General features: G+C 44.8%; 1 protein-coding gene across 2 annotated transcripts; it reads left to right on the forward strand.

Moving 5' to 3' along the window:
• Positions 1–21,934: 21,934 nt before the first annotated feature.
• Positions 21,935–90,520, forward strand: WDR11 (WD repeat domain 11). Of its 2 annotated transcripts, XM_058697957.1 has the most exons (29): positions 21,935–22,090; positions 22,922–23,033; positions 28,296–28,449; positions 29,386–29,559; positions 31,589–31,775; positions 34,665–34,830; positions 35,251–35,365; positions 36,408–36,603; positions 36,900–37,003; positions 40,657–40,833; positions 44,030–44,114; positions 57,270–57,376; positions 59,584–59,659; positions 64,411–64,519; positions 66,320–66,444; positions 67,372–67,519; positions 71,645–71,751; positions 72,160–72,274; positions 72,573–72,744; positions 81,253–81,361; positions 82,234–82,296; positions 83,506–83,571; positions 84,589–84,754; positions 85,417–85,512; positions 86,041–86,206; positions 86,682–86,779; positions 87,211–87,356; positions 88,315–88,394; positions 89,571–90,520. In XM_058697957.1, the coding sequence occupies exons 1-29, from the start codon at positions 22,005–22,007 to the stop codon at positions 89,726–89,728; spliced, it is 3,663 nt and encodes a 1,220-aa protein (XP_058553940.1). In that variant the 5' UTR covers positions 21,935–22,004; the 3' UTR covers positions 89,729–90,520. The 2 variants fall into 2 exon arrangements, 1 of the variants encoding a protein (XP_058553940.1); XR_009252693.1 differs by lacking the exons at positions 87,211–87,356; positions 88,315–88,394; positions 89,571–90,520 and having other exon boundaries at positions 86,045–86,206; positions 86,682–86,742.
• The last annotated feature ends 53,659 nt before the right edge of the window (positions 90,521–144,179 follow it).

Genomic DNA, 144,179 nt, shown 5'->3' on the forward strand with positions numbered 1-144,179 from the left:
TCCTAATCTGTAAATATCCCCCAGAGATAAAGTAGGAATCTATCCCAGGGGTGGCAGAAAGGAGTCTGTTTTCGCCACATCGGGGCCGAGAAGATTCTCAGTCAGCTCCATCCATTCCCACACTTTGCACACAGCAGGGTCCACAGAGAGGGTCTCTAACCTGGTGTCTGCCAGCAAGCACTACCCCTTCCCCACTGGGAGACCTTAGGCAAGTTACCTTGTTTTACCGATCCTCACTTTCCGCATCTGTAAAATGTGGAGGCCTAGGCATGGGTGCTCTGAAGATCCAATGACACGAGGTACCTGAAGCACGGAGAACAGTGCATGCCTCCTGACAGTTGTCCCGCGGCCCTCTCCTGCCTTCTAACCTAGACGAAGGAGGGAATTCTCAATTCCTTTTTAAACAGCACCAACAATCTACCGCACACTGTTGCGGGTTTATGAGAAGCTGAGAAGTATGATTCTTTTGAAGAGAACCACACTCAATGCTTCTTGCCTCTGATTTTCTCTGTGACTTTTGAGAAGGCTCCTGGTTGGTCTGACCCCTGGTTACCCGGACGACTTCATCCTCACAGTGACTTCCAGCTCTGTTGTTGGAAGATTCCGATCCTCTTAGGTGGCTGGGGCCCTGTAGAGTGGCGGACCTTTCAGGGATTTTTGACGGAATGCCTTCTATTTCCAGAAATGCGTCCCAGGGGTGCCTGGACGGCTCAGTAGGTTGAATGTCCAACTCTCGGTTCCGGCTCAAGTCATGATCTCGTGGTCGTGGGATCGAGCCCCGTGTTGGGCTCGGCACTGAGCATGGAGCCCGCTTGATTCTCGTTCTCCCTCTCCCTCTGCCCTTTCCCTGCTTGCTCTCTTTATTTCAAAATAAATAAACTTTTTTTTAAAAATGTGCCGTCCTCTACACAGCTATACAGCATTTTTTGTTATTACGCAGCCTAGCTTCCCTGGGCCCGAAGTGGCTCTAACAGGCACCTGACCAAAGTGGGTGAATCAGTGTTCTTCTCCATGAGTTGTTCTGGAATTGGGGAAGAGCAATGAGAAGCAATGAAATACAGCTCAAAATCTGTTGACAGCCATCTCGTCAGCCATTTGGTGGAAAACAGGCCACAATGAGAGAAAAAAGCCAACACACAGAGAGAAGCAGAGAACAAAGACCCAGGGAGAGTCCAGTCTAGTCAGTACCTGACTTTCTTATTCCAATGTCGTAGATGCCCCCTGCACCCCGCTCCTTCCTACCATTTGGATATTTCCTTCCTTGGATTCTTTCAGCCAAAGAATTCTCTTTTTGTCACTTACAACTAAAAACCCTCACTTGGAGCATTTTTTTAAATTTGATCCAAATACTCTTCATGCTTATTTGGGATGGCATGGTCGTCTTTATTTTGTTTGATTTAATTATTGTAAGAACATCTAACATGAGATCTACCTTGTTAGAAAATCTTCACGCATGCAGTACAGTATTGTTAACTACGGGCACAGTGTTGTACAGAAGAACTTTTGAACTATTCATCTTGTACAACTAAAATGTATGCCCATTGACCGGCAGCTCCCTGTTTCCCCATACGGAGGCCCCAGCAACCACCATTTTATTCTTTGACTACCTTGGTTTGACTACTTTAGATACTTCATATAAGTGGACTCACGAAGGATTTGTCCTCCTGTGGATTCTATAGTTGCAGGATACAAAAGCAGCACATAAAAATTACTTCTGTTTCTCTATAGTAACAATGAACCACCTGAAAAGGAAATTAGGAAAATATTTCTGTTTAAAATAGCACCAAAAAGAATACAATACTCAGGAATGAATTTAACTGAAGACATGAAAGGTGTGTATACTGCAGACTACAAAACATTGCTGAAAGAAGTTAAAGACACAAACAAATGGAAAGGCATCCTCTGTTCGTGGATGGGGAGGATTAATATCGTTGAAATGTCCATACCGCTCAAAGTGATTTATAGACTCAGTGCAATCCCTTTTAAAACCCCTATGGCTTTTTTTTTTTCAGAAATAGAAATTCTAAAATCCATATGAAACCACAAAAGACCCCGAAAAGCCAAATCTGTCTCGAGAAAGAAGAACAAAGTTGGAGGTGTCACCTTTCCTGATTTCAAAGTATGTTACAAATCTACAGTAAGTAAAAACAGTATGACGCTGGCATAAAGACAGACACATCTGCCAGTGGAACAGAACAAAGAGCCCAGAAATCAATCCATGCATAAATGACCAACCGATCTTTGACGAGGGTGCTAAGCGTGCACAACGGGGAAAAGAGTCTCTTCAATAAATAGTTTCGGGACAACTGGATATTCCCTTTTGCAAAGAATGAAACTGGACACTTATCCTACACCATACATAAAACTCAATTCAAAATTGGTTAAAGACTTGAGACAACAGGAAGGGGCTAAGATGGCAGAACAACATGGAAGTTTTTTTGCGTCTCTCGTCCCTAAAACGCAGCCAGATCAACACCAAACCATCTTGCACACCAACATTCATTAAAGACTTAAACATAAGGCCTGAAACTATAAAATTCCTGGAAGAAAACGGGGTATAATCCTCATGACACTGGTCTTGTCAACGATCTCATGGATATGACACCAAAGCAAAAACAGTCTCACTCGGGACTACATTGAACTAAAAAGCTTCCGCACAGCAAAGGAAACAACCAACAGAGTGCAAAGTCTACCAACAGGATGGCAGGAAATATTTGTAAACCAACTATCTGGTAAGTGTTTAGTTCCCAAAATATGAGGAAGTCCTACAACTCAGTAACAACAACAACAACAAAAACCCCTAATAGCTCAATTTTTAAAATGGGCTAAGGACTTGAACAGACATTTCTCCAAACAGGACTTAGAAATGGCCAGCAAGTACATGAAAAGATGCTCAATGTCACTAATCATCAGGGAATTGCAAATCAAAACCACAATGAGTTATCATTCTCACACTTGTTACGATGGCTATTCTCAAAAGAAAAAAAAGACAGCAAATATTGGTGAAAGTGTAGAGAATTAGAATCCTTGTACACTGTTGGGTGGCATGGTTTTTAGTATTTTATTAAACCTACTGTTACGTTACCCTTGGAATTCACTTTTGTTGCAATATGCGGTTACCCTCAGAAAAAACTGGGAGTCCCTCAGGGGTACATAATCCTAACATCTCTGGGTGAAAAGACACCCTCTCTGTGCAGGTCTGAAAAAGAAGAATATTAGAGAGAGGGTCACCAACAGCCCAGCAGGCGGAGAGTCCCAACTGTCTGGAATTTCTCAGAATTTGCTGCTTTCAGTTATTGTCTGTAAGTGCAGAATTTATTACAAAGTGGACCTAACTTTGTAAGAAAAGAGTATGAATTTCTCCTTCAGCTAGTTTGAAAACATTTGGGCAGAGTTCAAAGTCAACAATGACTCTTGGCTCTGGAGTTCTGCATTCTAGCATGGGTGGGCAGGGTTTCCCTGGTTGCTCAGCTCTTAGATTAGATTAAGTTGAGTATTTTGTGAAGCATCAAAGACCCAACGTTTCTCAAAAAATGCCAAGAAGACTCTTTGTTTCCCAGGCAACAGCTGTTGCTGTCCTTTAGCTGGTTCCCCACAAATTAATCATGAATATAAATGAAAGTGTTTCTCAACGTAAGTGACTGCCACCCCGCTCTGCCTGTTGAGATAGCACTGGAAAAAGAAAAAAATAGAACAAGGTCTTAAAAAATATCAATGGTGCAACTCAAAGCTAAGTGTCCACGGTATAGCCGAGTGGCTATAACACTGGTCAGAAGAGGGTCTGCCAAACCCAAGTACTATAGAAGCACACACTGCCTTCACAGGAGCCGGATGCTTCCAGGTAGGAGGCAGTGTGCTTTCCGCATTTCATGCCATTCTAGCAGAGTGTGGACTGCTCATTGGCTCTTTTCAAAGAATGCTTTCAGGAGCTGTTTGTACCAGTATTTTATGCTATATTTTAACTTTTGAAGTGTGTCTTCTTTCCAAGGTCAAACACATGTCAATTTGAGTGCATTAGGCTGCAGTAACAGAAAATCAACTCAAACTGGATTAAACTAGAGATCTATTGTTTCCGTGAGAGGAAATCCAAAGATGGGTGGGCTTTGGGTGGGTTGACGTAATCAGGCTCATAATATAATTGAGACCCAGGCTCTCTCTGTGATTCTGCTCTGCTGTTTCTAGTCAACTGCGTCCTAAAGCTGGCTTTCCTCCTCATGATAAGGTGGCTTCTAGCAACAACCAGGCTATGTTCTCCCTGTTCATATCCACAGGACAAAGAGAGAGCAGCTTCTGGAAGCCTTTCAGAGGAGCTCCTTTCAGAGGAGCAAAGAAGAATGTTACCAGAAATTTCCAGCAAAAAAATTATCATATTTCATTAACCAGAAGCATATCACATGCTCCTTCCTAACTACCTCCTGGTGAGGAGGAAGGAACCCCACTTGGACCAATCAGGCACATGCCTAGACCCAAAGGTGGTAAAGGCAGTTTATCCTGACTTATTAGGATTATTTGGGAAGGGGTAGATAGCTGAATCAAGTCTGAGTGCTATTAGAAAAGAACACAGGAAAAATACATAGCTAGGCAGTCATATATTTAGCTAATGATAACCAGCCAGAAGTTCAAATAACTCATTTTCCTTTCTAGGTTGGCATTTCAGTGCAAATATCTTTCTTTTTCAATTCTTCAAGTCCCACCTCTCTGTCTGTTGTGGATGGAATGTTTGTGCTTCTCCAAAATTCTTATATTGAAATCTTAACCTCCAGTGTGATGGTATTAGGGGGCGGAACCTTTGGGAGGTGCTTAGGTCATGAGGGTGGAATGCCCTAGAAGACACATGGGAGAGTTTGCCCTTTCTCTCTCTTATTGCTTCTAAAGATTTTTTTTTTCATACAGGTATCAGAAAGTATGCAGGATAATACAACAAGCACTCACATACCACCATTTAGAATTTTCTAAGTACTAGTTCAGATCTTTTCCTTTGATCAGAAAAATAAATGGTGATGGATAACATTGAGGCTTCCTTTCCCATTCCTTCTTCCCAGACCGAGTACGACTGTGAATTTGGTGAGTATAATTCCAGTCCATTGTTTGGGATCTATATACAGAGTTGGGTTTTTTTTTTTTTTAAATCATTTTTTGAAGCCCACTTAAGTTTGTGTCTTGTTTCCTCAGCCAGGCTTTTAGGCCTTTGAGCAGTGGGAAAACAACATTTATTGAAAGCTTACAACATGCCCGACACCATCCTAAATACTTCACATACATCATCCCCTTCAATCTTCATGGTAGCCCTATTCTTTGGGCACTATCATTATTTCATTTCTATAGATGAGGAATCAGAGGCGCAGATGGGCCCAAGGTCGCGTACCTAATCAGTGACTGAGGAAGCCCATGCGCATGCTCACTGTGTGGACTGCCTCCCCTCCCTTTTACTTCCTGCCTGTTGACACAGCTGTAACAAAATACCAGAGACCAGGTGGCTTATAAACAACAGGATTTATTCCTCCAGTTCTGGGTGGGAACTCTGAGGTCAGGGTGCCAGCTTGGTGAGGTGAGTTGAAGGCCTTCTTCTGAGTCGTAGATTTCTTGCTGTGTGTTCAACATGGCAGAGGGGGGGAGCTAGCTCTCTGAGGTCTTTTTTATAAGGTACAATCCCACTGATGAAGCGTCCACCCTCATGACCAGATCACCTCCCAAGGGACCCACCTACTACTAATACCATCACATTGGGGGTTAAGTTTCCAACATATGGATGAGGGGGGCACATAAGCAAACAGACCATAGCACTGCCCCTCACCTTGAGCCCTTGCACCAGTATCCTGTCATGCTAACCTCAGGCTGTAATGTTATCCCGGCTCATCCTCTCGGCCTCAGAGGTCTTGACACACTAGGTTGATTCTTTTTTCCTCAGACGGAGTGAACTAGAAAAGAAAATCTGAAGGCGATGCTCGTTACTTAGAGCATCCTTTGTGGAATCTTCCTCATCAACAAGGACCACACAGTGGGGATCCCATGCTAGGCTTTGAGGGGGAGGGGTCCTAGAGGCGCTATAGGTCCTCCTGACTCCTGGCTCCACACCAGGCTGGCCGTCATTGGGTGCTTCTATCTACGTGTCAAAATGCGTGAGGCAGAAAATGGATTAATTTTAGGTATATCCCATGAGAGTAACATCAACTAACATGTCATTTTGATAATGTTGAAACTGTATTATAATTAATATATACAGTATGTATAATAAGTAGAACATCTAACACTTTTATGGAGCTTTCCATATGCCACATGTTCTAAGCAGGTATGAACCCATTCAGTCTTCACAACAATCTTAAGAGGAAGCTGATCCCTATTTACAGATAAGAGAACTGAAGTGCAGGGCAATTAAGAAATATATGTTTATAAAGGTACTCACGTAATGAGTTCAACAAATCATGGGTGCCCCCTGGAGGCTGAAGATCGAAAGATGCATAAGGCTGGTTTCTGTCCTTACAATTGTATTCATTCATCCACCCGCAAAGAGTTATGCATTATGTCTGTCACTGATCTAGTCCTTGAAGAAATTAAGAGATAGATTCCCTTACAACTGGGTGGGAAGGCACTCGATAAAGATAGGAACAATAAAAACGATGAACATGCGCTATGGTGTCAGTAGTGATGGGAGCTCTGGAGGGAACATGGCAGGTATGGGAGTCAAACATGAAGGGCTCATCTTCTCGGTGCTGGGAGGGGTCTCTGAGGAGCAGAACTTTCTAGGTAGCTAGAGCAGACTGTCAAACCTAGGTCTTCCGGGCTCGAGAACCCACATCCTTAACCGCTCCACCATAGTCCTGTTTACAGCAAAGTATAAAGCATATTGCATTAAATCTTATACATCTCATATTCTCTCTCACCACCACCCCTCCTCTCCCTCTCCTACACTACTGTGGAAGTGTTTAGTTATGCCCTACGCCCAGGCTTTGTTGGTCAGCATTATGAGGGGCCATAGTGATTTACTAGGCACAGTAAAAGATGCTCAGAAGTTATCTCTGAGGGACTGAGAGTTGGTGTCAGTGCAGGTAGAGGGGGGGTTGAATTGTGTCGAATTTTCTGAAAGCTGACTTGAATTTTGTGGGCTGTGCTTACCATATGCTGCAAATGAGCACCATGAGGTCGGCAGTGTCCTCCAACCAGGCTGGTAGAAACAATTCTATTTTAGATTCAGAGTGTCTTAGATCATGCCGGGAAGACCTGGACCGAGAGCAAACTTGACAGGTGCCCTCCGCCTTATATTCCTAGTTGTTCTGAACTGTGCAAAGATTAGTCAAGAAATAACTGAGTGGTACACATTTGAACAACTTTGTGTGTCTGCCACTTGCCGGTTTGGGTTGAGGTTTTAGGGTAGAGATTATACACATCTCTTTGGGAAGGAAGGCTCTTTTCAAGAACTAGGGATCATGTTCATAAAACCCTAGTATAAGGGCCCCCGCCTGTGACTGCAGCTCAGCAGAAACCCCGTGTGCTTTCTCTTCTTCCTGAGCCCCAGGCTTTGCAACTTGCTACTCTGTTTTGCCCTGTGGAATCTCCGAAACCTGGGGACAGCCCACATCTCCTCCCTCTGGGAATAAACTGTCTTTTCTTGGAGTCGGGCTACTTCTTAAACGTCTGTTCAGCCCTGGAAGGGATCTGAGATGTTGGGCAACCTATGGGCCTCGGACTAGGTCACTGTTGGGTCTCCAGCACAGCTCAACATCGGCCTCATCCTGCTTCTGCTCACCCCTTTACGCAGGTGTTGATCTCTGATAAATACCTCGTTGGCCAAACTCTGTCACGGCGTCTGCTTTAGGAAGACCCGATGTGCAACAGACATCAATGAAGGCTTCCAGGAGAAGTGTCTCTTCTGGTTAAGTGCGGGAGGACTGATAGAACTAGGCAGAAGAATGAGGGAAGGAGGCAACAGCATGTGAGAGTTCATACAAGTTCAGTTCTGCTATCTTCTAGGCCTCCTCTTGCTCTGTGTTGAAGGCTGTATTGCTAGCATATGGGAGAAAATGCAGTTGACTCAATCAGTTAATGAATATTGAGATGGCATCACAGGAGTATTGGAGAGAGATATATGGGTAGACATCTACGACTGGACCCGGAATATGAGAATATTTGTGCCTCATCAAAAGTTACCCTCTGTGACAGAGGCTCTTGGAGGTAGAGGGAGGTAGTGGGGAAAGGGCCCTAAGGATGTCAGCTGACTTCCTTCCTCAGCCAGCCCAGAGCCTGCTCGTGAAGCAGAGGCTCTGTTTGGGCTCCATAACATGAACTTCCTCTCTCTGGCGTTGACCGTGACACCGCTGGTGCCGCCGGCACAATCTGATATCAGCAGTAACCAAACCTAACAAGCCACTAGGGGATAACAAGCCGGCGGTAGGTTAACTACGCCAGGTTCGTTCCATCATGGAAGAGCAGAGCTTTTCCCTCCCTGGAACAGGCCTCTTGCTGAATTTGGAGTTGCTCTCCTGGCCCAGCAGGCTTCTGCCAGTGCCAAACTCCATGTCTTACCAGATGCATTTTGGCAGCCCACGCGGCATAACTTGTGCTCAGGGAGCTTCCTTCTTGGTGAGAGAAGTGCCCTTGGGAGATACCAGTCTTAGGGGCCGTTGTCCCATCTGCAACCCACGGTTCTGCTAGTTTGGAGAAATGGGAGTTGAGTATAATGTCAGTGTGAACCGCAAGAAAATGATCAGATGCGACCATTTGTTGATCAAGAAGAATGGCAGTTTCATATGATTCAGTCCAGAAACTGGTGGGATTTGGATGAACCCTCCCTGTGGGTGGGCGCTGTTCTACTTGGAGTTATGACAGGGAGTGGACCTACTTGCCAGGAGCCATTATTCGTAAGCATAAGTAGAGGAGGAAGTGTGCATGGGCACCCAGCATAACCAAGCAGGGTGCGTCAGTCAGAGAATGTCCTTCGTGGTGGTTGCTGTGGACCAGAGTCCACAGTGCGGAGGGTGTGGCAGAGAGAGAGATGTCTAGAGCTGGTGGCACCAGCAGTGGCGTGGGGCCAGCTGGGGAGCAGTGCAGTCCTGGGCAGATTGCTGGCATGCTTTGGGGTAAGCTGCTCCTCCTTCACATTCCTAGTCAAACCTGATTTTCCTGTTTTCTAGCGAGTGTACTAGTTTTCCGATACTCTTGGAACAGTCTCTTTTCTGGTAAGCCACGCGGTCGGTTTTGTTCCTTGCAAGTCAACATGTTAACAAATCTACGTCTTGGGCCATATGTTTTACAAATGGCTTCTAGATAATGGATTTTATCAATGTCTTGACAGTATAAGAACTCACCTGTCAAGTAGCCCAGGTCAGCAGTGGGCTCTAAAGAAGAGGCCTCACTTCTTTGATTCATTTCTTCTTATTTATCTTTTCTGATTTAGAAAAGAAATTTACTATGGTATCAATGCGTGTTTTTCAGAACTATCCATTTAATTTAGCCTTTCAAGTTTTATATATATATATATATATATATATATATATATATATATATATGTATATGGTACTTAAATTTTTTTTTAATATTTCCATACCTACAATTCAGTCCTGTTCTTCTATTATTTGTATTTTTTCTTCACTGTTTTGTCTTCAAGATTTGCCAAAGAGTAATCCATATACTTTTTTTTTCAAAAGAAGATTGCTTTGCTTTATTAATTATACTCTCTTTTTCTACTCTATTTCTCTTTTGTCTTTATTATATCCTTCTGTTTGGTGGAAAGAATTTATGTTTCTTTCCTAATGCCCCAAATAGAATGCTTAATTTGCTCACTACTCTCTCTCTCTCTCTCTCTCTCTCTCTTTTGTAGCAATAAGAGGTGAATGAATCTGGATCCACTCAATAAGCATGTATTGAGAGCTGCTATGTGACGGGCAGAGAGCTAGGTAGAAAAAGGCATAATATGAATAAGACATGAATATGTGTCCCCAAGAGGTCAGGGGAAGGGAACAGGCATATTAAAAGAAACTTTTAAAATGATATGAATATTATCATTAGATGCGATTAATAGAAACTTTTGTCTCTTGTATACGTGTTTATATTTACCAATATTTCAATGATACATTTTAAAAATTTACCAATATTTCACTCATGAACACATGCTACTTATATAATGAGAAGAACATAGGAAATACCCTTTTTTAAAAGAAAAAATACAACAGTGTGAAAATGGTGAATCTGGAGATTCCAGAAAGACCTCCCCGAGAGGAAGATACCAGATCTGATTTTTCAAGAGAGGAGGAAGAGCCAGTCAAAGAAAGACGACTCGGTGTCTCAGACAGAAGGAACAGGGTAAGCGAAGACCCAGCAGTGGGAGACAAGAGACATGACCTTGGTTGACAGGGAGGTCCACGAGGCACCTCACTGCTGTAGCCCCAGCATTGATGGACAAGTAAGATGGCCACCAGCTGGCCCCGTAGCACCGACCCTGGCAAATGCTTTGTGAACACGTGTGACATTGAATGAGGATGGGTGAGGGAGGGAAGGGGGAGAAGGGCAGTGGTCAAGGGAAAGCATTGCCCTGGAGGATAGACTTGATGGAGGTGAGCATCGGGATACAGTTTTCAGAGCATAAGGGAAATGTTTTACACTACCTGAAACACTGTTTTAGAAGAAAAGGTACTGTTCAGGGATGGAGAATTTCCCCTACAGTTTAAAATCTGATGTTGTGTTATTATCACTTCCTTGAATCATTAAATTTCATAGTAAAGCACCTACTACCTCCTGTTGTAGATTAATGAGCCCTAATGCAAATTCTGCAATGGCAGTATAACCCCGACACGAACATATTACCATGTAAAGACTGTTCTTATGGGCTAACTAAAGCAGGGAAGCGATGGATTCCTCAATCATAGACACCATAAACGTCTTCGATAATGGTTGCTCTATTCACCCTCTCTGTTTGGGCTCTCAGCAGTAACTCACATCCCCCACTTCCAGAGCCCCCAGAGAGCGCTCAGCTAGGAAAGGCAAGACTTAAAATGAGAACATTTTAATATCACTGCCATTTACCACATGGCAAGTTATGGTCGGAGCTAAAACATTTTATATATATTTTTTATATTTGTGATTTTATACATATACATATACATATACATATACATATATATATATATGTATATATATATAACATATCTAATCAGAAGCATGAATTTCCATTTACCAAACTGCTTCTCAATAAACCGCATTATTTAGCTCATCAAGCTTTATAGAATGCTCCTTTCTACAATTATCCAAGAATCCTAGTGGTTCTCCCTTTTAAAAATGTTTTAAGTGAAATTTCAGCCTGATCCTGCAGAGAATTGACTTTTATAACTGCTACATTCTGCCATGAGAAGATTAATGACCGTCTTCCTTCTCTACTGTCTGTTGAAACCCTTCATGCAAATGAGACAGATGTGACACATAGCAAAGTCAGATGTGACTTTCCTTGGCTGGAAACCCTTGAGCATTAACTTGGCCCTCAAGAGAGCATCCTTCAGAGGAAGGCGCCAAGTTGTCATTAATTGGCTTGTTTGGCAAGCACCCAGCTTGGTGCGTCTTGAGGCAGATATGTGGGTCTGGTGGCTGTCCCTTGCTACCTGAACCAGTCTCCCAGCTGTGGGGCTGAATGACTGACATCTAGGTGAGGCTGTGAAGCCCAGGCTCCCTGCAGGGTCCGTGTAGACAGTGAGTGCAGACTCTGGGATTCAGCTCCTACTATACCAAAGCCCTCTTGGGAACTTGAGCAGACCACTGAGAGAAGCAGGGTGAGAGGGGAGGAGGGCTGGCACCTCCCAGGGCTGGCACCTGGCTCATCACCTGAGGACTTCAAAAATGGCTCCTTTTCATTAGCTTCTGTGACTGACATCAGGCCTAGACGCAGCGATGCCGTGACCGATCTAGAACACCACGTTGTCAAATGGAAATGGGGCAGTCAAGCAATGAAAGACATGCTTTTATCATATGAGAAGGGCATACAGTGGGCAGCGCATTCTATTCCATTAAAAACTGTTAAATTTCTGTATTATAAAAACAATCACAAAATAAAGGGCAGATTAAATTAGGAAAATATTTGCAAATGATCGTATCTGGTTACTGAGGGGAAAATATTTACAAATGATTGTATCTGGTTATTGAGTGGGAAAGAGAAGAGTAAAAATATCACCTATAGTATGATCTCAATTTTCTGAAAAATAAAACGTATGCATTTTAAAAGGAAGACATAGTCACTTACAAGAAGCCAATCCTACCAGTGACCATATACTTAATTTTTTTTGTCTTTATGCTTTTCTGAAACTTCCATGCTTTCTACAATAAGCATTTATTTGTTGTATGATTTAGAAATTTTTAGTAAAACGAAGATAGTTATACTCACTCCTGCGAATAATAGAATTAAAACCAACTGTAAGCATAAAGATATTTACTGTAGTTTTTTATCTTCATTACTTAAAAAATTGGAAATAGGGGGCTCAGTCAGTTGAGCATCCGACTTCGGCTCAGGTCATGATCTCGCAGTTCGTGAGTTCGAGCCCCACGTTGGGCTCTGTGCTGTCCGTGCAGAGCCTGCTTCAGATTCTCTGTCCCCCTCTCTCCCTGCCCCTCCCTCCTCTCAAAAATAAACATTTTAACAAAATGGAAATAACTTACGTATCAGGCAAGGAAGGGTAGACTAGTTAAATAAATCCACTCTACCAAATATTGTGAAATCGTTCAAATGATAATGATGACTACATAAATATTATAAATATAATTTTGATAGAATGTTCAAAGGAAAAGATTGACAAGATGTATGTGTATTACACAACTATGTAAAATACATCTTCATTTGAACAACTGGGAGAAAATGTGTAAATAAAAATAAAAACATTAGCAAATGAAAGTTACAGATACATTTCTAAAAATTATATTGTTCTTCATATTTCAAAAGAGTAAAACAAGATAGTTCTGAACAAACACTTTTGGTACAGGTCTGAGTGCTGTGAGGCCCCTTGGTTTTCTGCTGTCATCTCAGCCTCTTGATTCAGCCTGTCCACACTCAAGCTTCATTACAGGGTAGATTTGAATTATAAGTCGTTCATCTGCCCTGGGCAGAAACACAAGCATAACACTCAGAGATTCAAAGTTCACAGAAGAAAACTGGCATTTATTTTTAATTGCAACAATTAGTAGATTCTGTGAAAGACCAGACGACATCAAAAAGTCCTTAAACCTGTCAGAGCATCTCACACTCCACTTCCACCAAAGTTCAAGCTCGTTAAGAGAAGAAATCAATAGAATCATCCCCCCCCCCCCCCCCAGAAATCATGGTCATATACCAGATACAATCTTGTTAGGTTAATCTAGTTTATGAAATGCTGTTCTATGACCACATTGTTAAAGGCACTGTTTACTTGGACTGATAAAATTGATGAAGAAATCAAATAAGAAAGCCCTTTCTAGTTTATTCTTCCTTTCAAAAAACAGCCAATAACTGGATGAACACACACTGACAGAACCCAAGCAGCCTCAGAATGAGATATGCTGACAGGTCAATTACGGAGACCAGCTGGAAAGAGATAAAGGGCCAGAATGGGCCACTGAGAGGCAAAGGGCGACAAGGGTCCTCATCCTTAATAGCCAGGACAGCCATTATTACATTGGAGAATCTTACATGCAGTATTTCTATGCCCTAAAATCACCCACAGTCACAGGGCTCAGGGTGGCAGGGCCAGACCAGAACTCTCGCCTGCCTGACTGTCTAACTGTAAAGCACTCCTGATCTGAGCATCCAACCACCCCTCCTGTGCTGACCGTGTAAGAGAAGCACATCCCTCACATGACCTACCTGGAAGAAATCCATTTCATCAGGACTGCGCTTCTCAGTAACATCCTTTAGTCAAGTAAACCTCAAATAAACTGTCAGGGTGGAGCCCGGCATGGGGCTTGAACTCAGGAACCATGAGATCATGACCTGAGCTGAAACCAAGAGTCAGAAGCTTAACCAACTGAGCCACCCAAGCTCCCCGTACCTGTAGTATGTATACATGAAAGGAGATCAGTAAGGACAGTAGCCAGATAATCAGATTGATGATCCTTCTCAACAAAGTAAGGGGTGGGCAGAAGGTGTTTAAGGAAAAATCTGAGGAAAGTTGAATAGATACCAAGTCTAGGCTATCAGCCCGGAATTCCCTCCCATTTGGCCAGTCACCCACTCCCATTCTGACTTTGCCCACATAACTGGGTGCCTTTCTTTTCAAATGTTTTGACTGTGCTAAGGCCTCATTCCATCCCCTGGAGAATTTCACAACCATCCCTACATTTGATGTGGAGCAGCTCTGTATCCTGGAAGATGCCAGGGTTTGGAGTGAGAAGACCTGGTGGAGGTTCCCCTATGCCACTGGCCGGAAGTGTGATCTTGGGTAAGTCACTGATCCTGTTTGAGGCCAAGTTCCTTCATCTAGAACATGGGGTTGGTGATACCCACCGCTAACAAAACAGGTTTAGTTTGGAATTCAAGTGCTTTTGTTTAAATAATAAAGAAATGATCAAGTTAGAATATCAATGTTCTAGAGGCACCTGGGTGCCTCTGTTGGTTAAGCATCCAACTTTGGCTCAGGTAATGATCTCATGGTTCATGAGTTTGAGCCCCACATCGAGCTTCGTGTTGACAGTGTGGAACATGCTTGGAATTCTCTCTCTCTCTCTCTCTCTCTCTCTCTCTCTCTCTTGCTCTCTCTCGCTTTCTCTCTCGCTCTTGCTCTCTGCCCCTCCCCCAACTCTCTGTCTCTCAAAATAAATAAACTTTAAAATACCAATGTTATAAGGAAAATAACAAAACAAGTGCAGTAAAAGTCTTGGCACATATTGGTGCCATAGTTGGTGGGGGGCTGAGCAACCAATATCCAGAGAAGGTTTTGAGTGAGGACACAGCCTGAGAACGGCACTCAAGGGATCTAGGCCTGGAAGAGACATTAGGTAACATCATTCTGAAAGGCATTCAGGCTGTAGACCCCCCTCATTTAGAAGCCAATCCCTGGTGGGGCGGGGGGCTGGGTGGTTCAGTGGGCTAAGTGTCTGACTCTTGATTTTGGCTCAGGTCATGATCTCACAGTTCATGGATCCAAGTCCTGCATCAGGCTCTGCACTGACAGCTCAGAGCCTGCTTGGGATTCTGTCTCCCTCTCTCTCTGCCCCTCCCCTGCTCTCTCTCTCTCTCTCTCTCTCTCTCTCAAAATAAGTAAATAGATGTTAAGAAAAAATAAATAATAAAGCCAATACCTGTGACCACCAGAGGTGAGACCCAAGCAGCATTTGGTGCAGTAGGCAGGATGTGGTTTACAGGACTGCTGTCCCTACCTATGGGTCCTGGTGGGGAGCACAGGTCAGGGCTTGCCTGACAGCTCAAACAGCCTGTGTCTTTGGCTGTGTCAGGACACCCTCACCTTTTAGAAAGTGTTGATTTGGCCCCTGTAGCCAACTTCAGCATGGTCTGTCCAGAGCTGTGATTTCCAAACACTGTCTGATGTGTTCACTGTGGGGACCCGGTAAGGCTTTGTTTAAAGCTGGCCACTGTGGTTTTGGTGTCCTGATGACTGACAGCAAATTCAACTCCACTTTCATCCAAATTCTTATCGCTACTTCTCTTGCCAGGTGCACCTTAAAGAGGGAAGAGCTTTCTTCAAATGCAAGGTGTTACAGCTTCGATGGGCCAGTGCCGTCAATGAAAACAGGAGGCCTAGATTTATTCCCCAAACTCTGTGAGGTGCTTAGGAATCTAAGTGTTATGTTGGGCTTTTAAAATATGTCGTCTAAGGTAATGCTTTTAATCATCTAAGAACAGTTACTCTTCTCCCTGTAAATAATAGAAGGAAAAAAAAGGAAGCTTAATGAGGTCAAGTGATCTGTCCAGGGTCACAGCAAAGGCCCTTCTATTACTGATGATAACTGTCCAGGACTCTCCCAGGAGAGGAGGGCCAGGAGAAGAAAATCCAGCATGAGAATTAAAGAACGGAAAAGGCTTAGCTAACATGGAAAGTCCTCAGCTCACCGTCTAACACGTGGTTCAAACCTCAACAAATGGGACCCGGTATTAGTAATGGAAAGGCATTAAAAAAGATCTGCAAAGGATTACATTCAGGGCATGGTTTCCACAGACTTGTGGACACAGAAGTGCTAGAAGACATTTGGTCAAGTGTGAAGGTCAGGAATTGAGCAGGACTGCCAACAGTGTTCCTGAAGTTGTTCATTATCCTGCCATTTTGAGTGGGATGAGTGAAAACAAAAACACAAGTTACAGCTGCACAAATGGTGAAATATAAAAGGAGAAAAAAAGGAAATAAAAAACGATCCACAAATTTTCCCTTCAGTTAATTTCATTATTCCTGGAAATGTGTCGTGTTCTTATACACATTGTTTTAGCAACCAGAATTATGTTCCTTTCCCTTTCCACAATTACGCCAGAACCAGGCCACCACTATCTTTCTTAGTTTTGGAAATAAGATCTTGGCGACAGTCCTTAAACTTATTGGCAATATTTGCTCAACCAAGTGGCTCAGAGTCTATGTTGTCACCTACAGGACATAGAACAGGAGAATTTTTTTTCAAGTCTAATAAGAGACTGTGTCTAGTGTATATAAGAACTTTTATAACTCAGTAGTAAAAAGACAAATAACCAAATTTAAAACTGAGCAAAGGATGGGAAAAGACATTTCTCCAAAGACCATGCATAGACAGCAAATAAGCACATAAAAAGATGCTCAACAGCATTAACCATTAGGGAAATACCAATCAAAACCACCTCACATCTACTAGAATGACTATAATAATTAAAAAAAAAAAGACAGAGATAACCAATGTTGGTAAAGATGATGAGAAATTGGAATTTTTATACTGCTGATGAGAATGTTTCCTCTTTGGGAAACAGTCATTCGGTTCCTCAAGAAGTTAAACATAGAGTTACGACATGAGTCAGCAACTCCACTCCTCAGTATACACACGAGAGAAATGAAGACACGTTCACACAAAAAAGCGTACAGGAATGTTCATAGCAGCTGGAAAGTGGAAACAACACAACTGGTCATCAACAGATGAATGGATAAATAAAAAGTGGTACATTGGAACTATGAAATGTTTTTCGAGAATGCAAAGGAATAAAGTACTGACACATGCTTCAACCTAAACAAATCCTGGAAACATGATGCCAAGAGGAAGAAGTCAGGTACAAATGGCCACGTGGTATATGATCCCATTTATATGAAATGTCCTGAAGAGACATGCTTATGGAGACATGTGGTGGCCTAGGGATGGGAAGGGGGGCAGGCAGGTTGGGGAAATATGGGGAGTGACTGTTAGCGGGTACAAGTTTCCTTTATGAGGCGATGAAAACATCCTGAAACTAATTGTGGTGATGGTTGCAAAGCTCTGGGAACATCGGCAAATTGTGCAAGTTAAAGAAATGAATTGTAGAGTATATGCATTCTATCTGTATAAATCTGTGTTGTTGTTGCTTAATCCGGTGCTTCCCAGACAGCTAGAATTCGTTGCACCTGGGCTGTGGAGTGGGTTGTGGCATGGGGGATGGGGTGGGGGGCAGCATGGTACCGCCAGTAGTCAGAAGCATGAGTTTTGGAATCAGACTCACCTGGGCTCCAATGCTGGCTCTGCTTTCTGTTGGCCGTGTAACTTCAAATCACTCTGTGAGTCTTAATTTTGTCATCCATAGGACGCTGGTGATCATAATCTTGTGACTTTGAGATGATTAAGTGAGATGATACAGGTAAAAGGTAGATCATCGTATCTGACACGTTATGAGTGTCAGCAGTAAGGTATTGGCTTCATCGTCAACATCTCCATCCATGCTCAGATCTATTTACTCAGTGCTCTTTCTTTTTCTTTTTCTTTCTTTCAAAAAAGTTACTTTAAAAGTTTATTTATTTATTTTGAAAGGGGGGCAGAGGGAGGAGAGAGAGAGAGAGAGAGAGAGAGAGAGAGAGAGAGAGAGAATCCCAAGCAGGCCCCTCGCTGTTAGCGCGGAGCCCGATGCGGGGCTTGAACTCGCGAACCGTGAGACCATGACCTGAGCCGGAGTCACAAGTTGGATGCTTCCCTGACTGAGGCACCCGGGTGCCACCGCAGTGCTCTTTCTGATGTGACTTTGGAATGTTTATGAGGTAAGTGTTCAGTTATCTATGATTTCCATCTTCATCACTTTTCTCTGCTTCCCCCGACCTGAGCGGAATAGCTATCAGAGATATCAGCAATATACACTTGACCCTTGAACAATGAGGGGCTTGGGGGCCAACCCCCTATGCAGTTGAAAAGCTGCATATAAGTTTTGGATCCCCCAAACTTCACTGCTAATTGCCCACCGTTGACCAGAAGCCTTACCAATAACATAAACAGTTGATTAATACAGATGTGTGTATTTGTACGAATTCTATACTGTATTCTTACAATAAAGTAAGCCAGAGAAAAGAAAATAATTAAAAAAATAATAGTTTATTATTATTATTATTGTTATTATTATTTTGAGAGCAAGAGAGCATGAGCAGGGGAGAGGGGCAGAGGGAGAGAGAGACAATCTTTTTTTAAATTTTTTTTGACATTTCATGTATTTTTGAGAGAGAGAGAGACACACACACACAGAGCACAAGTGGGGGAGGGGCAGAAAAAGAGGGAGACACAGAATCCAAAGCAGGCTCCAGGCTCTGAGCGGTCAGCACAGAGCCCGATGCAGGGCTCGAACCCACGAACCATGAGATCATGACCTGAGCCGAAGTCAGACCCTTAACCGACTGAGCCACTTAGGTGCCCTGAGAGAGACAATCTTAAGCAGGGTCCATGCTCAGCCTGGAGCCTGACATGGGGCTCGATCCCAGGACCCTCGGATCATGACCTGAGCTGAAATCAAGAGTAGGACACTCAACCGACTGAACCACTCAGGTGCCCCAAGAAAAGAAAATATTAAGAAAATCATGAGGAAGAGAAAATACATTTATAGTATTATATCTGCTGGAAAAAAAAATCTGCATCAAACTTGTGTTGTTCAAGGGTCATCTGTACTCTTATCTCCACCAGCTTTAAAAGAAAGAGAGAAAAATTTTTCTAGTTCAGGGATGCAAATGATATAGCAGTGGAAGGATGCTCTGGGCCCTATTACCACGCTTTGGAGCTGATGTCTTCTGGCATGGGCATGGGGTGAAATTAGTTTTTCAGGCATGGGAGAGGAGCACAGGTTCTGTCCTATTGAAGAGATCAATAGTCCAGTGTGTCCAATATTCTGTCGCCACACTGGCCAAGACAGATGCTTCAGAGAAGGCCATAGAAACCCATTAACATATTGAATTCACACTTTGTACCATGGGAGACGTATTGCTATCCCAGCCCCGGCTGGTCATCCATCCTTGCCCTGAATATTCAACATTCATGTCCTCAAGGTAGCTTACAGATTTAAACTAGTGAATCCCTCTTCCTCCAAGAGGGTCACTTGCTGCACCTCTCTGTCTGTGAGTGCCATCACTGACTCCTCACTGTCACCTGAAACCTGATTGGCCTTATGCTTATGGCCACTTAAAGCTCCTGCTCCCTTAGTCATTTATTGAGGACCAACTGCATGCCTGAGAAGTGTTTGGCATTGGAGAGAAAGAAAGATTGGAATTTGGTCCCTTTCTCAAAGGAGTTCTAAGTCTACGAGGACGAATTTATTCCCCTGTATTACAGTTGCCTAAAAACGTGTTACTTTCCCTGCTAGACAGAAGCGTACAGGGATAAAAATCACGTGGAGTATATATATTGAAATAACACAGAAGAGTGGTTTCTCAGAGGTCACTACACAATACGTTGACTTATATCACATTGGCCAGAATTTAGCCTCATGGCTGGATCTAGTTGTCAGGGAAGCTGGGATATATATTCATTGAATGGAGTGAAAATGTGCTCAGATGCAAATTGTGGTTCTGTTTCTATGAAAGAACAGGAGAATGAATTTTGGGAGCCAAGTAGCAATCTCTGTCATAGGAAACATCAAAGATGTGCAATAAGGGGGTGATAAATGTAGACCTATGGGTATTGGCACCTCTGGATGCCCCCCCCCAAAGCATCAGTAGGGAAGGATGTGGGGCGGGAAGGGAAGCAGCAACACTTGCCAGAGAGCAACTAGAAGGAAAAAGGAGTTCATTGGCTCTAACAGCTGAGATGGTACTGGAGGTGATCTTTGAGAACATTGTTTTCTAAGAGCGGTAAGATGGACACAAAAATTACCAATTGTTTTGTACCTTGTGTTGAATGCATTGGGGAAAAAAGAGACATCGACAAAAATTATTCCTGGAAAGAAATCATGTCGACTCTTACAGTAAAGGGCAAGGCAAAGACTCAAAATTAAAGTCAGGGCTGTTAAGAGAGTCGCTCTGAACAGAGTGGCAAAGGTCATGGAATGGAAGTGGTAAGACCCGGGCACCTCTCCTGTTTGAGTCCTCAGAATACCAGGAACTTTTGACTTTTGTCAGTCGCAACTTCACCACCTCCGGGAATACATCCTTCTATTTTGAGCCAAAATAAAAAGAATGCAACACTTGTTGGCTACATAGCCGATCGTGTATCAGATGATCAGTGTAAACTCTGCCAGCACCAATTTTAATTCTTTCAAAACAAGCTATGGAACCTTGCTGTTTTCCCCTTTATAAGAGTGCACTCCGGCTCCCTGGCAATTTAGAGCATATTTTTTATTTGAGCGGATCCTATGTCCCATGGATTACAATCCCTAAAACCCCAAATAAATGCTTTAGTTGCTTTACAAACCTCTTCTTACTGATCAACAGTGCAGATGATGTGCTGAGCACAGAGGAGAGAGAGAGAGAGAGAGAGAGAGAGAGAGAGAGAGAGAGAGAGAGAGAGAGAGAGAGAGAGAGAGAGAGAGATGGAGTTTGATTTAAAGGAGGGCCGCAGGGGCGCCTGGGTGGCGCAGTCGGTTAAGCGTCCGACTTCAGCCAGGTCACGATCTCGCGGTCCGTGAGTTCGAGCCCCGCGTCGGGCTCTGGGCTGATGGCTCGGAGCCTGGAGCCTGTTTCCGATTCTGTGTCTCCCTCTCTCTCTGCGCCTCCCCCGTTCATGCTCTGTCTCTCTCTGTCCCGAAAAAATAAATTAAAAACGTTTAAAAAAAAAAAAAATAAAGGAGAGCCGCAGAGGAAAAACTGCACTATGAAAGCCACCCCAACAAGCCCGCAAATTGACAGGTGGCCTCAGGGGTAATGTATTGTTTCAAATATTTTCAAGACCAGACACGCAGTATTCTCCATATTTAGAAATTGTGTATATCAGAGCCATTCATCTCATCCATTCTTTTTTTATTTTTATTAAAAAAAAATTTTTTTAACGTTTATTCATTTTTGAGAGACAGAGAGAGACAGAGCATGACTAGGGAAGGGGCAGAGAGAGAAGGAGACACAGAAAATCCGAAGCAGGCCCCAGGTTCTGAGCTGTCAACACAGAGCCCCACGCGAGGCTTGAACTCACAAACCGCGAGATCATGACCTGAGCCGATTGAGCCACCCAGGCGCCCCTCATCTCATCCATTGTATCCATTTTGTATTCCTATATCCCAGTCCTATTCCTATGTTTGTCCTATAAACTTCTTGAGAGCGGGGACGGTTTCTTCTTGGCTACACTGCAGATGCCTAGGACAGGGCTTGGCATTTGGTAGCTGTCCTAAATCAACAGATCAAAGTCAGAAAGGCTAAGTGGGGCTTTCAGCCCTTGATTTTCACGATTTCCAGCAGGGCACAGAGGCCAATGCTGCCCCCACGGCAAAGCAAACAGAAGTCATGGAAAGCAGCCCCGCCCCCACAGGGACAGGCAGCCCTGACCTGGGGGGCCGGACCCTGAAGGAGGCTGAACCGCGGAATCCAAGGTGGTGGGACCTTGCATCCGACAGAACCAAACGGCGGCGCTCAAGGAGCCACCCGGACTCTGCTTGGAACGGAAGCGCAGCGGCCGCCGCTTCCGGGTTGCCGGTGGGCGCCGAGGGCCGGGGTTTCGCCGAGGCGATGTTGCCCTTCACGGTGAACTTCAAGGTGTCTGCGCGCACCCTCACCGGGGCCCTCAATGCTCACAACAAGGCGGCGGTGGACTGGTGAGGGCGCCGCGCTCCGAGGCGGCCGGGCTCGGCCAGGAGTGTGTAGGGGAAGGGGAAAGAACGAGAGATTTCACCCCCCTGGTTAATTTGGCCTCGCCAAGCCGGGGGGGCTGCCTTCACGCTAGAGACTTTCTTTTCATGCTGGGTTTTTGTTGTTCCTATAAAAGGAGTAAATGCCCCACGGGCGAACCCTCCCTGTGCAAACAGAGTTGCCCCGTTTCTCCCAAATTCTTGCTTTTTGCTCTTTCGCCCCGCACCTTCGCCCCCATCCCCTTCTCGTTTCTTTCCCTCGCCGCCGACCTCCAGCTGGTCTCCCTCCGCCATCAATTCCCCTGCCCACTTTCTCTTCACCAATTTGTGTCTTCCTTTTGTGTCTTATATCTGTTTCTTACCTGTAGCTATTCAACAGCTTTGCCAGACGAGGCGCCTGTTTCCTTACCTGTCATCTCACCTTTACCTTTCCTCTGTAAACCAGCACCGCAACTCCGACCGTGAACCCTGAGGCATAAAGCAAAATTCTGTACGGCACGTTAGCCAGAGGACTGAAACCTGTCTGTCCAGTGTTGCCTTATACATGCTTACGGCTGTATACGCATGTCTCTTAGAAACTTTTTTTTTATCCAAGTGCAAAACAAATGTCAACATTTTCAAGTTAGCTAGACGTTTTATTTAAATGAGATAAGGTAAAATACTGACCTTTATGCTTAAATAATAATTTTGTTAATGGTAGTATATATTAGATTTGCGATTTATTTTAGCATGTCTCTTGGCAAGAGAGAACTTAAGTCTTTGTTTTGTACTTAAGTTTTCATGTCACTGTTTTGTTAGGGGCTGGCAAGGTTTAATTGCTTATGGATGTCACTCGCTTGTAGTAGTGATCGATTCCAATACTGCTCAAACTCTTCAAGTTTTAGAAAAACATAAAGCTGATGTGGTCAAGGTAAGTCAAATTCCACTTTCACCCTATAACGTATTGTCTATTCAGAAGTTTTAAATATCACTAGATTCTCATCAAGTCATATATAAATGTTGTATGTGTAACAGTATAAATGTTGAATAGCTTTTAAATATGATAATTTATCGGGGTATAAATGGCAATCCTAGATGAGCTTTTAGATACTAGCTCTTAGGTGATTTTGAAGCTAATAGTCAACACCAATTCTACCATTCACCAGAATACTTAGTATATGCCAAGATTTGAGCACTTAGCATATGCTAAGCATTTACAGATGAAAGCCCTCAAGCAATTCATTGTCTAATGAGGAACAATGAAAACACAAATACAGTTTGATAAGTGAACTCTGTGGAAAGACAAAGGAGCTACCTCTCACCTAGTTTTGGGATCTGGGGAGAGTCACAAGTCTTTCCAGTTTAGGGACTGGTCAGCCGTCATTAGCAAGTGAGGAATTGGGGAAGAGGCACCCCAGGAAAAAGGAAGGATAGGCACAAAGGTAAGTAGGTGTGTAAAGATGGCTGAAAGTGGGGATACGCTTAAAGGGGTGATCGAAGAGGAGGCAGCCAGAGAAATTCATCCGTCCCGCAAGTGTTTCAAGGTTCTCACGGAATTAGGATTTTTAAGTAGGCAGTTGATAAGGTCCTATTGGCATCTTGGGAAAACTTACTCTGGCAGCAGTGCAGGATTTCTTGGAGAAAAGGCAAGATGGGGCAGGGAGATCGTTTAGGAGAGTTTTGCCCTAATTTTAGCAGGAAATTCGAAGGGCCTAAGATTAAGCCAAGGCATGAAGGAGTCCTATTCAGGAGCTGCTTAAGAAGTAAACTTGATAGGGGTGCCTGGGTGGCTCAGTCGGTTTAAGAGTCTGACTCTTGATTTCAGCTCAGGTTATGATCTCAGGGTCGTGGGATTGAGCCCCGCATGGGACTCTACGTGAACGTGGAGCCTGCTTGGGATTTTCTTTCTCAAAAAAAAAAAAAAACAACAAAAAACTTGATAGCCTTTATAGTAGTCAGTTTAAGGAGAGTCGAAGCTATAGAATGATTCCAAGTTCTCTCTGAATAAGTGAATGATGTTGCTATGACCAGGTGAGTAGGTATGAAATCAGTGAGTTAAATTTTCAGCATGCAAAGTCTCAGATGCCTGGTGCACTTGACTTTTGAATTCTAGTGACCTGAAATTTTGAGGGAGAGGATTAGAGCTAGAGGTTTGGGGGTTTGGGTTTGTTTGGTAATAGCTTTATTGAGATACTCCTACCATAAAATTCACCCATTTATGGTGTACAATATCCACGGTCTTTAATATGTTCATAGAATTGTGTAGCCATCGCTGCAGTTTCATCACTGAATAGAAACCCAGTACCTGTTAGTGGCTGCCTCTGATCTTTCGTTTCCTCATCCCTAGGCATCCAGTAAAATAGTTTCTGTAGATTTGCCTACTCTAGACATTTCATATAAATGAAGGAATAACAATATGTGGACTTTTGTGCCTAGCTTCTTTCACCTCTCACTCAAGGTTCATCCATGTTTTAGCACGTTTCAGTGCTCTGTTCCTTTTTATTGCTGAAGAATATTCCACTCTGAGTATACCACATGTATTGATGGACATATGGGTATTTCCCACTTTTTAGGTATTAGGAATAATGCTGCTATGAACCTGTATGTACAAGTTTTCATGCAAACATGTGTTTTCATTTCTCTTGGGTGCATACTGGGGAGTGGAATTGCTGACTCATATGGTAGCTCTGTGTTTAACTTGTTTAGGAACTTCCAGACTATTTCTAAAGAGGCTGCACCATTTTACATTCCTATTAGCAGTATATGAGGATTCCAATTTCTCTACATCCTCAGCGATGTTGGTTTTTCTCTGTCCTTTTGATTGTAGCCATCCTCCTGGGTATGAAGTGGTTCTCATTGTGGTTTTGGTGTGCATTTCCCTAGTGACTAATGATGTTGGACATCTTTTCATCTTTTCGTGTGTTAATTGGCCATTTGTATATCTTCTTTGAGAAGTGTCTATTTTAGTCCTTTGCCCATTTTAAAACTGTATTATCTTTTTATGGAGTTATTAGAATTCTTTATATATTCTACATAGAAGTCTCTTAGGAGACATATGGTTAGTAAATATTTTCTCTCGTTCTGTAAGTTGTCTTTCACTTTCTTGATAGTGTCCCATAAAACATGAAAGTTTTTTTATTATTATTATTTTTTTAACGTTTATTCATTTTTGAGAGACGGAGAATGAGCAGGGAAGGGGCAAAGAGAGGGAGACACAGAATCTGAAGCAGGCTCCAGGCTCTAAGCTGTCAGCACAGAGCCCAGTGCAGGGCTTGAACTCACGAACAAACTGGATCATGACCTGAACCGAAGTTGGACACTCAACCGATTGAGCCACCCAGGCGCCCCAAACATGAAAGTTTTTAATTTTGATGTCCAATATGTCCATTTTTTCTTGTTTTTTCTGTTGTTAAAATTTACACCTTTGTTTTCCTCTAAGAAATTCTAAAGTTTTAGCTCTTAGATATAGATGCATAATCCATTTTGAATTAATTTTTATATATAATGTGAAGTAGGGAAAAATTCAGATGCCTTGTATCCTGCGATCTTGTTATTAAACTCATTAGACCTAGTAGCTCTGGGGACACTTTTTACATAGTCATGTTATCTGCAGATAACAGTTTAGTTTTTTCATTGATAATCTGTTATGTCTTCTATTTTTTTCTTATTGTATTCATATTGCATTGGCTAGGACCTCTACTATAATGAATAGGAATGGTGAGAAAATACTCTTGTTCCTGAGCCCAGGGGGAGAGCATTCAGTCTTTCACCGTTAAGTCTGAGGTTAGGTACAGGGTTTTATTTTGAGAAAAATAGGTTCTCTCTCTTACCTACTCCCCAATCTTTTTGGCATTTCTGGAGTTTTCACTTCTTTGTGTGGATCCATGTTTCAGTCTGGTATTATACTCCCTTTGCTTGAAGAAATTCCTTCAAGTTCTTGAGGTATATGTCTAATATAGGATGATTCTCTTGGCTTTTATTTGTCTATAAAGGTATTTCATCAGTTTTTTTGTCTTATGATGCTTTAAAGATATTCCACTGTATGTGCAAACTCAAACACACAGCATTGCATAACTTCTGAGAGAAACTCTTATCTTTATTTCTCTACATGCAATGTATGTTTTCTCATTTGGCTGCCTTCAAGATTTTCTCCTTATCCTTAGTTTTAGCAGTTAGATTAGGATATATCTAGGTGATTTTAAACACACACACACACACACACACACACACACACACACACACTGCTTGGCATTTACATAAATGGAATTCAAACACTTAAATACATGCATACGGTCAATTCTTATCTATGATAGTTTTATTCTGTAAAGTCGATGCAAACGCTGACATTGGTGAATACTGAAATGTTGATTACTTGTAGAGGAAATACAGGTTAGGTTCCTGTGAGCCTCCTGTCATAACATTTTCATCAACTGATCAGTATATAACCTTGTTTCATATGTGTTTTTGTTGATTCATTAACATTGAGCACACAGCCAGCAGCACTAAAGCTCATGCCTGAACAGAGCTTATCTCGTGTTTTTTCCAGAAGGCACATCACAGCTTCTTGGGCTTAGGACCACTAGATAGCACTTGGGCACTGTGCTTGGGGACCATTTTGAATTTGAACAGCGAAATCCTCAAGAAAAAGCACAAAACGTAAAAGACTCTTAACTATAGAGAACAAACAGAGGGTTGAAGGAGGGGTGGTGGGAGGGGGGATGGGCTAAATGGGTAAGGGGCATTAGGGAAGACACTTGTTGGGATGAGCACTGGGTGTTATACAGAGGGGATGAATCCCTGGAATCTACTCCTGAAATCATTATATCACATATGCTAACTAACTTGGATGTAAATTAAAAAGTAAATAAGTTTAAAAAAAAAAAAACCGCTTGTTTGCGTTATGAGAGCTGAAACAAGCACATTTTGTTTTATGTGGGAATTTTCACCCCTGTGCATGTGTCTGTGAATGACAGTGAAAGCCCTGCAAATACTGATTTTTTTAAATAAAAGCGTCAATTTCAGTGAGGAGGCAAACTCACACAGCATCTGCAAATAATGAGTCCTGACTGTATACACACAAAAATATACACATAAATGCACATTCAAACATGTATGCTTTTACACATTTATACACATACGTTTTATTAAAAAAAATTCTGGTCTTAGGAAAAGATGTATTACAATAGAATTTTAAGCCTTCTCAACACTAAAGTTCAGGAAATGTTTTGTTGCCATCTTTTTCATGAATGCTGTAGGAATTGGTTTCATACTTCCCTGCCTTAGCATTAGGCATAAACGTGTGTTGACGTATATATACACACAAGTATCTATATGCATATGTTTATGTATGTATATATTGGAAGATTCTGTGGCATTTGGGTTCATTTATTAAACACATAACTTGCTGAGCACTAACTTTGGCCCTGTGTTAAGGTCTGGGGATAGCAATATGACTGAGCCCTGTGTGATCCTGCCCAGTGGAGCTTACAATTCATGGGTTGGTGATATAGGTCAGAACAGGGTAAATAAAGCAATTACCAATTGTTGTTTGGAAAATCCTTTGAAGAAAACAAGCTGGATGCTGAGCTAGGACAGTGGAGAGATTGTGGCCTTGGAAGGCCATGGCTTCGGGCAAAATGAAGACCATATGTTTTATTCCTGTCTCTAACCATCGGTATTTAATGCTCAGGATTAACCTGATTTGTGCCAGAATTCTTGTGGTTTTTATTTTAAAAATTCTTCTCTTACGATGTTGCTTGAGGTATGAAGCATTCCTTTTTTTTTTTTTTTCAAAGAGGAAAAATTAACATTTTTTCCCCAATTTTAGGAAAAAGACAGAGGTTTTTTGCTTGCTTTTATTTTTTCCTATTTTTTCCTCTGCAAGGCTTTGGTCTTTCTAAGTTGTCTCCTTTTAATTAGGAGAGGAGAATATGGAAAACCATTCTACTTAGCAGTTTAGGATTTCAGATGTCTTGTCATGATTAGATCTTATGATTGTAATGCAACTTAAAAAGCATCACAAATAATAAGTCTGATTTTTGAGACAGAAACCAGTTTCCTGTTTATTCTTTCTAAATATTTTTGTAACATAAGTGCAGACTGTAGTTGGGGTTCTGGTTGATGTTCTATGAAAATTGTGTTTAGTTTCATCCAGTACAAGTATTTACTTGATTTGATTTCTTCTTGATACTAGGTTAAATGGGCCAGGGAAAATTATCACCATAACATTGGCTCACCATATTCCTTGCGCTTAGCTTCTGCTGATGTCAATGGAAAGATCATCGTTTGGGATGTAGCAGCGGGAGTAGCTCAGTGTGAGATCCAAGAGCATGCCAAACCTATTCAGGGTGAGGAAAGTCTGTGCTCCGCTAAGTGTTTGTGTTAATACACTTACTCTTAGAATGGTTTTTCCCCCTTTAATTTCATCACTTCCCAGTTAACGCTTGATTGTGTTTAGCCTGTTCTATTGACCTGAATCTAGCTTTCTTTTCCTTATCAGTGTATTTCTGTACGTTTCCTCAAATCTCAGCTGATCTGTGCTTCTGTAAATTGTGCTGGTTTTAACATTGACTTCAGTCAAGCATGATGAGAAAAATGAAGCTGCTATAAACAATATTATAATCTAAGCTATAACAGACGTAAACTTGGCTGAACTGCTGTTTTGAATTAGCCCTCAGTGCTTGCTTTCTATTAATAGAGATGATCCACATTTTATTTTCATTTGCCTATAGATCATTTGTTTGTTTATGTTACTGACTTAAAACCAATATGGTATTCTTTAGATTCCAGGCTTTGACTGAGTGGCTTTCCTGACTGAATGAATTTTTTAAAAATTCATTTAAAAATGTTTTGTCGAGTGTTTTGTACTAGGTGCTGAACTAGATGTTTATTGTTTATTATTGTGAGAATAAACCTGAAACTCTGCAAAGTTCTGTTAAGTAATTCCACAAAAATGTTAGGAGAATATGACCTTGATCATGGCCAGCACAGTCTAAGACACAAAGTTTTAAGTAATGACTAGTGAAAACTGTCTTGTATTTTCTTTGAAGTAATTTGAAAATGTTGACCTTGAGGTTCTACTGTCCAGACAGCTCATTTTTATATAAAATTGCACTTTTTCTGTTCATTCTTCGCATAAATACCCATATATGCAACATAGGGAGAAGGGAAGTTGGGATTTTAAGGATTATGAAAAACAAAACAAAACAAAGTAAATGTCAAGAATACATTAGCCAAGAGTTCTGAAGTGATTTCTGAATTTTGCCTTTATCCGGTCTTTACAGATGTTCAGTGGTTGTGGAATCAAGATGCTTCCCGAGACTTACTACTGGCTATCCATCCACCAAATTATATTGTGCTTTGGAACGCAGATACCGGCACCAAACTGTGGAAGAAGAGCTATGCAGATAACATTCTTTCTTTTTCTTTTGACCCTTTTGATCCCTCACATTTAACTTGTGAGTAATAGTCTCTGGTGGAAAATGAGTTCTTCATAATATAGTTAATACTATATACATAAAATATGCACGACCCGCATCCTACATCTATAAAGTGAAAACAACTGAGCCAAGCGGAGAAGTCCATATATCTGCAGCTCCTAATACAGACACTAAATCATAATCCTGTATCATTTGCAAGTATTTTGATGGTTAGAAATTTAAATCAGCAAGCTGTATCTTCACTGTGTTGAATTCGTAAATAGAATTAGATTAGCCAGGGAGAGGGAGTTGCTGGGCTATGCTAATTCAGGCTTAATTAAATTTGTTTTTCTAGGAACATTTAAAGAACCTGAGTCAAGAGTTTCATTTAGTATGTGGCCAAATTCAGTTCCTCTTTTAAAAAAACCGTTTAAATTCATGCCGTGTGTCTTGAGTGCCATAAACAGACGCGTGTGAGGAACAGAATAAGCCCAAGGGGATTTTTTCTTGCAGAGGTTGTTTTTGCCAGTGTGCTTTTGATAATGCCCTGAGCTGCTGATCTAAAAACTAGAGTTGTTGTCAGACATGTATTTTTGTAACTAAATGATTTAGGAGAGTTTCCTTATTCAGTATCTGACAGGTATTTCTTGAGCTATCACTACATGCCAGGCGTAAAGGAAATGAAGGGGAAGGGGGGGTGGGATGGGCAGGTTGTCCGATTAGACAAAGTGGTCAGAATAGACTTCATTTTGATATTTGATCAAAAACTGGAGAGGTAAGGGAATTAGCTGCGGTAAAGAATGTTTTCCCTGAATTTGAATGACTCGGAGTTGTGACTTTTATCTACCGGCGTGTGTTCTTACTGAGTGTATATTTGTGTGTTGGAGAAGGAAGAGAAGGGTGTACAAACAGAAACCAAAATGGGCAGTGTGGCCGTGGAGCTCCAGTAGTGTGTGGTTAGGCTTTGCGTGTTTCTATCTGTGTATACGATCTTGTGCCTACACGAACTCTCTGCCTGGTTTGTGTGGTGCCGTGGGGACGCAGGGGTGGGCTGCGTTAGCTGGTCGACTCCGGGAGGGAGGGCATCATAAAAATGGGGAATGAATGAGACCTTGGAAAGTGAGTTCTGTCATCTGAAAAGGAGATAAGGCCTCAGGCTAACTTACTGCATCTCTGTAATTTGGTTGATAAAAGCACTGTATATTTCAAAGCTTCAGTTCACCCAACATCTTTGATTTACTCCTATTGAATATGCTAAGGCTGTCATAACTCTTGAATACTTCTTTGCTCTTTGTGCTTAAGGCAGCCTCACTGTCTGCAGGAAGCCAGGTTAGACAACATTTCTCTGTTCAGATATCCTTGTAACGGCCCCAGTTTTGGAGGGAGATTATTTTTCAGTCATAAAAAGGCATAATTTGTGTTGGTAAATGTGGTGCTGCCTTCTTGAATACTTCTGTTTCCTGTACATTCATTTAGTAAGCCATTGTTGGCACTCTATTTTTACTCTAGACATAAAGAGAAAAAGAATACTCTTTCATATTTCCTGAGGTTCAGTCCGATGCTCCAGAAGAAAAAGGAAATATATTTAGATTGAGTAGCTCATGATAATCATAAAAAATTAATAACACATCAAATATTTGAACTTAGCTACGTGTGATATGTAGTCTCTTATATATGGGATTTTTTTTTCGTCTGTGAATTTTATATTCTGAAAAGTCTTTGGATTTTGAAGTTAACGGATATAATGAAGAAAGGTTTTCAATGAAAGTCCGTGCACTGAATTTATTTGGAAGAACAAACATTTGTTCTTTCTGCCGGCAACCGTCTGGTATCGTTTTAATATAAAACATTAATTTAAAACACTGAGCTTGGAGGCCTCCGATGAATTGTAATGGACCACCTGTTCGACTTCAACTTGGAGAACATTCCAGTTATGTTATGACTACATTACACTGCCAGTTCTATATTACTAAAATTACCATTACCTTGCTTTCAGACTTGTATTGGAATAAAACTCTGCGCTAAACTTGATTAAACTTTAATCAGAGTTTTGCTTCTCTCAATATAGTACTCACCAGCGAGGGTATTGTATTCATCTCAGACTTCTCTCCAGCCAAGCCTCCCTCGGGCCCTGGGAAAAAAGTTTACATATCCAGCCCACACTCCAGTCCAGCTCATAACAAGCTGGCTGCAGCCACAGGGGCCAAGAAGGCTCTTAATAAAGTAAAAATCTTAATTACTCAAGAGAAACCTAGGTAAGTTACAAGTGTAAAACTAATAACCTTCATCTATTCACCGTTTATCTGCCATCCATTCATGCAGCATCATTTTTGAAGATGTACTTATACTGGTTTTCTCCTTTACCTCCCCCTTTCTTATTTCTGGTTTTGAATTTACAGGAGGAGAATGTTCTGTCTCTTCCCCAAAGAGGAGATTCTGCATTAAACACGGTTCCTTCACTTCTATTCATTGTGCTAACCTCTCCCCCGCTAATTTTTACAGATCACAGTTTTGACTTCAGTTTTTTTTTATCTCTGAAAGTAGAAGATGAAGATTTTAAAGTTAGCTGTTGAGTACATTAAAAATTTGGGGGAAAAAGCTGGATTTTCATTTTAAATATATTTTCCTGACTTAAATGCCGTGCAGTCTCATTAGCTGCTAAAATACGTGTGTTTCTCTTACACGTGTGAAGATGTTTCCTATACTGGTAAAGGGCCAGGATTCTAGGGAACAGTATAGCTGTGTGACTCAGAAAATTCTTTAATGTTGCTCAGATTTCAGTCTCCCAATCTCTAAAACAGTGTTCTAAAGGATTTTAGATGGTCGTTGTAAGGATTAATAGATACAGTAACTTAAGTACTTAATGTAGTGGCTGATACTTAGCAAGCATTTATTTGGTAAATGCTACCTGTTGTTTATCTCAGAAATTGGAACGGAATAAAATTTTATTTTAAGTAGCTAATTTTATGCATTAGAAATAGATTTTAGTCCTTTTTTTCCCTAGAGAGCTATGATTGTTCTTATATTTTTATTGCTTTGGCAGTTTTTTGGCGTTCATTTTAAAAAGGCTCTTATACGGAGCCTGGAGCCTGTTTCCGATTCTGTGTCTCCCTCTCTCTCTGCCCCTCCCCCGTTCATGCTCTGTCTCTCTCTGTCCCAAAAATAAATAAAAAACGTTGAAAAAAAAATTTAAAAAAAAAAAATAAATAAATAAAAAGGCTCTTATTTTTAATGTGCTAAAATTATTCTTTCTAGATTTTATGGTTAATTACCTGAAAAAATATGTGCTAAAATACAAATAGCTCTACAAATACATTCTGAATTTATATATAAGTATCATTTTTATGTATTCAGCCATAGGCTGATTACGTTCACTAATTTATCCCCCACCCTGTGCTGAAATAATTTAAGATTGTTCCTTAAATGCCTTAAGAGAATTTTCTTTTTTTTTTTTTTTTTTGATTCTGTGTTGTAAATACATCTTTTGAAGTCTGAATTGTTTTATGTTATGATTTGGGGAAATGAATTCCTAGTCCCTTCGAATAGAACCACTCCAGGTGCATTCACATCCATCATTACATATCCAACTACAGTTCTGGGCAGCATTACGGTGCCTATTTTATAAGTGAGGAAATTGAGTTCCACATTGTTTGAAATATGTTCCTCAAGCTTGCCCAACTAGGAAATGGCAGAGCCAGGATTTTAATGCAAGCTCTGTCCCTCTTCTAGTCCTCTAGTCTAACTTTATTTTAATTTGAAATATTTTAATCATTATAGAAAAGGAAAATAGCACATAATTTTTTTTTTTTTAATTTTTTTTTTCAGCGTTTTTTATTTATTTTTGGGACAGAGAGAGACAGAGCATGAACGGGGGAGGGGCAGAGAGAGAGGGAGACACAGAATCGGAAACAGGCTCCAGGCTCCGAGCCGTCAGCCCAGAGCCTGACGCGGGGCTCGAACTCACGGACCGGACCGCGAGATCGTGACCTGGCTGAAGTCGGACTCTTAACCGACTGCGCCACCCAGGCGCCCCGAAAATAGCACATAATTATACGTTTATTCCTATTTAAATATGTTTAATATGAAAAGTTGTGATTAAATATATGCAAATCACAAACGACTAAAATGATTCTTGAGTCTCTTGAACAGTCTTCTGCAATCGTTATATAGTTTTATTAATTTTATTTACACAGAAGAAAATGCTGTGATAAGTGAATATGATGCCCTACTTTGTTTCAAAACAGATTTAAGACCACTTAAAAGTGAATGAAGGCAGAGGGGAAGTGACTTGCCCAAGGCCGTACAGATAGTTCATTGACTTCTGATCCAGGGGCCCTAATTGGCCGAATTATTTTTGTTTTGATGCTGAGTCTTGATTTCAGCAGTCTGTCTGGTACCTTTTTTTTTTTTTTTTTTAAATATTTGAGAGAGAGCACGCGAGCTGGGGAGAGAGGAGAGAATCCCAAGCGGGCTTCACTCTCAGCGCGGGGCCCGACGTGGGGCCCTAGCCCACGGACCGTGAGATCATGATCTGAGCCAAAGTCAAGAGTCGGATGCTTAACTGACTGAGCCACCCAGGTGCCCTTGTTTGGTACTTCTAATTGCAAAATAAAAATAAAACTACTGGGGCGGCTGGGTGGCTTAGTCGGTTGAGCATCTGACTCAATTTCGGCTCAGGCTGTGATCCCAGAGTCGTGGGATCGAGCCCTGCGTTGTGCTCCACACTGAGCATGGAGGCTGCTTGGGATTCTCTTCCCCTTCTCTGCCCCTCTCCCCTCACTCATGCTCTCTTTCTCTGTAAAGTAAACAAAAATTAAAACTTTTAAATAAGTGAATAAAACTCTCTTATGAATGCCAGTACAGTTTTGTCACCTACCGTCTTACAGACTTCGTACTTTAAATTTCTCAGAAATTTAGAAATGTCTCTAATCTATGCAATATTGTTGTCATAAATTTGGATTTTGGCACATAGTAGAGGAATAATTTTAGATGCTAGTCCCTGTTGGTCATTTCAGGAAACAATTGTACATTCACATTGACAGTTCTGTGGAAAGGACAAAATTCAGTATTTTATTTGCTTTTTCTGATATGAATTAAGTCTTTGACTCATTTCTTGATGCCTAAAATACATTTACTTTTTTCAGTGCTGAATTTATAACTCTCAATGACTGCCTTCAGTTGGCATATCTGCCTTCCAAAAGAAATCACATGTTGTTACTCTATCCTCGAGAGATTTTAATCCTTGACCTTGAGGTGAATCAAACAGTGGGTGTGATTGCAATAGAACGAACGGGAGTTCCATTTCTGCAGGTATCTGTGATTTATAAATTACATCCCCAAAAGTTGATTATGAATGTTATAGAAAGAAAAAACATAATCGTAGAAATGTCCTTAGTTCCACCTTTTCTTTTCTGTTTATTTAGAAATTAACAGTGTTGTTGTATATTCCAATTTTTCTACACTTTCAATTGGTTTGATTTACCCTAGAAATTCTTCTGACTAGTCTGGAGCTAAGTATTGAACTATTTAAGTTACCTAGACGAAGACAAATTTTTTATGTATATAAGTGGAGTTTTTGAATGTTCATTTAGTTTAAGGCTTGGAGATTATGTGTGTATTTTTGTTTTCCTTTTATTTTTTTTTGCCCATATTCTCTAAATATGAGTTCTGAGCTTCCCAGTATATACTCTTTATTGTGTTTTTAAAAATGATTATATTATCTATTTAAAGGTAATACCCTGCTTTCAACGAGATGGTTTATTTTGCCTACATGAAAATGGTTGCATAACTTTACGTGTTCGAAGATCGTATAACAGCATTTTTACCACTTCAAATGAGGAGCCAGGTGAGTTTATATCTCAGAATAATATTAATGTATTTTTCTTTAGAATTTCATAAACCTTCATGTGGCAGATACCAGCCAAGGCATAGAGTTAATGGTAATCCTGGCCTTGAGAAGTAGAATATGGTTGTGCCCTGGATCGGGCTCCACACTGACAACACAGAACCTGCTTGGGATTCTCGGTCTCTCTCTCTGTCTGTCTCTCTCTCTCTCTCTCTCTCTCTCTCTCTCTCTGTGCCCCTCTCCCATTCATGCTGTCTCTCTCTCTCTCGAAATAAATAAACTTAAACTTAAAAAAAAAATAGAATATGGTCATAATATGAGGCATAAAAAAGCACAAGCCCAAGATTCATCTTTTGGTGTTACAATAGTGTTCGTCCTACACAGCAAAGAAAGTAATGATTTGTAATTCCTTCTCAATTGTATCCATGAGCCAAGTAGGTATTATCTTTGTGAATTTTTCTTCAGCACAAGTAGACCCAGTAAAATACCTTTGTTATTACACTCCCTGACTTCACCTCTGCTTTAGGAATTTCCATTGTAAAATGACGTAAGTTAATAAGTCACCAGGGTACTCAGTTGTCATTTTCAGTCTTCTCCTGGAGAGTGAAAGCGGTGTTTTGTAAAGTGATGTACTACATAAAGGCAAAGGTGACTTTCACATCTTTTGTAGAGAGCCATTATTTTCAGGCTCATTATATAGACCACTGTAAATTATGATGCTCTATAGTGTACTGTACGTTACTTAATCATATCACTGTTGATCCTTTTTCAAAGTTATTTTCTTTTTTAAAAATATTAAAAAACAAGCCATACTGATTATAGTTTTTATTTTGGAAATTAACCTTGGCGTAGACCGTCATTAAATGAATTATGTTTGTATTCTGAAATTAATAGTAATTGTAAAGGGAGAAGGCATGTGTGACAGACTCTGCACTAGTGAAGGAATGATGTTTTTTTTAGTTGAGGTTTGATTTGAACTAAATAGTAGTGATACTGCTGCGGTTGTTTTCTGCCATTTAAAAGAAAACAATACTGTGTTAAGATCCAGATCCTGTCCAGGAACTTACCTATGATTTACGAAGCCAATGCGATGCCATCAGGGTGACAAAAACCGTGCGTCCCTTCAGTATGGTGTGTTGTCCTGTCAACGAGAATGCAGCTGCCCTCGTTGTGAGTGACGGCAGGGTCATGATATGGGAGCTGAAGTCTGCTGTTTGTAACCGAAGCTCACGGAACAGGTAAATGAATCAACGGGATCATTTTCTGGTTTGTTTCCTCTTTTTAAAAGATTACCAGAATCATATGAAAATAGCAGGGACCTTTTTTCCTACAGAAAATATTTTTAAAGTGAGAATTCAGACTTTAGATTATCAGGGAATTGTGTAAATCTGCCAGGGAAATTTGCCTATGGGTAAGATGAATAAGTACTGTAAAAGTGGGTAGAATGCCATGATCCGAAATTGGTAATTTGAGTTACTGAAATGTGACGTCGGTTTTAAATATGTGAAATCATGTAATTGTTATGTCTTTGCAGTAGTTCTGGTGTGTCACCTTTATATTCACCAGTGTCTTTCTGTGGAATTCCTGTAGGAGTGCTACAGAATAAACTCCCAGACCTCTCCTTAGACAACATGATTGGTAAGCTATTTTCTTTCCTCTAACGTTTAGGTTAGGTATTCTTCTTGAAGGGCAAAATTAATAGTCTCTGGTTTGCAATTATTATAAAGTCAAAGTTAATACTTGAGAAAACTAAAATGTGGAATCATTCTTCCCTCAATAAATCCGAGAGTATGAAATATTTAAGCATAAAAGCCTAGATGAGCATTACAGTTATTAGAATTAGAAAATGTTCATTCATGAGAGATTCTGATTTAAATGAAGGGGATGACATTAGGCCTCCGAATACCAGATGTAGTCTGTGCTGAGTCCTGCCCTACCTCCCCAGGGCCTTCATGCTGGCTGGTCCCTTCACTCTGAACACATACTTTCTTTCTCTCCCTTTCTGCTACTCCTGATGCAAGATTCAGCTCGAGTGTTGCTTTCTTTAGTCTCCCTAGCCTGACCTAAATGGTCTTCATTTGTGGTCCCTAAAAGTGGTCAGTTGATTGTAGTGATTTTGTTTCCTCCAGTAAATTATAAACTCTGTAAGTTTGGGTCAGTGTTTGATTCCACTTTGTATCCCAAGCACTCAGCAAAGAGCCTTGTACATTCAAGATGTGCAGTATACATTTGTTGAAGGAACAAAGTGAGCAGTTTTAGAAAAAGGTTATTTCAAACATTTAGATGTACATTTTAAAATTTTCATGTTGGGGATTCTTTCAACAAATATTTAATTACAGATAACATATTGTTTCAGAGTTATTTAAGTATTATAGGGTCAGTATATACTAAAGGCAGAATGAGGATTTGTGATTTCAAATATTGTACAACTAGAAATTGTAAATATGCCAAGGAGTTTTGATGTCTAATTCTTTGAAAATTGTGGCTCTGGCTCATAAAGGATTTTCTGTACCGTTATTCATAAGTTGATATTATTTAGTAGGTTTTTTTTTTAATGCTGATGATGATTATGCTAGAAAGAACATTACCATATAAATCTTAAAAAAAATTTTTTTTTTAACATTTATTTATTTTTGAGAGAGAGAGAGAGGGACAGAGCACGAGCAGCGGAACCCACGGACCATCAGATCATGACCTGAGCTGGGTGTCAGATGCTTAACCAACTGAGCTACCCAGGCTCTCCTCCTTTATTAATCTTTTTAATCAGAGATGACATTTGGGGCACCTGAGTGGCTCAGTTGGTTAAGCATCTGACACCCAGCTCAGGTCATGATCTCATGGTCTGTGGGTTCGAGCCCCACGTTGGGCTCTGTGCTGACAGCTGGGAGCCTGGAGCCTGCTTCGGATTTTGTGTCTCTCTCTCTGCCCCTCCCCCACTTGTGCTCTGTCTCTCAAAAATGAATAAAAGTAAAATTTTTCTTTTTAAATCAGAGATGACATTTATTGGTGCTGTGCTAAATGCCCTGCATGTTACCTTAGTAACCCTGCAAGGTGGGTAATACTATTATTATTTCTATTTTATGTAAGTGGGAACTGAGACCCAGAGAGATTTAAAAAACTTGTCCCAAACCACACAGCCAGTAAGTGGAAGAGCCCCCATGTGAGCCCAGTCACCCAGTCTGGAATCTGCTCCTTGGCCGTGACCTCCAGTCCTGGCTGCTCTACTGTGATCTTAGGCAAGACCTGACTTCTCCAGGCCTTGCTTTTCTCACGATTCTTCCCACTTGCAAAATCCTTTTGCTCAATGGCACTAACGTGTATATTTAAAATTCTTTCTCCTCATCTTCCAAACATAATCCATATGAGGAAGTTTAGACACATACTTGTTTTGCAGAATTCATTTTGTCAGTAACACAGTTTGCTGAGTTAATTGACCTTGTCTTCACTTAATATAAAATATTAAAGTGAAAAGAATTATAAACACTCATGCATAGAACTAATCAGTAATATGAAGCCCACAGGAGGCTGAAATTTCATGCTGTTTAGGTATCTAAGTGATATAAATTACATTTTTTTTAAGAGACAAAAGGATACGGATTGTATACAATTCCTGACAATGTAGTTGATTTAAAAGCATTAAATAAATAAAGCTTTGTTACTTGAAAACATTTTAATTAAAACTTTTAATTAAACTTTTAATTTGAAATTCACTATGTCCTTAGTGATAATTGAAAGCAATTCATTTAAATACAGAGGCCTGATTTATATTCATTGGGTAAAGCCTGCTGCTTTTTAAGACCTAATCTGCCCTACCTTGTGAATTGCCTCTATGGAAGAAGTTTGAAGAAAAATATGGCCATTCTCAGAAGTCAACTCCCAGCTACAGAGGGTTGGTAAACATGGTACCTATATGTTGAACTTCACATTCCTTTAGACTCTGTTTTTTGTTACCAAAGGCTGATATCAATTGTATCACTGATCTTAAGGGATCATTTTATTTGGATTAAATTGATGGCCATTTTTCCTGTACGTCTTATGAATTTTAAAGTGTCGCTTTATTAAAACGACTTTATAGCTTCAGAAAGTTATAGTCAACATTCAGAGTCCCATCATCCACTTACAGTAATTATTTACATTTTCCCCTTTCACAGTGTATGTGTGGTGTGTGCATACATATGTATATGTATGTGTCTACACACACCCACACTCATGTATCCTTTATTATGTGTTCTTGACGACTATGTCCCGGTATTCAGTAGTGGTTTATAGGAAGAAAATTTGTATATTATACTCTTTTTAGTGAGTGGTCTTGATTTTGTTGTACTCTTCATATTCACGTTTTGTTAAAATGGTTTTACCGAATCTTTTTAGTTTGAGACTTAATAACCTAAGTATAAATGCTATATCTGAAAATAATGCCCATCTAACTGTCAACCATGACAGTTTACACATTATTTATACCACATATTAACATATATTCTCATGTTTGTATGTAACATATATAACTTATTTATATATGTTATTTTATATGTTTATATATGAAGTATTTAATTATAAGGCTTAAATTTTATAATTACATTGACACACTAAGATTTCCCATTAGAAATCTAGATGGGTTCTTTGAACCTGCAGTTGCCGATTACTATTTTACGTGTACTTGAGCAAGTGCATCAGTTTGAAAAGCAACCCTTTAAAAAGGCAGGCGGAGGGCGCCTGGGTGGCTCAGTCGGTTGGGCGTCCGACTTCGGCTCAGGTCATGATCTCACGGTTTGTGAGTTTGAGCCCCGCGTCGGGCTCTGTGCTGACAGCTCGGAGCCTGGAGCCTGTAGCCTGTTTCGGATTCTGTCTCCCCCTCTCTGTGCCCCTCCCCTGCTCCTGCTCTGTCTCTGTCTCTCTCAAAAAATAAATAAGCATTAAAAAAAAATTTTAAAAAGGCAGGCGGTAAGGTGGGAATGTACTGCAATATCCCACTCCGTAGAAGCTGCTCTCGAACCCAGGTCCCCTCATTGGCTTTGTTTGGTGTCCTCGTACCCGGAACTCAGGCTGAAATCATGCTTCTTAGATGACAGGTCCCTGAAGTCCGGACAGCAGTACTCCGGATTGGGCTGTCCTCTGAGATGGTAGACGGTGTGGTTTAAGTCCCGTAGCCAAGTACAGAGCCACTGTTCAGCTGTAGCCCCTCGGGTGCTGCGTGATACCCTGTAGGTCTGAAGAGTATTTCCACTGAAAAGTTTCTTTACCTTTCAGCATACGTTATAATGAATATGTTTGTATTTTTGATTACCGATCAGGACAAAGCGCCATCGCCGGGGAGGAGCATCCTAAAGGCCCCGTTCTGCAGGAAGTGCACCTCAGGTTCCTGCTGACGGGACTGCTTTCAGGGCTGCCCTCACCTCAGTTCGCCATCCGCATGTGCCCGCCGCTGACCACAAAAAACATCAAGGTGTATCAGCCACTGCTTGCTGTTGGTGCGTATTGGACCTGTTCTTTTTTTAGTCTTTCACGCCTCCTTTCGTTTGTAAGACATTTAAGTTTGCTGGTTACTGGAAGATCCTTTCTTTGAGGATAAGGAGGAAGAGGCCCAGTGAATCACGTATATACACATCTTAAAATATTTTGATTCTTGGGGCGCCTGGGTGGCTCGGTCAGTTAAGAGTCCAACTCTTGACTTCGACTCAGGTCATGATCTCTCACTGTGTGAGTCTGAGCCCCGCATCAGGCTCTGCTGACAGCGTGGGGTCCGCTTGGGATTCTGTCTCCCTCTCTCTGTGCCCCTCCCCTGCTTGCTCTCTATCTCTTCTCAAAATAAAAATAAACTTAACATTTTTTTTCTTTTTTCTGTCCTTTTAAGCCACCCTTTTTAGTCATTTAATTTAATTTCAAAATTTTTTAAGTGCATTTATTTTGAGAGAGAGAGTGTGAGCACAGGGTAGGGGCAGAGAGAGAGAGAATCCCGAGAAGGCCCTGCGCTGTTAGTGTGGAGCCCAGTGTAGGGCTAGAACTCATGAATTGTGAGATCGTGACCTGAGCCCAAACCAAGAACCTACCAAGCCATCCAGGCGCCCCTATTCATTCATTTTGATCGCAGTGTTCACTCCTCCACCTGACCCTGGGTGATAGAGCCCCTGACACAATGGGTATCTTTCTGAAATGTTAAGAGGATAATCCCTGTGTGATGCTGAATCCAGATTCCTTGTCTTCTTTTGGACTACCCAAGGCTTATTCTGTGCATGTCATTTTGTTTTGGGTTTTTGTTAATGAATAACATAATCACAGCTAGTATTTTAATGATAGCAGTGCTCTTCATCTGGTATGAATTGTGTTTGAAATGTTGTTTAAAGTGACTGTGGTCTCTCTAAAATAAGATTTGCCTTTTGGGTTGAAATTGCAAAGTTTTGTATTATAGATAGAAAATTGGTCTGGGTTTCAACTTGCTGTCACATTAACTTATAGTAATGTGAGTAACCTAACTTCCTTTATAGAGGAAAGCAAATTTTAATTTGCTATTAAGTATATAAGGTTAAAGTCCATTTCTCTATAATTTCAAAAAGTATATTCATTTGAAATTGTCAACATTTTTTCTTAAGAGGCTGTTGGTTGGCTTCTGGCTTTCACTCTGGGCCTGTAACACGATTTGTGATTTTTTTTTTTTTATCCTAAAGTGAAAACCTGACCCACAGTTATTTTGTTGCTAGGATGTCTCAGCATCTCAGCTAACAGTTGACTTGTGAGTACTGAAGGCTCACTGGAGTAATTCTATTTGTCAGTGTTCTGATTTTCCCATTTTTCCTATCACTGTCTTCCAAAAGTGGTTTGCGTTTTAAGGTTTGGTAGTCTGTGTGTACATGTGTCCACATTTATGTAAATCAAATATTTAGTTTTTGCTTCAGAAACTATTAAGCCTCTTATAGAAATTTTAATTGGAATTTGTCAGTGTACATTATATGGACGTGCATGTACAATGTCAGTATACCTAATTTGTGAAATAGGATTTGGTCAATTTCTTGGAGAAAATTACTTCTTGGCACAGCTAAATAATAAGAGCTGAGTCGGGATCTGAGATTTCTCTCTTTTTTAAAATTTTTTTTTACAACTTCTTTTAAGTTTATTTTTATTTATTTTGGGAGGGCGAGTGAGCAAGGGGGTAGGGGGGAGAGGGCGAGGGAAGAGAGCGAGGGAGATAGAATCTCAAGCAGACGCTACACTGTCACCACAGAGCCTGATGTGGGGCTCGAACTCACGAACCCGTGAGATCATGACCTGGGCTGAAATCAAGATTTGGATGCTTAACCGACTGAGACACCCAGGAGCCCCAGGATCTGAGATTTCTATTGTAGAAGAAGCTCTATTGTACTGGTATGTCGTGACAGTCAAGTCATTTATTGAGTTTAATACAATCACAAAGTAAAAGGAAAAAACATAAATAAGTGCCTAAGCTTTTGTAGAGTCACTAGGGGAAAAGAGGCAGACTTCCACTGTGGAATTCTTCCTCCTATAGCACCCCTAGAAGATTAGATCATAGGTTTAGCATCATCAAAACTTGCAGAATATAGAAGTCATTTGATTATTATGAAGATCTGTTAATTGAAAGATTTTAGTAATTTTTTAGATATTGTCTCAGCGCTAGAAGTGACTAATCATTGTGGAATAGATGATAAGTGCACCCAAGTATGATAGTGTGTTTTCCTAAAATAGTTTTATAAAATATTTAATGAAGCTTTATTCAGCAGGTGAGCTAAAATTGGAGCTTACCTAGCATTTTTACTTCTTCTATTATTATTATTCTGTTATTTCTACATTCGATTACTTTGCATGAATCCATTCATTTTTTTAAGTCATGTGCAGCGAGAAAGTGATTGGCCAACAAGTTATACTGTTGACTTTTCTGGCTTCATTTATAAAAACATTTTAAGGACTGAAACTTTACTTTTTTAAGTATGGCCATGTCCCTTCAAATTAAATTTTAGACACACACACTACCTGAGACCATGAAAAGCATTAGGCATAATAATCACTATAAACCAAAATTACACTGATAACAGAAATAGTACTTAGTTTGTGCTAGGTACTATACTAAGTGTTTAAAATATGTCTTCTAATTTACTCTCCAGCACATAGATTTTCTATGGGATTAAGAACACAGATTAGTATAGGTAGGTGATTTGTAAGACTGTAAGACAGAGCCAGAGCTTGACCTCAGGCTTGTAATCCACAGTGAACCGCCATACTTGACCATCTCTATGATTTATGTAATGTAAAAGACAAAACAAAAAAATCTTTGTAAAGAAGAACGCAAAAGTCCTGCTTAATGAGTTCTGCTAGGTTGCCTTTTTGAGGACCAGCTATATAGTAAACACTCCAAATCTCAGAAAGTATGAGTTCTCATGTATAAAAAAGCTCAGCAAAATGTTTCTTCAAATCCTGTGTGTATTGAGTTAGAGTTTTGAAGTCTTTCTGTAAAGACTGGATTTAGGTAAGATTCAGACCACGTAAGATTTTTTGAGAAGAGAGAAGACAGAGAAATTAACTCTTTCTTCACTCATAGCTTGGGTTCCTTTTAGAAAAGGTAAATTTATAAAATGATGAAAATCTTGAGAAAAGACTTGTTGGAAAGATCTGGAACTCCCATTAGATTAATACCCTTCTTTTACATCATTTCGATAGGTACAAGTAATGGTTCTGTCCTGGTGTACCATCTCACCAGTGGGCTGCTGCACAAAGAGTTAAGCGTCCACTCTTGTGAAGTCAAGTGAGTATGTCGTTGTGACATTGACATCACAAATACAAGAATACTGGAAAAAAGTTCTGGTAGAATTTTCTACATTGAATCCTCTGCAGAGGTGATTATTTGCCTGGAAACTTTGAACAGTGATTATTCAGGTTTAGAGTAATGGTTATGTTAATCAAGGCTGAGCACTAATTGTTTGCTTTGTGAAAGGGTATTAGGCAGTGGGAAATTTTCTTTCTACCTTTTATGGCTGCATCTTATTTCTACAGTCTAGGATATTCTCTCACTAGATATCACTGCGTTTCCTTGTTCATATTTCTATGATTTGTTTTTCATGTCTATAGAGATCCATCAGTAAGACTGTTCCTGAAAAATTTGAATCAAGTTGTTTTAATTATTAACAAATCTGATTTGTTTTTTGTTTCAACACCATGAGGAAAGGACCAAACTGTATGGCATTTCTTCTTTCATTTTGAGAGGTGATGTGTTTTATGAGTTCTGTGCATTCAGAGATGTCTGAGGGAAGAAGGTTGCTTCCTGTTTTAATGTGCGCACATTATCTGCTCCGTAGCTTTTTTTTTTTTTAATTTTTTTGGAAATGTTTATTTCTGAGACAGAGACAGACAGAGCATGAGTGGGGGAGGGGCAGAGAGAGAGGAAGACACAGAATCTGAAGCAGGCTTCAGGCTCTGAGCTGTCAGCACAGACCCCAACGCGGGGCTCGAACTCACGAACCGTGAGATTGTGACCTGAGCCAAAGTCGGTCACTCAACCGACTGAGCCACCCAGGCGCCCAGATAGCTTCTTTTGTTGATGGCATGACTGCTTTTCTTTGCCCCAGCAAAGATGGATTGTGAAGTTATGCATGTATAATATCAATTTATCACATTTCTACCATTTTTGATCTTTTAACAAACATAAGAAAGGCTATTTTCTGTCCTTTGTACTTTATATAATTATAGGTCTCACTCATATGTTAAAATTCATATGATCCCTTAGTGAACATGTTATTCTGACTAATTGTGTTTTCCGAATGGGGAAGGGTTAACCCTTTAAGTATCACAACTTCTGATTGTGATGGAAGTTCCAGAAAAGCTTACATTGCCTTCAAGTGTTGTTTGTGGTGCAGCCCAAATGACTGTTGGTTGCCACCTTATGCTGTGCCCTCCAGCAGCCCCTTATATACCTTTCCGTGGAGTCATAATGTCTTTAGAAATCACTAGGGTGTCGGGTGCAGTGACACAGGTCTGAGTTTGGCCCATTTCAGGCTCTTGTTCGTCTTTTCTTCCGGTAGACCTTTCTGCCACTGCTAATACCTGCTCTCTCCCTTTCTTGTCTGCATTTCTTCTCTTGACATTCCCTTTCACCCTTGCCTTTGTGTAGTGTTTCCTTCTGTGGGTGACACCAGCCAGTCAGACTCTCCATGTAATCACAACGTGTTCTGAGGATTGTGTTAAGTGCTAATATTTTGCATGACCATTTCATTGTATCCCCACTACAACTTTATGTGGTAGGCACTATTTTTATTCCCATTTTACAGAAAAAACTCAGTATTGTAATGTGTGAAACAGTAGATGGAATTTAACCTGGGTGTTTCAAGCTTCAGAACTGACCTTTATTTATAGTACATGGGCTACATCTCCAGCTAAAAAAATGCATGTAGCACACATTTTGGCAACAAGATAAAAATGTTGACTGAGCTGGGATTCATATACCTGCTTCTGGAAAATCAGGTCATTTTCATTTTTTTCTGAACACTGAAATCTTTAATAAAGACTCAATAGCTAGTTTATCAGCAAGCTATTAGTTTTTTTTTTTATAAAGCCATGGCAAACTAATTTTATCTCATTTTATTTATTTATTTATTTATTATTTATTTATTTATTTATTTTAATGTTTATTAATTTTTTTTAATATGAAATTTATTGTCAAATTGGTTTCCATACAACACCCAGTGCTCATCCCAACAGGTGCCCTCCTCAATAACCATCACCCACCCTCCCCTCCCTCCCACCCCCCCATCAACCCTCAGTTCATTCTCATTTTTTAAGAGTTTCTTATGGTTTGGCTCCCTCCCTCTCTAACATTATTTTCCCTTCCCCGCCCCCATGGTCTTCTGTTAAGTTTCTCAGGATCCACATGAGAATGAAAACATATGGTATCTGTCTTTCTCTGTATGACTTATTTCACTGAGCATAACACTCTCCAGTTCCATCCGTGTTGCTACAAAAGGCCATATTTCATTCTTTCTCATTGCTACGTAGTATTCCATTGAGTATATAAACCACAATTTCTTTATCCATTCATCAGTTGATGGACATTTAGGCTCTTTCCATACTTTGGCTGTTGTTGAGAGTGCTGCTATAAACATTGGGGTACAAGTGCCCCCATGCATCAGCACTCCTGTATCCCTCGGGTAAATTCCTAGCAGTGCTACTGCTGGGTCATAGAGTAGGTCTATTTTTAATTTTTTGAGGAACCTCCACACTGTTTTCCAGAGTGGCTACGCCAGTTTGCATTCCCACCAACAGTGCAAGAGGGTTCCCGTTTCTCCACATCCTTCCAGCATCTATAGTCTCCTGATTTGTTCATTTTAGCCACTCTGACCGGCATGAGGTGGTATTTCAGTGTGGTTTTGATTCATATTTCCCTGATGAGGAGCGATGTTGAGCATCTTTTCATGTGCCTGTTGGCCATCCAGATGTCTTCTTTAGAGAAGTGTCTATTCATGTTTTCTGCCCATTTCTTCACTGGATTATTTGTTTTTCGGGTGTGGAGTTTGGTGGGCTCTTTGTAGATTTTGGATACTAGCCCTTTGTCCAATAACTCATTTGCAAATATCTTTTCCCATTCCACTGTCTGCCTTTTAGTTTTGTTGATTGTTTCCTTTGCTGTGCAGAAGCTTTTTATCTTCATGAGGTCCCAATAGTTCATTTTTGCTTTTAATTCCCTTGCTTTTGGGGATGTGTCAAGTAAGAAATTGCTGTGGCTGAGGTCAGAGAGGTTTTTTCCTGCTTTCTCCTCTAGGGTTTTGATGGTTTCCTGTCTCACAGTCAGGTCCTTTATCCATTTTGAGTTTGTTTTGTGAATGGTGTAAGAAAGTGGTCTCGTTTCATCCTTCTGCATGTTGCTGTCCATTTCTCCCAGCACGATTTATTAAAGACACTATCTTTTTTCCATTGGATATTCTTTCCTGCTTTGTCAAAGATTAGTTGGCCATACTTTTGTGGGTCTAGTTCTGGGGTTTCTATTCTATTCCATTGGTCTATGTGTCTGTTTTTTGTGCTAATACCATGCTGTCTTGATGATTACAGCTTTGTAGAAGAGGCTAAAGTCTGGGATTGTGATGCCTCCTGCTTTGGTCTTCTTCAAAATTACTTTGGCTATTCGGGGCCTTTTGTGGTTCCATACAAATTTTAGGATTGCTTGTTCTAGCTTGGAGAAAAATGCTGGTGCAAGTTTGATTGGGATTGCATCGAATGTGTAGATAGCTTTGGGTAGTATTGACATGTTAGCAATATTTATTCTTCCAATCCATGAGCACGGAATGTTTTTCCATTTCTTTATATCTTCTTCAGTTTCCTTCATGAGCTTTCTATAGTTTTCAGCATACAGATCTTTTACATCTTTGGTTAGGTTTATTCCTAGGTATTTTATGCTTTTTGGTGCACTTGTGAATGGGATCAGTTTCTTTATTTGTCTTTCTGTTGCTTCATTATTAGTGTATGAGAATGCAACTGATTTCTTTACATTGATTTTGTATCCTGCGACTTTGCTGAATTCATGTATCAGTTCTAGCAGACTTTTGGTGGAGTCTGTCGGATTTTCCATGTATAATATCATGTCATCTGCAAAAAGTGACAGCTTAACTTCATCTTTGCCAATTTTGATGCCTTTGATTTCCTTTTGTTGTCTGATTGCTGATGTTAGAACTTCCAACACTATGTTAAACAACAGCAATGAGAGTGGACATCCCTGTCGTGTTCCTGATCTCAGGGAGAAAGCTCTCAGTTTTTCCCTATTGAGGATGTTATTAGCTGTGGGCTTTTCTTAAATGACTTTTATGATGTTTAAGTATGTTCCTTCTACCCCGACTTTCTCGAGGGTTTTTATTAAGAAAGGATGCTGAATCTTGTCAAATGCTTTTTCTGCATCGATTGACATGATCATATGGTTCTTATCTTTTCTTTTATTAATGTGATGTGTCACACTGATTGATTTGCGAATGTTGAACCAGCCCTGCAGCGCAGGAATGAGTCCCACTTCATCATGGTGAATAATTCTTTTTATATGCTGTTGAATTTGATTTGCTAGTATCTTGAGAATTTTTGCATCCGTATTCATCAGGGATATTGGCCTGTAGTTCTCTTTTTTTTGCTGGGTCTCTGTCTGGTTTAGGAATTATGGTAATACTGGCTTCATAGAATGAGTCTGGAAGTTTTCCTTCCCTTTCTATTTTTTTGGAACAGCTTGAGAAGGATAGGTATTATCTCTGCTTTAAATGTCTGGTAGAATTCCCCTGGGAAGCCATCTGGTCCTGGACTCTTACTTGTTGGGATTTTTGATATTTTTGATAACTGATTCAATTTCTTTGCTGGTTATGGGTCTGTTTAAGCTTTCTATTTCTTCCTGTGTGAGTTTTGGAAGTGTGTGGGTGTTTAGGAATTTGTCCATTTCTTCCAGGTTGTCCAGTTTGTTGGCATATAGTTTTTCATAGTATTCCCAGATAATTGCTTGTATTTCTTTTTTTTTTTTTTTATTTTTTTTTATTTTTTTATTTTTTTATTTTTGGGATAGAGAGAGACAGAGCATGAACGGGGGAGGGGCAGAGAGAGAGGGAGACACAGAATCGGAAACAGGCTCCAGGCTCCGAGCCATCAGCCCAGAGCCTGACGCGGGGCTCGAACTCACGGACCGCGAGATCGTGACCTGGCTGAAGTCGGACGCTTAACCGACTGCGCCACCCAGGCGCCCCAATTGCTTGTATTTCTGAGGGATTGGTTGTAATAATTCCATTTTCATTCATGATTTTATCTTTTTGGGTCATCTCCCGTTTCTTTGTCAGAAGCCTGGCTAGAGGTTTATCAATTTTATTTATTTTTTCAAAAAACCAACTCTTGGTTTCATTGATCTGTTCTACAGTTTTTTTAGATTCTATATTGTTTATTTCTGCTCTGATCTTTATTATTTCTCTTCTTCTGCTGGGTTTGGGGTGTCTCTGCTGTTCTGCTTCTATTTCCTTTAGGTGTGCTGTTAGATTTTGTATTTGGGATTTTTCTTGTTTTTTGAGATAGGCCTGGATTGCAATGTATTTTCCTCTCAGGACTGCCTTTGCTGCCTCCCAAACCGTTTGGATTGTTGTATTTTCATTTTCATTTGTCTCCATATATTTTTTAATTTCTCCTCTAATTGCCTGGTTGACCCATTCATGTTTTAGTAGGGTGTTCTTTAACCTCCATGCTTTTGGAGGTTTTCCAGACTTTTTCCTGTGGTTGATTTCAAGCTTCATAGCATTGTGGTCTGAAAGTATGCATGGTATGATCTCAATTCTTGTATACTTATGAAGGGCTGTTTTGTGACCCAGTATGTGATGTATCTTGGAGAATGTTCCATGTGCACTCAAGAAGAAAGTATATTCTGTTGCTTTGGGATGCAGAGTTCTAAATAATCTGTCAAGTCCATCTGATCCAATGTATCATTCAGGGCCCTTGTTTCTTTATTGATATTGTGTCTAGATGATCTATTTATTGTTGTAAGTGGAGTATTAAAGTCCCCTGCAATTACCACATTCTTATCAATAGGGTTGCTTATGTTTGTGATTAACTGTTTTATATATTTGGGGCTCCCGTATTTGGCGCATAGACATTTGTAATTGTTAGCTCTTCCTGATGGATAGACCCTGTAATTATTATATAATGCCCTTCTTCATCTCTTGTTACAGCCTTTAATTGAAAGTCTATTTTGTCTGATATAAGTATCTGATATAAGCTACTCCAGCTTTCTTTTGACTTCCAGTAGCATGATAGTTCTCCATCCCCTCACTTTCAATCTTAAGGTGCCCTCAGGTCTAAAATGAGTCTCTTGTAGACAGCAAATAGATGGGTCTTGTTTTTTTATCCATTCTGATACCCTATGTCTTTTGGTTGGAGCATTTAGTCCATTGACATTCAGTGTCATTATAGAAAGATACGGATTTAGAGTCATTGTGATATCTGTAGGTTTCATGCTTGTAGTGATGTCTCTGGTACTTTGTCTCACAGGATCCCCCTTAGGAAATCTTGTAGGGCTGTTTTAGTGGTGATGAATTCCTTCAGTTTTTGTTTGTTTGGGAAGACCTTTATCTCTCCTTCTATTCTAAATGACAGACTTGCTGGATAAAGGATTCTTGGCTGCATATTTTTTCTGTTCATCACATTGAAGATTTCTTGCCATTCCTTTCTGGCATGCCAAGTTTCAGTAGATAGATCCATCACTAGTCTCATTGGTCTCCCTTTATATGTTAGAGCATGTTTATCCCTAGCTGCTTTCAGAATTTTCTCTTTATCCTTGTATTTTGCCATTTTCACTATGATATGTCGTGCAGAAGATCGATTCAAGTCACATCTGAAGGGAGTTCTCTGTGCCTCTTGAATTTCAGTGCCTTTTTCCTTCCCAGATTAGGGAAGTTCTCAGCTATGATTTCTTCAAGTACACCTTCAGCACCTTTCTCTCTCTCTTCCTCCTCTGGAATCCCAATTATGTGTATATTACTGCATTTTATCACATCATTTAGTTCTCTAATTCTCCCCTCATACTCCTGGATTTTTTTATCTTTTTCTCACCTTCCTCTTTTTCCATAATTTTATCTTCTAATTCACCTATTCTCTCCTCTGCCTCTTCAATCCGAGCTGTGGTCGCCTCCATTTTATTTTGCAGCTCATTTATAGCATTTTTAGCTCCTCCTTTCTGTTTCTTAGTCCCTTGATCTCTGTAGCAATAGATTCTCTGCTGTCCTCTATACTTTTTTCAAGCCCAGTGATTAATTTTATGACTATTATTTTAAATTCATTTTCTGTTACATTGCTTAAATCGTTTTTGATCAGTTCGTTAGCTGTCGCTACTTCCTGGAGTTTCTTTTGAGGAGGATTCTTCTGTTTCGTCATTTTGGATAGTCCCTGGAGTGGCGCGGAACTGCAGGGCTCTTCCTCTATGCTGTCTGGAGTTACTTGCGTTGGTGGGCAGGGCCGCAGTCAGACCTGATGTCTGCCCCCAGCCCACCGCTGGGGCCACAGTCCGACTGGTGTGTACCTTAGCTTCCCCTCTCCCAGAGACAGGACTCACTGTGGAGTGGCGTGGCCCCTGTCTGGGCTACTTGCACACTGCCAGGCTTGTGGTGCTGCTTGGATGGGATCTGGCGTATTAGCCGGGGTGGATCTGCAAGGTGCACAGGGGCAGGAGGGGCAGGCTCGGCTCGCTTTGCCTTTGCTGGTCCGCTGCGGGAGGGGCCCTGCGGCACCAGGAGGGAGGCAGACCCGTCGGAGGGATCAAGCTATTAGTTTTAAATGAGATTTGTTATCCTGGATTAGTCATGTGGTATATGTCACTAAGTACATGACTTACACATGCTGTGATAATGTTTGTTATTGAGTGATGCTGAATTATAAAGTGTTACTTGGAATACCAAATAATGGATGTGCTACTCAGGCTGATTTGTGAATGATCACACAAATGTGCTCCATTTTTTTTAAGTTTATTATTGGTCTGTGCCTTTGTCCAGTAGGCTACATTTATGATAATAAAGCACAATACCATTTTCAGTGTCAAAACTTACTGCAGTAGCAGTTTATATGGCTTTCAGAACGTTGACTGACTATTACTTTGAGCAAATTGAGTGGTTTTTGGAAAATAAAATAATCTCTGTTTTGTCTGTAATTTGGCCCAAGTTAGTTTCTTGGCATTGTAGAAGTTCAAGGCCTTCCCGAGGTGGGTGTCCCCCACCCCCCATGACTGCCAGTCACCTAAGTGTCAAGAAGTGGCCTCTGCGGCAGGCCCGGGAGAACCGCAGATACCTAGTGACAGAGTCTGCGGTTACAGTTGTTCGCTGGTTAATCCCAGCAGAACCATCCTAGATTGAGTCAGAAAGTGAACTGCTCTTCTTAGGAGTTTTTAATAGAGCTCAGTGTGTAATTAAACCCAGACAGCAACTTTCTAATCCTGAGAGCAGTGCGGTGCTCGCTATTGTTTGACAAGAGTTTTCATTCTTTTCTGTTGAGAAATAATCCCGCCCTTATCTAGTTTTCTTTGAAGTCCAACTTGATTTTTATTTTCTTCAGTTGATCAGTAGGAATCAGATAGAAAAGCTGCTGCCGGACTCTGCTCAAAGGCAACAAGCTCACAGTGCTTGATTACAAGTGAGCAGCCACTCCGTGTTCTCTTCTACGCTCAGCACTGGGATGTCTTGTAAACAGCGGGGAAAACAGGCCGAAAGCGTGTGGTACAGTCACAGGAGGAACGCTGGCTTTCCTCGGATATCCTTCATTTAATCCGCCAGAACGGACTGAGTGCCTGTCACATGGAGAGGCATGGTGTGGTGCCTCCCTTCAAAGCGTACAATCCGGGGCAGTGTCTCTCGGCCGGTGGCACTATTTCCTCAAGTTGTTTCGACTTTCAGGCAGCACCCTGTTTGCCCTCTGGGTCTCGGCAGGCCCCAGAGACCAGATTCTGTGTGATTCTTACAAGCTTCTGTGGAACTCCGTCCCACTGTCTTTTGTAATAAGGAATCAAGAACACACTTATGTAATGTCTTTTTTCCCCGCTAGATCATAAGTTCCAGAAGGCCCGACTCGTGTCACAGCGGTACTCTCAGCACCTAGCACAGTCACGGGTACACACTGGGTACTTCACAGGTACCTCTGTAAAAATAATGAATGAAGAAGGGGGACCGGGATTCTTGGCATCCAGAGGTCGTGGCATCACTACTGGAGCATAGGTGTTCAGATAGCCAGCAACGAGCCTTGGAGAGTGTGTCTTAGGTTTGTCGGTGAACAGATCTGCTCAAGGCTGCCAGGCTTACAAAGCACCGCAAGTCCAAGATGATTTCTCGCTTCTTTTGTTCACTCTAAGTAGAAACTTAATGAGTACTGTGACGTGTTAGAGAAGGGAAAGAGAAGCATGAGACAATGAGGCTTTTCAGTGAATGATTAACCAAGTTTATATTGTATTCAGTATAGGTGTGCTTTGAGTTTAGTAAATGAGGAGGATTCACGAAGAAAATAGGGCTTGACTTTAGATCTGGAAATAAGAATAGTAATGATAATAATGGTAATTGCTAATACATGCAGCGCTTACTGTGTGCCAGGCATTCTTTATGTACACAGTGTTATTATTCCTGCAGTAATAACAGGTAAGGTGTAGAGCGAGCACAGAGCTGGAAGTGCTGAAGCCAGGATTTGAACTCAAGTAGTATTCTGAAGAGGGAAGGAGAGAGGTCTTTTCAGGCCAAGCATGGACATTTTTTAAATTTTAATTTTAATTTTTTTTAACATTTACTTATTTTTGAGAGACAGAAATAAGAGAGGGACAGAGCATGAATGGGGGAGGGTCAGAGAGAGGAAGACACAGAATCCAAAGCAGGCTCCAGTCTCTGAGCTGTCAGCACAGAGCCCGATGTAGGGCTCGAATTCACGAACCGTGAGATCATGACCTGAGCCGAAATCGGACGCTTCACCCACTGAGCCACCCAGGTGCCCCATTTTTTTTTTTTAATGTTTATTTTTGAGAGAGAGGGAGAAGTGTGTGCATGAGAGGGGGAGGAGCAGAGAGAGAAGGGGACAGAGGATCCAAAGCAGACTTTGTGCTGACAGCCTGACTGGGGCTCGAACTCAGAAATCATTGAAATCATGACCTGAGCCGAAGTTGGACTTTTAACTGACTGAGCCACCCAGGCGCCCTCAAGGCACGGAAGTTCTTAAGGGCACTCAGTTTTAAGCGCCTGATTTGAGTGTTTCAGCACAATTGTACACTTAAAGAGTTATAATCCTTGATAACTATGGCAGTTCCTTGGTTTAACAAATATTATTTTCAGCTCCTTTGGGACCATCTTTGCCCCTCTGAGGAGGGCAAATCGGTGGATACACAGGGGTCAGTGAGGAAAGTTACTGTAGTTAAAGTAGCAGACAAGATTCAGAGGATTGAGAGATAAATTTGGTAGGATGAGCAAATGGCTGGATGGCCTCGGAAGTTACATAGGAGTTTGGATATGATGCAGGAAGCCATCATATCTTCATGCGCAAATGCGAGACCTGTGCGAGACAGCATGTAATGCTAAATCTAACAATAGCTTTCGAATTGGAGTAGATATGGATAAACTTGGTCAGGGTTAGCATGCATTTTTTCTAAAGGACCAGATAGTAAATATTTTAGGCTTTGCAGGCCATAGTTTCTATCACAGCTAGTCAGTTCTGTCATTATATCAGGAAAGCAGTCATAGATGATATGTTGTTAAACAACAATTGTCCCATAAATGCTGATGAGCAGTTGCATATAGGACAAAGGTTAGACGTCCCTCCCAGCCAGCCTCTATGACCTTGTAACCAAGGTAGGGCAGTAGTGCAAAATTTCTCCTTCTCCTTCTCCTTCTTATGATTCTGACCGTGCACTTGTCCTGTGGCTCCCCACATGCCCCCACCTCCATTCTCTATAAGCCATGGTGGTAGCGCTCTGCAGATGATGTCAGTGGGAGACACTGTGGATTCACCTCCTGTCAGTCCCCATAAAGGAGACTCCCAGGCCTCTGGTTGACAGGTTGCTGTCTTCTCGTTTCTTTGAGATTTTTCTTTTGTGCTTTTCTCTAATTAATAAACCATTTGGAACTGTAAGCCGCTTCCAAATCTAACAGCTAAGTTCAAATTGTTTGCTTCAGGAATTTCTGCCTCCTAGGCAACTAGGAAATTTGATGAAATTCTTCAGTGTACCCAACTTTAAAAGCAGTCTGGCTCAGAATATTTGGTTTTTTTACAATTTTTTAAAATTTTTAAAAATTTAAATCCAAGTTAGTTGACATATAGTGTAGTAATGATTTTAGGAATAGAATTTAGTGATTCATCACTTACATATAACACCCAGTGCTTGTCCCAACAAGTGTCCTCCTTAATGCCCCCTGCCCATTTAACCCATCCCCCCACCCATCACCCCGCCAGCAACCTTCAGTTTGTTCTCTGTATTTAAGAGTCTCTTATGGTTTGTCTCCCTGTTTTTATGTTATTTTTGCTTTCCTTTCATTATGTTCGTCTCTTTTTTATCTTAAACTCCACATATGAGTGAAATCATAATGATCTTTTTATTTCTTATTTTATTTCATTTCATTTTATTTTATTTTATTTTATTTTATTTTATTTTATTTTATTTTATTTTATTTTATTTTATTTTATTGTCTTATTTTATTTAGCATAATACACTCTGTTCCATCCACATAGTTGCAAATGGCAAGGTTTCATTCTCTTTGATCACCGAGTAATATTCCATTGTGTGTATATACCACATCTTCTTTATCCATTCATCAGTTGATGGACATTTGGGCTCTTTCCATACTTTGGCTATTGTCGATAGTGCTGCTATAAACATGGGGGTGCATGTGCCCCTTTGAATCAGCACACCTGTATCCTTTGGATAAATACCTAGTAGTGCAATTGCTGGGTCATAGGGTAGTTCTATTTTTAATTTTTTGAGGAACCTCCATACTGTTTTCCAGAGTGGCTGCACCAGTTTGCATTCCCACCAGTAGTGCAAAAGGGTTCCTTTTTCTCTGCATCCTTGCCAACACCTGTTTTTTCCTGAATTGTTAATTTTAGCCATTATGACGGGTGTGAGGTGGTATCTCATAGTGGTTTTGATTTGTATTTCCCTGATGGTGAGTGATGTTGAGCATTTTTTCATGTGTCTGTTAGCCATCTGGATGTCTTCTTTGGAAAACTGTCTATTCATGTGTTTTGCCCATTTCTTCACTGGATTATTTGTTTTTTAGGTATTGACTTGGTAAGTTCTTTATAGATTTTTAGATACTAACCCATTTGCAAATATATTCTCCCCTTCTGTCAATTGCCTCTTAGCTTCACTGATTGTTTCCTTTGCTGTGCAGAAGCTTTTTATCTTGGGGTCCCAGTAGTTCATTTTTGCTTTTATTTCTCTTACCTCTGGAGACATGTCAAGTAAGAAATTGCTGCAGCCGAGGTCAGAGAGATTGTTGCCTGTTTTCTCCTCTAGGATGTTGATGGCTTCTTGTGTTATGTTTAGGTCTTTCATCCATTTTGAGTTTATTTTTGTGTATGGTGTGAAAAAGTGGTCCAGTTTCATTCTTCTGCATGTCGCTGTCCAGTTTTCGCAACACCATTTACTGAAGACACTGTCCTTTTTTCCATTGGATATTCTTCCCTGCTTTGTCAGAGATTAGTTGGCCATATGTTTGTGGATCCATTTCTGGGTTCTCTGTTCTGTTTCATTGATCTATGTGTCTGTTTTTGTACCGGTACCATGCTGTCTTGATGATTACAGTGTTGTAATACAGCTTGAAGTCCGAAGTTGTGATGCCTTAGGCTTTGGTTTTCTTTTTCAGGATTGCTTTGGCTATTTGGGGTCTTTCTGATTCCATACAAATTTTAGGATTGTTTGTTCTAGCCCTGTGAAAGAATGCGGGTGTTACTTTGATAGGGATTGCTCAGAATATTTCCGTACCATTCTTTCTTAAGCAGTGGAATTCTTGCAAATTACTGTGATAAGTGACTCTCTCCTTTGCCACATTTTAATAGTCATTTTAATGCTGCTATGAATCCTGGTAACTGAACTATCTTATCATTTCATTTGGAGATAAAGTTTTAATTGGAAATAATTTCACATATATTGGAAATGTATGGTAATTAGGCTCAAATGAAAGGTCTTGTTAATATTATTCTTTTTTATTTTTTAACGTGTATTTATTTTTGAGAGAGAGAGAGTGAAAGCAGGGTGGGGGGCTGGGGGAACAGGCAGAGAGAGAGGGAGACACACAATCCGAAGCAGGCTCCAGGCTCTGAGCTGTTAGCACAGACAGAGCCTGACCTGGGGCTCAGGCTCACAAACCGTGAGGTGAACCAACTGACCTGAGATGAACCAAGTGACCCACCCAGTTTATTTCACTAAACTTTATTTAATTTCTCACTTTAGGGGTATCGAATGGACAAGTTTGACTGGTTTTCTTTCCTTTGCTACTTCAACACCGAACAATATGGGATTAGTGAGAAATGAACTTCAGCTGGTTGATCTTCCAACAGGTTTGTGTATTTAGTCTATTAAAAGATTGAAAATGGTTTGTCATACTGATCAAAGATGTTGCTATTTATAAAACATGTTCCAGAAAAGTTTCTTTCAACTTGGAGTTTTTTTCTTGTATTCTGTATTTGTATATTCATTTTGTTGTTGTTTTGTCTGTAGTAATTGCTCTAGAAAGACTTGTTTGTATGCAAATTCTGTTAACATAAATGCATGGTAAATGGCATACCATTAGCCCGAACAGACAAATTCATAATTAAATACGGTATCAGTTCTACTTTAAGTACATTGTTATAGATAACCAGAAGTACAGTTTTTTTTTTTTTTTAATTTTTTTTAATGTTTTATTTATTTTTGAAGGAGAGACAGAATATGAGTGGGGGAGGGGCAGAGAGAGAGAGACAGAGAGACAGAGACAGAGACAGACAGACAGACAGAATCTGAAGCAGGCTCCAGGCTCTGAGCTGTCAGCACAGAGCCCGATGCGGGGCTTGAACTCACAGACTGCAAGATCGTGACCTGAGCCAAAGTCGGACGCTCAACCGACTGAGCCACCCAGGCGCCCCCAGAAGTACAGTTTTAAAATAAATCTTTGTATTAGGCTTTATTAGATTCTCTTTTATAACTTTTGGCCTTTGTAGGAAAACCTTTATAAATTTGTAGGTAAGGATTCTTGTTAAGTGCTCATATTTAAAACTTTTGGTAGTCTCTGGCTGACTGAATAGGGAAATTTGGGAGTTTAAAGACTACAATAGGAAACATTCCAGTAAACTAACTTGTTCAGAATTGTTTAAAAACCTACAACCCAGTGAATCTCAAAATGAAGAACTTGAAGAAAGAATAAGGTGAGAGTTTCAAATTATTTTATGGCACATGCATGATTTCAAATAGAATTCTTAACAAAATAGTCCTGAGTTTCTCTAAAATGGTGTGGCAACGAGAATATATATGTAGCTGGTTTAACCCTAAGATATGTATGTGTGTACGTGTGTGTGCGGTAAATCAAGTATATGGTTGTTTCCTTGTATTCTCCGTATGTATCTCCAGGGTATGGTTGTTCTTACTTACCAGAGTATGTTACTAAACCTCAGGGAATTAGCCCCACTGGAATCAGTTCAGTGTTCTGGTCTCAGTGGAAGTGGCCTGCCTAGTAAACCCTGCCCCCAGATTGGGGTTTCTCTAATTACATGGTAGCCTGGGGGTGAAATGCTGTTTTCTAGTGTCATTCATTTTTTCCCATCCCCCCCCCCCCCCCCCCCCCCCGCCCGGTCAGCTCAAGTTCAAGACTGTTAGTTAACTTAAAATCTTTCTTGCACGTATTTATTTTTCACGAACAAATTTCTAAGTCATAGTTACTGACTTGCTTAAGTGGGATATTTGACTTCATAGATGATTGACTTTTTTAGTCTTGTCTTCTAAAGGAGGGCAGCAGACCAGCGGAGTCAGGAAAGGATGTGGGTGTTTGGCAAATAAGAAGAGGGAGATCTCATTTGATGGCACTGGGGAGGAGGGAGGCATGCAGGCGTTCACTTGTCTTTGATTACTTTCTCTCTTTTGTTTAATGTAAATACAAATGTGAGAAAGTTATTAAAATACATTTGTTCCCACATGAAGTAGAATTTGCATTTTTTAATTACAGAAAGCCACTTAGCTTCTTTGGCAGTTAACTAATTCTTATCATTCCCCAATTTCAATGCGTAGAGAGCTTTTGATAGGAACATGTCAAAGTCTTTCAGTTGAGCTTTGTTCATGGGACAAGAAATCTTAAGTACCAATTTAGAGAGTGTTTTCCCCACTAGTTAGTTTCGTGAGCATGCAAATATTTATATTACTTTAAACATACCAGTAGTTTTTATAGTAGACAATTCCTTTACCATAAATGTGTTGAAACTTTAGAAATTGATTTCTTAATTTCTAAAATATAGCTGTAAGAAACCACCGAAGGTATTCAAAAAACTCTACAACAAAGGAAAATATATTTGTATAAAATAGATATTTGAATACAAGTAATATATTAATTTGTCTTTAACTTGTAATACTTCTAAGAATATGTTTTAAATTTAGAGTAATTGAAATAACTTAGAAGCAAGTGGAAGAACGAATGGGAGAGTAGAGGCAGCCCAGATCAGATTCCATTGGTGTGGATAAGTTCTTGTGTCTTACATGTTTTATCTGGTTTTTTACATTTTCTTTAATATTTGCAATAAAGGTAGGAGCATTGCTTTTCGCGGTGAACGAGGCAATGATGAGTCACCCATCGAAATGATTAAAGTATCTCATTTGAAGTAAGTATGAACCAAAAAAAATCTAGTGTTATCACAATGGAATCTTAAAAATTTCTTTTAATCTTGAAGAAAGTGTACGTATAGAATTTCTTAATGATAATAAATGGTGCTATGCAGCTCTATCCAAGAAAATATTTTGATCACAAAATTAAATTGCTGTTTCTTTTAATTTCTTTTTTTTTTTTTAATGTTTACTTATTTATTTTGAGAGACTGATAGAGAATCCTAAGCAGGCTCTGTGCTGTCAATGTAGAGCCCGACGCGTGTCTCTGTCCCATGAACTGTGTGAGATCATGACCTGTGCTGAAATCAAGAGTTGGACACTCAACCAACTGAGCCACTCAGGCACCCCTATTGCTTTTAATTTCTACTTAAAAAGATGAGATAACATTTCATTAGATTGGTAAAACCAGTAATCTGTTTGTTCTGCTATAGCTCTATTGTAAATACCTATCACCCACTAAGAAAATGTTATTTGTTACCTAATGAAATTCTTATGCATTTCTATCTCAGCATGGGTTTGTTGAGTGAAAGAACTGATGTTCTTTCCTTATAATTTTAATTTTAGTAAGTTTTGACTTTTTCATTCCAAGAGAAAATACATGTAAAGCAAGATTATTAAACATAGAGACTGAATGAAAACCAATCAGAAGAACAAAAAAGAAAGAGTAAGCTGTCCACAATAGTTTTCAAAATTGCTTTAGCTTGGGGCGCCTGGGTGGCTCAGTTGGTTGGGCGTCCGACTTCAGCTCAGGTCACGATCTCACGGTCCGTGAGTTCGAGCCCCGCGTCGGGCTCTGGGCTGATGGCTCAGAGCCTGGAGCCTGCTCCCGATCCTGTGTCTCCCTCTCTCTCTGCCCCTCCGCCGTTCATGCTCTGTCTCTCTCAAAAATAAATAAACGTTAAAAAAAAATTAAAAAAAAAAATAAAAAAAAAAAACAAAATTGCTTTAGCTTTATGAGGATCTTTGCATTTCCATATAAATTTTAGAATTAGCTTATCAATTTTACCCAAAAAAGCTTCCTGGGATTTTGATTGGGATTGCATTGAATCCATAGATCAATGTGGGGAAGAATCGACATCTTAACAGGTTTTGGGATTCATGAACATGGTGTCTCTCTCCACTTATTTACAGCTTTAATATCTTTCAGTAATATTTCTAGTAGTATTTTTGTTGATTCCGTACTATTTTCTATATAGACATACTTCACTGTTGTTTGCCAGTAAAGACACTTCTATATCTCTATTTTCTGGAGTATGGGCCTTTTTCCCCCCCTTGCTTTGCTGTACTGAGTAGGACCTCCAGTACAATGTTGAATAGAAATGATGAGAACTGACATCTTTGTTCTGTTTCTGGATTTTACGGAGAAAGCGTTCAGTCTTTCAACATTAAGTAAAATGTTAGTTGTAGATGTTTTGTAGGTGCCCTTTGTTAGATTGAGGAAGTTTTCTGTTCCTAGTCTGCTGAAACTTTGTATTGAGAAGGTGATGGATTTGGTCAGATGCTTTTTCTGCATTTATGGACGTCACCATGATGGTGGTTTTTGTTTTAGGTCAGCTAATATGGTGAATTACATGGACCTCTATTTCATGTTAAACCAACTTTACATCCCTAGGATAAATTTTTCTTGGTAAAGATATATTATTGCATTTGATTTGCTAATATTCTGGTATATTCCTGGGTTTGATTTGCTAATGTTTTATTAAGGATTTTTTGCATCTGTGCTCATGAAAGATACTGACCTAGTTTTCATGTAATATCCTTGTCTGGTTTTAGAATCAGGGTAATGTTGACCTTGTAAAACAAGTTGTGAAATATTTCCTCCTCTTCTTTTTTTCTGGATGAATTTGTGTAGAATTGGTATTATTCCTTACTTAAATAGGAAGATTTCACCAGGGAACCCACCTGGGCCTAGAGCTTTCTTTGTGGAAAAGCTTTTAAATACATATTCAGTTCTTTCATAAATATATAACTATTTAGGGTTTTTTTTTTTGTTTTGTTTTTCCCCAATGAACTCTGGTAGTGGCTTTCAAGAAATCTGTCCATTTCAATGAAATTGTTGAATTTATTGATTAAAACTTGTTCATGATTTTATTTTAATGTCTGTTTCACCTGAATGATGGCTCTTTCATTTCTGATATTAGTGAATTACAGTGATCAGTTTTGTTGATATTTTCAAAAAACCTTGTTCAGTTTCTTTAATTTTTCTCTATGGTTTTCTAGTTTTTGTCTCATCGAATGCCATAGGTATCTTTTTTTTTGCCTGCTTACTTTGGGCTTAATATGTTCTTTCTCTAGTTTCTTAAGATAGAACTGTATACTCCGGTTTCTCTTCAGATCGTATAAATCTTTCGCCCTTTTAAGATAGAACTGTAGATGATTGAATTAAGGTTTTTCTTTACAATTTAAAATAAGCATTTAATGTTACATAAGCACTACTTTTTCTGTACCTTACACCTTTTGATGTGATGGGTTTTCTTTTAATTCACTGTATAATAATTTTTTTAATGTCTATTTTTGAGAGACCGATTGAGCGGGGGGAGGGGCAGAGAGAGAAGGAGACACAGAATCTGAAGCAGGCCCTGAGCTGTCATGTCAGCACAGAGCCCGATGCAGGGCTGCAACTCACAAACTGTGAGATCATGACCTGAGCCGAAGTTGGACGCTTAACCAACTGAGCCATCCAGGCGCCCTTATACTTTAACATTTCTGTGGGTATTTAGAGATACATTGTTTAATTTCAAAATATTTAGGGATTTGCCAGATATCTTTCTGCTAATTTATGATTTTGATTAGAGTCAGCATATTTTATATTATTTTAGTCCTTATAAATTTCATGTGATTATTATGTGGCCCAGAATGTGGTCTGTCTTAGTGAATGTTCCATATGCACTTGAAAAGATTGGTTTGTAGTTATTCAAGTCTCACATTCATACAGATTTTCTGCCAGCCTTTCTCTCTATTACTGAGAGATCAGTGTTGAAATGAACTTTGTTCTGGATGTATTCTTCTTTTGAAGAACTTGAGTTCTTGCTTTAGATATTTTAAAGCTCTGCTCTTGGGTACATGCATATTTGGTATTACTATTACGTCCTTTTGATTAATTGACTTCTTTATCATTATGAAATATCCTCTTTATTTTGGTCCTATTCTTTATTCAGAAGTAGGTCGGATTTGTCTGATTAGTATAGCCACTCCTGCTTTCTTTTGACTAAAGTTTGCATGGTGTATCTTTTTCTTCCTTTTACTTGTGTCTTACCTATGTCTTTACATTTAAAGTTGATTTCTTCTAGAAAGCATGTAGTCCGGGCTTGTTATTCTATTTGGTAATTTGTGTTTCAAATGACAGTGTTTAAATTATTCCTATTTAATGTAATCATCAATGTGACTTATGTTGAAATCTACCACTTTGCTATTTTCTATTTTTTTTACTTTAAAATGAGTTAATAAGGATAGTTTTTAATTTCTTAGATTTCATTTCTAATATGCAAAATGTCAATTGTTATAAACCACATAAAAGTTCTTTGTGGGAGGTCCTCAATAACTTTTAAAAATGTAAAGGAGTCCTGAGACCGAAAGTTTTCAGAATTGTTCAGTTAAACTATTTGGACTCCAGTCTCTCCTGTTTCCAGCCAGTCTTGACTCTATATGCACCTGCTAAGTTAATACACCTAAAACAACTGATCACTTCATCCCTCCTATCCGAAAGCCTTCAGTGATCAACTATTCTCTGCAAGATAAATCTCTTTATAACCTAGTCTGACATGTTCAAGTGTTCGAAGTCTTTTGTGATGTGATCCAAAATTCACACTTTAGTCTTTCTCACCATGATTGCTGTCGCACGTTCTGCATCAGGTAGCATGTTCCCCTGCTCTGTGTCCTTTCTTGTCTTGGCCATTTGTCACATTTGTAACTCTGCCTGGAATGCCATTGCCCGATGGTCAAAATAAATCTCTTCTTTCGTAGTGAATCTTTATAGCATTCACCAGATTTTGTCTGATATTAGTTATTTGCATACAAGCCACTAGATGCCTTTATGTTAGACATAGTAAAAAGTGTAACATATTTCATTTGTATAGTCCATCGTGGTTTATAAAATTAATTCATGTGCGCTCTCCCCTCCCCTCCCCCTTTTTATTCTTAGAGCATTCAGTGAGGGAGGTAAGACAGGTGTTATTAACACCATTACAAAGATAAGTAGACTAAAACTCCAAAAGATTACCTGGTTTGTCTGAGGCCACATAATTATCAAGTGGCAACCTTTGTCCTGAGCAAGAGAACATAAGTCTTTGGATGCACTGAATGTCGGGATCTTTCTACTCTCACATTTCCTCAGTGTCAGCATGATAGAAACTTTATGAAAACCTTTACTTTTTCATTTAATTTTTACCATAATCCTCATACCAATTCATTGGGTTAGGTAGGGGTATTCTCATGTCACGTGCCAGAAAATTAAATCTTGGGAGGGTTACCATATTACCATAAACTGTTTCACCAGGATATGAACTTGTGCCTTTTTTTATTCTGTCTTCTGAGCTGGGCTCCTTACGTAAGTTTGGCTGTATGGCTCTCAAAGGTCATCTTAGGGTTTTACCTTCTTAAAACTATTAGCCACGAGAACTAAATGTTAATTTATATTGTCTGTATTTAGAATGTGTCATGTGAGTTTTCTGATTTACTCAACTTTTTATATGTATTATGGTGAAAATCTTGCAATAAGGGGCTTATTTAGTAATTTTGTTTATTTTAGGCAGTATTTGGCAGTTGTATTCAAAGATAAACCCCTGGAGTTATGGGATGTTAGGACTTGTACCATTCTGAGAGAGATGTCCAAAAACTTCCCTGCAGTGACTGCTTTGGTAAGTTCCAGCTGAAGAACTAAATGTTCTTCATGCGTGAAGGACATAGGCGTGTGTGTGTGGTGGGTATTTTTCTTTAGCTCGAATTGAAGTCATTACTGCCATGTATTTTCTTGTTAAAAATGTGTGTTCAAGAGAAGATGATCTAAATACCTGGAGATAACTCTTATTTTCTTGGTTCGGTTAAGATAATACCGTTGGTGGAATTCCAACTACAATTTTACTTAGATGTTTTGAGGAACATGATAAACATACTCCAAAAGATTTATGAAAGGATAAAAATCATAACAGCTAACTCAGCCTTGAAAAAAGTGGAGGACAGTATTGGGAAAGTGGTCTCACTTTATGGAGAAAAATACTGGATCTCTACCTAATACTCTATTCAGGAGTGAGCTCTCCAGGATTAAAGACCTAAATGTAAAAATGTAAAGCTGTAAGATTAATATAGTCAAACAAAAAAGAATACTTTTGTGTCCCGGAAGCAGGAAAGGGCAATAGAAGCTCAAACCAAAAGGCAAAAAAAGAAAAATTCACGCATTTAATTATGTCAAGATTGATGCTTTCTATTCAATGAAGGACACTCACGTCAAAGTTAAATATAGAAGACCAGTTGGAAAAAGAAATTTACCGGTGTCTGCAACCAACAAAGGACCAACTAATCCCTGTAGGGGGTTGGGATCGTGGGAAGTCCTGCACTTATACAGTGACAGGACAGGAACCCCCGTGGAAAGATGGCCACAGGACGGGAGCGGTTGGTGGAGAAACCTAAAAGGCCAAGCAGCATATGAAGAAAGATTCAAACTCATCTGTTTTTAAAGATGGGCAAAATAAGATAACCATGGTATAACTCTTAGACTAGCAAAAACTGGGAAACCGGATGCGGGTGTGGTATGAGACACAGGAATCCTTATGCAGCTATTGGTGGGAAAGCAGATCAGTGAGGCGCTCTGCAGAGCAGACTGACTGCGCCTGGGCAGACAGACATCCCCTGTGTGCCAGCTCTTCAGCCACTGATCACAAAGGAGCTTCTGTGAGGGTACTGACTGCAGCGTTATTTGTCGTGAGAGTTTGGAGGCAGTCTGGGTATCCTTTGCTGAGAGAACAGAGAGACTAAAAATCGGCGGATGCACTCGTGGAGTATTGTGTAGCATGCAGGAGACACAGAGGTGGGACTTAGATTGTGCTAAGCGAGAAGAGTTAGGAACAGGGCAGGATAGGACGCGGTCCTATTTATCTAAGGTACGGATACGTGCATGGAAAATGACTACCCATGAAGAATCTGTGCACATGAAAGGATATTAGATTGAATGCATTAGAATAGGTGGGAATGCAGAAGAATAAGTAAATAAAATCAGAGCTTTGAGGTGGATCTGTGGATGACAGTGGGCCACGATTGGAGGAACACGGATCTCACCCTGTGCAGCTGCAGGGGAGAGGTAGAAGTAGGGAAGAGGAAATCTCATAATTATATTTATTATTTTCATTTTGTAAGAAAAAGAAAGCACCAAAAAGTTAGACCTTTTGGAAGTTTGCCATTAAACTCTTCTACCTTAAGCTCTCATTAAAGATTAGAGGGAGAAGGAGGTAAGAGGTAGACTATTAAAATCTGCCTTAAGCACTAATTAAAATGCATTCATTCAACCTTTGTGTAAACAGATAAAACCTCAGAATAAATTGTGAATTCATGTGCAGTAATAAGAAGCGATGCCAGGCAGTGGCGGGCATGCCCGGCTGTTCTGGAAGGATTCTTTGACTGAAGTAAACTCAGCATTTCCAGGTGTGCCTGTCTTTGCTTCCCAGGAGTGGTCACCATCTCACAACTTGAAGAGCCTGAGAAAGAAACAGTTGGCCACCCGAGAGGCCATGGCCCGCCAGACTGTGGTCTCAGATACAGAGCTGAGTGTCGTCGAATCATCCGTGATCAGGTGCGGTGTGCTGTTTCCTGCCTTGGTCATTTGGGATACCAGTGTCATGCTCGGGAACTTGACAAGTGTCACCCAAAGGCATCTCTAGCAGCAAGGTGCAGTCTGCTTTTGAACATACTTTGTTGTGCTTCAGTGCATACCTGGAAGACTGAAGTGAATTCTATTATTTCATTTCTTAGTGCGGTCAATAACGTACCCAGTAATATCCACATGTCGGCATCCGTTAGCGAATGTGTTCCATAAACTTCAGCTGCTGAAATTCAAATGAGTGTAGCATGAACATCTAGATACATCATATTTTCATCTTATGTACACCAAAGAAAATACAGAGAGAATTCTAGATTTATGGACTGTCCCCATCCCCATTCCCATCAATTTTACAAATAAGAAACTTCAGAAAGAATGATGGGTCGAGGTAAGGCCTCTCTTCTGCTGAGGAGTGTTCTGCAGCAGAAATGGTGAAGAAGTTCCTTGTGTGAGGTCTAGATGACCGCACGCCTCTGTGGGGGGTAAGTGTTCTCTCATAGTGTGACCAGTTGGGAGTCATTTGTGTTTTGTTGTTGTTCTGGGTTTTTTTTTTTTTTTAAGAGAGAGGAAGCCTGTGAGTGTGGGGGAGGGGCAGAGGGAGAGGGAGAGAGAGAAGCTTAAGCAGAGAGCCCAAAGCAGGGCTCAGTCCCACAACCCTGGGATCATGACCTGAGCTGAAATCAGGAGCTACCCAGGCGCCCCTAATTTGTGTTTTCTATATTAGTAGCTGGGCAAAGATCCGTTTCAGCCTTTTGTTTTGTTTTTTTGTTTCTTGTGATTTGTTTGTTTGTTTCTTTGAAATCGTTTTGGACCTCTTGTTAATGCATCTATATTTTGGGCAAGTTAATTAACTGTCACTCTAGGGAAAAGCAATACCTTTATCTTCTCTCTATTCCAAAGCTTGTTGCAGGAGGCAGAAAGTAAATCTGAACTCAGCCAGAACATCTCTGCCCGAGAACATTTTGTGTTTACTGATAATGACGGCCAAGTTTATCATCTCACGGTTGAAGGAAACTCCGTGAAAGATAGTGCTCGGATTCCACCGGATGTGAGTCCAACTCCTGGTTAAATCTTCATTGAGAGTTCTGATCAAAGATTCTGTTGATTCCATATCCAGGGAAGCCATAGTTAAGTTGTGAAACCATTTCAGAAAAGTTTAACGTAAATAATAAACTTCACTATTTAAGGAGATACTATCATTGATAATAAACTTGTCCCATACTGCTAGAGAATAACATTGTAACTACTTAGCGTAAATACTTACTACGTGTTACTTACTTTTTATCCCTTTAATAATCCATGAGGAATTATTTCCATTTTATCTGTGACAAAACTGAGGGAGAACAAGTAACTTTCCCAACATTACCCAGCTTAGCGACATGGCAGTTCTAAACTCAGGTCTGTCGTCTGACTCCAGTATCTCTCCTCTTTCCATTTCAGGCATTACCCTGAAGGGTTTGACTTACAGTCTAGCATTATTTTGGGGTAATAGTAATCAGGTTGTAAGTGCAATAGTATTATTAATATTTACTAATTTATGTGTATCCTTCTATGACCTTGTGAGATCCTCAGAGGTTCTGTAGTTCACAGTTTATGTCCACATGCATCTCATAGGTTGTTCTTACTGAATAGATTAAGAAGATATTTTTGTTAACTAATACTGTTATAATGGTTAGGTGGAGGGATGAGATGATGGCATAAAATACATCTATTCATTTAAAATTGTTGTCTAAAAATGTAATGTTTTAGTTGAATGCCAACCCTCGTATTTTGCAGGTGACTCAGAGTCTCATGGGTTGTAGTCAGGATGGCGGCCAGGGTGGAAGGTCCATTTCCAGATGGCTAACTCACAGGGCCATTGCAAAATAATGCAGGCTGTTGACGAGTGGCCTCTGTTCCTCCTCACGTGGACCTCTCCATAGGGTTGAGTGCCTTCCTCCAGAGCGAGTGATCCAAGAGAGAACACAGAGAAAGCTGCGGTGTTTAGGACCTTGGGCAATCACACTCCATCATTTCCTCAGTGTGCTGTTGGTTCACGGGGCAGTCCTGTTCATCATGGGAGGTGACTGCCAAGGGACATGAGTCCTCAAGGCCGGGTTAGTGGGACCTCTTAGAGGCTGCTGCCACATCTTCCTTGTAAACAACAGAAGAGTTGAGGCCAAACAACCTTCTCTCCTAGAAATGGAAACTAACATGTGAAAGTACTTTTCAAACCAGTTTCATTTTTACTGTTATATAGAACAGGTCATACCTGAGACTTAGTAATGCCTATTTTGTCCTTTTTCCAGTTGTCACTAGTTTGAAAGGATGGAAGTGGTAATGAGAGTGTGAAAGATTGATATTTGGTAGTCATAACAGAAAGGTAACTTACTTCAAGCGTATAGAATGAAAGACCACTAAGGGGTGCAGACGGAAGTCTTGGAGTGCCATGTGGCTGTCCTGTGGAATCTGTTTGCTGTCTTAGAAAATAGAAGGTTCCTCCTCCAGAAGCCCAGAGAAGCCCCATCTCAGCGCTTCTAGAGCCACTCGCAGGCAGTTCCGTCTGCTGCTAATCTGCTCCACGCTTGCGATGAGGATATAGAAACAATCCAGTAATTGAGATGCCAGTTCCTCCTTACCCCAGAAAAAGTTTAAAACTTTTGGACATCAGACCCAAGTTTCCCTCTTAAAAGTATTCCTTTCAGGATGATAATTGTGCCTCAGGACTTGTAAGATTCTGTCTCCTTTTGTGGAGGTCTAAAGTAAGGGTATAGCGAGTCTCCATCTGCCTGCCAGAGCCTTCTATTCCATGGCTAGAAGCCACTTTCTCATGGAATGACCAGCCTCCGGTGAAACGAGTATGTAGTTTAGAGCAGTTAGGGAAAGGGATTTGAGCATCTTCTCAATAATACACGAGGAATTGGCTCATCATTTTTATTCTCTGGAATTTAAATATTTTCTAGGGACTAATATAGAATTTAGGCAGGGTTTTGTTTGCTTGTCTTAATCCAATATTTATTACCTTCCTCCCAAATGTGAAGTATTAAACATTTGCTTTGAGTTGGCCCCAGAACTATAGTGTATATACAGACGGTAAAAAGAAAAGGAAAGTTTGGCGTATTTTTAAATTCTGGAGTGTCTGTAGTTGATTGCCTTTATTCACAAAACTGGAACAGTGGGAGAGAATGAGTGTCCCTGCTTTGTGGCCAGCCTTACTTCTGATCTTTGGAACATCATATTTTATATACAGGAACATAACAGTGTCAACTAATAATACTCTATTGAGTTTTAATCTTACATTTAGTTCTCTCAGGATTATTTGGAGCCACAAAGCAGCTTTATGCCGCATCCTCTGAAAGCACCTTGGTATTCCATGTGGCTCGTATCCCACCAACGAACTCTTAGGTAGAAAGATCTGGATTGTTTAATTATATGGTTGTATTAATATCTTCACTTAGAATTCTAATTTGATTTCAGAGCTTAAATTTTAAACTTTTACGTTTTAATTTTTAGAGTTTAGGAAGTAAAGTTATAAAATGTGAAAGTTTTTAAAACTAAATAGTAAAGGCAAATTCTTTTTTTTTTTTTAAAGTTATTTATTTTTGAGAGACAGCATGGGGGAGAGGCAGAGAGAGAGAGAGAGAGAGAGAGAGAGAGAGAGAGAGAGAGAGAATCCCAAGCAGGCTCTACACTGCTACCGTGGAGCCCGATGTGGGGTTCAAATTCATGAACCGTGAGATCACGACCTGAGCTGAAATCAGGAGTCAGACACTTAATCAACTAAGATACCCAGGTGCCCCTAAAGGCAAATTCTTAATTAAAAATTGTTTAATAAGACCTTGGAGTGTTGCTTCATACTATATAGAATTCTGTTTATTTAACATACCTTTCTAAGTTTTTTATTATTGAATTCTTTGAAATACTTTTTTTTTTTTAAAGTATGCTCCATGCCCAGTATGGAGTCTAATGCAGGGCTTGAACTCACGACCCTGAGATCAAGACCTGAGCTGAGATCAAGAGCTGGATGCCTAACCGACTGATTCACCCAGGCGCCCCTAAAATAATTCATTTTTAATCCAGTCTTTTTCTTTTATTTCTTGACTACCACTAGGATTTATGCAGTATTTGACACGTGGGCCAGTCTATTAGTAGTCAATTTGGCAAACCTTGAGCTTTCTACTTCCTACTATGGATAGCATGAGAACTAAGCATGTGGATTTTTATTTTTATTTTGTTTTATAGCTGTAAAAGCAGATTTAATAAGTGGAGAAATAAATAAGCAATAATATGGTTTAATAGTAGCATGTATTGACTGCTGTATAGCAGGCATTGTTTTGAGCCCTTTCCTGTAGAAATTCATTAATAGTAATAGGAACTCCTCAAGTTTCATGAGCTTAACCTACTTGATCCATAATAAATCCAAGAGGCAGGAAGATTAAGTGAATGCGCCCCAAAGCACACAACAGATTTGAGTGATAAAGCTCAGATCCAAGCCCAGGCAGCTAGGACTCCTAGGGTCTCTGTCACACTGCCTCTGTGCGTCTGTTAGAGTGGTAGGCTCCTTTCTCCCCCGCCTGGGAGTTACTACAATAGTGTTACCTTCTTATATTTGAGTTTCCATGTGTACCTTCTTTGCAAAGCTTTCTGTGAATTCAGATTGTGCAGACGCCTTTAATCTACAGTGTCTTTTTACCTTCATTATTCCTGAAGGTAACCGTGAAACTCTGGGTCCCCTTTTCAGTAGAAAAACTGCACAATCCGTTATGAAACAGCTTTGAGTAGTTTCCTGTGGAATAGATTGGTTTATCCTTTTGCAGTGAATGATAAGTTGGAGACAAGAGCTCTCTGGAAAAGGTTTTCTTCCTTCTCTTTATTTCTTTTAATTTGCTTTCTATGAGGTATTTCTTCCTTAAAAGATACCTTTTCTCTATAAATTTAGTTCGGATAACTTAATGTCTGTCAAATTGAAATCTCCTGTTTCTTCATCGTTGAAATTGATGAACTAGGTGGGTGGCACTTTTAGTGTCCGAAGTCTGTTAGTATTTGATGGCATTCATACTAAAGCAAAACCGTTTATAGTGAAGTTTTAATTAAAATACCTGTATTATTTTATCACATTAGGTAAAAATATTTCTCTGTTTTGATGGCTCTTATGTAGTGAAAACCATGTGTATTTGTTGCTGTTGTTTTCTAGGGAAGTATGGGTAGTATTACCTGCATCGCTTGGAAAGGTGACACATTAGTTCTTGGAGATATGGATGGAAATTTAAATTTTTGGGACTTGAAAGGCAGAGTATCCAGGTATGATTTAAGAATGCAATATTACTTGATTAAAAAAAAAAAGTAGCTTCTTGTTACATTTCCTTCGGAGGCTTGTGACATGGTAAGTAGGATCCTTAAACATGACCCGGTGTCGCTTGCACCCTTGGGTCTCTTGTCACTGAACTTGGGAGGAAGGGCCTTGAGCCAAGCTCTGGGTCATTCATCGGAGACATTTAGTGTGCAGGCAGAAGTGCTTGCTGAGACATTATTCCAGTTGTTGTGAAAAGGCAGACCCTTTCCGTCTGATGGGACCCCTGTCCCAGAAAGCAAAGTGGTTTTCGCGTCACCAGACCTTGTCAAAAACAGACCTAGAGTCATTGGACATAGTTTCTGGTGACGAGATCTTACCCTGCTTCATACTGGCATTTTGTTTTTGTGTGTCCTCAGAGGAATACCTACACACCGCAGCTGGGTGAGGAAGATTCGTTTTGCCCCTGGTAAAGGAAACCAAAAACTAATAGCAATGTACAGCGACGGTGCGGAAGTGTGGGACACGAAAGAGGTGGGCTCAGCCCCGGGAGGGGCCCTCCAACCAAGCTGTATACAGGAGCTGTATTCTTCTCCCTCCTTCTGATGTAGAAATGAAGCCTGTGTAATGGGTTGAGCAAGCTTCTCAAAACCATTTTCTCGCTTTTAATGGTATCACTATCTTTGGAATCTTTAAAATGCAACCTGCATGTGGAAAGGAGATTGCCAAAGACTGTTCGGTTTTAACTCGCGCTGGTCTTTGCCACAGGCACCGTCTGTGATGAACATCTTCCTTTTCTTTCTGAAAATGACAACCAAATTCACTCTTGTAGGTTCAGATGGTGAGCAGTTTAAGAAGCGGAAGAAACGTGACCTTTCGGATATTGGATGTGGACTGGTGTACTTCAGATAAAGTGATCTTGGCATCAGATGATGGGTGTATCCGAGTCCTGGAGATGTCTATGAAGTCCACGTGTTTCAGAATGGATGAACAAGAGTTAACCGGTAAGGAACACCAGTGAAAGTGTGTGTGTGACACCTGTCTTTATTTCGTCCAGGCTGCTCTCTTCCAAAGACAGAGCTGCCTGTGTTTCATTTCGGTCTTGCTTTCTAACCATCTGAGTTTAAGGAAATATATTAACTTCAAGCTTGAGTGCGCTGGACTCTGTAACTGCAGATGCCAGTCATTCTCCGCCTCTGGTTTGGCAAGTGCCCCTTCTTTGACCCTTTGCAGCGTGCTTTGTCAAAAGATCAAAGATGTTTACATAAAAATGATACACTTAGAATTCAGGAGAACTCATCAGAGGAGGTGAATCTAGTGGTTAGGTGCTGCTGGCTTTTTCCTAATGAGCTTGATCTCTTTTGCAAGCATATATCACTGGGGTCGCCTGGCTGGCTCAGTAGGTAGAACATGTGACTCTTAATCTTACAAGTTGGAGCCCATGTTGGGCAGAGAGAGACAGAGGGAGGGAGGGAGGGAGGGAGAGAGAGAGAGAGAGAGAAAGGGAGGGAGGGAGGGAGAGAGGGAGAGAGAGAGAGAGAGAGAGAGAGAGAGAAAGAAAGAAAGAAAGAAAGAAAGAAAGAAAGAAAGAAAGAAAGAAAGAAAGAAAGAAAGAAAGAAAGAAAGAAAAAGGAAGGAGGGAGGGAGGGAGGAGGGAAGGGAGAAAGAAGGAAGGAAGGAAGGAAGGAAGGAAGGAAGGAAGGAAGGAAGGAAGGAAGGAAGAAAACAAACCATGTTAGAAAAGAAAGGGGCGAGCATGTATCATAGAAAAGGTACTTTGGTAAGGACAGACAGTGTTCTGCCATGAATTTTGATACCTGTCTTAAGATAGGTTAAATGGCCAGTCAAAATAAAATTAGATGATTGTTCTATCATACCTATTTTTAGATTGTTTTTATCAGAATGAAGAATATTTTAGTAACTATAACCTCTGTGACTTTGAAAAAAGAATGGGATTGTCGGTTTGAAAGGCAGCCTGTGTCCAATGAAATACAGCGTTCATCCTTGGAATGTGCTTTTGGAGAGAGACAGACCTTCTGATCCTAATTGGAGCGAAGCAGGAAACTTCCTGCATTAAGTATTCTCCAGGCATCCCTGCGGTGTGCACTCCAGGCTGCTGATCTGTAGAACATTTCCTAAGAGACTTGTTTGGTCACTTGCTGAGTTTCAGCCTAGAACTGGCAGCTCTGGGAACTGTCTGTACCTCTGGAAGGTCAGTCTTTGGCACATTCAGAGACAGTGTTTTGAAACCTGCCCTTGGACCTTGCGTTCCTGCTTGAGGTGCTCCCAGCGTGCTGCGGATGCTGGCCGGGCTCCCTCGAAGTTCTGTTAGGTGTGCTTTGTTTTTGTCGCTTCCCCACCCCTGCCAGTGGATTTGGTACCGTCGCTTCCTCCTGTGTGACTGTGATAGCCACCTGCTGAAGCCAGGGGTTGAGGATTGCATGCCCGCATCTGTCCTTGAGACGTTTGCCAGCTCCGCAGAGGGGCGGCCATCCCCTCCTTCCTTCCGTAACACACCTCAAGTTCTTGCGGAAATCGAGGGAACTTCAAGATGGTTTTCTTTCTAATTTAGTTACTAGTTGTAGGTTAAAGAGGTGCGCTAGTATAATCCAAATGTTTGAAAACTTTTCAGTCACAATTAATTTAAAATTCGAGTCTACCAAAGCCAAGGTAGCTCTTTCTTAAATTAAAGTGACTACAGAATCGGAGCCCATCGTTAAATCATTCCTATCCAATCTCTAGTGATGTACCCTCAGCCAGAAAGGGAAAGTCTTTAAAATAGTAATGGGGAAAGGTCAATATTGACCTTTAAACAACATTCGATACCCATTAAAGAATCAAAACTGGTGGCAGTGTAAATATGGAGTTAGCAAGAAGAGGTCTCTGTGTTTACCTCCAGATACATGCTGATATGGTCTGGGAAAATTATGTTTAATATATTCTTATTCTGGGGAATTAGACAGTTTGGGCTTCTTAATATGGGATGAAAAATCATTTTAGGTCATATGCAGTGATATACTTAATAAATTTTCTTTAATTCTCCTTAATAACAAGTAGAGAATATCCTACTGGTTCAGGTTTGTTGGTTTTCTTAGAACAGCTTAGAAAGTCCTCTCCCCCTGTCCCCCCGTTTACATTTGTCTCAGCCCTCCCCACCTCAATAAGCGAGAAGGTCTGACAAACATAGAAGACGAGGGGCCCTGTTTTTGAGTTGGAGAACCTTTGTGCCTTATTTATCAGGGTCATAAAATGGCATTAAAAAAAAAAATCATAAGACTTTCTTTTAGCGGCGTCAAGAAGGAATCCAAGAGTGTGGGACTTGTTTAATGACATTCCAGTTGGATGCAGTTTCCACACACCCTGAAAGGTGTCGGCGTGGTGTTAGAGACCACAGTCCGGTTCCTCCCAGCTGCTCGGGCCACTGCTGGACGACACGCTTTTCCCCGAGGGAGCACACAGAAGGAGGCTTTCTGCAGTCAGATTTATGCCCAAACCCTGCCTCTTTGTCTGCCTCTGCTTTCCAGTCATTTCCAGTGGTTTTCTTTTGGGGTATTTGGAAATGTGTCACGACTTGCGGGGGCAGGGGGGAGGTCTGGGGTTACTGAACAGCATGCAGTGCATGGAACAGTCTGGACGATGAAGAATGGTCCCGCCCAAAATGTCAGTAGTGTTTCTTGTGTCCCTTCTTCCCCCCCTCATTGCGTCATAGTGAAAAAGTCACCAGGGCAGGGTCCTCTCCTTCCCAGACCGCCTGCGCGCCTTGCCATTTGCCACCTCCGCTTGGCGGGGGAGCGATCTTCCTCCTGCTTTTCTTCTCAGCTCTTCAGTGTTTTCTGCACCGCTGTCACACAGGCAGCCAAGAGTCGGGGCGTGCTTCTGTTTGACACCCCGATAGCTGGAGCCCAGACCAAGCAGAACGTGTGAGGGAGAGTATCTGTGCCGTGAGCCGCCTTTTCATTCTACACTGTCATTTCTAGACGTGAACGAGCTCTTGTAGCTGACTTTCTCTAGCTGCGAGATGGTCACCCGTTGTGTTCTCATGGCTGATCTTTGCCCTTGAGAAGAAAGGTAGGAGGGAATGGAGTTCACTTGCAATTTGTTCACCCCCATTGGGATGCCATCAGCAATGTTTCGTTTCAGAGAAATGACACATTTGTTTTTAAAAATCAGACGTTTCCCTCCGTTTGCCCTGGCTTGGTAAAGGTTGTCTTGCTCACATTATGTAAAAACTGTGGAGTGCTGCTTTTTTTTTTTTTTTTTTTTTTTCAACGTTTTTTATTTATTTTTGGGACAGAGAGACAGAGCATGAACGGGGGAGGGGCAGAGAGAGAGGGAGACACAGAATCGGAAACAGGCTCCAGGCTCCGAGCCATCAGCCCAGAGCCTGACGCGGGGCTCGAACTCACGGACCGCGAGATCGTGACCTGGCTGAAGTCGGACGCTTAACCGACTGCGCCACCCAGGCGCCCCTGGAGTGCTGCTTTTTAAGAATATTCTCTTGTGTCTTTTCATTGTCCATTGATTAAGAAACTACCACTTAACCTGGAAACTTCCTCTGTTTCCAAGCTTAATTTGTACCGTTAAGTCTTTGTGTCCTCACATGGACTATTTCCAAACATTTTGTAACCTGATGCCAGCAGCCACTACCGTCTGAAAGTGGCAGGGGCCGACTTGAGAGCTGGAGGATTACGTGGTTGTCTAGTAAGGGTGAGTAGAGAGAGAGTGTGCTAATAAGTTAACCCACGCTCGTCTCTTCCGGTGCTGGTTTTAATGGTTCTGTAGGTATGTAGGTGAGTCTCACTCTTACCAGGTACATTCCTCTCTTAATAACCTGGGTGTACAAGATAAATTTTACTGAATGGAAAAATTTTAAAAACTTCATAGCAACAGAAACTATCAGCAAAGCAAAATATAAATGATAACCTGGGAGAAGGTATTTCTAGAAGTTATTTCCAAGTCCTTAATAGACTATCCACAGAGAAGAAAATATATATATACCAATGGCCCTTAAATATATGAAAAGATGCTCAACTTTATTCCTAATAAGAAACATACAAATTAAAATTACACTAAGAATCTGCTTCTCAACTGTCAGATCAATAAAAATTGAGAGCTTGAAAACATGCCCTTGCAGATCTGAGGAAACCAGTAACTCGTGCAGTACTCACGGACCACTCCCCGGAGGAGGGGATTGGGCAGTAGTTCACAAAAGTGCACGTGTATTTACCTTTTTACTCAGCAGTTCCACTACTAACGATTTACCCGGACATGTCCATCCATACATGTGACCATAGCAAAATTCTGGAGAGAATAAATTTGGGAATATGTGCACAATGGGATAGTCTAGCAGTAAACTAGAATGAGGGCTATCTCTGTGAACTGATGTGGAGTGATAGGGGGTGGGTAGGTGAACAATGCCAGGGTAACGGTGTGTGCGGTCTGCTTCTGCACTTGCTTATTTTACAGAAATAACAGCAACGCAGAATAATCCAAGATCTAAAGAACATGATTAGTAAAAGGAGTAATAGGAGGTAGATGGAAAGATGGAGAGAATCGGGATGGGTGAGACTTCAGTGAATATACTAATATCATATAGTTTCAAGTTCGGAATCACGTAAATGTTGTGCGTACTCAGAAAATACAAGTGACCCTTGAACAGCATGGGGCTTAGGGCTGTCGGCCCCTCGTGCAGTGAAAATCCAAGTATAATTTTTCACTCCCCAGAAACTTTCCTGATAGCCTGCTGTTGCCAGAATCCTTACCAATGACCTAAACAGTCGATTAACACATACTTCGTATGTTATATGTATTATATGTGTATTCTTATAATAAAGTAAGCTAGAGAAAGGAAAATGTTATTAAGAAAATCACAGGAGATTTTCATGAAATCATAATTTTGTCAACTCATGAGAGAAAATACATTTGCAGTATGGTGCTGTATTTATTGAAAAAAATTCACCTGTAAGTGGACCCGTGTGGTTCAAACCCATGCTGTTCAGAGGTCAACCATAAAATGAAAACAAGGGTGAAAGAAAAAGCAAACTCTAGAATCGAACACAAACCATTCAACCAAACCATATGACAAATTGGTAAGAATAGTTCAAATAACTGAAAGCCAGAAGTCTCCTGGTGCACCGTAGTGGTTCATACTGGGGACAAAGAGCCGCAAAGGAATTTGCCCTGGGTGGTGGCACCAGTCCACTCGTTGACAGTGGCACTAGTCATTCTGAAACTGTTTTGTGTATATTATCAGCTGGAACAGGCCAGTAAATGCAGTTTAGGGGAACCAGGGTTCCTATTGAGGGAAAAGGGAGATACAGACACGGAATGGGGGGTGCGGAGGAAGAACCCTCCAGGAGTGGATCTGCATTGGAGATACCAGTATAAATTCGTGACTTTTTTCTTTTTTTAATGTGATTTCCTTAATTTTAATGTTATTTCCTTATTTCCTCATATCCTGGTTCTGTATACTGATCTCACACCTAGAAGCAATGACATTTAGATGGCAATGAGCGTTCCTTGCACCCAGATTTGGTTTATAAATTCCATTTCCCAACTAAAAAGAACCAGGGCTCCTTGGACAGTTTATTCCAGGACAGAGGCAAGAAAGTTACAAGATGAGTCTGGGACATTGTGTGTTGCCAGAAACTAAGGAAGGAATTGAAAGACTAATGAGAACCTGTCATAAAGATGTAAAAACTAGCATTTAGGGGCTTCCGTTAGCAAATCTGGGGCCGTCTGAACATTGCAAAGAATAACAGCTGTATTGATTTTTTTTTTAATCCGTTATTTCCTAGTAATATTCAAAGAAAAAGAGGAACAGGTGTGGGCAAGAAGAGAAGGCTTCTATTTGTAGAAGAATGCTGGTTGATAAATGGAAACAGAATGATGGAACTAGAAAATCACCAATTCCCCTTCCTAATGTATAGTTGGCTCAAGCCAGGGTCATCAGTGGGTGTCAGACCACTGGGTGGAAGGGAATGGGAAATTCGGTCTTACAGTATCTCCCCATGCTGCACCCCACCCGCCATGTTACCTACTAATTGTAAAGAGGAAACTGTGCCTTGACTACAACAGAGCCCATGAGTTCCCCTTAACTAGATGATCAGATTCATTGTTAACAGGAGGCCAGCTGACATGCTCCCTCCAATGGAATGTGGTGGGAAGTATGCAACATCCCTTGTATCCTTTTCTTGCCGAAAATGTTTGACCGGAGTTTGAGGCTCAGAAAACACACAAATCACAATGGAGACCAGTTCCTAAGACAATGAATGGGCCAGGACTTTTCCAAAATGAAAACATTGTGTAAGACCAAAAACAAAAAGGTGAGAAGACTGTTCTAGATTAGGGGAGACTCAGGAGACATGAGAAGCCAGTGCAGGCAGGAGCCTTGGATGGATGCTAGGCTTCCGACAAGGAATATACCTGTCAGGATAAGGAAGTAACAGAGGTCCTCTGAATATGGACTGCAGTTTAAGTGATTTTAATGAGTCAATATTAAAACTCTTGGGTTTGAAAAAAAGTAGTATTACAAATATTTCTGACCAGAGGCTCCTGGGTGGCTCAGTTGGTTAAGTGTCCGACTCTTGACTTCGGCTCAGGTTGTGATCTCACAGTTGTGAATCTGAGCCCCGCGTGGGGCTCTACGCTAACAGCATGGAGCCTGCTTGGGATTCTGTCTCCCTCTCCCGCTGCCCCTCTCCCGTTTGCTCTTTATCTCTCTCTCAAAATAAATAAAAATAAACTTAAAAAAATTTTTATAAAGAAGTATTTCTGACCATGTTCTGACTTTGAAAAGTCCACACAAGATATTTTATCTATGATTTAATTCTTAGCTAACAACATAGAATGAAGTTTTCTAAAGCAGTACTAGTAGAAATGTAATGTGAGCCCCAATATGTTAGTTTACATTTTCTGGTACCCACTTTAACAAAAGTAAAAAGAAACAGATAAAATTAATTTTAATAAAAATTTTATTTAACCTAGCATATCCAAAATTTTTTCAGCATATAGTCAGTATTAAAAATTACTGATGAGGGGCGCCTGGGTGGCTCGGTCGGTTAAGCGTCGGGCTTCGGCTCAGGTCATGATCTCGCGGTCCGTGAGTTCTAGCCCCGCGTCGGGCTCTGTGCTGACCGCTCAGAGCCTGGAGCCTGTTTCAGATTCTGTGTCTCCCTCTCTCTCTGCCCCTCCCCTGTTCATGCTCTGTCTCTCTCTGTCTCAAAAATAAATAAATGTTAGGGGCACCTGGGTGGCTTGGTCGGTTGAGCGTCCGACTTCGGCTCAGGTCATGATCTCACGGTCCGTGGGCTCGAGCCCCGCGTCGGGCTCTGTGCTGACCGCTCAGAGCCTGGAGCCTGTTTCAGATTCTGTGTCTCCCTCTCTCTCGGCCCCTCCCCTGTTCATGCTCTGTTTTCTCTCTGTCTCAAAAATAAATAAACATTAAAAAAATTAAAAATAAATAAATAAATAAATGTTAAAAAAAATTTAAAAAAAAATTACTGATGAGATAGTTCACATTTTTGAGTGCTCAGTTTTCAAAATCCAGTGTGTATTTTACATTAGAACTTATCTTAATTCAGAGGACAAATTTTCAGCAGAAATACTTAAGCTGTTTTTAGATTCTATAAAATTTACAACTGAAAAAGTGGCCACGAAGCTATTCATCTTCTTCCTAATAGATTTAAAAGTTATCCGACGACCGAATCAAGTATTAGTTTTTAAATTTAAGTTAGTTGAAATTAATTAAGGTTAATTCGTTAAAGTTGAAATGAAGTTCCGAAGAACTGTATTCGCTCGAGTGTCCGACCCAGCAGGCTGTGTAAGTTAGCTGCCGCACAGCTGCGTAGACACCGGGCCCTGGGGCTTCTGCTTCTTTAGGCTAGAACGTGCTGAACAACAGGCAAATCTCTGTTGTGTCCTAAGTAAGCCAGCTGTTGCCCGTAGGGGATGCTAGGGCCCGTGGTCTAGGAAGATGATCCTTCTGTTCAAGGGCTGCTCTTACAAGTGAGACCTGAAAATGCCTTTGATCAGAGGTGGCTTTTAGTGACAGGCTCAAGGTTGATGGGCCATGTTGTCTAATAGTCTCAGAAGGGTAAAGATGGCAAAATGGTATCAGATGACACAGGTAAGTACTGTTTTTAGTATTTCAAAATAATGAGCTTTCTTAATGTCGGTTGAGTTTTGTTACATTGAATCTTTTATTCACTTAAGATCAGTGTTTTCATACCATACAAGGACAGTTACCTTTTAAAAAGGGGAAAAAGAGATATTAATCATTTGAATGAAGAGACTCTCCCCACTCCTAGCCTGCTTGTCTTTAAGCAGTGATTACACTGAGTACACTCTCTCAGCTGCCACCACATTTCTACTTTGTTCTCTGTTGACTTCTCTGTAAACTGCTGTAGCTGAAGCTTCGTAGCAGGACTACAAAATTTTATTGAAAGAAATTTTATTTTATTTATTAATTATTATTTATTTTTAATTTTTATTATTATTATTTTTTTGTCTAGAGCCTGTGTGGTGCCCCTATCTCCTTATTCCAAGGGCCTCTCTTGCCTTGAAAGCTTTCTTATTACACCAGCCGTGGAACGGACAATATTCTCTGGACATTTCTCATGTGTAAGTTTTTACCACTTGCTGTTTTCCTTTCTTAATTTCCTTGGGGTTGAAGGGCACCCTGAAAATCAGTACAGCGGGAGCCTGTAAAGACAAGCTGAGGCAGACACATTGGAACAATCCCTGATGTGCCTCTCGTCCCCACCCTCCGGGGGCGTGTGGGGGGCTGGGTACACGAGCAGCTCTCTGGTTGTGGTCCAAATGTGGAATGTGGTATGTATGATGAGTGTGAAGATGGCCAATTAGGCCAAGAGGAATTTGAAGCCAGGCTTCAAATCCATTTTAAAAGCAGCAAGAATGGGCTTACTGCAGAGGTATTGTATGTTTTATGAATGTCCCCGCCTGCCTCACTGCAAAAACATACGGTGACTAGTAGTATGGTTATTAGTTAAATCTGCGAGTGTTATTGGACTTTTGCCATGTCGAGTACACAGGTAGGCCGGGGTTAGGGGAATAAAAAAAAAAAAAAAAAAAAATAGTGTGATGGGTATCTATTCTCCAAGAAGTATCTCCTTGGAGAAATGAATGTCCATTTTGCAGAGCAGAAAGAACAAATTCCTTTAGTCATTGCTAGGTTCCTTATTAACATGAATCTAAAATGATTGTTTTTAGAGCCAACTGATAAATTTTCTGGTTTCTTGAAAGCCAATGAGACTTTCTTTACTCATTTTTGTTTGTTTTGTTTTAACTAAAACTAAAAGCAGTCACGAAAGGTGGTTGATAGGTTCTTGAGTAGTTGCTGTTTGGTCTCTAACCAGCTTTTTAAACCAGCTATTGCAAAGGGTATTTATTGGCACAACTTTTTTTCTGGTGAAGAAATACATGGTTGTATTACATGTGTAAGAGCATGAGCTGACTCAATCTTTTCTGTACAGTGATTATCCAGAAAATGAAGAAATAAAGAATCTCCTTCAAGAACAGCTGAATTCATTGTCAAAGTAAGCACTCCGGCTACGTTTTATGAAAAGATAAGACTAGGAGAAGGAAAATATTATAATTTAGGCTTTTTGAAGTTAAAGTAAGTTGTGTTTAGAAAATATTAGTAGCCCCAAGGCGAGACCGTTCTGTTCACAGAGGTTTATCTCCCTTGAGGATCTTTGTTTTGCAGAAACATAGTTAGTCAATAGTTACAAGGACAACATCTACCTTCGCCAAGTCCATAAGCATCAGGTTGCTGTGGTCTCAGGGCAGGGCAGGGTGGAGGCTGTGGCTTGAGCACCTCTGTGGCTCCGCCCACCTCCACCTGCAGTGCCCTGCGAAGCCTCGTGCTAGAGGCCACGCACAGGGTGGTTCTTGTGTGACAGCTGCCTTTTCTAAAATAAGTTCTCTGTGTCCAGTGCTGCGCGTGTACAACTCTGAGAAACTAATGTGCTCCCTGGAGGGAGGGCATTTAGAAGTACCCTCTAATTGGCATCGGGAATAACATTGCAAAGGAAGTGGAAAAGTATGGGTCCACCAGGAGTTCTTGGTAAAACATGATGCATTTTTGCAATCTTAGAATCTATCACATGTAATAAATTTACCATGTTTTATTGACGCCAGATTCAAAGTAATTACTGTTTTCTGCATCCAAAAGTTAACATTTGTGTTTCAGTGGACAAGAAAAGATTTAAAGAACCTCTTTTCCTCCCCTGATTTATGAATATTCTATATATGGCTATTTTAGAAAAACCAACTTACAAAAACCTGGCTTTTTTTCCTTATGTATTTTTTGGGAACAGTTTCTGAATGTATCTTTCCTAAAGTGTATATTGTTTCTGATGATTAGCAAATCATTTTATCAACAGTGACCTTGTTCCTATTGTTAGACATCTGTTCTTGTTTTCAAAACCATGAGTTGACCTGTTGCCAGGGTGTAAGCCAGAGTCAGAGATCACGCCCTTGTGGTGGTTGACAGGTTCTAGTTCTCTAAGCCTAGACACACTCTGTGCCTTCTAAAGCATTTGTAACTTCAGTGTCATGGCAAAGCAGCTTCCTTCTAGGCATACTACCTAGTTCAAAAAGAACAAAAAATTTAAGGAATAACAAAACTTTAAGTAGATTAACAATACTGAGTGTATTTCCCCTTTCAAGAGTATAGTGATTTATCTCCTTTGTTGTTTGATTCAAAAATTTTGCCTTGCTTTTGTCTGGATTTTTGTTTGCAGTGACATAAAGAAACTCTTGCTCGATCCGGAATTCACTCTATTGCAGAGATGCCTGCTCGTTTCAAGGTAACACTGAAACCCTCTGTGTAAGAGACAAGAGTATTTCAGATCAACTCATTTGTCTTATGAAGGGTTTTTATTTAAGACCAAACCTTTTCAGACTTTAAAACGGCGTATCAGTTCATCCTTTAGATTTGATTTACAATTAACTTTGAAACAAGTAATACAAATAGGAGAAACAATTACATTTTTAACGTGAGATCTAGGCCTTCTCTACTGAAAAGATTGCCTCCTATGGACAGCTTTTTAAAATACATGTTTTAGGGGCACCTGGGTGGCTCACTCGGTTAAGCGTCCGGCTTTGGCTCGGGTCATGATCTCGTGGTTCACGAGTTCAAGCCCCGTGTCCGGCTCTGTGCTGACAGCTCGGAGCCTGGAGCCTGCTTCCGATTCTGTGTCTCCCTCTCTCTCTGCCCCTCCCCTGCTCGCGCTCTGTCTCTCTTTCTCGAAAATAAATAAAAAACATTAAAAAATTTTTAAAAAATACATGTTTTAAAGTATCAGGCACAAAGGGTATGTCCTCAAATACGCTGAAAAATTGTATTTAGAAGCAGTAACCTGTAACTTCCTCACTGTACAACAGAGTTGTCACTTGCACAAAAATACCCTTCTGTCCACTCCCCAGAGAATAAATTGCAACTATTTCCATACCTTCTTTAGCCAGTTTTCCCAGAGGAATTTCTGTAATGTGAAGCTCCGGTCCAGATTAAAACGTGTGCTAATGGCAAAGCGGGTGAACCATTGCCCAGGCTTCGGAACCATGGCGCCGATCTTCCCGCGGCACGGCGGGAGGTTGGGGCACGGAGGGCCGTGTGCTCAGGCACCTGCGTTGTGGGAGGCCCAGTGACGGGGCTGGACGCGGCGCTGCTTCCTCTTTCTCCCTGCCCGGCCCAGGCCGGTGTCCCGGATGGTTTTTCACGTGACGGCGCCAGGCTCCCGGCTCCTGAGGCTACTGGGGGAGCCCCTGGCCGCACCCATGTCTGCCGTGTGGGCTCAGCGCGGCTTCGGTGTCCCCCTCCTCAGGCTGTACGGCGATGAGTCGGAGCTGCGCTTCTGGACCGTCGCTGCACACTACCTGCACAGCTCGTCCCCGCGCAGCCCAGCCGTTGGAGAGGCCGCCCGTCGGGACAAAGTGAACAACCCGCTGGATATATGTTATGACATCCTCTGTGAAAATGCCTATTTCCAGGTATTCCATTTCGTATGTGAAGCTCTGTGACGCTCTCATCTTGACCACTTATGTCTTTGCAAGTGTCTGGAACTCGAGAAAGGTGCCAGCTAAGTTGAAATCGTGTAACGGAAATGTGTCCGTTGGCACCCCTGCCTAAAAAAGGCCTGACTCCGGCCTGGAAAAGCTCATAGATGCTTACCGAGTCTTTAAATACACGTTAGAATTTTATTATTAAGCCTTTGTTTTCTTAAAATTGTTCACTTAGAAGACTCTTTTTAATTCCTCTCATTTTATTTTCTATAAATAACAAATATTTCTTTCACTTGACTTGAATTTGCCGTGTTGTGTATAAAAAGGTGGTGTCATAATGTTTTCACTGCAGTAGAGTAAGTACTTCGGTACTCAGTACTTCAGTACTCAGTACTTCAGAGGGCTTTCACCCAGCTGCACCTGATGCCCGGTTTCTGTAAATGGGCAAACTTGCACACAAATGAGAATTCGTGTCAACAATTTTCCTAATCAAATTCTTATTAAATGGTTGGATTTCTATGAAGTTGACTATCTAATAACGTCGGAAGTCAAAATAGGGTTTATAAAATGATTTTTTTAAGTATGGTAAACTTTAATTCAAGTCTTATAATCCAGGCTCAATTTTCTTTCTTTTTTTTTTTCTACTCTAGAAATTTCAGCTGGAAAGGGTTAATCTCCAGGAAGTAAAGCGGTCAACTTACGATCATACAAGGAAATGTACAGACCAGCTACTTCTCTTGGGTCAGGTACGTCAACTTTTATAACTCTTTCGTGTTGCAAGGAGCTGCTCTTTGATTAGTATTTCAGAGTACTACGTTAGGTCACACGCACACACACAAATGGGTAGATAGATCAGAGTATTTCTCTGAAAGTATACATGTAAATTTAGGCTGTCTTTCAAAATAAGACCAACAAAACCTGTGAGAAAGCAAAAATCTGTAGTTGACCAGCTCGGAATGTTGACTTCTATAAATGTCCGATGAGACCTAACTGTTTGGGTGTGGTCTGGTTTTGTGTCTCAGAATTGACAGATGCAAAGCTAAAGTAAGCAGTTTCTTGAGCATTTGCATAAGCCAGACTGTGGTTTTGCCTTTATTTCAAAGAAGCAGTGGGAGACTTTGTTGTTTTTGTGCATAAACACAGCATTGACCAGCCAGTTTTGAAAATAAAAGTCTTCTTTAAGCTGTAAACTTTAGTGTTCCAGATTATAAATTCGGGAAGATGCTGTTGGAAGAAAACAGTCTCATAGTTACAAGAACGGTTTCTCTCATTAGACAGACAGAGCTGTGCAGTTGCTATTGGAGACAAGTGCGGACAACCAGCACTATTACTGTGACTCACTGAAAGCCTGCTTGGTCACAACTGTCACCTCGTCAGGCCCCTCCCAGAGCACCATTAAGCTGGTGGCGACCAACATGATTGCCAACGGCAAGTTGGCAGGTAAGGCACACCGTGGGGGTGTGGTGGTCAGTTCCCGAAAATCCAGCCTGTTTCCAGCAGAGCATTGGATTCTGAAGGCAGTTCTTGCTTTTTGATATATGCTGGAGAAAAATAGGCAGTGATCGCTAGCTCTTTATACGATGACTGTGTCTCGTAATCATCTGAACCGGAACACGTCTTAGGTGGGAAAGGGGCACCGCTAACGCTTCCCGGGACAGCGGGCCAGCTGCCACAGGGGAGGTGAGGGCGGGAGCCCCGCGCTCTCCGCGTTTGCTTCCTGCACTGTGTTGGCACTGGCCGCCCCCCCATCCTCGCATGGTAACGTTGTAAAACTCTCCGTTAGCATTTTGCGTTGAAATGTGAGTGAAGAACGTCTGCAGTGGGTATAAAATGCGTGAGACCAGATGAGGTCCAGTGGCGGCTTGTCGGGGACGGGCCGCCGGCTCACCGGGGCGGTTGCCGTTCTGTCTCCCAGAGGGCGTGCAGCTGCTCTGCCTGATCGACAAGGCCGCGGACGCCTGCCGCTACCTGCAGACTTACGGCGAGTGGAACCGGGCCGCCTGGCTTGCAAAAGTAGGTCACCCCAGGAGGTGCGTTGAGCGTTTGGGATAGAAAGTTCGGCCTTGTCATTTAGAAGTGGTTTTTGGCTGCAGAGCTGCTGTGCGAATGTTTTCTTGCAACTCCCGTGCTCCTATTTAGGAGGATGAATTCCGTGGCTTCTTAATGAAAAATGGATCGCTGTGGTAGCAGTTAAGCGAAAGCAGCTGGCCCCTTTCCCCGCCGGGGTGCGAGCCCAGCCCCCAGCCCCGGGGCCTTGCCGGGCCCTCCGCTCCTCAGGCTGGGCTTCCCACCGCTGTCGATGGCGAGCGGCAGCGTCAGGGCAGCGTGCTGGCAGAGCCGGGCCTCGCGTTTGCTTCCTAGGAACAGATCCCCTTTTGATCACGTGACAGTTTTCTCTACGTAGCGCAGGATGTCTTTGTTTTTCACGTGGGCCTCTTTCTCAGGTCCGTTTAAATTCCGAAGAGTGTGCCGATGTTTTAAAAAGGTGGGTGGACCACCTTTGCTCTCCACAAGTCAACCAGAAGTCAAAGGCCCTCCTGGTCCTCCTCTCCCTGGGCTGCTTCTCCAGCGTGGCCGAGACCCTTCACAGGTACACCCAGAGTGCTTCGTGGCGAGTCGGGGTGACTGATTGCTTCGTGCTCTTTTGAGGCTCTGTGGTGTGGGTGGAGCACTCGCCGTGTGGGGTGAAAGGAGAAGCTTACGGGTTAGGTTTATGAACCCCTGCAGGAATGGAACAGTCCATGCTTACCCGTCTTCACTGGGCCTGGGAGCTCTGGGCTCCCGCCAGTATAGTAGCCAGACCTAACAGGTACCGTGTATTTAAAAACAATATAAAAGGGGCGCCTGGGTGGCTCAGTCCGTTAAGCGTCCAACTCCTGATTTCAGCTCAGGTCATGATCTCACGATTCGTGGGTTCGAGTCCCAAGTCAGGCTTTGTGCTGACCGAGCGGAGCCTGCTTGGGATTCAGTCTCTCCTTTCTCTCTGCCACCACCCACTCATGCATGCGCTTTCTCTCTCAAAATAAATAAATAAACCGAAAAAAAAAAAAGTAAAACAATATAAAAGAAGTCTTCAGAGAATTCAGCTTTGAATAGTGTAACTAAAATGAAGGCCAGAGAGCAGCAGGAAGGGTGTCAGCGTTGTGGGTGGGAGATGTCCCAAAATAATATCCGAAAATAATATGTATCCCTTCCAGGACATTTAAAATTAAGGGAGGCTGAGGCAAAGATGGCCAAAAATTCCTTGTTAAATCTGGTCAGTGGATATGTGGATGCTTGTCTTATCTCTGTAGATTCGTGTGTATTTCAACTATTTCACAGTTTTTGTAAATGTTAATTAAAAAGAGCCTGGGGGTGGGGACACGAGTATTGTCCCCTGCTTTTCTCTATGAGCCAGAGATTGGAAGGTGCTAGTATAACCTACTGGCACTTAGGTTTCCAGGGAGAACGGGCACAACAAGTCTTTGTACGCAAATACACCCTTGGGTGGGTCTGCCCCCAACTGCCGTAAATCCCAAAGCTTGAACTCACTTTGGTCTCTTGAGCAGCATGAGATACTTCGATAGAGCTGCCCTGTTTGTGGAAGCCTGTCTCAAGTATGGTGTGATCCAAGTCACCGAGGACACGGATATCCTTCACTGGGTGGATTATGCCGAGGGGAGGCAAGTGGCTGAGTGGGCTTCTCGAAGGTCCGTACTCAGATCCACCGAAGTCAGGAAGGAGGGAGGATGGGAGGGAAGGGTCAGGAAGAAGGTGGCTGCGTCGCTGGCATCAGCTGTCAGATGGACGGGGAGGCAGGAAGGACTGGAAAGGGACGGGACTCCGCATTCTGTGAAGGCTTGTTTGGACTTAAAGGAAATACTTGAGGACAAGTCCAGGAGCCGTGGTGCTACTTTAAAGTAGTGCTGTTGAAAAGAGTGCACCGTGGAATAAAACGTGTATATTTACCTGGGAATATATATTCTGGAATAGGTAAAAAAGATACTGTTACCCAAAGCGACAGTCTAACGGGAAACCATGATACCATGATGGCACTTCAGAGATGTACGTCATGCAGGCAAGTCACGGTGGCCCACGTATTAGCAGGAACTTTGACTTCTGACCTCACATGGGTCACTTGTTTTTCTTTGAAAAGATTGGGCTTGAGCTCGTGTTGGCTGAGCCCTGCTTGCTCTCATCACACCTCCTCTTGAGTTACTACATTGTGGCCTCCTTTCTGCCAGATACTTGGTCTTCTGTGTATATATATGTTATGGTTTTTTTTTTACAGACAATGAAACTCAACTTGAACTTATTCACTATCCTATCTCCAGGCACTGGTGAACTTGGCTCTAGTTGGAAGGGGCCATTTGGAATGTCAGAGTGCAATGAAACAGGGCTGTCTGAACGGCCCCCCTCCTCCCGCCCATCCCCCGCCCCAGGTAGCCAGAGCTCCTGCCTCAGGGCGGGCTTTATCATCAGAACCTCTCTCCTAACCTGGATCTGCCCCCAAACCACCCACCTCTGGGCCTTTCAGATGCCACAGGGTGTACACTTACATCTTCCCTTTCTTTTTCTAGTCTTCGGCTGCGTTAGGCTTTGAGGGAGTCTAGGAGGATTTAGTTGGATCTTCCTTAGAAGGAATAGCTTTGTACTCAGACCTCGCCTCCCCCAGGCAGGTGTCTGCACCTGCGCCCTCCTGAGGGCACCCTCGTCCCTTCTAAGCAGCCCCCCACGGAGCTGGTCTTTCTTTTCCTGCCCATGGGAGCTTGGTGGAATATAATCACAGCCTTTTCTGCCCTTCTTTTCCTTAACTGTGGTTTACAGAAACTCATCTCTGCTATATATGCAGATTATGCCCGAAGTTTGAAGAACCTCGGTTTCAAACAGGGAGCGGTTCTTTTTGCTTCAAAAGCTGGAGCAGCTGGCAGCGATTTACTGAAGGAGCTGGAATCCCCCAAGCTAGAACGGACTGAAGAGTGACAAGTCCATCTGTGCTGGGGAACCTGACCTCGTAAGCAGGGCGGGGCAGGAGGTTGGTCTGGCCGTGCTCACGGTCACGATCCAGACTGCAGAGGACCCCGTCCCTGCCAGGGTCCCCGGGAGCTGCTCACGTGCACAGCAGCAAATGAGCATGTGTGTTGTTAGGGGCCACTTCCACGTCCCGTGTTGATCTCAGAAAAAGATGCGAACGCTTCAGATTTTGAAAGGGTATATAACATTTTATACTTTTGGAGACAGCCTTAAGAGTCCCTGGAAATACTTTTAATTTTTTTTAACTTAAAATTCAAGTGACTGAATTGCTTTTCTCATTGACTAAATGTAAAGATGTTTGGAAAATCTAATAGTGAGAGAAGTTTGTGAGACTTAATTCTCAAATATGTGCTGTGCCTGTGTTTATACACAGTCATTCAAGGGACAGAGCGGAAATATTTAAACAGTAAAGATGACTTTACCAAAGCATTCCTTGTTTCTTACCTTGAGAACATAGAACGGTTGATTCTCTGCTTTAGGCAGTTGCTAAATTTTGTAATTTTAGGCTAATAGGCTCACAGGGAAATTTTAAGCTTTATGTTTTATTCTAGGATGTGGAATCTTGGGTATTTTGAATTTTAACTCCTTCTCTGATGCATGCCACGAACCTCCTTTTTGAAGTATCTGTGCTTGAATTTTCTGTCTTTGTGTTTGTCCAATAACTGACATATGTGAGATGTGACAATTGTAAATTATTGCTGTCTGTGACTTACAGGAATGATAAATAAAAAAGAGATTGCAGCCAGGCGTTTGTGTTCCCCGAGCTGCAGTGTGCACGAGGCCAGGGGCTGTGCTGGGTTCTCGGGCGTCAGTCCAGGTGCTTACCCTGCAGAGTCCAGGCTGCGGGCCGAGTCCAGAGAAACTGGAGTAGGAAATCTGGGAGTGTGGTGCAGTGTTGGACCAAGCCCTTGCCCCCTGGGCAGATCTGCTCTGATTTCCGGAGGGAGCGGGGCTCGGCGTGCAGCTCTCGGTGAGGTGAGGAGAGGGGGTGGCATTCCTGTCATCCCTCCTGGATGTCCGCATATGGTTTTTAGATAGAATCATGGCCTCTGCCCTTAGAGGTCAATCTGAGCCCCTCTGACAAGGAATTGGAATCCATGGAGAGGACGGGCCTGTCAAAAGGAATGCTTGTTCCGAGACTGGCAGTTTGGCTGAAGGTTCTAGAGGAAATACAGGATCCATCCATTTGTCCTGTAGGCAGGTTACATCTGAATACCTAAAGGCCATGGGCAAACACCACTCTCTGTATATTATTAGTTAAATGATTGCCCCCATATATTGTGTTTATTCGGCCATCAGCTAGCTAAAGGGAAAAAGAATGCTGGCCTTACTAAGCCAAGAGGAAAAATAAGAAATCGTACTCCAGAGTGGGGCATTTTGAAAATTAAATATGCTTTGGATCCGAGGCCAGTGACTAAGTAATGGGGCGCTGCCGGCCTGTGGGGATGGAGGAGAGGACGGCCAGGCACAGCAGCGCGGGGAGAACCCGTTAATCAGGGACAGCCGAGGGCCTGAGGTCTGTCACAGTCCAGCTGGGTAGAATGGCAGTCGTTACTCCTCACAAGACGGAGACCAGGTCTGTCAAGATCCACCTGAAAGTCCCATTCCAGACAGAACCTGGGCTCCCCTTTCCCTGGTGACCCTGTGTGCTGGAAGCTGGCCCTTAGCTACACTCACCTCTGCTGCGCGTTCAGGGTCAAGAGCTGATGAGGAGGAATCACCTTCATAGGCAGCCTGCACTTCTGCTTATCTTTTCACGAAGGATCTTCAGGAGCATCGTGTTACCGGGGCCTTACGAGGGAGGCTTCCCAGGATGAAACCCGCAGCCGGAATTGGGACGAGAGCGACAGTGGCTTCGGGGCTGCAGGCGCCTCCCTTTCCCGTGCCCACAGGAGCACCGTCTGAGCCTTGGCCCTTCCCTCGGCCGCCAGGCCGGCGGAGGCGGGAGGAAGGCCCCTTGGTGACCCCTGCCTCCCGGCTGGCCCCTGCAGGGCCCTCGCCTGCCGCTCACCCTTTCCTTCTTCCTGCTCCGTGGCTGATGTTCTGCCGCCCGTGGCATGCTGTAGGCCTCCCCGCAGCCTTGCTGCAGGTACGTCCATTGCTTTGCAAGTGGTAGCAGGACATTTCGCTCTTCTGAAATCGACACCAGAGTGGCATCTGTATGAGCCTCCCGTCCCTCACCGCCGTTCCTGGTCAGAAATCCACAGAACAGACGCTGGTATGAAACCAGTTCCCCTCCCGGCTGGTTACTGCCCGGAAACGCCACCTCTCGTGAGGACAGTGTCCTGTTTCGGGGACTCCTGGGCTCTGTGGTCATCCATGATAGCTTGTTCTCCTCAGTGGCGGTACGTGACCCACGTCAGGCTGAGGCGCAAACTTGTCACCGTTGAAGACGGGCTTCAACTGATAGTGGAGAATTAAGATCGGACCAAAAGACCTTCCTCAGTCACTACCTTCAAAATGTAGCTCAGGTCAGTTTTCTCTTTGCAGTTAACGGTATTCTTAACCCTGCAGGAAAGTGGGCTGATGGTGGAGGCTGGGGGAGGAGGCAGGGTCATCCGGAAGGGGCCTCTCCCTGGAACTGTTCCTCTAGGTTAGGGGTCTGCAGACCAGCCTGCTCACTGCCTACTTTGTAAATAAAGTTTTATCGGAACACAGTCCTGCCCATCTGTTGTCTGTGGCTGTTTTCATTCAGTGGAGTTGGGTAAATGCTACAGAGACCATATGGCCTGAAAAGCCTAAAATATTTAAATATCTGGCACTTCATGGGCAAAAGTTTGCCCATGCCTACTCAAGGACCCAAGTGCTTCCTTGTGATGAAATTTCAGGTGTCCCACTGCCTGGTTGGGCAGGGATCAGTATGAAGCCCTTTGTGATTTTTCTGTGACCGGATGCACGAGAACCAACCTCTTTACAGAAAGCTGTTTGGGCTCCCTCCCATCTGGCTCCTCTACGGGCCCAGGTCTCCATGGTGGTGGATCTGGGAAACTACATACGACATGTACCACCTTGGGGTGACCTTAGTTTTACTCCTGACAATTCTGAGACTAAAGGCGTCCATAGATATAAAAGTTTAAATCCAAGAGCCGTTTCCTATCAGCATTTTATTTTTTTTTTATTTTTATTTTTTATTTTTTTTAATTTTTTTTAACGTCTATTTATTTTTGAGACAGAGACAGAGCATGAATGGGGGAGGGTCAGAGAGGAGACACAGAATCTGAAACAGGCTCCGGGCTCCGAGCTATCAGCACAGAGCCCGATGCGGGGCTCGAACTCAAGGACTGCGAGATCATGACCTGAGCCGAAGTAGGCCGCTTAACTGACTGAGCCACCCAGGCGCCCTGACCTATCAGCATTTCAAAGCAAATCGCAGTTTTACTCCAGATACCTCCCAACGTGTCTTTCCCTAGGAAGACCCTCACTTCACTCTAGTCTTTTGACATTCACCATCATTTTTTAGCCAGAATACTTGAGGCAGGGTAGAAGATGAAAAATACTTCTGTCCTAAGCCAGTGGTAGGTACTGCTGTTGCTGATGTGAATTCATAGGGTGCACACATTTATGAAGATCGTCCTGGGGAGAGAGTCCTGGGTCAGGGGAGTCGCAGTGACTGATGGCTAGGGCTTGCCATCCACGTGGATGAGCCGGGAAGTGGGACAGTAACCAGAAGTGGAAAATGGACGAGTCTGCAATATAATCAAGTGGAAAAGCTCAGGAGGGAATCGGCAAATCGGAATTTGCACAGACACGTTATGGAAGGGAGGGAGGCCCAAGAAATGAGATTTCTCAGGCTGATTTGTGGGGAATGACGGGGAGCTTTCTTGGTAACTACCTGTCCAACAACAACATTCAGTTCTGCAGATCGTTTGCTTCCTAGCGGTCTTCCAGCGTGCATGTCAGTGGGGAATTTAATCGAACAACAGGCCCTTTCTCGTCTGAAGTGGCCGGTCTTTGCCAAGAGCAGGTCAAGGACAATGGACTGTGTCCTGTCAAGCAGCTAGGAAGCCGTCCCAGGGGGTAATGTTTTAGCAAGACTCCAAAGTAGGTTAGTTCAGGTGATGGTAAGAATCTAAGTTTGTGCTTTGAGAAATGCCGACATGTTTCAGAGGGCCTGCTGGAGCCACACTCTGGCCGGCAGAGGAACTCCGCCGAACCTCTTTACCTCTGAGCCCACTCGGTGATCGTGCCCAGCACCTGAATGTGGGGGCAGAGGGGGGAGTGGAGCTTGGGACAGCGTGTTCTGCCGTGTAGCTGCCTGACCTCGCTGAGGATGGATGGCGTGGCTCGCTTTCCCTTACCGTCCGGAGCCCCGCTGCCTGGATGGGAGCTGGGATTCAGACGGAAAGATGGAAGGCTGGATTCCTGACTTAGCTCTGCCTTTACCCACTCTGGCGTTGTGGAAAACTCGTGGAAAGAACTTCATGTGGCGTCTGCTGGGTTGCCTTCTGTCTCTTGAGGCGTCTCTAGAAACCTCTGCCAGCTTCTAGCAGTTGTGAAAATCCACACGCAACAGGTCTGCCTGAGACTCCAAAGCCTCTTCCTACGTCCCCATCCTCTGTTGCTGCCCCTGCCCTGTCCCTCCCCATGGGAACCGCCACCCTCTGAGTACTGGCACAGCCACCACCGGATACTTCTGGAAAACTAGGTAGGCTGGGCTGGAGGGGGCAGAGAGGTGAAGGGCAGCAGGGCAAGTTCACCCTCACCAGGGAGGGGCTGGACAGAATCCACGGGGAGTGACCATGAAAGGGCACGATGCCGCAACGGAAGACAGAGCAGGGGCGGTGCGCTGCGGGTGCAGAGGGCCCAGGGGTGACGGGGAGCAGGCCGACTCCCTGGAAGCTCCCATGAGGTGGTATCAGCACGGCCCTGAACGGTGGGCAGAATTAGGACCAGCAAGCACGAGCCGGGAGTGCCCAGGCACATAAAACAGCACAGGAAAAGGTGTGGTCGTGAAAATGGCCCTGGAACCAGCACAAGCAGCTGGTTCCATTTTTCAGGAGTGCTGGAACGGGTCCCCCAGGCTGGGTGGGCGGAGTCGGGGCCCAGGGAGCCCTGCAGGCATCACTAGCCAAGGACAGAGGGAAAGACGGGCCAGGAGGAAGGGGCAGGACCTCCTGAACCTGCTGGGGTCCACAGACCGCGGTAGCGGGACCCAGCCAACTGCACGTGAGAAGGAAGTTCAGGTGTGGAGGCGGGGGACTCAGCAGCCTTGCCGGCTCCCTGCTTCACGGGCAGCCCCCTAGACTCTGCAGAGTGTTCTAGAAGGGTTACCGGTAGGGGTGGAGTAATCACATTCCGGAACTTTCCATGTTTCCCGGCACATGCAGCAGGGCTCCTTTTTCTCATCACATTTCATGTCCTTTAGCAAATGCACATGGTGTTTTAATTAAATGCAATTCCCTGAAAACCGACTAACTGGAGTGTTTAGTCTGACGACATCCTCTGGTCAATGAATACAAAACAGAAGCGCTTTCGAGAAAGGAAAATGACGTGTCATTGTTTTGTATTTTCTGAAATCTGTAGGTACCAAGAGGCCACCTCTGTCCTGAAAAGCCAATATTTCAGTTTCTACGGGAATGGGGGGACGGCCTGAACTCTGTCACCCGCCACCTGGGTCTGCCCTGCCCCCTCTCGGCAGCACAAGTTCCCACCTGCACGCGCGAGCCAAGCCATGCGCCGTCCGAGTCTACGGCTTCACGGTAGACAGTCTCGTCCCATTTCACGGAAGGGCAAACTACGAATCAGAGATGTTGAGGACAACTGGGGTGGCCCTCTGTCTTGGACTGTTCCCCAGTGGGGAATTTTCTGAGACACTGGATTTTGGATGCTAAAACCAGCATGGTGCAGAATGGGACAGTTTGGTGACCCGACTAGTGAGCGACAGAGCTGGGATGTAAGACACAGGCCTGTCTGCTGCCTCAGGCTGCACTGCGTGCACTGGGCCAGCCGAGTGAATGAGGGGATCTTAGAGGGTTCCATCCGCAGCTGAGCTGGAATCCTGTACGCATTCCTCATCCGGGGTCAGGCTGGGTTCAGTTAGCAAACCCGGCAGACACAGTGCGAGCCAGGGAGGCGCAGAGAGACAGAGGGAGGGAGAGAGAATCCCAAGCAGTCCCCACACCGTTAGCACAGAGCCCCACACGGGACTCCATCACACGATCTGTAAGATATGACCTGAGCCGAAACCAAGAGTCAGACGCTTAACCGACTGAGCCCCCCAGGCGCCCCTGTGCTAACTCGATTGTAACAGAGCGGTTGGGATGGAGGGAAATGGAGGGGCCACGTTTGGGAGGTGAGCGGCCCGTGGCTCTTTGCAAAGTAGTTGCCATGCCTGGAGCATGGGCAGCCGGCCCCTGGACTCCCAGACCTTCAGACTGTGATTGAACCCAATGGATCCCGGCAGAGAGAGAGCCTGTGGCCATCCTCCCGCGCCCGAGCCACACACACAGCCTGCTGGTGGGACCGCCAGCCCTCCTGCAGAGGCTCAATGGTGTCTCCCAAAATTCATGCCTACCTGGAACCTCAGAACGTATCCTTTTTGGGGAACAGGGTCTTTGTAGTCCTTGGCGATTAGATCATCACTCCATGACTGGTGTCTCTGGGAGGGGAGGGGAGGGGAGGGGAGGGGAGGGGAGGAGAGGAGAGGAGAGGAGAGGACACAGAAACACAGAGACAGAGACGATGGCCCTGGGAAGAGACTGGACAGACGCAGCTGCCAGTGGAGGGACACCAAGGAGTGCCGGAAGCCACCAGAAGCCAGGGAGCCTCCAGAACTGTGAGAAAACACAATTCTGCTGCTTTCAGCCACCAAGCGTGTGGTGACTTGTTACGGTGGCCCTAGGACACGACTACACTGCCTTCGACCAAGACCGAGGACCCAGAATTCCTCAGGGACTTCACGTCACAGGGCCGGCACACCCTCCTCCCTAGAAAAGTAGGAATTCTGACTCGAGTCTCCTGGCGGAGGGCCTGGAGCTTGCGTGTTTCTCTCGGCGTCTGCTTTCTAAAAAGAAAAGCAATGGCTTTCAGTTGCACCTCTGGACCTAGAAATTTTGTTTTCAACCAGATCTGCACGGCCAGGCTCTCTGCCTTCTGCGTCCGTCTGCCCCCTTGTCTGCAGCAGCTCCCGCCACATGTTGCTGGCTTTTTCTGCTGCCCGCTGCTGATTACAAGGATTCGGGCACCAGCGATTCCAAAACCCACAGCCCAGGAAAGTCTGCTTGGCAGTCAAAGCCATCCAGACCCGCGATTGTGGCTTGGGGAAGATTCCAGAGGTAGGAATCTCTGTGGTTTTAGCTTTCCAGGCTTCTGGAGTCAAGATTTTTTTTTTTTGGTCAATATGTCCCAGTCTGTGTTTTTTTGGAACTGTGATGTCCTGCAAAATATTAATAAACATTTTTAAAAGCATCAGAATGAAATAAGTTTGGGAGATGCCAAAATGAATATGGTTAAATAAGTTCTTTTTATTGCAGACCTTCTCAGGATCTTCAATATGCCAGCTACAAGTTGTGCTCCTCTAGGCAAAGGATATGGACTTTGGGATTCCGAATCCTATTTGATCACAGGTTCTTTCCGTGTTCTGCCTGCTGCTAGCTGATTGTGCTCTCCTGCATTTCAGCAGTGAGGACGTCCCTCCCTTCCTTGTCTCCTGCCAGGGCTTTCTCTTCCAAGTTTAAAAAAAAAAAACAACACTCTGCCCCTCTCGTCTTCCCCGTAAATCAGTGTACTATGCTGATTTCCAGCCCAGAACCCTTCACCAGGTCTCTCTCCACAGACTGGTCACTTTCAGATGACATGAAAGGTCCTCCCTAACCCAGGGCCAGGCCACCTCTCCTCTCCAGGGCAGGGCCACTCGGCACCTGCCACCTGCACCCGATGACACATTCAACCAGCCTGACGTACTGGTGGCTTCTGACCGTGCGACGCCATCATGGCGTCACTCTTGCTGTCTCACATGCCTTTCCTGCCTCGCCCGTCTACCTGTCCTGACAGCCGAGGGCCCCCCGCCCCATCTCACACCTCTGAGCTCACCACAAGGCCTGCCACTCTCCCCCGTATCACCCCATTCCTCAGTCTGTCTCCTCCACTGGGCCGTAGGCCCTGGGAAGGCGGGGCGGGTCTCACCCACTCCAGCATCTCCGGCATTTTCTTCAGCGCCAGGCATGTCCAGGTTTCCATACGCCTGCTTCTTCATGATGAGTCAGGGTCTGGGACAGGCACAAACCACGTTTCACTAGAGGGTGAGGTTACCGCCATGACAGGCTGTCGGGTGCATAGCCACTGGGTCTTCGCTCACCGCTTCTTGCCTCACGGTCCTCCGGGCTTGCTGTTGGCACAACTACGTTGTTTTTCCTTCCCTGGGCCTGTACTGTTTGATGTTTAGCCTTCTGTGCCTCTACGTACACCGGGCATCCCTTCTAAGTACCATGGAGTTGGGTTTTTTCTTTTTTTAAATGTTTATTTATTCTTGAGAGAGAGAATGAGAGAGAGAGAGAGAGCGTGCGTGTGCATATGAGCAGAGGAGGGGCAGAGAGAGAGGGAGACGCAGAATCCGAAGCAGGCTCCAGGCTCCGAGCTGTCAGCACAGAGCCCGACGCGGGGCTCGAACTCACGAACTGCGAGATCATGACCTGAGCCGAAGTCAATGCTTAACTAACGGAGCCACCCAGGCGCCCTGGGCTTTGGTTTTTATTTACTCTTTCAGTTGGAGTGTTAGACCACTTACATATCACCCGTTCCTTAATGCAATGCAGTTTAAATCTGTTATCTTGACTCTTTGTTTTCTCCTTTCCCCTACTTGTTTTATATCCTTTCCCCCTCCTCCCTGCTCTTTCGGATTAGTATTTCTTTAATATTCCATTTCCCCACTTGTTACTTATATATTCTCTTCTTCTCATTTCATTATTATCCGGGGGATTACAGCATTCATCGTGACTCATTATTAAAGTCTAACATAAATTAATGCTTTTACCACCTTCCGGACAGTGAAAAGGACCTTAGAACATTCTAATTCCGTTTATCCCTCTTCCGGCTCGTGAGCTATTGTTGGCATGTAGTTTAATTCTATGTATATTTCAAACCTCCTCACGACATAATTATTATTTTATGTGGTCAATATCCATTCAGACTTGCCCACATCGTTCTCGCTCCTTCTGTATTGCCAGCTGCCATCTGGGATCCTTCTCCCTCTGCCTGAAGAACACTTTCCACTATTATCTTTAGTATGTGTCTAATGGTAAGGCAGTCTCTCAGCTTTTGTTTATCTTCATTGTCTTTCATTTTGCTTCCATTTCTTTTCTGGAGAATGTCAAGCCTCCAGAAGTAGAGAAAACAATGAAATAAACCTCTGTGTACCCATAACCCAGCTTAAACAATCATTGCTCAGCTCCATCATTTTAAGGATATTTTTACCGCGGAGTCTAGCCTGGCGATGATTTTCTGTCAACACTTGGAACATACTCCATCGTCTTCCGGCATCCACTATTTCTACAGAGGAACCAGTCGTCAGTCTTACTGATGCGCCTTTGAATATGCCTGATCATTTTTGGATAGTTTTTTTTAAAGTTTATTTACTTATTTTGAGAGAGAGAGAGAGAGAGAGCGAGCAGGGGAGGGGCAGAGAGAGAGAGACAGAGAGAGAGAATCCCAACCAGGCTCTGCAATGACAGCGCAGAGCCTGACGCAGGGCTCAAACTCACGAACCGTGAGATCATGACGTGAGCCAAAATCAAGAGTTGGACGCTTAACCCACTGAGCCATCCAGGCGCCCCTGCCTGATAATTTTTGATTGTCAGACATTGTATATAAAAAAACTTCGGTGTAACTTGGAGCTGTGGATGGGGCTGTCTTCCTCTGGGGGTTGGTTACTTTTTGCTTTTTGCAGGCAGTCAGGTGAGACGCGCCAGCCAGATTACCTGAACTTAATCCAGTTGGGAAATGAGGTGACCCCAAACTGGGCTTTGAACCTTGGGGGGATAAGTCTACTTCTGGTTGACTCTTATTTTTAGAGTGTAGTGAGCCTTTCAGGACCCCCACTCTGTCCACTGAAACCTCCACTTGGGTTCACAGCCTCTCTGCCGCCCCTTTTAAACACAGAAAAAAATCCATTTTGGCCACTTCTTGGGAAAGACGGTAAGACTCCAGTGGCCCTGGTGCCCCCACAGACTGGGCTGCAGGTCACCACGAGCTTGGGCGTAACTGCCAGATAAGACGCCTTCCTCCTCATTCAGCAAAGAAGCCACGTCCTGGTCAGATCTCCCCTCCGTTCCGTCAATGCTCACCTTCCGCTCCTGAGCAAAGGGACAGGTACGGTGTCTAACAGGGCGCTCAGAAATGACCAATAGTGTTGTGATCCACAACTTTTTCCCTAGAGTTGCTTGTGGTTGTCGTATTTGCAAGATGAAAACGTATAGCGTCGCTGACTCAGGGGCTAGAATCAGATGCACAAAGAGCCCCTGAACAACTAGATTTATGTTGCTTGATTTTAATACGGAGGAAGTCCAGAGGCACCAAAACATTTTTATTTTACGGGTGACGGGGACCCACAGGCTCTAGAACAAGTCAGAAAGTCAAACGCTGCCCAGGCGGGGCGGTCATGAGTGCGAGGGAGACAGACGGGGTGCAGCGCTCGAGCCCACCCTGTGTGCGGGGGGTGCCGGGCCGCAGGCTCCGGAAAGAAAATCAGTAGCAGCCGCTGATGCCAGCTGACTGTTGGTGCAGAAGAACCCCAGCCCTGAGCGTCAGATCTGATCTTTCAGAAGAAGCTGAAAGGCCAAACACTTCATAGAATATCCAGATTTTTAAGTGTTGGCTTGATTAAAAAAAAAAAAAAAAATCCAAGCCAGACAAAATACGACCCCGAGCCAAAATCAACTCTTGTGCCGACAGTTTTTGACTTTTGTAATCATAAAACCAAGAAAGACCCAGCACCGTGCTTTATTTTGTAGTTTCGCTATGTTCGTAAGCAAAGACGCTCAACTCTTAGAACCACCTTGGTCTCACTGCACGACCTGTGGCCCCACCTGGGCACACGTGGGCCGCCAGCATGCGCCCCAGGTGTTTCTGCCTCATTCCTGGTCGCCTGAAGTGTATGAGCAAATTGAAAACTAGGCACGAACACACAGCGTCGTGCAGCCGGAGGACCGAGGGGGCGCCTGAGCACGTGAGCTGTGCCCAGAGCCCCAAGCCATTTCCCTGTGCGGTCGGGATCGAGCTTACTTTCCTTATCCGTCTCCTATCCCTCCGTTGGAGTGACGGTGGCTGAGAGCCGATGCGCCTGTGACGGCCCCTCCGTACCCCAGCGGCCCTGATGGCCGAGAACGGGCCATCTTGCCACCGTAGGGGTGCATCCGTCCCTCCACGGCCTTCTCGGCCCGTTCTCCAGACCCATCACAGGGACAGGGCAAGACCATGAGATGTGGCATCAGGTGCCCCGAGCGGTGTCCTTCTTGCCCCGCGTTGCCCAGATCCAGCAATTTGGCCCGAGATCTGCATCTCCCCGCGTTCACCCGGCCGGGGAGGCTGCTGCTGGCGACATGCGAATTTCCACAAGCAGCTGGTAGGCCGCGGAGTGAGGTGCACACCCCCAGGCGGGCTTTCTGAGTTTCCTCCTGCCCCCAGGCCTTTCTGTGTTTCCTCGCTCTGGCTCCCCAGCAAATGCTCCCGCGTGGCTTCCAACAGGCCCTTCCTCGCTCCTGCCCTGCTGTCACCAGAGCCTTGGGGGGAGGCCGTGTCTGGGCCAGGGCGCAGGGCTGGCACGTGGCTTCACTGATGACGGGCACAGACTGCAGAAAGGAGGTTTTGGTCCTTATTACCAATGACGCCTTAAATGCCCCTCACGGAGGCGACTGGGCCTTGAACGCCGAAACCACCTCTCGGCTCCCCTCCCAGGCTCCAGGCAGCTCTGGTTCTCCCAGTGTGACCCCGTCTCCCTGTCCCTCCTCGCCTGGTCTCTGCCCTCCTAGGTCCCAAGTCTGCGCTCTCCTGGCCCTCGGGGCATCGTTATCTCTGAAAGTTACCTCTGAAAGTTAAGGATCACGTTCACACAAAAGCCCCAGAACAGGGCCACCGTCTTCTTAAAGTGACTTTTCAGTAAGAAAAGCCCCTTCAGTTCAGGGTATGCTTGGGAGCCGTGGGAGGACAACCTGACAGGTGTCACACAGTGAAATGAGCCTTGGAGGCACCTTGCCTGGCCACGTGCTACAGCGTGGTAGTCACAGGTGGATGGAGGGCAGAAAGGAAGAAGGCCAGGCCACACTGGCCATTTGAAAAGCGAATTACTGGGGCGCCTGGGTGGCTCAGCTGGTTACGCGTCCGACTTCGGCCCAGGTCATGATCTCACGGTTCGTGGGGTTCGAGCCCCAAGGTGGGCTCTGAGCTAACAGTGCGGAGCCTGCTTGGGGTTTTCTCTCTCTCCCTCTCTCTCGCTGCCCCTCCCCCCTCACACTTTCCTCCTCCCTCAAAAAAAAAAAAAGTGAAGTACCAAACAATATATAGCATGATGGCTAGTATAATTAATATAATGCAGTGTAATATCACATATTTTTACATAAAGTCAAGCTGGGGCACATGGGTGGCTCAGTGGGTTAAGCATCCGACTCCATCTTGGCTCAGGTCACGATTCCAGTTTGTGGGATCGAGCCCCGCAATGGGCTCTCCACTGACAGTGTGGAGCCTGCTTAGGATTCTCTTGTCTTTCTGGCCCTCCTCCACTGGCTCTCTCTCTCTCTCACTCTCTCTCTCTCTCTCTCTCTCTCAAAATAAATAAATAAACTTAAAAAAAAAAGCCTCTACAACAAACTCTTATCAGTGGTTATGTCTGCGTGGTGGGATCATTGGTGGTTTAAAATGTTCACCTTCTCAGGGCGCCTGGTGGCTCAGTCCATTGAGTGACTGACTTTGGCTCATGTCATGATCTCACGGTCATGAGTTTGGGCCCCACGTCGGGCTCTGTGCTGACAGCTCGGAGCCTGGAGCCTGTTTCAGATTCTGTGTCTCCCCCTCTCTGACCCTCCCCCATTCATGCTCTGTCTCTGTCTCAAAAATGAACATTGAAAAAAATAAAATGTTCACCTTCTCTGTATGATCCACGTTTTCTAAAGTTTTTAAACAATACAAATTGTCCCATAATGACTAATAATTAATTCTGATGGGGTAGAAAGATTCAGGCCACCAACCCCCAGCCTCTGCGACGTCTTTTCTCGGGGCACCCCCTGCAGCCCACAGAGGGAAAGGTGGAGGCTGAGGTGTCCTAGGTTCCCTCACAGCGCTGGGGCCACCTCCCTCTGAAAATCCCACTGCCTTATAATTCTCCCTGTCACTAGGCGGCGCCCTCGGACTGTCTCCATCACAGTGTTTATAGCTGTGACCAATTAATTTCAGCGTGTGGGTGTGGACACCATCGCCAAGTGAGCAGCCGCAGCCCTCCCAGCTGAGTGTCCCCCGCCCCGACACCCGGGCCTCCGCCACAGCCTGCCGGGGGTGCCCGGAAGGATCTGGGCACTGGGGCTGCAGCCAGTCCCCACCCTGCACTCCCCCCACCCCCTCCCGCCCCAGGCCCTCTGGGCCTCAGTTGACCTGCCTGTAAAATGAAGGGGTTTACCAAAAAAAAAAAAAAAAAAAAAAAAAAAAAAAATTAATTTCAGCGACTTCATTCTTATGCACTAGTTCTGGTCTTCCCCATGAGACTGCGTCAACAAGGGCAGGAATCAATGCCGCACGGCTGGCTCGGTCTTTAGAATCCATGGTTAGTGCTCAATAAACAGTCACTAAACGAGGGAATGAATGCATTCAAATCAGGACTGTCTCTGAAAGTCCATATCCCTGTCGCTGATGATGTCGGCCATCAGATGGGTCTTGCTGAGACCCAGAAATCCTGCTGGACAGCAGAGGCTCTCTGTCACTCACTGCAGTGGCACATGCATCACCCAGATTAGAGAAAACTTCCTACATGCTTGTCCCCCAGGAGTCTCATTCTCTGCAAAAGCTCAGACTGAGCCTGCCTGTGTGATGGGATCCTAATGTTCTCACAGCACTGACCTACCCAAATACGAAATAAAAACAAACTAGTCAAACTACATTTTCATGTCTCATTTTAATTTTGAAGATGCACGATATGAGTACAAAATACATGTAAATATAAATAAATTCATATATACATATACACCCATTTCTCCTTTGGGCTTCTGTTTCCAAAGAGAAGCGAAGCTTCTCCTTTAGCGTGTGCATCAGAATCACCTGGAGGAATTTACCAGAATGCTGAGTGCTGAGTCCCGTCCACAGTTTCTGATACACAGGGTCTCGGGGGACCCCTGAAAAGCGTTTCTAGCCAGTTCCCAGGTGGTGCTGCAGCCACTGCTGGTCCCGGCACCACCTGCGAAGCCTCCGTGAGCCAGAGGACTCTGCCCAGCTGATGGGGAGGCAGCAGCCCTGGAGGACACCGCTGTCCCTTCCAAGAACCCCTTGGAATGTGGCTCCAGGCTGCCTTGTCAGCATGTCCTAGCCAGCACTGGACAGCAGAGGGCGGCAGAGATCCGGAAATGGCGTTATTTGGGCGGCTCATCCCCTCCACGGAACTCTGGAGTGTCTTCTGTTTGATCAGATCTGTCTGGCCCCTCAGCCCTCCAAAAGCCATTGGCCAAAGAAACCAAAAATGTCCCAATCTATGTGTGCTCTCTTTCGTGACTAGGACCAGTAAATTGATGCCTTACATGGCAATTTATTCAAGTCAGATGATATCAAACTGCCTTTATAGTCCTGCATGCAGGGAAACTGAGGCCTGGAGAGGGAGAAAGGGCCACACATTGTGGCAGGCTCAGGATAACGCACAGGCCTATCACTCCATCCCATTGTGAGTTTTACATTCCCTCCTAGAAAAGAACCAGGCCAGGTGGCCTGAGGGCCAGCTTCCTGTCACGGGTCTCTGGGGGGTCCCCAAACATCTATTCGAGACAACAGATGATCCCAGTCTGGGATCAGACCCCTCCGGCTGGTCTTCAGAGAGCCCCATGCTCCTTTTCCAAGTGTGCATCTGCCGGTGTGGGCCCATGAGGGGCGGTGGCTCTCCCATCCCCAGAGACTTTGAGTCACCAGACCCCATTCATTCATCAGGTCTGGGCGTGTGTGTGTGGGGGGGGGGGGGGGCGGGGGGCAGGTGGCCCTGGAATCTGCGTGTTAAACAGGCCCCCACAAGACTCAGGCTGGTCTTCCCCAGCCACACCGGGAGAATCGCTGCGGTGAAACCAGGGTGCAGAGAAGAAAAGAGGCCTGACCAACACTGGTAGTTTCCTGTCTCTGTTCTCAGAATAACCCAGCCTCCATGAGGAGCATTCCTTGGTTCTGGCAACTTCCTCCAACTGTCTCTGAGCTCCCTGACGTTTGAGATGCCCAGGACAAGAGCAAAAGTGGAGGCCCCGTGCCCTGTGCCTATTACTGACAGGTTATTAAAATAAGCTGTTAGGTAAGACATGTGTTATTCTTCTACCTTGATAAATGAATCTTCCTCCTCATCTGGAAGGCCAGGTTTGACTTTAGGAATCTAAGGGCCCCCAGGTGGCTCAGTCGGTTAAGCTTCCAACTTCGACTCAGGTCATGGTCTCGTGGTTCGTGAGTTCAAGCCCCACATCGGGCTCTGTGCTGACAGCTCGGAGCCTGGAGCCTGCTTTGGATTCTCCCTCTCTCTGCCCCTCCCTCGCTCATGCTCTCTCTCTGTCAAAAATAAATGTGAAAAAAAATTTAAAAAAAGAATAAACATTAAAAAAATAAAAAAAAAAAATAAAAATCTCAAGAGTTGCCTATCAGAACATGCAGGGCAGAGAGCTGGGCTTCAGCCCAGCCCCAGCTCTTTGTCTCGCGTGTGAGATGCACGTCCCACATGTCCAAGCCCTGTCTGTGCCCACATCCCCACCACCCACACATCCTGGCTCTGTTACCCACGGGAGAACGAACCCAGGGAGAGAGGGCCACACAGACCCGGGGTTGGCTCAGGGCGCCAGGTACCCAAGATGAACTCTGGAAGGTCAGGACGAAGGTCCCATCTTGGCCCCAGGGCTCCTTGTCCAGTAGACAGGGGCCTGGCTCCAGAGCAGGTCCCAGCCGCAACCCCCCCTCCCCCCCCCCCCCCCCCCCCCCCGGGGCCTCAGGCCAAGACAGCCTCAGGGGTGGCAATGCGGGCTCCTCCTCCCTGGACGACTCAGTGCTCGGCGCTGATCACGCCCCACTCCTCAAAGGCCCGGCCTCTCTCCTGCACTCCCAGGGGCCCCTCAGCGTGGCCGTGTCCTCATCAGGCCCTGGGCTCCCTGCTACCGAAGCTCATTCCCACAGGTGGGATCCTCAGCTCTTTCTGAGAAAAAAATGGATGTGGGGCCCAGGAGGCTCTGGGGACCCTCTGGGGGCTTTAGGGCGTCTCTAGGAAGGGTGACAGTTGGGCAGGACAATTGAGTGGCCATCCAGCTCTGCCCCCCACCCTAGGAGGCTTTCAGAGGCCCCTTAAAGAGGCCAGATCTGCTATGAGCCTTGGGTGTGCTCAGGGGTCTTGGCCTCGCTAACAGTGGGACATGGGCCTCACCCCGGGCCGGGCCTGGGTGCTGTGGGCAGGGTGGGAGGTGAAGGCCCTGGGTTATCAAAAGCTCCCGGGACAGGCCTGCTGAAGCTACACTGGTTGGTTTGGGGGCACCCACAGCCGTGCAAGGGCTTTCTCGAATCTCAGGGAGCCTGACGGGACAGAGATAGCAGCAATCCAGGGCTGAGCAGGGGAGGGGGCCGAGGAGGGACTGCAGCTCAGGCCGAAGGCGTGGGCTGTGCCATGGCCACTGGCTGGGCGGGGAGCAGAGCCTCTGGGCAGGCCGGGACCTGCGGCAGCCCTCATCCATCTCCCCGGCCTGGGTGCACAGGAGGGGAGGGCCGTTGAGGTGCAGCTTCCTGGGCCCCACACCACCGTTTCTGAATCGGTGGGGCTGGAAATCTGAATTTTAACAAGTCTTCCAGAAGATTCAAATGTACGCTAAAAGTGTGAGAAGCACAACTTGGAAATATTTTTTCATTCATCCAACCGTCAGGTATTGATTGACAAAGCGTAAATAGGAGACTCTTGTCTCCTGTGGCTGACAAACAACCAGCTTTCCCCAGGCAGATTCCCTCCCTCCTGGAGCCTCCACTGCAATTTCACCTCCTCATGGGCGCCCTTCCCAAAATGGCTGCCACCTCCAAGCCCTCTCCACCGCATCCCGTCATTTAGCTCCTTCTTGGCCTTTACCACAGGCAGCAACTAGCTCATTTGTGTATTTTACTCATTGCTGTATCTCCCTCTCGGGAATATAAGGCCCCCACCCCCAAGGCGAGGGCCTGATGTATCAAGATCACCCCTCTCTCCCCAGCGATGCTGGCATTTAACGGGTTCGATGAATATTTGTGGAATGATGAATGAGTCCACCACGACTCGGTGATTCATTGTCGCCTCCCGTAATGAGACAATGGGACGGGTGCCCGCTGGAGAAAGACGGCGTTTGAAACGAGGAGAGGTTGAGATGGCAGAAGCCTCGCGTCCTCAAGACCCAGCACGGCTGGCTGCCAGAGCCGCTCTCTGGGGACACGCGGTCATGAAAGGCAGGGAGGAGGAGAGGCCGAGAGAGCTCACAAACAGGGCGTCCCCCCGCGTGAGGAAGGATTCAGGGCTCAACACGCTTCCTGGGGTCGGGTCTGTACAGGTAGGAGGAAGAGGCCCCAGTCGGCTCCCAGGCTGGGCCAGCCCAAGGCCTGGCAGGAACCTTCCCTTCAGAGCCTGCCTGTATGTACTTGCTCCTCCGGCACGCCTTGAATTATTTTTTGGCTGCCTTGTTAGAAGATTAAGCTTTCTTTTAAAAAGACGGAAAACAAGAGAGAGAGAGAGAGAGAAGAAAAAACCTCCAGCAAAGGCTTGACTAGAGTTGACCCCTGAGGAGGGGGCGGCAGTAACTGATGGGCGCTACCTTTGTCTAATTAATCTTCTTGTCAACAAAGTTGTTCTTTGCTGGTGCCAGCCCCTGACATCACCCCGCAAGCCTGCCACACTGGTTCGTAACCAACTACAAAGGCCGCCTCTGACCCGGCCCCAAGCTCACCAACCACTCCCCAAGACACCGTCTGGCCTGGACCCCGAGGATGAGAACAGAGGTTCCGTACCCGCGAGCTGAGGGGGTTTAGGAATCACAAACCCGGAAGGCTCGGGGGACCTCCAGGCCTTAAGGAGCCTGGTTCCCCAATACAACTCAGATCCTGAGCTTTTTCTTCAAGGTTCAGTTCTGAGGGGTTCAATTCCACAGGGCAGATCACTGTTGTCTCACGGCTGGGTTGCCCCGGGGGGCAAAGTTGCAAAATCAAGTGCCTTCAGGGCCCAGGCAGGGGTGCGAGTATGACCGGGCTTTAGGAACTGGGGGGGCGGGGGTGCAGTGCACTGTGGGCAAAGGTTGGAGACCAGCCCTGCAGGCAAGAGTCAAGTTTGCGGAATGCGCGGGTTATGGGTTAAAGTGCGCCCCCTGGTGGCCATCTCCTGCCTCTATAAGAGCCTCTTCACACATGTCTTCTCCCGGCCTTCCGGGACCATTGCATGTGACATGCACCCATTCCCCCCACCTCAGTTTTGTCGCCAGAATCCCCCTCTTGATTTCCTGCAAAGGATTCAGCACCATCCACACTCACCCTGTTTATTTACCTATTATCTGCTCACCCGCCAGCTTCTTAACCAAAAGCTGCACATGGGTAAAATCCAGGGGCTCCAGGAACTCGGATGAGGAAGCATTTACATCTCTGTTTTCAACTTAACATTTCTTCAATTATGAATAAGGCAATATGTCCCAGTGTATTAGCAGTGCTGGTGACTTTGTCACTAACGGGAATCACAGCTATTTTCCCATCACGTTACAGTTGGTGCAATTGACTTGAAATGTCACTTGTGCTCCTCACTATATGAAATGACGGCCGTTAGCACTCTGGTCTGTAGACCTTGTTACATCATATATTAACAAAGAACACGACTATTTCACAATTAAAAAAAATACTTTGGTGACTGTGTTTTAGGATAATTGGTTGCTTTGTGATTCTGTGTATCTTTCCTTATGTGTTCTCAAATGTTTTGAGAAGGAGCCCAGGGGCCTCCACTGACCGGTAAAGGGCCTGCCACATTCTAAGCCAACCCTGGGGTCCTCTTTTGTACCATCGGCATGCACCTTGGGTCCTGGCACATGGGAAGTGCTCACTACATTTTTGCTGGCTGACTTAATGAACCATAAAACGAATGAATGAATAGTGGTGTGGGCCTTAATACCACCTTGCCCGTTTCGAAGAGCCACATATCTTTGAAAGAGCAGAAGGTTCTCAGGAGCCGTTGCTATCCATGCTCCTTTTTTCAGGAGGAAGAAATCCATTGCCCCACTAGGAGAGGTGGGAGTGCCTTGCTCCCCCCACCGAAGGCTTTGGGACCGACCACAGCGTCTCCGCTGAGCAAGACCCCACGGGGCCGTTCCCCCTGCTGTTACAGCCACACAAGCCGCCAGAGCCCACAGCTGCAGACTAGGGGAGGTTCCCAAAAGGATGAAGTGGTCCTTCCCCATCCTGAATCGCCCGACTAACTCATCCTGGTCCTGGAGGTTTGAGCGGGAGGTTCTAGCTGCGCTACCCACTCTGGCCACGCGATGGCGCTGTGCGCCCGGCCGCGGCACATCGTGCTTCAAGGTCCCCGCGCTTGCTGCGGACTCCGACCAAGGATTCCAGGGTAGGGCCTCACGGTTGGGTGTCCGCCTCTGAGCAGCCAAGCCCGTAGACCTCCGGGTCTGGAAAGGGTGCTCGCCGAAACCCCTGCTGAGGTTAATCAGCAGCCGGTCAGTTATGCATCAGTTACCCATCAGTTGCTCATCAGATCAGTTACCATCAGTTCCGTGGGGCTGGAGGTCATCCCCAGGGTAGGAGGCGTGGGAACTCAGGGCAGCACGCACTGGCCTGGCGGGAGGGGCGAGAGGGGCCTGGTTCTCACTGCCCTCGGGGGTGAAGCCCCAGGAGCTGGGCTTAGCCTCTAAGTTGCCGTGCACACCCCGGGTCCTCAGAGAGGACCGTCTCGCAGAGGCCTTGGCCCGGTCGTGGGAGCCGGGTGGACTTGAGTTCCAGTTCAGTCCCCCCTCCCCTTTGTCTCCCCTTTCTCTTTTGCAAAGTGAGGGTAATAAGGGCCCCACCAGTTGGCAGGATGTGGGAGGCAATGCTAGGAAAGGCTTACTGGGCAGAGTGCCCTGTGCTCGAGTACAAGGGGGACTGATACCATCATCCCTTTGCGGCCTCGGTGTCATCATTCCAAAGAGGTAGAGCCTCCCTGAGTTGTCGAACTGAGTGAAATGCGTGCGGAGAGCTCACACAGTGGTAATAGGACAGTTAACCCTTACGTTGTTCAAGAAAGAGGACCGTGCGTGGATACGTGGACGTCAAGGCGGCCAAGATGTCCCCTCTGATGACACAGTCCCCAGGGGCTTAGAAGTCTATGCCAGGGGGATGGGTCCCAGACTGCACCAGGCTCTCCGACTTCTAGCGAGTGCTGGGGCAGTGAGAAAGGAAAACTCAAGAGGGTGGTGACCGTTCATTCCCCAGATCTTTATCAACAGGGAGATTTGTTCTTGGAAAACTGGTTTCTAGCGAGAGGCTCAGCACAAACCCAAGGTGTTTCAGGAAAGTAGTGAGACAGCCTTGCCCCTGCGGCCGGGACCGGTCCTGAGGCCCGTTTCCCTGGGCAGTGTCCCTGGCACACAAGTCCTCTGGGTCTGTCCCTGTGTGTGTAGTCACTGGGGCGTGCAGGCTTGAGCCCGGCCCTCTCTGAGTCAGCCGGGGCCCAGGGTGTCCATAATTAAGAGACACACGTCAAGAATGTAAATTCCTGTGGTTCCCAGCCTCGAAAGGGTTCATTTGGTGCCTCAGGACAATTACAGGCTGAGAGGGTCTGAAAGAGCCAGTGTTACTGTTTAAAGTGTTATCAGTTTAATGAACTGCTTATGAAGTGTTAATGCATGCAAGCGTAAACACAGCATCTGGGCTTGTATTTTATTTGTAGACTTCAAACCTGGTGCTTGGTGTTTTGAAAATGCCAATTAATGGCCTAGAATCGGAATTTCTAACAGGGAGGAAGGAGATTCTTTCGTGATATCTCCCGAAACGATCTCAAAATCTATGTCACACACAACACACACTCAGCCACTCACACCCAAGCAGTACGGACACAAAGAACAAAAAGCTTCCTTTTTTTGTGTAACTGAAGAAGCGGGCATTTGCCAGTCTGTCGCATGTTGTCGCAGGATTTGGGGTAGTCTCGCTGGAGGAAAGAGCGAAGCATTTTAAGATCAGAAGTACCGGCGGGGGCGCCTGGGTGGCTTAGGCGGTGAAGCGTCGACTTCGGCTCAGGTCACGAGCTCACGGTCTGCCAGTTCGAGCCCTGCATTAGGCTCTGTGCCGACAGCTCGGAGCCTGTTTCGGATTCTGTGTCTCCCTCCCTCTCTGGCCCTCCCCCGTTCGCGTCTGTCTCTCTCTTGTCTCAAAAAAATAAATAAACGTTAAAAAAAGTTTTTTATTTTTTTTTTTATTTTTTATTTATTTATTTTTTCCACGTTTTTTTTTTAATTTTTTTTTTTTTTTGGGACAGAGAGAGACAGAGCATGAACAGGGGAGGGGCAGAGAGAGAGGGAGACACAGAATCGGAAACAGGCTCCGGGCTCCGAGCCATCAGCCCAGAGCCCGACGCGGGGCTCGAACTCACGGACTGCGAGATCGTGACCTGGCCGAAGTTGGATGCCTAACCGACTGAGTCACCCAGGCGCCCCAACGCATTTTTTTTTTTTTAATTTTTTTTTTTCAACGTTTTTTATTTATTTTTGGGACAGAGAGAGACAGAGCATGAACGGGGGAGGGGCAGAGAGAGAGGGAGACACAGAATCCGAAACAGGCTCCAGGCTCCGAGCCATCGGCCCAGAGCCCGACGCGGGGCTCGAACTCACGGACCGCGAGATCGTGACCTGAGCCGAAGTCGGACGCTTCACCGACGGCGCCACCCAGGCGCCCCCAAAAAAAGTTTTTTAAATCAGAAGTACCATCAACACAAATTTCCCAGAAGTTGTTCTAGGAAATGTGTCATTTCTACCCCTTTCTTCCGGGCCAGTAAATAGGACGGTCTGCAGTAATATTTACTGCACTTTCATGAGAAGAATTTCCAAACTACCCCTTGAAGCAATGAAGCTGGATTCGGAGCAAATGGAAACATCTTGAAATTGCTTATTTTCTTCCAAAATCTGTATTTTGCTTCCTTATTTCCTGTGAAATCAGTGCCACTCATTAGCCACCATATTTTTACATTCTGCACTGAGCAGAATTTTCTCTCCATGACGGTATTCCAAATTAAACTTGTACGTTTCCAGGAAAAGGGTAACAAATGTTTGAGTCGGTCAGAAGTTACCCTAATGAGAGCGAGAGGGAGAAAACATACACGCAACTTTCTTCTTCTCTGGCATAGCTGTTGCTTTTTATCTGCTTCCCGCTTTGGGGGCGCTTTTACTCCTTGGGCTTGAAAGGGCCTGTTCACAAAGTCAGAAGGCTCAGGAAAAATGTGAAGATGTCCGAACTCAGAGCTTGCGGAACGTTCTGACGGATGCGGGCTTCAGGGAAACAAAGGCGGCGAGGTTTGGATGCAGTCGCCTCCAACCGGTTGCACCGCGTTAGAGCCTGAAGGGAGTCCAGTTTGGAACCCTCGTGTTACAGATGGTGTGGCAGAATTCCAGAGTGTGGCAGCGGCGTGCCCAAGATAATTTACTGATAGAGATGCAGGTGGAACCCATGCTTCAAAGTTTTATATTGTTGAGGGGAAAGAAGAAACCCAAAGATATTCTAAAGCTTCAATGGCCGAATCAAACCATCGGCAGATGGATGGGGATAACAGAGCGTCTCACACGCAGACCCGAATAGAGACACTTGTAGATAAAAAATCAGCACATAGTTAAGATCCGTGGGGAAAGGGAGGTTCGCCACAAATGATGTTCGGACCAACCATGTGGAAAAAATGAGAGATGATCCCTAGCTCTCCCCATATTTCATTAATCTTTTCATGTTTGTTTTTGAGAGACAGAGAGGCAGAATGTGAGCAGGGGAGGGGCAGAGAGAGAGGGAGACACAGAATGCGAAGCAGGCTCCGGGCTCCCAGTTTTCAGCACGGAGCCTGATGCGGGGCTCGAACCCACGAACTGTGAGATCATGACCTGAGCCGAAGTCGGACGCCCAACCGACTGAGCCACTCAGGCGCTCCTCTCCCTATATTTCAAAATAAAGTCCACATGCATTCAAGAGTTATATGCAAGGACAACGTAAGCCTGGAAGACGTAGGTACACTTTGGATCTTGAGGGAGGGACTTTGGAGATACAAAAGCTGAGATGGAAGTTAAAAAGTAGGAGATGATTGTGTTTGACCACAGAAACACGAACCCATGTGGCTGTCAGTAACACAGTGCAGAGGTGTGTGCTAAATATCACACAGGATTGTACTTTTACGTGAAAGGCTATTGCAAAACATGACCCAAGTGTTAAGAGGAAAAAGAACGCCCGTAAACGGCAAAAATACACACGGTCGACAATCATGCCAAGTGTCTCCAAGCGGTCATCAAAAATGGAAATGAAGCCAATAATGCAAATTCATGCAAACAATGCCGCGTGTTCAGCAGGGAGAGTGGGGGACCGGGCACCATGTTAATGTTCTCCTTTCATGTGTTTTTTCCCCCAAACTACAAGAGATTAATTTAAGATCGAAAACAAGTTGTTGAAAATAGCAAGACCTTCCGCGTCTGACCCCCTCACGCAGACTCTGGTGTTGGCCGGGGGGGTGGGTATTTTCCCAGGTAGGGGTGGGGGGCCGTGTTCTCACAAAGCAGGCCCAGCCCCCTCACAGCTTGTTCCTCGCTAGCCACATCCTTCAGGGTGGATTTTCCCAGCCCCCTTAGGGGGGCAGGGCCTTCAAAACCCCAAACAGGGGGTGGCCTAACTCCCCACCGACATCTGCATATCTACCCTGTGATCTGATCGTCACCACATTCTTCTGTCTCAGGGGAAAGATCCTGTCACTCAGGGGTCCATTTGGGCTGCTCAGAGGTTTCTGTTCTGTTTGTCCACCGTGAACCCAGAGACTCTCATTCTCTATCTTGGCCAGAGGCAAGCGCAGACAAAGCTCCACAAATGTCAGTCTTCCTGGTTCTGGCTCCCATCCCATAAACGGGAAGGAACTTTAAACTCGTTTGGGGCATCTGCGTGGCTCAGTCCGGTAAGCGTCTGACTCTTGATTTCCGCTCCGGTCGTGATCTCACGGTTTGTGGGTTCGAGCCCCGCGTCCGGCTCTGCACTGAAAACATGGAGCCTGCTTGGGATTCTCTCTCTCTCTCTCTCTCTCTCTTCCTTTCTCTCTGCCCCTCTCTCACTCGCACTCTCTCTCGAAATAAATACACTTTGAAAAAATTTTAAAAGTCAATAAAAATGAAACCCATTCAGCAGCACCTGTTGGCCCCGCAGAGCTGACCTGATTCAGGGTCTGCTCCAGCTCTACGACCAGCACGCCCGCATCTCTTTTCAACTCTGTATTCACCACTTTGGTAGCTTGAGGTTGCCCATTCTGGGACTATTGACACCACAGAAATGGTCGAGCGCTTACACGGCGATTCCGGGCTCCCGCGAGGGTGTTCGACTCAACGTGGCAGAGCCGAAGTGCCTTCTATGGCCTCACGCTGACGTCAGAGAGTATCACGTCTCTGCATTCTGTTGGTTACAAGTGAGTCAAAAACTCATCTGGTTTTTAGGGGGACAGAGTAGACTCCACCTCCTGGTGGGTGAGTAAATCTCTTGAAAGGTATACAGAATGAGAAATGGGATGAGAGATACTGCTTTTGGGAAAATGTAACTCGCCATAGAGTTTTGAAACATTAATTTTTTAATGTTTATTTATTTTTGAGAGAGAGGGAGAGAGAGAGCGCGAGAGCGAGCAAGCATGAGCAGGGGAGGGGCAGAGAGAGAGGGAGACACAGAATCCAAAGCAGGCTCCGGGCTCTGAGCCGTCAGCACAGAGCCCGACGTGGGGCTCGAACTCACGAACTGTGAGATCGTGACCTGAGCCGGAGTCGGATGCTTAACTGACTGAGCCACCCAGGCGCCCCTGCCATGGAGTTTTAAAATGTGATTAGGGATTTGCCTGCAGAGGCTACAGCACATTTTTCTAGATATTCTATTGGCACGGTTACCCTTCCTCTGTTGAGCCACATATTTGATTTCTGAGGATACACAAAAGGTATTGAAAGCCGACTCTAGTAAACTACCTAGTAGATAACTGTGCTGGATAACAATAGTACCAGAAAAGGAGACGTTACAGTGGTAATGGGGTCAGCTTTCATATGCGTCCTTCCCCGGGGCCTGAAGACGGCTCCGAAAGAGGACACCATGACCTGCTCTCAGTCGTAGGCGTGCAAACTTCTAAAAGGACTCGTGTGAAGGGCGAGTTCTTCTGGGCTATTTGTACACATTACAAAAGTGGCATGTTTTACTACAAAACCCGTCTTATTGCCTTGTAGCACACTCTCCTTTCCTTTTGCAACCATCAAAATATTAGTAGGCATTGTACCAGACCCATGGTAGGGTCAAAGTAAATATCTGGTTGATTCGTGATCCAGAGCCAAAACAAGCCCGCCCCTGGTTCAGCTAGGGCCTTAGGTACCAGCGGTAGTGAGCCAGCCGTAAAAAAGAGAAGCTGACCATTCCTCTTCAGACCTCTAAATATCCTTTAATGTGTTTGGGGCGCCTAGGTGGCTCAGTCAGTGAAGCATCTGACTTTGGCTCACGCCATGACCTCCTGATTCATGGGTTCGAGCCCCGCGTCGGGTTCTGTGCTGAAAGCTCAGAGCCTGGAACCTGCTTTGGATTCTGTGTCTCCCTCTCTGCCCCTCCCCTGCTTGCGCTCTGTCTCTCTCTCTCTCTCTCTCTCTCTCAAAAATAAATAAAACTTGGGGCGCCTGGGTGGCTCAGTCGGTTGGGCGGCCGACTTCGGCTCAGGTCACGATCTCGCGGTCCGTGAGTTCGAGCCCCGCGTCGGGCTCTGGGCTGACGGCTCGGAGCCTGGAGCCTGCTTCCGATTCTGTGTCTCCCTCTCTCTCTGCCCCTCCCCCGTTCATGCTCTGTCTCTCTCGGTCTCAAAAATAAATAAAACGTTAAAAAAAAATTAAAAAAATAAAAATAAAAATAAATAAATAAAACTTAAAAAAACATCTAATGTGTTTAGTCCTGGAGGACTCAGGATATAAATAATAACGTACGTTTCTCTTGCTTCATATTCTTGATTTATCTCTTTCCGAAGTCCATAAATCTGTGTCTGTATTTCTTCCCATCCTTACTGGAGGACCGTAGTGGGTAGAAGAGTGGGTGAGCACCACAGGTAGTGCTCCAGGCTTCCTCATGACCTGTAAGACAGAGCCAGATGGACCAGTTGACTTATCTCTCCTCAGGCCACGAAGTATCCTGTTTTAATTCTCAGGCGCCACTTGTCAATTGCTCTTTAACCATCAGATAGTAAAATCCTAACGTGTTCTGTCACTAAGACAGAGAAGCCCATGGAAGTCCTTACGCATCTGCGTTGTCTCATTATTTGGAGCTTAGCCTGTTTCACCTGTGCCCCCCAAAGACTAAGGAAAGAACCCAGAATATGTTTTTAGTAGGACTCAGGATTGTGGACATGTTGATGCTTACATGGGATGGCAGAGACCTTTCCAGCGCCTCATGTATCTATCGTGTTCCCTCCTCCAGCCCCGTTGTACAGAGGTCAGGTCACGTGACTAGTTCTGCCCAATGGGTTGTGAGAGGAAGTGGCCTGTTACTTCTGGGTTGGAGCATGAAACTGAGGGGGCCGGATATGCAAGTGGTCTCTTCCCTTTCCATGGTAATCGTGGAGGTCAGATGTTCCAGAGAGTATAGCTGTAGGATGCAGGGGGCCACCATTAGCCTGGGTCTTTACATGACTATGTGGAGTGCTACCACCCTTGAATATTTCCTGGTCTCTGGCCACCCCGCACTGGGAACAGACTAAACCTTTGTTATGTTAAGGCGCTCAACTTTTAGGGTTAACTAATTGTCGTAGTATAGCCTAACCTAACGAATAGGACTGAGAGCTAGCCACGTTCTCATCAAAGGTTAGCTGAGTGGTCCTTTCTAAGCAGAGCACCGCATGGCGTGGGGACAGGGGTACAAGACTGCTCTGCTGGTGGGAAGAATGCCACCTAACTTTTGATTTAGGGAAAATCAGCATGGGACTGCCAGTGGCCTCTAAAGGATGTTTCCTTTGGACACAATAGAAGTACAGCAAATATAGTTTATACTTGACCAGGATATATTTCTGGGCTCAGGATCATGATAAGTGTGTAGAGAGTCTAAAAGCCAATGTCTGATGAGCTAGGTGGACACCTGGCTTTTCGCCCCGCAATGGGTATGTATCCTCAGTAGTGCTTGGATGTGCGTGTGTGTGTGTGTGTGCACGTGTGCCTATACACCTGTAAGTTCACAGGAGAGTGGAGCATATAATCGTTAGAGGTATCATTTCTTCATGTTGTAGCTGGCAATCCAGTGGCTCTACTCCAGAAGCTAGTATCAAACAGTAACAGATATTTGTAAACACTAAATGAAGGAAGTCGGAAAACCAACCCCAAAAGGAAGAAGGCCAGTCATTGAGTGAACTATTGGGGAGCCAAGTAGAGTTGCTAAAGCACCAGATTTGAACTCTGACTTCCTGGGCTCGGATTTTCATTTCCTCCCTCATCCAGCATATGGCCTGGGGTTAGCTATACAATCTCTATCTGCCTCAGTTGGAAAATGGTGATGTACTGTTGTCATAAGGATTACAAGTAATGGCTCTTAGATGTCTGTATTAGGATTGTGTTGAACTGTCACAGAAAATGGTGGCTTAAAACAAAAGAAAGATCGTTATTTCCTTCCATAGGGGCTGGGGCAGGGGGCGGCATGGGCGCCCTGGGAAGCGAGGCAGACCAGGCTGGCATATTGCCCAGTGTCAGGGACACAGGTCCTTCTAACTTGTTGCTCTACCTTCTTCAAAAAGTGGCTTCCACTCCACGACCCGAGATGGTCCACTGGTGCTTCAGAGCCTCACTGCAGCTAGCAGGAAGGAGGAAGAGAGGCAAAGGGCACACTCTGTGCATCTCATGAACCAAAACTTAGTCCTGTGGCCACACCCGGATGCAAGGGAGGCTTGCAGATGTTGTCTCTAAACTGGGAAGCCTTGTGCCTCACTTAAAACCATGGCTTCTAGAATTAAAGGAAAGTGAAGAGCAGTGTCAAGGTGTACAGCCTGCGGTCTCGAGTGTCTCCAGGGCTCCAACCAGTTCCATGGTGCTTCGTGAGCGGGCGGGAAATGCAGACTAATACTCTTACCAGAGTGCCGCCATATTGGAAGAAGCTGGTCATGCTTCAAGCACGTGATAGATCGCACCTTCGTGCTCGGAACCCTTTTGTGCTCAGGTTCAGTATAGGGACTATTCTGTTTTCACAGAGGAGTGACAACAGTTTAAAAGGGAGAAAAGCAAAAGCAAGCACGGGAAGAGACCAAATCTCGTGTTCCTCGTGAGAGGAAATAGCTGCACCCAAAGGGTGTCGAAGGCGCTGGCACAGTGGGTGGTGTGGGTGCCCCGGGAAGTGATTTGAGGTGCAGACTCCAGGGAAGTGATTCCTCCAGCTAACAGAAGGGTCTCGGACAGACATGTCTGTGGGAAATGCAAATGAGAACTGCCCCGGTCCTTCCCAATGCCACCCAGGGTGACACTGCACCTCACTTCTCTTCCCGCAGCTCCTGGAGAGGGTAGAGGAAGGAGAGGGAATGGGAAGGAAGACAGAGGAGGCTCGTGGAAGGCGGGGGCCGGGGAGGAGGAACTGCCATCTCTGAAGCCACCCCTCCTTCTCCCATGGCTTTGGCTGCTGGACTGCAAGTAAGCGGCTGGTCGTCTCCCAGCTTTGCAAGATGGAAAGAGGATGGGTTGTCCTAACCTTTTCCGTGTCTGAGACTCTGGTTATCTTTCTGGAAGCGGGGGCAAAGGGGTCGTCTTTGCTCCACGTCAGTCAGTCCTCTCCTAGAGGCTTTTATCATATATATGCCCTTGTGTTTCTAAACCAGCAGTTCTCAAAGTGTGGCCTGGGAACCCCTGGGGTTCCCCAAGAAACATTCCGAGGATCCACTATGTCAAAACTATTTTCATAGTAATGCTAAGATGTTATTTGTCTTTTTCGCCCTCACGGTGGAGTTTTCCAGAGGCTATGTGTAATATTGCAGTGGAGTGAACACAGAAGCAATGATGAGACTCTACCTGTCTTCTCTTAACCCAGATTTTAAAGAGATTTGCCGATACGTAAAAACTCTGCCACTCTTCTCAGCAGACATTTTTGTTTTGAAAAACATAGTTGTTTGTTCATAAAAATGTTAGGCATGTTAATATGTAATGGGGTTATGGTGTTATTGTGAGTTCATGAATTTTTTTAATGTTTCATAGGTTTACTTTCAAATATGGCAAATATTAACACATACAACCCACATTAATCCAAACTTCTTTTAGGTCTTCAGTGATTTTCAAGATTAAAAAGGGTTCTGAGGCCAAGTAATTGGAGAGCAAATCAACCAAAGAGTTTTTGCACCACTGGTGACTGTGTGCACACACATATAGACTTCAGAGTACGTTGTGACCAAATATCCTTTCCTACCTGCAGGCCAGAAGTTGGAAAACTTTCCTGTAAGGGCCAGAGAGTAAATATTTTAGGCTTTGTGAGCTGCCCCTTCTCTGTAGCAACTACTCCACTCCACCGTAATATACCAGAATCTGCCATAGTTGATGGGTAACAAATGGGCGTGTGGACACTGAAATTTGAACTCTGTATAATCTTCATGTGTCACAAAATATTATTCTTCTGCAAATGTTTTTCTTCTTCCACATAAATAGATTTATAAATCAGAAAACACCCTTGTTTCCCACTCTTTCGTTGGGAAAATACGATTATCCGTGCTACATCACCACTTTTTTCAAGTCCATTGGTGGCCTTCAAATTTAATGAGTGGTGAAAGATCAAGGGTGAGATCTGGAGTTTGCTTTTTTGTGAGGGATGCTTGTGCCTCAGAGAAGTGCCTGTTAAGAACCAGCTAAAGGCAGGACAGGGAGAGATACTGGTTAAGAAAAGAAGAAATAGAAAATACAGTGTCTTGGGGCACCTGGATGACTCAGTTAAGCGTCCAACTTTGGCTTCGGTCATGATCTCACAGTTCGTGAGTTCGAGCCCTACGTCAAGCTCTGTGCTGACAGCTCAGAGCCTAGAGCCTGCTTCAGACTCTGTGTCTCCCTCTCTCTGCCCCTACCCTACTCACACTCTGTCCCTCTATCTCTCAAAAATAAATAAATGTTAAAAGAGAAGAAAGAAGAAAGAAAGAAGAAAGAAAGAAAGAAAGAAAGAAAGAAAGAAAGAAAGAAAGAAAGAAAAAGAAAATACAGTATCCTGACCTGGGGTCCAAATTGTATAACAACCTCTGACTTTCTTCCCACTCATTCAACACGCACTGTCTTTAGAGAGTGCTTGCAATGTACGAGGTGTATTGCAAGTTAAAAGATAAAAAACAATTGAATTGTATTTTCTGTAGAGACTTTCTGGAACAATTCTTGTGAAGTCGCAAACATGGAATCCATGAATAGCGAGGATGGACGCGTGTCGATGTATTGGTGACGCCTGAAAAGATGTTAGGAAGAAAACTGGTGTCTCATTCTGGAGGGGAGGCCCACGTGTCCCTAAAATCTAACTCTGAGAGTTCATCTTCTGGGAATTATCTAGAGAAAATCATCAGGCAGGTGGGGGAAGGATGCAAGGATGCTTATCGGAGAGCTGTTATGGTGTAACAGGATACCCTGCAGATGTGAAGAATAATGAATTAGGCGACTACTGTTACTATGAAAAGAAGTTCATGAAATGCTGTAAAGTGAAAACACAGTCAAACAACACATAGGCCACGGCCCCACTTGTGTGAATAGATATATCCCGTTTATGATGTGTGAGATCGACATAACCAGTTTATATTATAGACATACTGAGTTTATGGGTAGAAAAAATTCTGAAAGGATATAGATATATATCCACCAGGTGCCATGTCTGAGAGTTTGGGTTATAGATGCATTTAATTATGTTCTTTGTTCTTCTCGGCGTTTTACAAATTTGTTTATTTGCTAATTCAGAGCTACCCTTATAACCAGAAAGGTATTATTTTTATAATGACTGTTTTGGGGGTGCTTACTCTATGCCAGGCACCGGGCTGAGTTCCTCAACTCTTAAATTTTTATTAAAATTTTATGAAGAAAGCAGTTGTTTGTATTTTATGATTTGTAATAAAAATAGAAAAAAAGTCTCAAGATTCCCTAGCTTCGTTCCACACATTTGGAAGGCTCTGGAGGCCCGGCTCCCGCTGATATGCCTTGCTGCCACTCTGGGAACCAGAATCATGGGAGGAGACTCTGGGCCAAGTCCCCACCGCTCGGAAAAGTACTGAGGCCTGAGTCTTCCCGGCCAGGGCAGAATTCCTGGGGCTTGGCCGCAGGGGCAGGGTGAACGGATTCAAGCAGGAATTTTGCCTGTCTCCCTCTGTTTTTAAAAGAAATGGCCACGGCCAAAACTGGGTTGAGCCCAGTATTATCTGGTTTTCTTTAAAGGCTGAGCACGGACAAGCTGCCGCTAGTTAGTTATGTGGGACTGTCTGGGGAACGAGGTTTCTGGGAGAGGGTGTGCTCAGCCCAGACCCAAGCCCATTGTCAGCCGGGCCCATCGACCCACGGGGATGTGCTTAACAGATGCAAGCTCGCGGGCGTGAGCATTTCTGCTTGTAATTTATCCTTTGGAGCGAGGCTACGGTCCCCAACCTGGATTTTTCTAACAGTCGACAAATCAAGAAATGACCAAAGGTGATAATGCGAACCCAGTTCGGGCTCCAGTTTCGTGCGTGGCACCCCTGCTCAGTACCGGCCTCTGGAGTAGGACGCTTGACAAGTCCTCAGCTTTTTTTTCTTTTTCCTCCATTTCCTATGAACTGCAGCGTCTGTTAGATCCGAAGCGACTTAGATGCAAGTCCTACTCTGCCACATTCTGCCTATGTGACGGACAGTGAAGTCCCCGGTTCTTTCTGGCCCTCAGTTTGCCCACTTGAAAAATTAGATCTAAATATTAGGTCATGCTTTGGTCTGCTGACTGTTTTAAAAAAGTATAGGTTGGGGATATAGCGATGAGGTCCCGTCTTCCCTTCCTACTGAGGTACAGCCTCCAATAAGGCAAACACAATGTTTGGATTTTTTTTTTTTTTTTTTTTTTGGCCATGTTGAAAGCACCAGAATTAAAGAGCTACGCGATTTTCAGCACCAGTGCATTTAGCTGGGGTATTTCCGCAGGCAGGAGCAAGGGAGGGGGGCTTCCGAAATCATATGACACAGGGGTCCCCCGACCTACATAAAACAAGTCAGTACCCCCTGGGGCCAGCCGGTTGGAGCTCCTCAGATCACGTGGCAGAATTAGGCACGGTTTATGGTTCTTTTCAGGGAGCAGATTCTCCAAGAACGGTGTAAATGTCAGTTTCGTGAAAATCCATTCTAAAAGCCCCGATGAACTTCTCAATCATCTGCTCCCCGTTCCCCACCCCCCCCACAGCTCTCCCAGAGCTCCCGAGGCGCTTCTGAGATCAGAGAGCATAATTACAAATGCACTGGGGCTCTGGGGATGGTTTACAGCTTAATTAGCTCCCGTCCCTGCACCGTCTCTGATTCTCGGCCTCACGCTTGGTGCAGGAGTCCCGACTGCCAAAGAATTCAGAGCAGGAGCCTCCTGGCTGGTTAACACGCTCTCCCCGGTCCCTCCTGACGCTCACATCCAGGTTGCAATTAGGCCCAGCCTAGAGGAGAGGGAGAGGCCTCTGTCTGGGCATCCGGAGCTGGGGGTGGGGGGAGCGGCTTGTCTGAGCCAGCCCGGAGGTGAGGCACCGCGGAATGTGGAGCGGCGCAGGCTGCAGGAACATGCACCTGCCCGGCCCAGCCCAGGTCAGGAGGCTGCAGGCTGCAGGTGTGTTTCCTGGGGCGTCTGGCAGGGGCCGGGCATCGAAGACACCTGGGGTTAGAGGGGCTCCTACCCTTGGGGCGAGGTGGGGGAGGGGCGGCCCCTGAGCGTGAGCACCCTGGACAGCACAGGCCTCTGGAGAGGGCTTCGGGCTTTGTGACACCAACAAGCCTCTGTACCATCACCTCCGGAGAGCCCCTCTCAAAGCAAAGTGCACACCGTAAGTTGAATTTCTTGGTCCTCATGACTCCCCGGTGGCCGTCACCGAATTCCTGGCTTCAACTACATTACTCTACCCGGAAGAGACCTTCTCTTCCCTCCCGGAGAGGAGGGAGCTTGGAGGAAGAATCCAGCTTGGAGGCAGGAAAGACATTAGCTGGGCCCTGATGCCTGTCCAAGACGACAGAAGAAAATAGTGTTGCCTCCCTGCCCACACCCCCCCACCCCCGGGCCCCTCAGCCGGGCGTGTCTGCAGAGGCTCTCTTGGCATGGGGCTGACTTAGGACCCAGACCCTCTGAAAGGGTTTAAGCCACACCCCTCCTTCAAAGAGAGGGAGTGAAATACAAAACTGAAATGAATACATCTTGAATTTAATGCCTACGAAGCATCCTGTCAGGTCTAGAATTCACCACCCCTCTACTTCGGTATTTATGTACATACATGTTCGAGTATCGGCAGAGATGTGTTTAACCTGTTTGATATTACAGGTGAGGGTCTGACCTCGCTTCTGGGGATACACCTCATGGTCAAGGGATCCTCTGAGCTCACAGGTGTCCGCACACCTGCCAGGTATGCCGGGCCTGTGCCGCAGACTTGGGACTTTCTCTTTCAGGAAAAGAGGACTTAGGGGGAGTGTTGGGGTGACCGAAAGAGCTCTATACCCATTTCCTTTCCTCTCAGGGCAGTGAATTCTCCTCCCTGCTTGCTCCCCTGAACTGAGAATGCCCTTTGTGTGTTCTCCAGTGCTGAGCCGGGCTGCACTTCCCTATCTGGTGAGGGAAAGAGGTCTCCGCACAGCCGGAAGCCAGAGTGACTAGATGCACTATTTATAAACAGGCATTGACTGCATGCCGGCCATATGCCTGGCGGGTGCTACTTCTGAGGTGTTCAGAGGCTGGCAGGGGAGACAGCTGCAGCACCCCAAGGAAAGCTCCAGAGCGGGTGGGCGTACGAAGTGTCCCAGAGCCTGGAGAACGTGGGAATAATTCCGGCCGAAAGTGGGGAGACCACACAGGGGAGGTGACTGCCGCTGGGGCTCGAGGATGACGGCGTGTCCCTGGGCTCGGGCCTGAGAGAGAGTGGACTGCAGGCCAGGGGCTGAGGCCGGAGAGGTGGACTGTGACCTCAGGGTGGGGGGGGGGGGCCCTGCATGTCACTCCAGCAACTGGGAGGGGATCGCCTAGTGCACAGGAGCTACAGACGGAGCCAACAAGGGAACGGTGTTTGGTGACCAGGCTGCAGAGTGGAGGCTGGAAGGGAGGGGAGGGTGAAGGGAGGGTCACCTCCACTGACCACTTGGCAGCAACATCATGGCGACCTGTTGGCCACAGCTATGAGTGGTCACACCGCTGTGCATCCTTCCACCGAGCCCTTGGGCTCCCTTTCTTTGTACCTTTCTGCCTATAAAATAGAGATCTTCCCACAGAAGCTCTAGCTGGGTTTGGACCTAGACCCAGAGCCAGCTGGAACCCAGCCCCCCCAGAACTTGCTACCCAAGGCGTGGTCCAGGAGTCAGCAGTATCAGCATCCCCAGAGAGCTTATTAGAAACGCAGAACCTCGGGCCTGCCCCACACCCACGGCATCGGATTTCTCTGGCTCACCGGAGCCATGTGACTTCCCGAGGGGTTTCTGGGCCAACAGTGGCCACTGCCTGGGGGCAATGTGACCTCGAGGACGGACCCTCCCACTCCCAAGCTCAGGCCACGCAGGGCAGGGCAGGGGCCAAACCCCGCATTCTCTCCAGGTGCTAAGCGAGGCTGCAGCTTAGGTTTTCCAATACTCCAGGCAGGAGGCCAGCCGGAGAAAGGGGGCTCGGTCACTCCCAGGCACACGGCGTCAGGCGCCCAGTCAAAACACATGACACCCTGGGAATGCAGGTGAGCTCATGCCGCCATAGAGCGGCAGGGCTTCGTGCTGCAACAAGTTATGTGCGTTTCACCGGGGAGGCGGCCTGTACAGGTGGAGTCATGCGCCCGTACCTGTCAGCGCTCACATTATCCACGATTATCTGGATTTTCTTTCCATTTGGCCCCAGAGGAGGAGCCGCCACACAACGAGTTTAGCAGAGTGAAGTCACTGACCTCGCACTGGATAGAACAGTATCCGCGGATGCAAAGAATAAGCAGTCGAGTGTGTGTGTGTGCACGGGGGCTTGCGCGTGTGTGCAAGGGGGCGGGGCTGCCGACACAGGATGCACCTTGTTGCAGAGGAACGCTGCTTTTCTGCAGGTCACAGCACGAGAGAAGCTTCCCACCACTTTTAGGGCCTTGGGCACTTGAAAATAAGAAAAAGGAAAAGTTTTGAATTAAAATCTATGGTTGAGCCTGCCCGTCTGGGAGGAGCAGGCTGTGGAGGCTGGGAGAAATTGGAGCCCAGCGTCCCTGTGAATGAGAGAGACGACTCTCCCGCAGACCGTGAGGTGGCCCCTCTTGGCTTGGCCAGCCGCTCCCGGCTCTAGCTGCGGATTGGACGCTCCTGGGGGAGTGTTTCAAAAACGCTGATGGCCGGGCCACACCACAGCCCAAGCTCTGAGTTACAGCTTCGCCAGGTGATTTTCATGTGGCAACAGGGTTGAGAACCACTGGCTGAGGCCAAGGTCCCCAGAGCGGGAGGAGAGGGGACAGGCTCCTTGTTTCTGACCCGTGACCTTCCCCTCTGCCAGGGGTGATGGCACATGCCTGGTGGGTACAGGAGGGGAGATTTTGAACACCTAGGTCTTTGAGAGTTTTATCCACCCATAGAGGGACCCAAATAGGTCGGGTGGGTGGGTCTGACAGATTCCCCTGCAGGGATGTGATATCAAGTCGGTCGCCGTCCACACCCCTCCTGACCTCTGAGCACTTCCGATTTCCATCTAGAGAGCATTTTCCAAAGGACTCGGACATCCTTGATCTTTTAACCCGTGTATTAGTTTTCTATTCATGATGCGGCAAATCACCACAAGTGTCGTGGCCTGACCCAACACCAACCCATCTTACAGTTCTGTGGGTGAGAAGTCCAACACGGCCGTCTCGGGCTAAACTCAAGGTGTTGCAGGGTGGCGCTCCTTCTGGAAGCTCCAGGGGAGAACGCTCGGAGGCCTCAGTTCTTCCTTCCGCCCGCCACACCCCTGAAAAGGAGAGGGCTGTTTTGTTATGAATGGAGCCCTCACCCAGGGCTCAGAAAATTCTACCTTCCCGTCACTTCCCAGGAGAACGTAGGTCCCTCCCTCCGTCTTCATCCGTAGGTCCGAAGATGCCCAATTCAATCGTTAGGCTAGCCTAGCAAAACGAAAACAAGCAATTACTCTCTTTCCTGCTTTTGCTCGTGTATTTTTGGATTTTAAGATCAAATAATAGCGTGCCAAGCCAAATCTTTGGATGTGTGTTGGAATGGTCTGAGCCCCGTTGGCTGCTACTACGGTCCAACTGGAGCCAACGGACAGGAAGAAGCCCACACATGGAGGGGTTCCGGCTCTTCCGGAGGCCGTCACCACCATCGCTGGTGTTGCGGGGAGGTTCTCTGGCTGGTCTCTGTTTACCTCTGAGGTGGTGGGTAGGGGTAGGATCGCCATCATCTGCAGAGAGTTTGAAATACAGGAACAAGACTTGCTTCTTTCCTCAGAACCTTGGAAGTTTATTTACAAAGCCCTCCAGTTCCTGGGTCAAAGGCACTCACCGCAAGACCTAAGGTGTCCTCAAAACGATCCAGGCCCCAGTCAACATTTATAACCCGGGGCTTTGGCGCAAGTGGCTTCACGAGTCTGCTTGAGCTCCACTTAACTTCTGGACGTTGATCATCCGCGGGAGACCTTTTGCCCGCTGGCCCCTCTCTCTTTATTATACTGCGCAATGGGGAATACACTTGACTTTCAAAGGCTCAACTTGTGCCATTCAAAGGAAAAATGCCCACCTCATTTTTAAGCCCTATCTTGTTCCTCGTCAGTCTGAATAAACATTACTCAACAGCCCAAGTTACTTAAGGATCAATCATTTCCACTTGAAGGAGAAGGTAAAGGGAACAAAGATGTGACAGCACAAAAAAGATTGAAATTTAACCACCGCTGGGTGCTTTCCAAGCTTGTTCAGATTAGTTCTTCAAAAAGAAGGCCCAGAGAACGGGCTACCTCAAGTTCACTGAAATTCTCTTTCAAGGTTTACGTGTGGGTTCACATCCCGGAAGCCCCAGGCAGGTGGCAAACTCGACCAGGGTGTATTTGTGCTCTCTCTCCTCCGGAGAAATTGCCACACGCCTTTGACATCCCTTTGCCCTTTGACGTGCCCTCCCTTGGATGCATCTCTGACGTGCCTTCCACTGCCTCTCCCTCCAACACGTGACCCAGTCCATGAGCTTCCATGTCTCTTTCTCCTTCCCCTCTACCCATCCACTCGCTCAGACGTCGCTGGCTAATGCCCACGTTTAGCTCTGGGACGCAGAAGTCCGACCAGTAGTGCCCAATGGTAGCAGGACTGCTGACGTCACAACCTTTACACACACGGACTCCAGGAAGTGGGCCCGGGAATCCATATGCTTTAACAAGCTCTCCATGTGATCCTTCCACCCGATGAAGCTGGGGATCCTCTTTGACTGAGGGGGAGTGTGGCTGTGAAGTCAGAAAAACCCTGGCTGGCTTCTGTGCTCTGCCCTTGACCGGTGGCATGATTTTTTTTTTTTTAACAGCTTTCTTGAGATATAATATGCATATCATGCAATTAATTTGCCCGTATACTTTGTACCTACAATTCATTGGATTTCAGTATATTCACAGAGTTGTGCAATCACCATAACAATCTGAGAACATTTTTCTTACCCCAAGTAAAAAAAAACAAACCTGTGTCCATTAGCAGTCATTCTCCATTTCCTGACCCTTAACCCCTGAGCCTTAAGCAGCTGCTAATCTGCCTTCTGGCTGTATGGATTTGTCTGTGCTAGGTATTTCCTATCAGAGGGCCATTCGTGTCTGGGTTCTTTCATTTAGCATAACGTTTTCAAGGTTTATCTGTGCTGTAGTGTGTCAGGACCTCATTCTTTTTCATGGCTGAGTAATATTCCATCGTGTGGACATACTATCTTTTATTTATCCATTTATTTGTTGATGGGCATTTGGGTGGTTTCCATTTTTTTGGCTGTTATGAATAAGGGTGCTGAAGACATTTGTGCACCACGTTTTCGCACGGACGCGTGCTTACGTATCTCTTGGCTACGCACGTGGGCGTAGACTCACTGGGTCGTGTGGTAACTCTCTACATACACCATTCGGAGAAACTGCCAGATTGTGGCAGCCCCCCGTTCACATTCCCAGCAATCGTGCAGTTTCTCTACCTCTCTCCCAGTACACGTTTTGTCCATTTTTTTTTTTAATTGCTATTAAAACCATCCTACTCGGTGTGAAGAGTCCTCTCAATGGCTTCGATTTGCCTGTCTCTAAAGGACAATGACACTGAGCATCTTCTCAGGCACTTGTTGGCCATTTGTGCGTCTTCTTTGCAGTAGCTGCGTGATCTGGAAAGGTAGGTAATCCTGAGGTTTGGTTTCCTTGCCGGCAAAACAGACACAGTCACAAGGTGACTAAATGAGGTCACGGAGATGGGGTCCATGACATACATATTAACCTAGCTAGGCTGAACCGTGCTTCCCAGAATTCCCTTCCCTGTACAGCCCTAGGTTCAGACTGACCGCAGGAGACCTCTGTGGGAAATCTGGAGGGCATAAGCGGTGTGTGGCCATTTTATCCTCTTCAAGGTCGGTACGGGGCACTTTGTTGGCCTGGGACAGCTTCTTCAGTGCCCCCTGGATCTCCTCCTTCGCTGTCTCCGTGTCCTGGCCTAGGTGCCTGTGACTTCTGTGGCTCAGGGCACAGTCCCTGTGGTAGGTCACTCATGCTGTCAAAGTTGCATGGGGGACAGGTTTGGGGACCCCTGCTGTCCTGCACTTCATGTCAGCTTTCCTTCCTCACTGCTGGCCTGGCGTTCTAATCAGCGTCAGACTCAACACTAGAGGCAACAGCCTTCCAGCGAATTTTCCACCAGCTTCCAGGATTGTGTAAGGCCCATTTCCTATAATGAACCCCCGATTCTCTATCCCTCAGAGGACATCTATTTTCTGAGCGAATCCTGTGAGCTACAATCACCAAGAGCACTTATGGTGCCCCTACCCCCCCCCCCCCCCCAGGAAGCAGGGGCCAGGACTCATGAAATGCGGTCTTCCCAGAGAGACTAAATGTGTCACCTGGAGTGTTTCCAGCACTGGTTACCTCAGGTCCTCCCCAGAGGGGAACACCACCTGTCTGTCCTGTGTTGGTTTGTTATTACTGCTATAAGAACTTACTACAAACTAAACGGCTTAAATCAACACAAATTTATTATCTTACAGTTCTAGAGGTCAGAAGTCCAGAGTGGGTCTCATCGGGTTAAAATTATGGGGTCCTCAGGGCCACGTTCTTCCTAGAGGCTCTCGGGGAGAATCTGTTTCCTTGCCTTTTTTGGCTTCCAGAGGCCACCCACATTCTATGTTTCATGGTGTTCTTCTCCATCTAAAAAGCAGTAACATCTTCAAACTCTCACAATGACCTTCTTGCCTCCCCCTTGTAAGGACTTTTGTGATTATATTATGCCAACCTGTATAACCCAGGATAATCTGCCCATCTCAAGATCCTTGACCACATCTGCAATGTATTCATAGGTTCTGAGGATTAGGACCAGAAGATATTTGGAGGCTATTATCCTGCTGACCACACCCCAGATTTACACTCCTCACTTCCTCTAAGCTGTTCAGTGCCCCGGGGAGACTGACCCATAGGGATCGCATCTAGTCACTCCCTTGTCCTCTCGCTTCTGGTGGGATCAATGAATGGAGGCATCAGCAAAGATCAGAAAACAGAGATCCCCCAGTTTTTCCCCGTGGTGGGCTGGCACCTGCTAGTCAGTCCCTTCCCCCCTCCACGCAGCTGCAAACTCCACTCAGCCCGTTCCTCTCTCTCTCTCTTCTGCCCCCAGGCTTAGGAATGGTGACAGCGCCCCTGCCTGCCTCGCCCCAAAGTCCTGCACCATTTCTTGTTGGTGTCCTTTAACTCTGCACACACCTCTTGAAAAAGTTCCTGTCAGGCATAAATACAACTGCTAAAATTATAAAACTCTTAGAACATAACATAAGGGTAAGTCTTCATGACCTTGGACGTATCAATAGATTCTTAGATATGATCCCCCCCCCCCCAAAAAAAAAGCACAATCAACAAAAGAAAAGAATTGATAGGTTGGATTTCATCAAAATTAAAAACTTTGGTCCATATCAAAGAACACTCGCAGGAAAGTGAAAAGACAACTCAGGGAGCCGGAGACAGCGTGTGCAAATCAGATATCTGATAAGAGCCTAAAATCCAGAATATACCAAGAGCTGTCAGGATGCAATAATAAAAAGACAAAGGACCCAATTAATAAATGGGCAAAAGATCTGAGTAGGCGTATCTCCAAAGAAACTACCCAAATGGCCAGCAGGAACGTGAAACGATGCTTCACATCTTTACCGTCTCCTTTGATGTGAATCAAAACACGGTGTGATACCACATCACACACACTAGGATGGAAACAAAAGAAAAATGCCAAGTATGGGTGAGGATGGAGAGAGAGTGGAACCCTCATCCCTTGCTGGTGGGGCTGTCAAATGGAAGAGCCACTGTGCAGAACGCTTTAGTGGTTCCTGAAGCAATTAAACACAGATTTGCCGTAGGACCCAGCAAGTCTATTCCTAGGTCTATGCCGAGAAGAATGAAAAACATGCAAATAAAACTTGTGTGAATGTTCACCGGTAGCATTATCCACAGTCACCAAAAGGTAGAAGCAACTCAAATGTCCCCCCATGGATAAATGGACGGATAAAATGAGGTATATCTATACAAGGGATATTATTCGGCACTAAAAAGGCATGAAGTCTGGATACATGCTGTGGCATAGATGGATCCCTGGAGAAGGACACTAAGTAGAAGAAGCCAGACAGAAGCTTCCATATGTTATTGAATGACTCCACCTAAATAAATGTCCAGAATAGGCAAATCCATAAGACAGAAATCAGATCAGTGGTTTTCAGGGGCTGGGGCAGAGATGAAAATGAGAATGATTGCTTAATGGATACACGATTTCCTTTGGGGGGGATGAAAATGTTCTGGAACTAGATAGTGGTGATGGTTGCACAACTCTGCGAACGTACTAAATACCAGTGAATCATAGCTTTAAAATCGTTTAAATGGTAGTTTTATGGTATGTGTGCAAAAATTCCTTTTAAAATTACTTTAAATGCACCATCGATTCCTGCCAGGACTAAGTCCCCAGACCCCGGAGACCCCACCAAGGTGACATCACTTCTACGGCTGGACCTTATACCTCAGCGGGTCCTACCCATTATGGGAGCGACTGCTGTTTACTTCTGGGAGATCCTTCCTGTAAAAGCACGTCTTCTGCTGGAAATGTAAATAAATCCCCTGCAGAGGAGGGTCAGTTCATCTCGGCAGCCTCTGCTGACCAGAGCATGGCATGGAGACCAGAGCAGCTGGTTTGAGCACAGATTGCAGAAACTTCTTAATGTTGGGAACATATTTGAGGCCACCCTTGGCACTTCTGACACGTCCACTGGGGAGATGAGGACAGCCTGTTCTGTATTCTCCTTTGGGGTCAGGGGTGAGTAACCAAATGATCTCACACTCTTCCAGATAATCTGCCTGGAGGAAAGACTGTTTTGCTAGAGACATGGCCTGGGCAGAAGGTTAGAGGGCCGCCACCGGCCCAGAGGCCAGCTTAATGGAAGCTCTTGTCTTCTACGTCATGTGGGATTCCTTAGCCAGTCAGCCTTCCCTTCTCTCTCTCTCTCTACCCCTCAAGGACACCAGGCTCTTCCTGCCTGGTTGTTCAGGTGGGGCTCTAGCCTGGCATGGCTCCTTGGGCCACGTCTTCTCAGTCACCTCTCTCTCCTGATTCATATACTCAGAATCTCCAGAAATATGCTCTGTCCACCAAGGCTCAAGTTAGGCCAATCTTTCTCAGTTCATAACATCACCTCCTGCCCTTCACCCCATCCTGGCCCCCATTTTTCTCCCTCACTGTCATTTCTGACCTTAGTCAACTGTATCTCTATTTCCTTGTGTCCTGGGTAGGAGGCCAACCCCTCTGTTCATTACCCATGGATCCTTTCAACCAGTTCCACCATGGGAGCAGAAAACACCTGCTTTTAGATGCTCTCACAGTCGATAATGCCAGTATATTGCAAAAGAGCTGAGGCACAGAGCCTAGGGAGTGGGCGGCAGGGAGCTGTTCATTGTCGGGGACTGTTTATCACAATGTGACACACGGTTCAAGGTTTCTGCCAGCCGGGCTACTTCCCAGTGTGCTGGAGGGAGGTACACTTCACCTACTACAGAGACCTCCAATTTGTGGGGGGTTAAGATCAAAACAACATCAGAGAGAAACTGGCTGACCCACTGTGAATCCAAACTGATCTCAGCTAAAATAGATAGAGAAGAGGGGGTCGCAGAAAAGGGAGCTTCAGATGTAGTGTCTGATGTTCCATCCCCCCAAAATAGGCAACCTCCTGGGCTCTGATCTTGGCTTTTTCTCTGCATTATCTCTCTTGGAGCTCACCATGCAGACGTTTCTACGCTAAATTTCTACCTGATGCCTGCAAATCCTCTATTTGGGCGCATAACACGTTTCAAATGTAGCATATCCCTGATTGAATTCACTCATCCATCCATCCATCCATCCATCCACTGTGCTTTGTTCATCTCCATCATTTCCAGACTTCTCTGCATCCTGACCTCCCCATCCTTTCCATTTCCTACCTCCAGCAGACCACATTCCCCAGCTGCCAGCCAATGCCAGCGCCTCTCTGCGTCCTGGCTCCCCCAGCTCCAGTCTACCTTACAGCCGAAGGCCACGGCCTTTCCCCGGCCTTTCCGAAGTCCACACCCTTTCCCTGCCATAAGCCTTCATTCAGTTCATTACCATGAGAAGTCCATTTCATTCAGTCTGCATCTGGTATTTCTTAAATATCGATTACAGGGGCGCCTGGGTGGCGCAGTCGGTTAAGTGTCCGACTTCAGCCAGGTCACGATCTCATGGTCGGTGAGTTCGAGCCCCGCGTCAGGCTCTGGGCTGATGGCTCGGAGCCTGGAGCCTGTTTCCGATTCTGTGTCTCCCTCTCTCTGCCCCTCCCCCGTTCATGCTCTGTCTCTCTCTGTCCCAAAAATAAATAAAAAACGTTGAAAAAAAAAATATCGATTACATGTTGGGCATCCCCATCGATTACATGTTGGGCTTAGAACAGTGAACAGGACTCTGGGGGCTCATGATCCAGGAGGGGAGACAGATATGAAGCTGAGCTACAGGGTGAAGAGTATTAGGGAGGGAGGGAGAGGCTATGCTGGGGCCACAAATAAGGACACTGACCCCAGACTCCGCGGGTCAGGATAGACCCCAGTACTTGCAGGACTTAGTCCAGTTTCCTCGGTGAGCGTGCAAGGTTGTCCACACCTGGCCTGGGTTCCCTCTCCTAACCTCTAGACTCCTCATGTGTTCCATGAAGCATCCGCAAAGAACGCCTGCCTCTTTCCAAGCAGGCCAAGCTACCTACTTCCAAACACTTTTGTTGTTCATTTTTCTTTCTCCCTGGATTATCCTTCCTCCTCACCTCTACATATCAAGTCCCTACCGAGTCTTCCAGAGCCATAGAAACACCACCTGCTCCCTGAAGCCTTCCCTGGTTTCTGGAGTCACACATATTCTCTCTCTCTCTTTCCTGCCCTTACCAATTTCTTTGTGGTATAGTGGCGTGCTCTGTATACTCCTTTGTGCCATTGAACTCAGGCCAGGACCATATTTTGTTCACTTTTGAGAGCCCCAAAGGACCTACCTACCATCATCCCCCGCGCTAAGGTGAAGGTCAAGACAAATTAAGGAAGCAGCCCAATAGGATTTCTGTCCCAGCTGCACTGAAATACGGACGGGCCACACATGATCGGTCTGTACTGTTCTGTGTGCTCTGCTTGCTTGGGTGGAAACCCTCTGCCAAATCATCTGCTCCAGCACTGGTCCGGGAAAAAGTCAGGGGCAACATGCATCCGTGTGTCTGGGGGCCTCTGCCTACGCTTTGCAGGCCCACAGTAAACCTTTCCTGACCGTGACTAACAGCAGATACTTCTAAGTCTGTCTCTTGACCATCCACGATCTCCGATGTGCTCACGCCGAGACAGAAAGCTCTAGTAAACATAAGCCCACCTTTCTCTCTCACACATTTGGTGAAGGAGGGCTTGCTTTTATTCTGGGCTCAATGCTCTCTGTCATCCTTTTTAACTGGTCGTTCTCTGCTTCTCGACGCACTGGCAAACCTTCCCTCCTAACCCAGTTGGAATAGAACTAGCCAACTGCCCAGTCCCCGGGACCCTCCTTCCCTCTTGCACGTGGGCCCCTCGCCTTGGCTTTGCTTGGGAGAAATTTGAAAAGGCTACTTTCCTCCATCCCCTTTAATTATATTTGCTGATTTTGATCAGCACTTTTATTTTGCATTAAGCATTCTGCCTTGAATTCGGACTTCGTTGGGGGAGGGGAGCGAGCTGGAATGAGGACTGTTGGTGATGGCCATATTTCACCATGCGTCATGGCCATGGGTTAAACATGCAGTTCATCAAGCTGGGCCTGGGGGCAGGGGCGGGGGGGGGGAGGGGGAGAAGGACATGAAATACGGTAAAGTCACAGTGCAAAATATTTTTCAAGGAGACATCAAAGCCTTTTTCCATGGTGCCTTGCCTTGACCCCATTTCACACTGGCAAAACACAAACTCAAGTTAAAATAAAAATACCAGGCCGGCTCCATTTAGCCAGTTGGGCTGTTGGGCTAAGTGACCGATTTTATTAAAGTCACCGAATGCAAACATTCCAAGATTTATTTTCCTTGCTTATAATTGTTCTGCCCTTCCACCGGTGGGCTGTTTATTTCTAATAATTTGGCGGGGGAAAAAAAAAACATGCACTCATACCATTGGAGGTCTCATATGCCAAGCTGCAAACCAGAGCACATTTTATTATGGAATAAAACCCTTGGAAAACAGGCTCCAGGGGGGCCTGCTGACGGCAAGTTTACAAGCATAGTACAATCGATGCCATTATAATTAGTTCCCCCCAAAAGTCTTATTTTTTAGGGCAGAGTTCTGAATCTTTCTCTTTGCACATGAATACTCCGGACTAGAGCAAAAACATTAAAGCGAGTGAGTCATAGACCAGCTTTGGGCTTTAAAGACTAACGCAGATCCTATAAATCTAACCCACATTCTTTTACTGGGAATGACTGACTTTTATGAAAACCGAGGATTGTAAATCAGAAACCTAAATAGCTTACTTTGCAGCAGATAAACACAGATTTATGTAGTGGCTGAGTCCGAGCTTAACCCTTTCGTGGCGCCACAGCTGACCTGGGGTACACGGGTAGGGGCAGTTGCTTACGCCTCGCACTGGTATTTCCTCCTAAAAGCTGGAGTATGGGGACGGGATGTCTCATCCGTCTGTCTCCAAAAGCTGCAGGTGGGTACCACAAAGGGCATGTCTTTCTGGGGCCAGGTGTGGTTTTGCCTCACCCATGTCAGCTGGGTGTGCCCAGAGGCACCAGGAGTTGGTCTCTGGTTATCCCAAAGGACGGTCCCCAACTCGATGTGGCCCATGCACCCAGAAGCTAACCTAGAAGTGTATCTGTGTGGGTGCTCGTTTGCCAGACTGTCCCGGCCTGCGCTTCGGATCGCTTCACATGTGACCACATGTGTCTTCACAAGGCACCAACCCTCCCTGAACCTCAACTCTGGCATCCACAAAATGGTGTAGCCGCCCGTTGCAAAGATTAAGCAGAATAATGACACAAAGTGCTTCCATGGATGCTGACTCATGACAAGCACTCAATGCCCGTTACCCGGTTTTGCTGCCATTATAACCAGCACCACCGGTTAAGTAGGTGGACAAGGCTTCGCAGACTGTAGTGGGCACGGGAGTCACTTGGCAATCTAATTGAAGCCCAGATTCCGATTCAGCGCGCCGGAGATGCCGCATTTCTCAGGAGCACGCGGGTGTGGCCAGTGCCACTAACGCCTGGACCCCGCTCTGGGTGGTGTAGGGGCAGAATTCGGAATTCACCAGCCCTGCCTACACGTTTCTCATTCAATTCTCATCACAGCGCGTTGCCATGTGGGCAGATCAAGCTTCGTTCCAGCGGTTGAGGTTACCATTACCGCCCACAACAACGTGATCCTTGGCGGAGAGGCAGGTCCCGCCCTGAGCTGGCGCAGCGCAGGTGGGGGGGCGCTGGTGGCTGGCCCGGTTCCCGCGTCCGCCCCGCCCCTCCAGGCCGGTCCCCGCAGCCACCGTGCGCGTTGGTTTCCCCCCCTCCCTCCCCCGCGCTTCCGTGTTTAAGCTGGACTCGCCCGACTCAAACTTTAAAGGGAAAGAGGGCCTGCCGATCCGGGGAGGGAGGAAGAGAGCATCTATCATTTTTATGTGGCGTTTCAAAGGAGGAGGCTCCTGGGCGGCCTGGGGACAAAGGCTGGCGGCGGGGTTAATGGAGAACCCCGGATTTAATCATTAACGCTTAATACTAAAGCAGCCCCGGGAGGGCGACCCAAGTGGGGGCGGAGGGTGTCCCGGATGCCCTGGCTCAGCGTTTGGGCGGGGGAAGGGGTGGCTTCCGCGGCTCCCACGGAGTGAATGGGGCGTCCTGCTGACGCCAAGGGTGGGCACCTGGGGCCTATTGAGGTTTCAATCGTTTGCGAATCTAAGGCGAGTGGGGGGCACCTAGGTGGCCCTTCCACCGGCCCGCGCAGCCCTGGGAAGGTGAAGGCATTAGCCCACTTTTTAGGCCACACTTGAGATGCCGTGTGTAAGCAACCCAAAACCACAGACGCTGGCCGCTCTGAGAGGCCAGGGGCAGCAGGGAGGCCCCAACCTTGGGCAGCCCCGCTATGCCCCGCCCCGCTACGCCCCGCCCCGCTACGCCCCGCCCCGCCCCGCTCTTTCCAGCCTCTCCCCCCCACCCCCGCTGGCCCTCAGCACAGGGCTTCAGCTCTGCTGTCTGCTGCCCCCGCACACCCCCATCCTCCCACCCACCCCCTGTCCACCTGCCTCCTGCTGCGCACCCTCAGTGGCCCCTGCTTTGCACCCTGACCCACCGCATTGCAGCCTTTTACCTGGAGCTGGGGGTGGGCTGCCTCCTTCTGTGTTTTCCCCAAGTGCCCGGGAGAAAGCCCCGTCCTTTCTAGTTCTCCTGCAAACCTTCGGAGCAAACCAAAGCAGCAGCCTTTGACTCCTCTTGGGCCCTTCCCGTGCCCTCTTCCTACCACGGGGCGCGGCCCTTGGGCTCAGGGCCCTTACACCCTCATGGCCGATGCCTAGAAGTTAATACGCACCCTCGCTGGTTCACTGTGTTTCCACTTCTTGTAATCTTTTTTTTTTTTTTTCTTTTTCTTTTTAACGTTTAAGTTCAGCACCCTAAGTGGTGTGCAACTGGGCAACTGGGCGAATTATCTATCGCAAACTGAGCAACCTGTGAATCCAGCAGTCAGATAATGCTGAATTCACAAAACAGAATTTTCTGGGCTCCTGGGAGCCCCTCCCCTCCCCTGCCAGTCACTATCTCCCTCCCCAAAGGGCGACCACCCACTCTCCTGACTCTTAACAGCATAGGTTAGATCTGCCTGTTTTTCACATCATTCATACAAATGGAATCCCCCGGGGCCCAGCTTCTTTCCTGAAGCTTTCTGTTTGTGAAATTCATCCGCATTACTGTATTTATATGTAGGTTGATCATTCTCGTTGCTGACGAGTATTCATAGTATTGATTTTTGCGGTGATAAAATATGTACACGTATAAAATATGGTGAGAGAGTATGCACAGTACATGGGTACTGGTACCGGCTTTCCACTGACCTCTGTTGATACTTTAAAAAAACTTACTAACGGGGAGCCTGGGTGGATCAGTCGGTTGAGCGTCCGACTTCGGCTCAGGTCACGATCTCGCGGTCCGTGAGTTCGAGCCCCGCGTGGGGCTCTGTGCTGATGGCTCAGAGCCTGGAGCCTGCTTCCGATTCTGTGTCTCCCTCTCTCTCTCTGCCCCTCCCCCGTTCATGCTCTGTCTCTCTCTGTCTCAAAAATAAGTAAACGTTTAAAAAAAAATTACTAAGGGATAAAATAATAGACTTAAAAATGGAAACAACAGCACTTGGTGGAACGCAGATGTGGCAAAAATAGTGAATGTGGTACATGAATTGTGAAGAGATGGCATTTCTGACCTACTGATTCAGGGTGAGGGAGTTTCTCATGGTGCACCCATGTTCAGGTTTGAGCCCATTTTAAACCTTGTCAAACGAGAGCTTGATAAAACCTGACAATGGGGGCGCCTGGGTGGCTCAGCCGGTTGAGAGTCTGACTTCAGCTCAGGTCATGATCTCGTGGTTCGTGGGTTTGAGCCCCGTCAGGCTTTGCACCGGCAGTGTGCAGCCTGCTTCAGCGTCTCTGTCTCCCTCTCTCTCTGCCCCCCACCCTCTCAAACATTAAAAAAAAATTCTATAAAAAAACAAAACCTAACAATGATTTTCAGCTGTCTTGTAGGCCAGGTACCATGTTAATGCCCCGCACTTAGAGCTCCCTCGTATATCTTAGAAGGACACAGGGGCCCCCGGAGTACAGGTGTGTAGGCTCTGGGACCTCTGTCATAGCCCCTCTGCAGCAGAAGGGGGCTGAGCCTGCCCCCAAGGCTCCCAGGACACACAGCTGACCTTTCCCACCTCCCTGTGGGAAAGTTCTGCAGGAGGAGATAAGATCAGTGTGGTTAGGGCCTTTCAGAGGGCCTCCTGCCTGGGGAGCAGGATTGAGGGAAACAGTTCAGATCTGGCTTAAGCCAAGTGCCCCCAGGGCGCCTCTCTCCATCTGGAGTTCCCGTCAATCTGTTCTAGTTTCCCTGCTGATGGGGGACCCTACTGAGAATAGCACTGGGCCAGGACCCCCCAGGGGGTTGGAAGCAAGGCCGCCCCAGGAGAAACCTTAGCCCCTGCCTTGGGCTCAATTAGGTATGAATTTCCACCTTTCTCTCCCAAGAGAGGAAAAGTCACTCGCAGACGGTAGACAGACCTGACCCGCAGATCCTAAACGGGAGATGATACTGATTTGTTTACCTTCAGATAATGCTTTAAGAGTCCTGGTGACTCATTAATCTTGGAGACCCGATCACCCAGTGGTTGATGGCTCAACACTTAGGAGACTGAGAAGAAAGGCCCCCGTTCTCTCCCTACAGACCCAAATTGGAATCCCAGCTCTCCTGTCCTTTCTGCTGCGGGACCTTTTGCTAGTCCCTTAACCCCTCCCAACCTTAATTTCCTGGTCTGCAATGTGGATAGTAATACACTCATCACAGGGCAGTGGTGAGAATTACATGCACCAGTGCCAGCCAGGCATTTAGCAGAGAAATCCAGTAAGCCAGTAAGCCATGTGGGTCTCCATCCGGGGAAAAGGGGATGGGGGAAATGTCTAACTGTGAAGCCTGTGGCTTTTTTTTTTTTTTTTTAATTGAGGTACAACTGACATACAACATTACATTAGTTTCAGGGGTTGAACGTAACAATTCGATATTTCTATATATTGTGAAATGATCACAATAAATCCAGTTAATATCCGTCACCACACATAAAGAGTTTTTTTTCTTGAGATGAAAACGTTCAAGATTTACTCTATTAGCAACTTTCAAATATGCAATGTTGTAATTTTTTTTAATGTTTATTTATTTTGAGAGAGAGAACGGATGGGTGCATGTGAGAATGGGGGAGGGACACAGAGAGATGGAAAGAGAGAATCCCCGCTCCCCGACCTGGGGCTCCGTTTCATGAACCCATGAGACATGACCTGAGCTGAAGTCGAGTTGGACGCTGAACCCACTGAGCCACCTAGGTGCCCCAATACTGTATTATTAACTATAGTCATGCTGTATATCACATACTCATGATTTACTAGTTTTAAAACTGGCCCCTTTCACCCATTTCACCCATTTAACCCTTTTCACCCATTTCCCCCACCCCCAACCCCCACCTCTGGAAATCACCAATCTATTCCCTTTTTCTATGAGCTTGTATTTTTTTTTTAACTTTGGTTTTTAGATTCCACGTGCAGTGGGATCATTCAGTATATATCTTTACCTTATTTCAGGTAGCATAATGCCCCCAGGTTTCATCCATGTCTTTGCAAATGGCAAAATTTTCACTCTTTTTTATGGTTGAATACTATTTGTGTGTGCGTGTGTGTGCGTGTGTGTGTGTGTATGTGTGTGTATCACATCTCCTTTATCCATTCACCCATCAATGGACACTTAGATTGTTTCATATATATCTTGGCTATTGTAAATAATGCTGCGATTAACATAGGAGTGCATATATCTTTTTGAATTAGTGTTTTCATTTTCTTTGGGTCAATACCCAGAAGTGGAATTTCTGGATTCTATGGTAGCCCTCTGTTTAATTTTTTGAGGAACCTTCACTCTATTTTCCATAGTTGTACCAATTTACCTTCCCACCGACAGTGCACAAGGGCTCCCTTTTCTCCTCATCCTTGCCAGCAGTTGTTATTTCTTGTCTTTTTTGATATTAGCCATTCTAACAGGTGTGTGGCAATATCCCATTGTGGTTTTGATTTGCATTTCCCTGATGATGAGTGATGCTGAGCATCTTTTCATGTGTCTGTTGGCCATCTGGATGTCTTCTTTGGAAAAGAAACCAGTTGCTTTATTTTTCACCCCAGTTCTGGGCATTTCTTCACTCAGATTCAGTTTTCCCTTTGAACAGACGAGAGGAATGAAAGAGGTATAGCTCCGCCTGTCATGCCAAGGGCGACTCTGCTCGGTTTAGGAGCTCAGGCTCTCCCCACAGCAGGATCCTCTATGGGCTTATTTCTTTCCAAAGCAGTGTCTCCCAGAGGAGGTGGGGTGCTTCCAAAGGGCTGCCCTAGCGTCCTCAGCAAAGGCCCCGAAGCAAGAATCTAGCAAAGGCTTGCTGAAGGATAGAGCCTTTGCTACTGAGGAAACCCTACTCTCTACTCACTAAGGGCCTCCCGTTGTACTCTTTGACTTGTGAACAAACATTATGGAACACCTCAAATGTTTTTGTTTTTTTTAATTACACCTGTGTTGATGCATGTTGATGGCAGCATTATTCCTAAGAACCAAGAAGTGGAAGGCCTCCCAAGTGTCTACTGACAGATGAAAGGACAAACGACCAGGGGTGTAGCCCTCCAAGGGGGTATTATCCAGCCTTCAAAAGGAATGTTCTTTCTTTTTAATGTTGTAATGTTGATGTATTGTTTTTGACGGAGAGACGGAGCGCAAGCAGGGGAGGGGCAGAGAGAGAGGGAGACACAGAATCCGAAGCAGGCTCCAGGCTCCGAGCTGTCAGCACAGAGCCCGATGCGGGACTTGAGCCCATGAACCATGAGATCACGACCTGAGCCCAAATCTCATGCTTAACCGACGGGGCCACCCAGGCCCCTCAGGAATGAAGTTCTGACACATGCACATGACACGCTGTTAAAACTTGAAAGCATTATGCTAAGTCACCAAAAGACAAATACTATATAATTCCATTAGTATGGAATAGTAGTCAAATTCGGTAGACAGAAATAAAATGGCGGTTACCAGGGGCCGGGTAGGGGGAGTTGTTTTTGTTTTAAAACTGGCAGTTCACATCCTGGAAGCCTCCCCCAGCCCGGGGATCGGTCACCCAGGCAAAATTGCTTTATCCTATCCTAATCTGGTTATTTCCCGCCTCCCCCTAATTAACAAGTATGTTATTGAGGAGAGGTTGTGCTAAGCACACATTCTACACGATTTCCCTTGATTTCTCCAAACGATCCTAGGAGGTAAGTATTACTATTATGGAAACCAACATACTTTACTGTTTCTGTGCTAATTAATACTGGGGCAAAACATGTTTTCTGGGGGTTGTGCTAAGAAAAAACTGGACTATGCTAAATTAGCTGCATGTTCCAGAAAATACTTGCTGCTGGCAGCAGGCTACACACTGATTTTCTGATCCAGACCACAGGCTTGCTCATGGATACTGTCTTCAAGTTTATTTATTTTTGAGAGAGAGAGAGAGAGAGCGAGCGAGCAAGTGGGGGAAGGGCAGGGAGAGAGAAAGAGAGGCAGAGAATCCCAAGCAGGCCCCGCACTGCCAGCACAGAGCTTGATGCGGGGCTCGAACTCACAAACTGTGAGATCATGACCTGAGCCGAAGTCGGATGCTTAACTCACTGAACCACCCAGGTGCCTCATGGATACTCACTCCAAGACCCTCACCTCACTGTGCTCCCCAGTCAAGAACTATTATGTCATCAATCCTGCCCAGTCCCAACCAGTCTTTCCAGAACTGCCTTAAAATCACCCTGGACTTCAAACCCTGTCACTCTATTCTCCCGGCTTCCCCTTCCGGAGACGTTACTAGGATTGTCAAGATGGTGTGCTCCGTGATAAAGTCTCCTGATGTTTGTTCTGAGAAATTCGACAGCTGGCATTATTTTTCCTGTTGTACAGATGAGGCATCTGACGCTCAGAGAGATGAACTTTCTCTTCTTTTTTTAAAAAATTTTTTAATGTTTATTTATTTTTGAGAGAGGGAGAGAGACAGAGCGTGAGTGGGGGAGGGACAGAGAGAGAGGGAGACAGAATCGGAAGCAGGCTCCAGGCTCTCTCTGAGCTGTCAGCTCAGAGCCTGATGCGGGGCTCGAACTCATGAACTGTGAGATCATGACCTGAGTCGAAGCCAACGGAGCCACCCAGGTGCCCTGATGAACTTTCCCTTCTGATGAACAGTATTTACCATTTGGAGGACCTGCGATGTGTCGGATAGTGTGAATGTCTTACATGGTATTTCATTTGATAGTGACAATTCTGAGACTGTTAATTCCAAGTGTTGATCCCTGTTTTGTCAACGAAGCTACTAAGGACCAGAGAGGCTAAACACCTTGTTGAAGGTAAAACAGCTAGTGATAGATCAGGGTATTAAAGCCTCTATCCAACTGGCTCTAAAGCCAGTTGGGGATATCTTCAGATATCCTCAGTGGCTCCCTAGTGCACCAGAACATAGCTCTCGTTCCTTCCTTGGGCGTCGGAAGCTGTCCTCGGCCAATCCTCTTTGTAGCAGGATCTCCCTCCCCTTCCCTTCACCTCTAACATCCCCCTCCCCTCCACTGACATCAGTCACTAGCCCTTCTCCTGGGAGCCAGCCTGCTCCCACCTGAAATGCCCACCAGCCTCCCTCAGCCCGCCTGACTGCAACGCACTTGACTCCTTCCGCCACCCAGAACCTTCCTATTTTCCAGCTCCCATTCATTCCAGCCGGTTGCTCTGCATTCCCCTTTTCATATGCTCAGGGCTGATCTTCCCAAGAAAGCCAGAGTTTCCAGAGGCTTCTTATCTCTGACCACCTTTGTCTCATCCACACCCCAGTGCCCCAGGGGTGGTTCACTGTGGAGCCATGAACCTCGGTCAGCCCCTTCTGAGCCTCGGTCTCAACTGTGAGGCGAGGATGATAATATCACCTCACGAATCCGTCGTGAGACTCTGCCAGGTGGCATGTGTGAAAATACTTTCAAAAATTTTTAAAATGTTTTTCATTTCTTTTGAGAGAGAGGGAGAGAGGCCGACAGAATCACAAACAGGCTCCACACTGTTAGTGCAGAGCCCGACACGAGGCTCGATCTCACAAACCGTGAGCTCATGTATGACCTGAGCCAAAATCAAGAGTCGGATGCTTGCCCGACTGAGCCACCCCGGCCCCCCAAATACTTTCAAGTTTGACGAACATTTTGATGAGGTTTCTCTCTCACAGCAAAACCCCGCAAGGATGGGACAACCCTACACCTTGTCTACACTCACCAACTCCTCAGAGAAAACTCTGATCCCTCCGGGTAGGGCTCTCTCTCGAACTCCTGTGTGGCCAGCCCCCCGTGTGAGGTAGGGGGGGAAAAGCTAGGTCTATGACGTGTCGTCTAAGAGGGGCTGGG

This window comes from Neofelis nebulosa, chromosome 13, assembly GCF_028018385.1.
Source record: "Neofelis nebulosa isolate mNeoNeb1 chromosome 13, mNeoNeb1.pri, whole genome shotgun sequence".
Classification (NCBI taxonomy): Eukaryota; Metazoa; Chordata; class Mammalia; order Carnivora; family Felidae; genus Neofelis; species Neofelis nebulosa.

Bases quoted from the DNA above. Each gene is read 5' to 3' on its own strand.
- WDR11 (XM_058697957.1), top strand. From the start codon at position 22,005: ATGTTGCCCTTCACGGTGAACTTCAAGGTGTCTGCGCGCACCCTCACC. The intron at 29,560-31,588 runs GTGAGTAATAGT...CTCTCAATATAG, and splicing joins TGATCCCTCACATTTAACTT to TACTCACCAGCGAGGGTATT. The intron at 88,395-89,570 runs ATATCCTTCACT...ACTGTGGTTTAC, and splicing joins CCAAGTCACCGAGGACACGG to AGAAACTCATCTCTGCTATA.